Raw genomic sequence first — 121,896 nt, 5'->3', positions numbered from 1 at the left:
TGCCATTGGCCTGTAGGAATCTTAGTTCCCAGACCAGGGATCCAACCCGCGCCGCTGGCAGTGGAGGCGCGGAGTCTTAACCGCTGGACTTCAGAGAAGACCCTCACACTTTTCTTAACTTATCTTTTTGTTTGTTTTTCATCCAACCCTCTATCCTAGGATATCAGCTCTATTTACACCAGGAATGTAATAGAGTGTGTGTACCAGTAGGTGCTTGGTAAATATTTGCTGGAAGACCGACCGAACGGAGGAATGAATGACTTGCCCAAGGTCACAGGACGAGGGCGGTGGAGACCCGGCGCCTGCAGAGCTGGGCTTTGGGCGCTTCGGCCCCGCTGTCACAACCGCAGACGCTACAACCGCGGGGCGCCCCCGGGGAAACAAAGGCAGGGGAGGCGCAGGCAGGCGGCCGGGGCAGGAGCCTTCCGGGCCCTCGTCGCCCCCTCGCCCCGCCCCGCCGAGGCGCCGCCCCGGGGTGCCACACCCCAGCCGCCCGCAGCCCCGACTCCTGCCGCGAGCGGGCCGCGGGGCGACCGTCGGGGCGCATGGACGGGGCGGCGGCGAGCGCGGCGCGGGGCCGGGGAGCGGGGCCCGGGGCTCGGCGATGAGGAAGCAGAGCGCGCGCAGCGCCGCGCTCGTCCTGTGCATCCTCTCCTACCTCCTGGTGGGCGCCGCGGTCTTCGACGCGCTCGAGTCCGAGGCGGAGAGCGGCCGCAAGCGGCTGCTGGCCCAGAAGCGGAGCGAGCTGCGGAGGAAGTATGGCTTCTCGGCCGAGGACTACCGCGAGCTGGAGCGCCTGGCGCTGCAAGCCGAGCCGCACCGCGCCGGCCGCCAGTGGAAGTTCGCCGGCTCCTTCTACTTCGCCCTCACCGTCATCACCACCATCGGTGAGCTTCCCCCGGCGCCTCCCCTCGGCGCTCGCTCCGTCCCCAGGCGCGCGGCCCGCGGTTTCTGTCCCACCTCTGCCTCTGCCAGGCGGGGTGACTTTGGAGCAGTCATTTCAGCTCGCCGAGCCTCACTTGCGTCCCTCTGTCGGATGGGCTCTGTGGTTTCCACGCAGGCCCGGCTGGGAGGAGCCAGTAGGTCCCCTTTGCCAAGTGGCAGTGGCAGGGGCTGGGAGACTGATAAAGTGCAGTCAGAAGCCCAAGTGGCTGGAGTTGCTTCCTTGGCTTGGGGGGTGGCCATCACGTTAGCTGTGTGACCTCAGACCAGTTGCTTAACCTCTCTGAGCCTCAGGTTTTCTCCTCTATAAAAGAAGGGTGCTAATAGGCCCTATCTCAAGGCTGTAGTGAGACAGTTTTCATTAAGGAGATAATATACGTAGAAAGTTTTAGCACAGGGCCTGACAAGTAGAAACACTAAAAAAAAAAAAAAAAAAAAGGCCGGGGTATGGGGGGATTGATTTTTGTCTTATAATAAAAAAGAGAACGGGCGCCTAATCTGTCTTAGTCCCTGCAATATGGCCAGTGCCTAGCCTTAGTAGACACTCAATAAATGTTTGTTAAAGGAATGACTGATTAGCACCAGCTTTGGACCTCACCCTCGGGGATTCAGAGCACTTTCTCTGCAGCATCTGGACCGCCAACCGTTGCCATGGCTACCGACTGGTTGGTACCTGCGGAGCCCCAGCGTGGGGAAGCAGAAAAGGAGAGGAGCAGACTCTCGGGGCTCCAGCCACTCCCCCAGGCTGGCTGTGGAAGTCCCAGTGTCTCTCTGGGCCTGGACCACCACCCTGGAAACCAGTGCTGAGGAGAAAGTTCCTCCATAGTGCTCTCACAAGTCAGTGTGAGTTTTTGGGTTTAGCGGTGGAGTTGAAAGCCTGCATTCCAAAATTACATAGGCCAGAGTTCTGGTTTTCATCTCTGTTGCCTCCTGCCTTCTCTGGCAATTGATTGTACCTCTCTGAGCCCTGGTTTCCTCAACTACAAAGTGCAAATGTTGCTATCTTACTGAATGATTGCCAGGTTTAAGTGAGGTCAAGCGGGTAAAATGCATAGCACAAGTCCTGAGGCTAAGTAGGGACTGTTAATTAGCAATAATGACAATTCATTATTTGCCAACTGTGGGCCCAGCTCCTATTCAGCCCTTTTGACCCCTCCTATCAGCCTGGGCACCCCTGCTTCTCTATCTTGGCTCAGCCTAAGATCCTCCCTGTCACTGCACCTAGTGGTGTGGGATCCTGTCCACCTCCTCTGCCTTCCCGCACATGTTGGAGGCCTCCCAGCTGGATGTGGCCTCCACTTCTGACTGCTCACTTCTGACCTGCACCTGGGATGGGGAGGGAGTAGGGACCAGGGTGTGGAAAGCGACTGAGGAAATAGAGGTTTTACAGCTTTTGGCCACCTGGAGGCGCCAGTATGGTCATGAGGTCCAGGCTGCAGAAGCTAACCTTGCAGAGCCAGGTGACAGAACCCAGGGGTTGAGCTCTGCAGGAACAGAAAAGAGCCCCTGAGAAGCTATGGAGGATAGTGGTTAATAGCTCAACCCTGTGACCTTTGGGCAGCTTTCTCCCTCTGAGCCTAGTTTCCTTATCTGTAAGATGGGGATAATAATCTCACACAGTCATTGAGACGATTAAATAAAATAATTCATGTAGAGTACCTAGCATGCTTAGTTATTATAATTATTCATTTTCCTCTCTGTCAAAACCAGACAAATGGCTGGAAACAGCACTGCCTGGCCTTTTATTCCTAAAGATGCTCCTCCGTCTCACACTCTACCTCCTTCAATCTGGTTTGAGTATTATTATTATTGATTATTAAACTTTCACTGAGCTCTTAGTCTGTGCAGGGCACTGGTGATCAGGGACATGAGAAATGACTAGATTGGTCTCTGGCCTCAAGGACCTCACAGTCTAATGGCAGCAGGGTCCCTGCTCCTCAAACAGATAGAGGCAGACTAATAGGGCCATGATGTAGAAACATGAACGTGGAGTCATAGATCTGTAAATAAATATATATGTATATAGTGTTGATATTTCAAATGTTATACATGGACACACTTCACACAGTACAAAAGGCATAGGATGAAAAGGAAGCCTCCCTTTCTCTGCATCTGTCAACCTATAAATTCCTTTCTCCGGATCAAATGCAGTTATCTGTCTTTTGAGTATGCTTCCAAGTATCTTCTCTGCCTATATATTCCTTTACAACACACACAGGTAGCTCAGTTGGTAAAGAATCCATCTGTGATGCAGGAGACCCCAGTTCGATTCCTGGGTCAGGAAGAGCCGCTGGAGAAGGGATAGGCTGCCCAGTTCAGTATTCTTGGTCTTCCCTGGTGGTTCAGCTGGTAAAGAATCTGCCTGCAATGCGGGAGACCTGGGTTTGATCGCTGAGCTGGGAAGATCCCCTGGAGAAGGGAAAGGCTACCCACTCCAGTATTCTGGCCTTGGGAATTCCATGGACTGTATAGAGTCCATGGGGTTGCAAAGAGTTGGACACGACTGAGCTACTTTCACTTTAATGTGTGATAGAGACATTATGTTATACATGCCTTTTTGTCTCTTGCTTTTTTCACTTTGTATATTTTGGTAATTTCTTTACATCAGTCCCTGAAGAACTGTGTCCTCTTTTTCATGGCTGATTAGCAGGGCTCCTCCACCCTGGCACTGTTGACATTTTGGACTGGCTATTCTGGTAGGCTTCCTTGGTCACTCAGTGGTAAAGAATTCACCTGCCAATGCAGGAGTCACAGGTGTGATCCCTGGATCAGGAAGATCCCCTGGAGAAGGAAGTGGCAACCCACTCCAGTATTCTTGCCTGAAGAATTCCATGGACAGAGAAGCCTGGTGGGCTACAGTCAATGGACCCCAACAGCTGGACACGATTGACTAAACAACAACAAATTCTGGTTGTGGAACTGTCCTATGCATCAAAGAATGTTAAACAGGACCCTGGCCTGTACCCACCAGATGCCATCAGCACACACCCACCACCTCCCAGGTGTGACAGCCGAACCAGCCTCTAGACATTGCCAGTTGTCCCCTCAGGTGCTAAACTGCCCTCTGTTGGAACCACAACCATCGTTGGATGGCACCATGGCTGGTTTCACCAGGCTCTTTTTGATGGACATTTAAGCTGTTTCTTATTTTTGCTCTAACCAACACTGTGGCAACAACAGCTCACGTGCACGCATCACTTTGCATGTGTGTGTATTTCAGAGGACTACTTGCCCCACTGTGGAACAGCACAGGCCAAAGGTGGATTTATCGTTTGGCTGTTGCTGCTGCTGCTGCTAAGTCACTTCAGTCATGTTCGACTCTGTGTGACCCCATAGACGGAAGCCCACCAGGCTCCCCCATCCCTGGGATTCTCCAGGCAAGAACACTGGAGTGGGTTGCCATTTCCTTCTCCAGTATGTGAAAGTGAAAAGTGAAAGTGAAGTCTCTCAGTTGTTTCCTACCCTTAGCGACCCCACGGACTGCAGCCTGCCAGGCTCCTCCATCCATGGGATTTTCTAGGCAAGAGTACTGGAGTGGCTTGCCATTGCCTTCTCCGTTATCATTTGGCAGATGGGGCCAATTTGCTAGAAGAGGCATATTCTACTGGGGAAGGGCCACCTGACTTTTCCGGGGTTATGGGGCCCTTTGAGAATACCATGAAAGCTTTCACTCCTTGGGTCCTGGAAGAGATACACATCCACTGATCCCACAATGATTGTTCTGTGTGCCGAGACTCAAGGAAGCCCACTCATGTTTGCATTCCCTGCACGGTTCAGGGGACTCAGTGAGGGACTCCACCAGACTGAATAGGTGTTTCATGAGAGCTGGTTTGGCACAGGAACTGGGAAAGGCGACGTGGATGCGGGCAGGGGGAAAAGACCATTGAGGGGATGAGAACCATGAGAGAAGGACAGGGTGGTGGGGAACCAACATGGCGTGAGGCTGGAGGGGGGAGGGATTCAGATCATGACGTTTCTGAGAACAAGGACTTTACCCTGTGGATACTGGGGCGCCACAACAGATTTTTTTTTTTTTTCTATTAAGGGCACAATTTACAGACATTCAAATTCATTCTTTTTCAGTGTACACTTGTGCGGGTTTTGCCAAATGAAAACCTGTAGTGTAACTGCAGCCATGATTTGAAGGCAGAACATTTCTACCACGCCCCAAAATTCTATCGTGCCTGTTTGTAGTTCGTTAACTCGCTTCTCCCAGCTCCAAGGACTGGCAACCACAGGTCTGTTCTCTGATCCTACAGTTTTGCCACAGAAGTTTTGCCAGAATATCATTTAAATGGAACTCAGCAATATGTAGCTTTTTGAGCTTGGCTCCTTTCCCTCAGCATAAAACATTTGAGATCCATCCTCTGTTGCTGAGGAAATAGCAGGTCCTTCCTTCCTGTGGCTGAAAAGAATTATTCCGTTGTATGGATGCACCACCGGAGAAGGCAATGGCAAGCCACTCCAGTACTCCTACCTAGAGAATCCCATGGACGGAGGAGCCTGGTGGGCTGCAGTCCACGGGATCACTAAGAGTCAGGCACGACTGAGCGACTTCACTTTCACTTTTCACTTCACGCATTGGAGAAGGAAATGGCAACCCACTCCAGTGTTCTTGCCTGGAGAATCCCAGGGATGGGGGAGCCTGGTGGGCTGCCATCTATGGGGTCGCACAGAGTCGGACACGACTGAAGCGACTTGGCAGCAGCAGCATGGATGTACCACAGGTTGTTTATCCATTCCCCAGGTGAGGGACGTTTTAGGTTGTTTACCACTTGGGCCGACTATGGGTAGCCACCCAAGGTTTTAGAGCCGGGGGAATGACCTAGCTCGAACCAGCATTTCAACGCGCTCTGCGGGCTCTGGAGGATGGGGAGAGAGACCTGGCGGGAAGAAGGCCTGTGTGTGAGTGCGTGAGAGGGAGACGGACACTCGTCACTTCCCCTTCCTTCCTCCTCCAGGGTACGGCCACGCCGCGCCGGGCACGGACTCGGGCAAGGTCTTCTGCATGTTCTACGCGCTCCTGGGCATCCCCCTGACCCTGGTCACCTTCCAGAGCCTCGGCGAGCGGCTGAACGCGCTGGTGCGGCGCCTCCTGCTGGCGGCCAAGCGCTGCCTGGGCCTGCGGCGGCCGCGCGTGTCCCCCGAGAACATGGTGGTGGCCGGGCTGCTGGCGTGCGCCGCCACCCTGGCCCTCGGGGCCGCCGCCTTCGCGCACTTCGAGGGCTGGACCTTCTTCCACGCCTACTACTACTGCTTCATCACCCTCACCACCATCGGCTTCGGCGACTTTGTGGCGCTGCAGAGCGGCGAGGCGCTGCAGAGGAAGCCGCCCTACGTGGCCTTCAGCTTCCTGTACATCCTCCTGGGGCTCACGGTCATCGGCGCCTTCCTCAACCTCGTGGTCCTGCGCTTCCTGGCGGCCGGCGCGGACGCGCCTGAGCGCGCTGCCCGCCCGCCCCGCCGGGGGGCGCCCGCGAGCCGAGGCCCCGCGCACCGCGCCGGCCGCGCCTCCCTCTCCTGCCGCCTCCACCCGCTGGAGCTGCGCGCCCGCGACAACCCCGGCTTCTCGCCCCCCACCAGCCCCGGGGCTGGGAGCGGCGGCAGAGCCAGCAGGCCCCCGGCCCGGCGGAGGTCCATCTGATAGCCCTTCCCTCCTGTGCATCTCTGGAAGTGGTCCTGGGATGGGCCCCAGAAATCCCACAGGACTCATCCGGGGGGTCGATCCTAGAACCTGAGTCTGGGTTCCACTGTCCGCGCACCCTCCCCAGAGCTTGGAGAAGGGCTGAGGGGCCGTGGCCTCAATGCCGTCCTCTGCCGAGAGCAGTTTCTCACTCCCTTCTGTGGCGCGAGCCCCGCCCTCCTCTCCAAAAATACATTAAAAGTCGCATCATAAGCAAAAGCACGACTCTTAAGTTGCCCCGTAGGTGCAAGTCTCCTGTGGTCCAAATTGTTCTAGGAAGGCGTGGCCACACGCATTCTCCACAGGCCCGTTTTTCTGGTGTGTGACGTGGGTTTTCCACGTTGTGGGGGAAATGCACGACTCCTCATACTGGAATCCTAACCAGTGAGGTCAACAGCTCCCACTATGAGAAGCACGGGGATCAGATGGACCGAAAAGAAACATTTACCATCCAGCGTGGACCACTGGGCAAATTGTGCACCATTTAAAGACTACTCATTCTCTTAACTCGGAGTGTAGAGTGGAACTTGCCCCAGCCCCGAATCCCATGTTCTTTGTCCCTGGCCAGCCCCAGGCTCAGATTGGGGAGGGGGTCTTGCTGACACCAACAGTGATGCTGGGACTACCTGGACCAGTCTCCCCCTCCCCGACCCCCAACCTGGCTGCTCTGCACAGTATGTGGGATCTTAGTTCCCTAGCTGGGGATCGAATCTTTACTCTGTAAGTGTGGCGTCAACCCCTGGACTGCCAGGGCAGTCCCTGGGCCACAGTCTCTTCTGGGAACTGTGAGGTCTGGTTATTGCCAATCACCCACAATGGGGCTTCAGGGAATTCTCATCCCGGGCCTTAGTTTCCACATCTGTAAAATGGGTTCACCCAATACCCTGTTCCCTCCTGTGCATCTCTGGAAGTGGTCCTGGGATGGGCCCCAGACCCATAAATGGACACTAACAAAGCTGACATCTCACAACACTCAGGTCATTAAAACTAATGGCCCTCAGCAACCCATAGAGAACTGCGCCAACACAAAACAGAGCAGCTGGGTTAGAAAAGCCAAAAACTTTAATTTTCAACATGAGCTACACGGTCATGAACAAATGCAACGCGACCTGCTCCAACCCAGGGGACCCCAGAAACCCTCCCTCCCCCAAAGCCTGAGGGGCTCCTGCTCCTGGAGAGGGAAGAGGGGGAAAGGTGAGTGGAGAGTGGGCCTGAGGACCAGGGGTCTGCCTTCCTGCCACCCCTTCAGGAGGCAGTGGTGCGGTGAAAGGGCTCAGAGATGTCTGAGGCCCCGGGTTCAAGTCTCCACTTTGCCCTCACAGAAGCTGTGAGTCAAACGGGCATGGTCAGCGCCTCCCGTGGGCAGGGTTTGTGAGTCAGATGAGCTCACGGACATGAAAGTTTTCCGTCCACTCGGAGGTGCTGCTATACAGACATGGGGCCTCCTAGAGCCCAAACGAGTCATTACAGGACAGCGGTCGATGGAGTCAGGGCACCCCGTCCCCTGGGTCTGGCACAGGGCTGCTGCTCAATAAATAAATACAGGTGGCCTTGCCTAACGCAACAGCTGTGCTCCAAGGGCAGGGGGGCTCAGCGGTGCCTCTCAACGCTGAGATGTGCCCACGAGCTCCAGATGTAAGGAGCTGGACAGTGGATCAGCTTGTCAAGTGCATGACCCCAACTCTGCTTTGCCCCGCGTTGAAGAAAAGAGCTCTGAACCACTGGAGAACTGAGTTCTCCCCTGGGCTCAGCCACCAACTCCCAGTGGGACCTTAGCGAGCACCTTCCCCTCCCAGGCCCTCAGCTTCTTCTGTAAAATGGGGCTGATAACTCACCCAGGCACCCGCTGACTGCCCGGGAGCTCTTGTGAGGGTACAGGAGAGATAAAAGCACTTTGAAAACAAAAAGGTCTGAAAAGCACTCCGAGAAGTTCCGATGTTATTCCATTTGAAGGTTTGGGGGGCAATACCTTAAGGTGAGGTGTACCACTGCCCCCCTCACTCCCACACAGCCCCAGGAAGTGGTGTCTGGCCTCCCTCAGGGTGGTCCCAGAGGGGCTGTGGTCCCTTGGGGGAGTTCCCACTTAACATCAAGACCAAGACCACGGCCTGCACAGCCTCACGTCAGTCAGGGCAGACCCCCTACCCCCCACCCAGGAGAGCAAGGTCTCTAAGGCAACCCTTCTCCCCAAACCCAAGGCTCGGAAAAGTTACTGACCCATCAAGATGCAAGCAAGCAGGGTGGGGTGGTCCAGGGCCTAAAGGTCACAGATCCTTATTATGGCAGATGTGCCCTGAAGCAATGGTCTGCTGTGACAGAGCTGCTTCTGTTCTGGCCTCATTGCTGAGGGATCTTGTTTTGGGCAAGCCACTTACTGATTCTGAGCTCGGTTTCCTGCCCTCTCAGATGGGACTATAATCGGCACTGCCCATCTTTTTCAAGGCCCCTGGGAGAAGGCCACAGAGAGAAGGGCAGAGGAAATATTGCGCGGGGGGAGATGGTGGCCCCACTTGGTCCTGCCCTGGCTCCAGTTCAGCCTCCGGGGGTTGAGGAGGCCCAGATTGCCAGTGTCATGAACTCACAGGTGACCCCAGGGGCCTGTGATCTCTTTGTTAAGATGGAAATCATTTCACCGATGGTCCCAAAGCTCCTTTCCCTTTAGTGTGACAGGCAGATTCTGGAGAAGGAAAGTGGAGATGACTCCCTCCCACCGTACCCCAGCATGTGACCATTGGCCCAGAGACTGAAAAAAGAATCGTCCCCTAGAGACCCCCAGGCTCCTCACAACCCTAATTCCCCCAGTGCCACCCTCTCAGCTCCTCTCCAAATGGGGGAGTTTGAGCTGGCAAAGGATCAGACAGGAGCGGGCTGGAAGGTTCCTCAAAGCTAATGATGAAAACAGCCACTCCTCCCCAAGCCCCCATCTCTGGGTGAGGACAGATGCGGGGTCCCATGGCCAATGGTCGGAGCCCCTTGGAAGGCGGCCATGTGCTCACAACGATGATACAAAGAAAGAGGGCTCCAGCCCCCATGCCACCCCACCCCCCCCGGGAGGTGAGCTGAGAAACCACAGAACAAACAGAAAGTCATTGAGGGGGCCCCTCGGTGACCACCCTCAGGATGTTATTGCTTTGGAGCGCCTTCTCTCTTTATAAAGGCTGTGCAGACCCACCCCCCTCCAGGGCGGGCTCAGGTTGGGGAGCAAGGCTGTGCCCCCCTGTCCTCAGGCTGGGCAGCCAGGCCCCACCCCGGCTTTGAAATGCTACCTCTGAACTACCAAAGCAGTGACAGCTGGAGAGAGAAGGCGCTCTCCTGGCTCAAAATATTCCAAATGGTGAGTAATAAACAAACAGCAGAGAAATCACACTGGTTTAAAAAAAAAAAAAAAGCACTGGGGAGGGGCCAATTCTGGGCTGCCTCCGCCCCAGCCTTGGGATTCCAGCCGCAGTGATTCCAGGAAGGTCAGAAGGCTTCCGGACCAAGGAGGGGGTGCCTCCATCTCCCCATCCCCATGCAGGGGGGCGCTATAACTCAACCAGAACTTCAAAGGATGCCCAGGGCTGGGCACAGGCCAGGGGAGGGGGAGTTCCAGGTGGAAGGACTCACCTGGTCCACAGCCTAAGGGGGGCGAGGGGGGGAGTGGGGATAAGGTGGGACAGAACACAGCTGGGCAATCCTCAGTGGAAAACCACCTCCTCTGATGGAGCCCCAGCCCCTCCAAGGCCCACATCCTCAGGAGCACTTCCTAAATAAAGTCAGTCCCAAGGGTAATAAATCAGAACATCTGAGTGTCACGGGCGGCTCTGGCTACAACCCTACATGAGGAGTGGGAGGAAAGGGAGGAGGAGGAGAAGGAGGAGGGGCCAGCCTCCCCTGAACCAGGTCCAGGCTTGGACCCAGGCCAGGCCAGCAGGGAGAAGGCTGCCTCCTGGAATTTTCTCCATCCCCTCTGTAAGGACTCTATGTGAAGCTAAGACCAGGCCCAGGGCCAGGCACTCTAAGCCTACCTGGCTAATCAAGACTACGTCCTACACAGCAGGACTGGGTAATGATGGGGGGTGGGAGGGGGGTGGGTAGTGGGTGACTGGGTGCCTCCCAGGGGAGGTGGCAGAAATGTGCTTCTACAGAAAGGGGCCAGCCTGCGTCCTCCCCGCATGCAAAAGGGCTTCCCAAGGCTCCGGGGAGGACTGGGCCGGGCGGGGCCGGAAAGGCAGCCCCTGGGCCTGCTCAAGAAGGAATCTCCCCCTTCCCCTGCTCCTGTCTCGCCTCACTCTCTTTCTCTCCTTGAGCCAAGGTCACTGAGGCCGGAGCAGTGGGTTCTGCCCTTAGTACAGGATGGTTTATTTAAAAAGACTAAAACTGGGGAGCTTGGATGCCTCCCCAGGCCCTTAGCCCGGAGGCAGAGGGCCAGACAAGATGACCTTTGACCTCATCTGACAAGGAGGGATTCTCCTACCTGGGAACCCCTCACCTTGGCACCAGGAGTCCCAATCCCAGCTTTCTTCACACTCCCTCTCCAAACCGGCATCCCCCAAATTCAGAGACTGGTGAGCTCTCTGGGGCTGGGGATCTTGAAAATTAGGGTCCCGCAGCTTCTTAGAGGAAACACAGCCAACAGAGTTCTTTCCAGTCCGCCCACAGTATGCAAACTAACTTCTTACAACCCCACAGAGCCAGGTGCCCTGGGGGTCCTTGCCAGGACTCGGGCACCCCTTTCTTTTCCCCTGGTCCCTGCTGGACCCCATGTTCTAGAGCCGCCAAAAGAGGAACAGGCAGGGGACGGACAGATGGACTCGAACAGGCAGCGGCAGAGCTCCTTCCATGGGAAGGCGGAGGGAGGCCTGAGCTCCTCTTCAAGTCGGGGGCTCGGGGTCCCCGGAGCTGGCGCCGGATCCTTGCAAAGCTGCCCCATAGGCTCGGGGGGCAGGAGTAGCTGCCTGAACCCGGTGCCGCAGGAAAGACACTTGCTGGTAATTGGCACCATGGAGATGGCCGCTGGGTTCTGGACGTGACTCGGGCAGCGAGCTTCCAAGGAGGCAAAAAGGGGTGCGGTCGGATAGAGTCAGGGGCAGGAGGATGGTGTGCTCTGCCGCCTCGATCTTTCCTTTCTCCGGACTGCAGACACATCCACCAGGTCAAGAACCGGCCAAGTCAAAAGTGCAGCCAATCCCATCGGGAGAGGGAAGGTCTCGGGGAATAGGAGGCAAAAAAGGGGTGAGGAGGGGCCCTGGGGGGTCAAGTCTCCCCATTCCGCTTCCCCACTGGGTTGGGGAGAACCCCGGCCTCCTCTGTTCAATATGCCCCGGGGCCTGGGGTCCCAGGTCGGGTCTTGGGACCATCTCGGGGAGCCCCTCCCCCTCCCCGGCACTAAGATCGCTCGCCGCAGGGCCCCACGGTGCTCTCGAGGGACAGCTGGGACGCCTGCCGGAGCAGGGGGCCCGTGGCTGGGTCCACCATGGAGGAGGTGGGGAAGAGCTTGTACCAGCCCACGGCCAGGGTGGTCAAGTCCAGCTCCTCCAGCAGCACGCGGGCCACGCCCATGAACTGCTTCCGCTCCATCCGCCCGTAGTTTCCCCACACGATCACCTGCGGGGCAAAAGACACAGTGGTTCAGATCCTGCCAACGCCACTCACAGGCCCAGAAACAGAACCTGGGGTCACCGCGTGCCTCATTCATCTCCGGATCCTGGAAGTCCACCTCCTTAAAATGGCTCAAATCCCACCAGATGCTCTTGGATGATGGGCTTCTTGCCTCCAATCTTGCTCTTTCTTTCCACCTGCCCCATCTTTGAGCCCCAGCCTTGAGGGCTGACCCTACATTGTGAGTGTCCCACCTACCCCCTCATCCACCTGCCCTCTGCTTCCAGATCCTCAGAAATAAAGGTTTTAAAAGGGGTTAGTAGCTGGGACTTCCCTAGTGGTCCAGTGGCTAAGACTCCGCTCTCCTAATGCAGGGGGCCCGAGTTGGATCCCTGGTTGGAGAACTGGATCCCACATGCCCCAACCAAGACCTGGCACAAACAAATAAAAATAATAAATACATTTTTTAAAAACTTTAAATAAATTAAAAAAATAAAAGTGGTTAGAAGAGCCACATGTAAATCAATGCAATCTCTCACAGCATATACAGAAGTAAACTCAAAATGGTTTAAACACCTAAAACATGACATCATCAAACTCCCAGAAAAGAACTTAGGCGAAACATTCTGACATAAACAGTAGCAATATTTTCATAGATCACTTGCCCAAGGCAAAAGAAATAAAAGCAAAAATAAACAAAAGGGACCTAATCAAATGTACAAAAGTCTTTTGCACAGTAAAGGAAACCATCAAAAAACAAAAAGACAAGTGACAGAAATGGGAGAAAATAAGACTGACAAAGGATTAATATCCAAAATGGATAAACAACTCATACAACTCAATATTGGGGGGAAAAAAAATCAAAAAATGGGCAGATGACCTAAACAGATTTTTTTCCAAAAGAAGACAAACAGATGGCCAATGGGTACATGAAGAGATGCTCATCTTCACTGTTAGAAAAATGCAAATCAAAAACCACAATGAGGTATCACCTCACACCAGACAATATGGCCATCATCACAACGTCTACACACAATAAATGCTGGAGAGGACAGGGGGAAAAGGGAAACCTCCTACCCTGTTCATGAGAACGTAAACTGGTACAGCCCACTATGGAGGGTCCTTAAAAAATTTAAAATAGAGCTACCACATGACCCAGCAATCCCACTTCTGGGCATATATCTGGAAAATGACAAAAATTCTAATCTTAAAAAGATACATGCACCCCAATGTTCATAGCAGCACTGTTTACAATAGTCAAGACACGGAAACCATCCAAGTGCCCATCAACAGACAACTGGCTTAGGAAGATATGGTATGTACACACACACACACACACACACACACACACACACACACAATGGAATATGACTCAACTTTAGAAACAATCATATACTGCCACTTGCAGCAAGGTGAATAGACCTAGAATATATTATACTTGGTGAAGAAGTCAGAGAAAGACAAACACTATATGATATCACTTAAATGTGGAATCTAGAAAAATAATACAAATGAATGCATACACAAAACTGAAGTAGACTCACAGACACAGAAAACAAAGTTATGGTTACAAAAGGGGAAGGGAAGGGAAGATGCGAGGGACAAATTAGGAGTATGGGATTAACAAAGTACTATATAGAAAATAGAAAAGCAAGAAGGATTTACTGAATAGCATAGGGGACTATGGGCTTCCTTGGTGGTTCAGATGGTAAAGAACCCGCCTGCAGTGAAGGAGACCTGGGTTCGATCTCTGGTTTGGGAAGAACTCACTCCAGTACTCTTGCCTGGAGAATTCACATGGACAGAGGAGCCTGGCGGGCTACAGTCTATGGGTGTCGCAAAGAGCTGGACACAACTGAGCAACTAAGCACAAACACACACACATATGGGGGACTATGCTCAGTATCTTGTAATAACCAATGGTAGAATAAAATCTGAAAAAACTAACTGAATCACTTTGGTGCACATTTGAAATTAACACGATACTGTAAATCACTTCAATTTTTGAAAAGTGGCTGCCACACGGAGGACACACATACTTGCCTCCTCCCTTTTTTCCAACAGACTCTTCGGTGCAGCACCTTCCCCATTTCTCGGTCAACCTCTCTTTCTCAGAAAGGCCAGACCGTTGGTCTCTGTGGCTGCAGGACCCTCGTTTGCTCTCCTCAGGTTGTAAGTCTGTCCCTCTCTAAATGTGGGCTGGCTTATTGCTCATGAGACCCACTGTCCTGATGCACATACTCTGGGGTCAGACGTGTTTGGGGTCGAGTTCCAGTCCTATCTAGGTCGTTTCGGGCAGAGTCACTTAGCCTCGCCGAGACTCAGGGTTCTTGTTTGTAAATGCAATCATCCACACTCAGCTTACCTGGCAGGCGAGGATCACAGGAGGTAATAAATGTGGAAGCTCATTGTAAGCTGTAAGCCGTTCCTCAAGCATGCAGAGAGATATACAAACATCACGGGCCACGGCTATTGGTTACTGCATGTCAGGAACTGTCTAAGGCCAAATCAGCCCTAGATTCAATCTTCCCAATAACGCTATAAAAAAGGATTCCGATTTCACAGCTGTTTAAACTGGGGCTCAGGGAGGTTAAATCATTTGCCTGAGGTCACTCAACTAATAAATCATCAATGCCCCCTAGGTAACTGATCAGATACCATGGGTAAAACAGAGGGCTAGTGAGAACCTGCTGTGTAGCACAGAGAGCCCAGCTTGGTGCTCGGTGGTCACCTAGAGGGGTGGGTGCGGAAGGGAGGTTCAAGAGGGAGGGGTTATATGTATACATATGGCTGATTCGCTTCCTTGTACAGCAGAAACTAACACAACATTGTATGGCAACTATATCCTCAATTGAAAAAAAAAAGAAGAAGGAGCCTATGTCTCTCTGTGTGAATGGATTTGTTATCAGGGCATTATGGGCTTAACTGCGTGCCCCTCAATTTCATATTGAAGCCCTAAGCCCAGAACGTGACTGTATTTGGAGACTGGTCCTTTAAGGTGATTACATTAAAATGGGCCATTAGTGTGGGCTGCGATTTTAACTGGCGTTGTCATAAGAGCAGAAGATTAGCACACACAGTCAGACACCAGGAATGCCTGCGTGTAGAGAAAGAACCGTATGAATCCACAGCAAGAAGGTGGCCGTCTGCAAGCCAAGGAGAGAGGCCTCAGAAGAAACATAACTTGTGAAACTTTGATCTTGGACTTCTACCCTCCAGAAATGCAAGAAATAAATTTCTGTTGTCTAAACCCCAGGTCTATGATATTTTATTATGGCAGCTTTAGCAGACGAACACAGCTGGCATCGCTCAATCATGGTGGGTCTGTCTTGCCCTGACATTAGTCAGAAGGCTCAGCAGCAAGGACCCCCATGCCAGATTTCTATTTCTTTATCTCTCTGCATGCCAGACAGGGATGTGCTCTGGAGCGTCTTCAAAGATGCTCAGGCCAGAAAACACAGACCTTAGTCCAGTGGGCCAGGCGTGGCCCCCATATGGCCTTCTGGTTGTTTTAAATTGTCTTTGAATACCTCTAGACCAGAAAGATTTTTCCTGACTTTATGCTGACTGATATATACAGCAAGACAGACATTTAAATCACCCAGTGAACAAGTGAGATTCACAACTGAAGCAAGTGGCTCCACCAAATAAGACTTCCCTTACTAAGAATGATAAATATTTTCTTTCCTAGTCCTATTTCCATTTCTTTCCTATTTCCTATTCCATTCCATTAAAAAAAAAACAAAAACACTAAACTGAGTTCATAAATTGCTGACAGGTCACAACCTACAAATTGAAAGACTGTGCCCTAGGCAGGACCCTGGCTTTCCAGTTCAGCAAAAGCCTGCTGTCTTGGAGACCTGTAACACCTTGGGTCTACCCTTGTATGCTTTGTCTGTTCAGGTTAGGAGCAAGAAACTGAGGTATAAACTAGAGATGCCCAAGTAGCAGCTCTGAGGGACCTCCGTGGTGGTCAAGTGGCTAAGACTCCATGCTCTCAACACAGGGCGTCCGAGCGTGATTCCTGGTAAACTAGGGAACTAGATCCCACAGGCTGCAACTATGAGTCCACGTGCTGCACTGGGACCTGAAGTGGCCAAAAAAATAAGTATTTTTAAAAACAAAGGCAAAGAAACAAAAACAAATGGCAGCTCAAAGGGAGTAGGCATGTGGCTCCCAAGGCATCCAGCCTGGGCCCTGCTGACCCCATGACGGGCAGCTAACTCTAGTTTCAGCAAACATCTTTTGCTGTTGTTTGTTTAGTTGCTAAGCCGTTTCTGACCCCATGGACTGTAACCTGTCAAGTTCCTCTGTCCATGAGATTTCCCAGGCAAGAGTACTGGAGTGTATTGCCATCTCCTTCTTCAAACCCATGTCTCCTGCACTGGCAGGTGGATTCATTTTCTGCTGAACTACCAAGGAAGCCCAAGGTGACCACTAGGATCTTCCTAAAAGTCAGGGGGCCAAAGACCTCTGGATCCTCAAAAGGCTTTCGGTCTATTAGCACTGCACTCCATGCCAAGCCCCTGGTCTCCAGAGGTTGGTGATGATGGTAATCATGATAATAACAATGGTGGCCACTTGTAGAGCAGGCCGAACTTGCAAATACCTTTCTTACACAAAGCACACATTCCACTGTCACAGTAACTCTATCAGTGGCTACTATTAATATCCCCATTTTACAGATAAAGAAGTTGAGGCTCAGAAAGGAACTTGTTCCAAGTTGCACCACAAATGATGGGGCTCAGATCTACCAGTGTTCTGCTTTCTCCAGGTGAGGCCCTGCAGAGGGTCCCCCACACCTGGCCCCCTGGCCCCTCACCTGCAGGACTTTGCCCTGGGGACTCTCAGGAAACAGCAGCACCTGGTTATACAGCGGGTCCAGCGACTTGCGAGCGACTTTGGTCTTCTTCTTGGCAATGCAGATGCCGTTCTCCAGCAGGTAGGCCTTGATGTAGGCCGCTGAGGACAGAGGTCAGCAGGGTGAGCTGTAGCCTGGGCCCCCAACGGTGGGCAGAGGGACCCGCTGCTGGGGACTGGGGTGCCCCCAGGGAGTCCAGGGATGAGGCAACAGTGGTGGGGTGCTGTCAGGGTTGGCTGGGGTCTCCTCTACCCTCTCGAGTGGTCCTGCCTGCCTGCCCTTTGGCTCTCCCTTTCCCTCTCTCAGTCCCTGGCCTGCCCACCCTTCCTGGGCTTACACTCGTGGCTGACCCACTCACTCCGATGTTTGCTGAACACTCAAGGCACTCCATGCACCCTACCAGGTGCTAGGGTAGAATCACAAATGGTAGAACCACAAAAAAAAAAAAAACCAAAGATGGTCTCTGAACCCCCAAGATCTCAATGCAGTCAAGGAGGTGGACAAGGTCAATGGACAATTTCAACTGGGTCTCCAGAATAAATTCTAAACCGCCAGTGACACAGGAGTCACTAGCTTTGGGGGGAGGGAGACCCCCAGTTGGACACCATCGTCTCTCCTCTAGGCCCAGCTACCCCTCAGGACATCCTCCCAGACCGCCACCCCCACCTTGCAGACAGGAGGGCAGCCCCCACACCTGGCAGTGTCTTGGAGCCTGGCTTGGCCGTCAGACCCCGAGCCTGGATGATGTCCACTTCCAGTTGACCGTTCCGCTCCTGCAAGCCGATCTCCACGTCCCCTGCAATAGGCCCCGAGAACTGAGACCAGGAAGCGGCTTGGAAGCTCCATCAAGAACTTGGCTACCCCGCTCTGTTGAGGATGCAATTCCCTTCCCCTGCTCCCAGCCACAAACAAACCAGAACCAACCCCCATGCCAACTGTCCCGGCTCTGCAGAGTGCCTGGCAGGTGTGACCTGGGCTCCAGGCTGAGTGCTCAGTGGATGTAACCCAGGCAGAGAAGAGACACTGGGCTTCTGGTGGGGAACCCCACCCGCTTTGGAACAGGTCTTGGGACACTCACCCATTGGCGTGGTGGCCAGGGTCTGGCGGCCCACAAACTGTGCTGGCCCCATGCTGCCCAGGAAGTCACTGAACTGGGCATCCGATGCCAGGCAAACTCCCCCGTAGTTAAGGCTGCAAGAAAGAATGAGACAAAAACAGATGTTCCTGGGGCCAAGTGAGGACTCGGATGACTCAGGCAGTCAGCTCTAGAACCTCCCTAATCCCACGGCGATTCTGTCCACATCCATCTCCCAGGCTCAGGCAGGCCGGTGTCCTCTCTCTGCTTCTTTCTACTTTAATGGCCCTAAAATCTCTGCTCTGACTCCAAAATTCTAGGGCTTAGTTTCTGTGTCCTGTCTGACTTCTCCTTGCCAAGTCTCAGGTTCTTCTTCCATGAAATGGGTATGATGTCACTTGCCTCTCCGGGTAGGACTCTCAGGAGGTAATGCTTGTCCATGCCTGGCTCTATGGGTTAGGGTTGCGACCCTCAGAGTGTGGTCCAGGGACCAGCAGCACTGCCCGGGAGCTAATTAGAAAGGAAATGGTGGTCCACTCCACTCCCTAACTGGTGAATCAGAAACTGCCTTTTAACATGCGTCCCAGAGGACTTGTTTGCACTAGACAGTTAGAAACATACAGAGCCAGTTGCTCAGCCTCGGAGGTCCGCACTTGTCCTTGCCGTGGGGCTGCCAAATATCCACTCCCCTTCCTTTGGGAACAAGATTTTAAATCTCCTTTGGGGAGCCCCCTCCTCAAGACATTGATTCCCGTGGAGCAGAGCAGACCCAGCTTCAGAAGCTCATGTGGGCTCAGCCTGGCCAATCAGGCCATTCCTTCCGTGGCCAGTGACTGGTTGAGAGTTGGGCATCTTGCCCAAGCCCACAAGAATCTGCCCAGGAAGCTTTCTTTGAACTGTAGGAAGTGAGAGACTCTTTTCTCACGAGATCTGCACCTGAGAGAGAAGCCTGGAGCCTCTGGCCGCTCTCCTGCTGCCATCGGCAGCCCATGAAGGAGGCCATCACACAGGCAGCATCTACCTGAAGCAAGAGATACTTCTTTTTCTTTCTGGTTATGTAAGTCAATAACAACTATTATTATATTATTTTGCTAAAGCAAATTTTAGTTTTTTCTCTTCCGTCTCTGAAATAGGAACAATAACACTCCCGTCTCCTAGGTCTGCTAAGTACTTAATGAGTTACTGCTGTCATTCAGTCACTCAGTCACAGCCAACTCTGCGACCCCACGGACTGCAGCACGCCAGGCCTCCCTGTCCTTCACTAACTCCCGGAGCTTGCTCAAACTCATGTCCATTGAGTCAGTAATGCCATCCACCCATCTCATCCTCTGTCGTCCCCCTCTCCTCTTGCCTTCAATCTTTCCCAGTATCAGGGTCTTTTCCAATGAGTCAGCTCTTGCATCAGGTGCACCAAGTACTGGAGCTTCAGCATCAGTCGTTCTAGTGAATATTCAGGGGTGATTTCCTTTAGGACTGACTGGTTTGATCTCCCTGCTGTCGAAGGGACTCTCAAGAGTCTTCTCCAACACCACAGCTCAAAAGCATCAATTCTTCAGCACTTAGCCTTCTTTATGGTCCAACTCTCACATCCATACATGACCACTGGAAAAACTTAATGAGATCAGGCACTAAACACCAAGCTTAACGTACCTATTATCTTTAGAGGTAAAGCACTTGTAACCCATTTTCTCTTAGGATCCTTGCCACAGCCAAAGGAGGATGAGGTTTTTTTCATTTTTCTTTTTTTTTTTTTAACCTTTATCAGCATTATTCACGTGAAGAGGCAGATTCGGCCCAATCTGAAGCCAGAATTCACAGGGCAAAGTCAGCCACATGGATACAACACCTTTAAGGCCAACCCCAGGTGACCTTTCACTTGGGTATGTTCCAAGAACAACAGTTAACTTTGAACAAGCACGTACTGTGCCAGGTTTCACAGCAGCCAGCCAAAGGGTCTTTTGGCAGGAAGGGGCGACTACCTCGGGACTTGACTGAGGGCACTGCACGCTTTGTTTCCTGCCCTAAGAGCAGCCCACTACCCTGTCTCCAGCTTCCTTCCAAGGGAACCTTTTGGGCTGTCAGCCTTGAAGGAGCCAGAGAAGAACCCAAGGGGTATCTCGTTCCACCTCAAGGATGTTCCCTCTGCTTCTGAACCGCTCTGCTTTGTTTTGCTCCAGTTCTTCAGATACAACGACTCACTTACGGTCTTCTCTGGCTGTATGCAGCTCTTCACACCCTAGACATACTCCCTGATGTCTGAACCACAGCTGTCTGCCTTTACACCTCATTGCTCATTCACAAATCCTCACAGTTGGCAAAGGATTCACTCTCCAACTCTGCAAATAGTTGCAGGAAAGTGTCCTCTGACACAGCAGCCTCCCTATTTCACAGATTGGAAGACTGAGGCCCAGAGTGAGAAAGACAGCTGCCTGAGGTCTAGAAAACTGGAAGTGCCCACTGCTATACCAGGCCACGGCCCAAGAATATCTGCACCTTCATGTATAAAATTCCAAGCAAGCTGCAGGAACAAACAAGAGAAGACCCCATGCACAAAGAACTTACCATTCTGCTGGGCAAACAAACGTGTTGCCCCCAAAGAAAAAACTAAAGAGGACAACTGTCTTCTTACGAGACACAACCAGCCCCCTACTTGCCCACCCTGGGTTGTGAGAGCTCAGAAACCATCGGAAGAGAGGAATCACTGCAGAGTGCAGTGGCCCAGGATGGACCAGGAGAGAAGAATTTGACCTGGGGGAACGAAGGATACACAGGGCCCAGGAACAAGGCGAGAGGAAAGGAGGTCACCTCCCACATACTATCTTCTCTCTACACTGAGCAGAGTCATCAGCAGGGAGTCCTGAGGTCCTCAGGATGGTGACACCACATGAGTGAAGGAGCCCAGTAAGGAGCAGGAGAGAGTACTTCTCTCCCAAGAGGGTGATGGAGACAAGGCAGGGGCAAGAGAGTCTTCTTCACGACCTTGGAGAAGGTCAATGTTGCAGGTTCATGAAATATCACAGAACCCCAGAAAGGACAGAGACTCAGGAACAAAAGAGGGAAACCAATTTTGTAGGCCTTTGGATGTTGAGGAGAAAAGGATTGTATTTAGCCATGGATGATTTATAATAGTGAAAATGGAAACTCTCTAAATATCTGAAAGCAGAGGAATCATAAACATGTACTGGATTATTTTAAAAAAGAACAAAGGAGCTTGGCTAGATGCAAACACCTGTGCTGAAGTTTACATGAGAAAAAAATACCTGTGCATATTAAGTCATTGTCATTGACTGAAGAAACTGGTTTGACTTAAACTAAGGCAGTACCTTGTCCCCTGATCACAGCTGACGGATCCAGGGTCAGACAGCTGATCCAAACCCAGTGAAACAAAGACTCTCTCTGGGAAACTAAAAGAGCGAATCCTGAAGACCGACAGTCATAGGAACTGGGCCCTGTGAATGGCCTGCCCTCTCAAAGAGCCCCAAGACTCTCACAGCGGGTGACCTGGCCTTTCTGCCACATGTGTTTCTTTTCCAGCTCAGCCTCCTGAAGGTCTAGAATCCATTCTGTTAGGAGGGTCTGGGCTCCTGAAGCCCAAGAAACGGCGGTGCCTCGTGGGTTCTAAGGCACTGAAGGGGCCCAGCCTCCCAGGCAGAGCAAGGCCTTCTATAGCCTGAAATTGAAAGCTTCCTCCAACATCGTCACTGTCTGCTCCTCAGTGTCTGGTGGGACTGTGAGCAGACAATAGGGAACTGGCAGGCCTGGTAATTAGCGGTAATTGTTTCTAATATCTGGGCGGCTGCCTGATTTCCCATCCCAGGGTGCCTCACTGGCTGCCAAGGAACCAGGCTGACGCCCCAGAAACCCTGAACGGGTTATCCCATCCTCCACAGGGCTGGAGGGAGGAAGAATCAAGTGGTGGCAGGTCCCTGCTGGCCAGAGGACAAGCTGCATCAGAGACCCTGCTCCAACTCGGGGTCTTCCCAGGAGAAGGACAGAAGGCAGAAGATACATAGTCAGGGCTACTCTAACTCCTCGCTGGTCAAGTGCTTGCTGTGGGACCTCTGGCCAGCTGTGGTGTCACTGCCCTTGAAGCTTCTTATCTGCAAATGTGCCCACACTGACCATGGAGACTGTGTACAGCCCTTCCTTCCTTTGCTGGCTGCCTGCACTATACCAGTTTTAAATGATTTGAAAATCTCTGCTCAGAGGCTCCTTTCCCAACGGGAAAGAGCATGCTGAATTAAGGGCCACATACTTACTACTACTGAGACCAGGCTTTCCACAGTAGGAACTCAATACATGTTTTCTTATCATTTTTTAAATTTTTGGCTCTTATGGGTCTTTGTTGCTGTGCACGGGCTTTTACTGCCAAACCCTTGTGTGTGCTAAGTCACTTCAGTCATGTCTGACTCTTTGTGACCCCATGGACTACAGCCCATCAGGCTCCTCTGTCTGTGGGTTTCCCCAAGCAGGAATACTGGAGTGAGTTGCCATGCCCTGCTCCAGGGGATCTTCCTGACCCAGGGATTGAAACCACATCTCCTGGCCGGAACCGGGAAAGCCTACTGGTTGAGACTGAGCTTTGGTATCATATAGACCTTGGATTCTAATGCTGTGCAACCTGGGGTAAGTTTGGTAACCTCTCTGAGCTGCATGTATAAATCCACCCAGCTAAGTTGTTGGAGAGAGTCAACAGGATACTGCAGGCGAGGTGCTTAACAAATGTACCCAGCACTGGCTGGATGAATAAAGGACTGGGGCGCTGTGGCCAGCGGGTCTCTGCTGCCTGGCCTGGGAGAGGCTCTTCTGTCTGTCTGTGGCATTTTCACGGTACTTCTGATTTGAAACCTAGTAGGAAGGGCAGTAACTTGGTGCCTGAGAGGAAGTCCAGGTCATCGGAGGGGGGGGGGCGGCTACAGCAGCTGACTCTTCCAAGGGACGTGTGCCATGCGGGCAGAGGCAGAGATGGGATTAAAACTCACGTTCTGCTGGCCTTTTATTTTGTGTTAATGGTAAAATGGGATTTCCTGCCTCTCAAATCCTGTTAGTTTGGTTTGTGGGGCTGAAACCCATTTGTCTTTTATTATTAACCTTTGAGCTTGGTTTGGCCCCTGGATTTTCTGTTTGCCACAGTTAAAGAAATAATTGGGTTATTTGGGGCTTTGACGTCCACTCTGTTTTCCAGATGGATTGCCTGTCTCAACTCATCGGAAATTAAAAGGTGGCCCAGGCCTCATGGTGAACTCGGGTTATGCGGTCCTGACAGGTTCACAGGCTCTGTTCATCCACTCACTGCCGACCCCGACCTGTCCATCGTCCATCCGTCCCCGCCTCCCATGCCTCGCAGAGAATGCAGTACAGCCAGTTCTGCTGCAACTCGAAATATACATTCCTAAGGAGATCCAACCAGTCCATCCTAAAGGAGGTGCTGGAGTCCTGGGTGTTCATTGGAAGGACTGACGCTGAGGCTGAAACTCCAATGCTCTGGCCACCTGATGCAAAAAGTTCACTCACTAGAAAAGACCCTGATGCTGGGAGGGATTGGGGGCAGGAGGAGAAGGGGACGACAGAGGATGAGATGGCTGGATGGCATCACCGACTCGATGCACATGAGTTTGGGTGAACTCCGGGAGTTGGTGATGGACAGGGAGGCCTGACGTGCTGTGATTCATGGGGTCGCAAAGAGTCAGACACGACTGAGCGAGTGAACTGAATTGACACACTACAGTGCGGGGCAAAGTCCTGAAGTCAAAAACTGAGAGAGTATGGGGAAAATACGGTTAGGGGCACAACACCCCAAAAGTTTATCAACAATAAAAGACATAATAAAAATGGCAGCACAGTCTTACCCCTGTAGAATGGTTAAGAAATGCATAGATTGGGGGACAAGGGATACACGTGTATATTTATGGCTAAGTCCCTTTGCTGAAACTATCACAACATTGTTAATTGGCTATGCTGTTGTTCAGTCACTAAGTCATGTCTGACTCTTTCCAATCCCATGGACTACAGCACACCAGGCTCCTCTGTCCTCCACTCTCTCCCAGAATTTACTCAAATTCATGTCCATTCAGTCAGTGATGCTATCTAACCACCCAATATAAAAAAAGAAGTCTTTTTAAAAAATGAAATAGATGCCCAGATACTACAATAAATATGGTGCTCTACCTTGAAGACAGTCTGACATTTGCTTGTGGAAATGAGCGCCAGCAGATCTGCAGTGTGAGTTGCTGCAAAGTGGCGACGGAGTGCTCTCCAAATGGACGGTGGGGGGGGTGGGGAACGGACCGTGTAACCCCAGACGCCAGGGGTGTGTTTCCTGCAGCCCTCTGCGGGCTTAGTTTCCTGAGTCCCCCTTGTGTTCCTCGTGGATGAAATCACACCTGCGCAAAGGCGAGGTTTATATTGCGCTCCAATTATTCCAGAATACTTGAATCGTGCTGGAACAGATTTGCGTTTTCAAAACAAGCATTGTAGCAGAACTGATTGTGTGCCAGGATATACAGCATCAGCCAACCCTGACTCCAGCTTCTCAAGCTTTCAGGACATTCCCGAACCTGCCTCCCCCTCCCACCTGCCCTGGGCCACGAGAGTATAGATCCTGGGCATGAAGCCAAGGATTTATTTTTTATTGATCAAAAGCTTGCCATGAGCCAAGTGTTGATAGTACTAGGTCATCAATATTAACTCATTTAACCCTCATTTAACAACTCTGTGCAAGCTAGGTACCTACTCTATGAATACCCACGTTCCAGAAGGGGAAACCAAGGCACAGAAATGTGAAGTAACCCGACGAAGATCACAAGGCTGGTAAGTAGCTGATCTGGGATCTGAACCCTGGAGTCTGCTTCCAGGGTTCATCTCAACCTGCTACACTGTCTCCATGTCCCAGGGGAACCTCGGGCTTCCCCGGGGCAGAGCACGGGAATCTGCAGTCCACGCCCTGGTGTCGGGCAGGCCAGGATATGAACCCTGACTCCCCCCACTCACTGGTCGTACAGACACAGCCGCGGCTGCTCAGACCCTGCGTTTGCTTTTCCGTGAAGCAGGAGTGAACAGTGGTAGCACAGCCTCGGTGCGACTGTAAGGACCAAATGAGATAAACGCCTTAGAACCGATTCCGGTGTAGTCAAGTACTCAACCAACAACGGTGCTTATAAAACAGAAGCAACAAATCCCCATCCCCTAACCGCTGGCCACATCCCGGGCCAGTTTGACCTCCAGGCACGACGTCTGCGGAACAGAAGGGGCGAAAGGGAAGGAGGTTCTGACCACCCACCAACTCCCGGGCCTTCGGTGAGGAGGCAAACAGCCTTGACGAAAAGCCTCCCTGAGGCCGGCTGCAGCGGCCCTGCCATCGGCTCACTCTCTGCTCTCCAGAGTTGTGGGCACCGTGACCCGGTCACCCAGGGAGCTGTGTGCCGATGACCCAGATGCCACAGGACCACGAGGGGCAGAGGGAAGGAGGAGGAGGGGCTCCGGCAGCCAGCGTGGCGAGCCGCGGGTTTACAGGGCGGATGTGTGAGGCAGGAGGCTGCGGAGGGGCAAAAAGGAGAGGCGTGCGCGTGCGCGCGTGTCTGCGCTTCTGTACACAGTCCCAACCCATCACTCACCCAGATTTGCGGCGCGCCCCCTGCGGACTGAACAGGCCCCGCACTGAACAGGCACCAGACTCAAGTGAGTAGCAGGACAGACAGACACGTGTAACAAGTACGACAGAACTGCTGGGCGCTGTGGTGGGGGGAAACCCGGCTGTGGAAGCTGCAGATGGAGGCAGAGAATTTGGGGTTTCCCCTGCCCACTCCCGGGGCGAACACTGCCAATCAACCCCAACACTCCTGCCAAGCCTGGACTGGACTTCAGAATCCTTCTCAACACAGCACTCCAGGGAGCCATGATCAATTAACTGGAGTTGGCACACGAGATAAAGCTCACATTCTTAGCTGAGATCTGGAGAAGGAATGAGTCAGGGGATGAAGAGGCAGGAGGGGTAGGAAAGAGAGTGTCAGGGGCAGGGAGCAATGTATGCTAAGACCGGGAGGTGGGACGGAGGGCAGGGCAAGAGGTTCCGTGATGGAGCTGGGGCACACAGCTTGGCGGGCAAAGGGGGGAAGCTGGCAGAATCCAGAGAAAATAAGTGCTGAGTGACAGACCACGCAGTTCAGACCACAAAGGAGATTTGCAGGTATCCAGCCAAGAGTGATGAGTGGCCTCATGGCGTCAAAGACAATTAGAAGTGAAATGGCAGAGCCCAGTCAAGGGTCGGATACGGAGTGAGAGAGAGAGCAAGAGGCATCTGGGAGAGCCTGCTGGTTTGGGCAGCTGGGAGACAGTGGCGCTGTGCCTTCAGAGAAGGTACTAGATTCTGCTGCCACTCCCCACATCCTATGCCCCCACCATGTCAGTGTTCACAGACTTCTAACTGTTGGCACCTGCATCCCTCTAGCTATGTTTCTCTGGCCCACAAGGAATTTCTCTGGTCTGTGGAGCCCTCGTTTCCAGAGGAAGGGCAGGAGACTTAACCATGAGCAGCCATCAACCAGTAACCAGTAAGAGTGGGAGTATAAATACCCCAGCTCCCTGGCTTCCCAGGGAGTGACTCTCAGGCACCTGTGTCAGGCTGGTTCTGAGACCCCATCAGGGTTAAGCTCTGGATACACACAGTGGCAGCTGGCTTCTCAACACACATGTTACTGGAAGTCTCCCCTTGCCCTGTCTCTCTTATGGGTTCCTCCACCATGTTTTCCAGAATCACCTTCCAAGTGAAATGCTTGCACTCAAATCCATGTCTTATGCCTGGTTCTGGGAAATCCAAACTGAAGCAGATGGTCACCAGAGAGTATTTCAGGATGGATGAGGGTTCTGGAGAGGTACTGTTCTCCTGGCCCTTTCTCAGGAGTATTGAATCCTTGCCCTTTATCTGGGGAGAAGCTCAGAGAGGTGAGGAGTGGGAGCTTGGCTGGTTGCCCAACTCATAGCTGTTCCCTTCCATCCTTAACATGCAGAACCAACTTTTTTATCAGGCAGAAAGGGGCACTGGGAAGGAAAACCGTTCCCCAGTCCCCAAGGATAAACCAGGATTGGCCCACCATGCTGAAGTCTGCAGAGGGGAAAAGATGGAGAGACCACTGAGCCACCAAACCATGCTGGAAGCATCCACCTCTGGAAATCTTGATAGACACAGCCATGAAATGAGGGAGGGAGTCGAGTAGAATGGTTAAGGGCAGACTCCAAATGCTATATTTGAATCCCTGAAATCGATGTCACTCACTGGCTGTATGAAACTGTTAGTTGCTCAGTCATGACTGAGTCTTTGCAAACCCATAGACTGTAGCCCACCAGGCTCCTCCATCCATGGAATTCTCCAGGCAAGAATACTGGAGTGGGTTGCCATGCCTGCCTCCAGAGGATCTTTCTAACCCTGGGATCGAACCTGGGTCTCCTGCATTGCAGGCAGATTCTTTCCCGTCTGAGCCACCAGGGAAGCCACTCTGGCTACGTGACCTTGGGCAATTTGATTAACCTCTCTGGGCTTTCATTTCCTCATCTGTAACATGAGGATACTAACAGTTCCAGGGTTATCAGGTTACTGGGAGAATTAAATGAGTCAATAAATGTAAAAACAGTCAGCACAGTGTCTGCCCATAGCAAGTTCACTCTAGAATAATGTTCTTATTACCCTTAAGCCAGAACTTCTCCACCTTAACCCATGAAATACATGGGGATCTTGTTAGAAGCCTGAGATGATGCATTTCTTCTCCTTTCTTCTTCTTTTTTTTTTTTTTGGATGTGCCACGCAGTAAGCGGGATCTTAGGATCTTAGTTCCTGCACCAGGAATGGAACCCTTCCCCTCTGCAGTGGAACTGTGAAGTCTTAAGCACTGGACCGCCAGGGAAGTACCAAGAGATGCTATACTTCTAACAAGGTCCCAGGGGATGGTGCTGCTGCTGGGCTGAGAATCACACTTTGAGCAGCAAGGGCTCAACCCACTGTAACTGGTACTGTGTAACTTGGAGCCCAAGGGTCATCACTGGCAGAATGGCCCAGCCCAGTGTGCACCCCCCTCCCCAGCCCTGAGTCCTAGTGAGGACACAGCATTTCCAAAGTTCTCTGTGCCTGTCCTCTGCAGCTCTCACTACACTACTAGTTGAGTGGTCAGTGGAAGGCAGGGTCTCCAAGGTGCTCGGTCCGACTGTCCGGCATACTGTAGGTGCTGAATGAAAACCCACATGGTAGCATCCCTGGGCCCACTTGCAGGAATACACACGCCTGGCAGCGCCAGGGGCTGCAGGCTGGTGGGGGCTGCACAAAGGCACTGGCTCTCTGTAAGTCTCAGCTGGGCTGGCAGGAGCCCAGGGGGAGGATGGTCACACCCCCTCCTGTTTCACAGCCTGGCATCTGGGTCCTGCTAGTGCCCAAAATACTCCAAAACAAAGAGGAGGCCGACTACAGCTCAGTGTCCCCACCTGTCCCCCCGTCCCTTCGACCTCCCTTCCTCAGCCAGGTGGGTGGGCAGCAGCACCTGGCTGGGCTACACCAAGACCAAGTCCGTCTCAGGAGGACAAAACTCTCGCCTCTGCCGGACAGAGGACCCTCAAACCCACCTGGTCCTTCCTCAACTGTCTCAAAGGCACCCACCACGAACCTTTTAACAATCATAAGCATCATCGCAGGAGACTCCCCTGGCGGTCCAGTGGCTGAGACTCTGTGCTCCCAATGCGGGGGGCCCAGGTTCCATCCCTGGTCAGGGAACTGAAACCCACACGCCACAACTAAAGACCTGGCACAGCCAAACAAACACTTTTTTAAAAATCGTGATCATCACCGCCAACATTTACTCCACGCTTACCTTGTGCTAAGCACGTCCTAGACACAGTTATAACAAGGAGCAAAAGGCCCAAATAACAGTGGCTGAATCGACAAACAACGGTAACAGCCATAACAATAAAAATGCTTACAACGTGCCAGCCACTGTTCTAAGTGTTTTGACATATGTTAGTTCATTGTCTCCCCACAACAACTCTATTAATGGTCTGTACTACTCTGGACCTCTTTCTATAGATGAAGAAATTGGGCTCAGAGAGGTAAAGTAACTTCCCCCAAAGTCTGAAGAAGCAGAAATGAGGCCCGATCAGTACTGTCTGACTCCAGAGTCCTGACTGTGGACATGTTTGCAACATAATCTGACTTTCTGGTCCCTTAAAGCACTTGACAGCAAATGACAACACGAGCCACGTCCCAAGCACCTGTCATGTGCAGGCATCATCTTTCTTCCTCACGATGCCCTCCTATGTTGCTCCCCGTGGACAAGTCCTGTGGCCTCTCGGAGCCTTCAGCTCCTCTTCTGGAAAATGGGAGTGTAGGTTTGACCCCTGCTGCTGCTCACAGCACCAAAATACCACCCCCTTGACTTGGTCCTTTGACCTGCCCATGAGGCCAACAGACGAGATGTGTATCAGCCTCCCTAAAGCTTAAAGAGGACAAGGAACAGGCCCAAGGCCACTCGGGGCCAGTGGCCAGGCCGGGACCAGGACCTGAATCTCCCGATCCCCTGAAACTCAGCAGGGACCTGCTGCTACCCTGCCACCTAGACTCTCTCCCTCCAAGCTTTGCCGACTTGCCGAGTTTCTCAGGTTAAAGCAAACACTTGCTCCCTTCGTCCTCCTCTTCCCCGTCTCCCTCCTGCGTGTCCTCCTCCTCTTCTCGCCCTCCGGAAAGTCTCCCTAGGAGGTGGGCGGACCAGCAGCATCTGCCAAGGCAAGGCCATTCAGAGACCGGAGATGCCCAGTTTAGGAGGGGCTGGGGGCGGGAAGGCTTTCAGGCGGCAGAGCCCCCAGCTGCGAGGCAGGGCTAGAAACTGGAGGGTGTCTGTCCTTGGATGAGCCACTCAGCCAGGACCATCCAGTGGAACTTTTTGCGCCGATGGAAACATCTGATGCTTGCACAGTCCGATACGGTGGGCGCTGAGCACAGGCTGCCACTGAGCACTTGAAATACGGCGAGAGCGACAGAGGAACAGAATATTTCATCTTCATTCACTTACATTTAAATAGCCACATGCGCCTGGGGTCTACCATACTGGACAGCAGGGAGCTTAACTTTTCCAAGCCCCAGTCTTCTCGTGTGCTTGACAAGGGTCATGATACCCCGTCCTCCCTGGCAGAGGACGGCTGAGATAATGAAGCAATGGGGTGCCATGATACAAGCCCTGATAAGAGTCTGGATGCCTGGGTTCCAGACCTATGAATGTGCTGTGTGATCCAGGCCAAGCCCCTCAACCTCTCTGAGTGCCCTGGTCATCTGTACAATGAATAAATCACTGTGGATCACAGTGTTTTTGCCAGGGGGGTTTAGGGGAATCTGGGAGCCCCCTAGTTACATGAAATGTGTCTGTGTGACCACGTGTGTGAGAATGAGTATGTGTGGTGTGAGTGTGTTCGGGTGCACATCTGCGTATTTATCAGGGGAAAGCAGGCTCCAAGCTTTCCCAAAATTCTCAAAGTGAAAGTGCAGTGTCAGTTGCTTCAGTCGTCTCTGATTCTTTGCAACCCTATGGACTGTAGCCACCAGGCACTCTGTCCATGGAATTTTCCAGGCAACAATACTAGAGTGGGTAGCCACTGCCTTCTCCAGGGGATCTTCCCCACCCAGGGATTCAACCTGGGTCTCCCGCATTGCAGGCAGATTCTTTACGGCCTGAGCCACCAGGGAAGCCCAACCATGAGAGCCCCAGTCTAGATCGATCTTGTCCCAGGGAGTCTTTTAAAAATGGAACTTCCAGGCTCCACCCTCATGGATTCCGATTCACCAGCTTGGATTCAGGGTCCCAAGATCAGTATTTGTAACAAGTTCCCAGCAATGCTGATGTACAGCCGGGGGAGAGAAACACCGGCAAGGAGCCAGCTGGACCTAATGTGCTATGACTTGATGTGTGTGAAACTCCTTATCAGGCTGCTGCTGCTGCTGCTAAGTCGCTTCAGTCATGTCCGACTCTGTGCGACCCCATAGATGGCAGCCCACTAGGCTCACCCATCCCTGGGATTCTCCAGGCAAGAACACTGGAGTGGGTTGCCATTTCCTTCTCCAATACGTGAAAGTGAAAAGTGAAAGTGAAGTCACTCAGTCGTGCCTGACTCTTAGTGACCCCATGGACTGCAGCCTACCAGGCTCCTCTGTCCATGGGATTTTCTAGGCAAGAGTACTGGAGTGGCTTGCCATTGCCTTCTCCGCCTTATCAGGCAGTAGTACATATTTTTAAAAACCAACTGGGATTTAAGGAAACTAAGAGAGTTAATACTTTGGCCACCTCATGCGATGAGTTGACTCACTGGAAAAGGGTCTGATGCTGGGAGGGATTGGGGGCGGGAGGAGACGGGGATGACAGAGAATGAGATGGCTGGATGGCATCACCGACTCGATGGACATGAGTTTGAGTGAACTCCGGGAGTTGGTGATGGACAGGAAGGCCTGGCGTGCTGTGATTCATGGGGTCTCAAAGAGTCGGACACGACTGAGCGACTGAACTGAACCGAACTTAAGAGAGTTAAAGAGGAAATAACCACCATCCCAACAAAACCCCTCTCGATCCCCTTTCTTTGTTAACCTCTGCTGTGGCAGCCACTGTGCCAGGTGTCTTATAAACATTAACCCATCTAATCCTCCTACCGCCCCCTATGAGGCTGGTTCTACTGCCTCCATGTTATAGACGAGGAAACTGAGGCACAGAGGGGACTTGCCCAGGATCACACCGTCAGTGAGCAGCAGAGCTGGGATTGAGACCCAGACAGCTCAGGACCAGACCCATGCCTCACTCACACCTCCTCGGAGAATCCTTGGCTTTCATCACCTCCCTTCTGAGGCCGAGGATGACCCAGGAACCCAGAGTGAGCACCCCTTGCGGCCTGAGGATGACCCCGGGCTCCTAGAGGGCACTGCTCTGTCCCTCCCGCCCACCCCATACCCGAGATGACCGCAGGCCCCACACTCACTTGCCCTCGGAGCCGTAGCTGTTCATGCTGTCCTCGATGGACTCGTGGCTGGCCTGGCGCAGGGTCCGGCTGGGCATCTCCACTGCCAGGCCGGTCTCCGTGCTCCTCTGGATGGCCCCCTTCAACCTCCGGCTGTCCCCTTCCAGGCAGAGTGGTCGAGAGAGATGGGGAGAGAGACACGGGATGGGAGGGAACAGAGAGACCAGTCCTCTGGTTAATCTTTCAGAGGCTGGTGGCTGCCTAGCACCGGTTTCCACGCCCCGCCTGGTTCATCAACCTCCTCCAACCACCAGCCTCACCTGCACGCACACTCCCAGGGGCAGCCTGCCCTTTATACTCACCCATCAAACAGCATCACGTGTGTTCTCCTAACTCACAGATTCATTTACATGTACTTTTTAAAAAAAATTGATTTACAACACTGTGTTAGTTTCAGGTGTACAGCAACATGATTCAGTTTTTATTTTTTTTCAAATTAAATTCCATTATAGGTTATTACAAGATATTGAATATAATTCCCTGTGAAGAAGTGAAGTGAAGTGAAAGTCGCTCAGTCATGTCTGACTCTGCGACCCCATGAACTTCATCCTGCCAGGCTCCTCTGTCCATAGAATTCTCCAGACAATTCTACTGGAGTGGGTAGCTGTTCCCTTCTCCAGGGGATCTTCCCAACCCAGGGAGCAAACCCAGATCTTCTGCATTGCAGGCAGATTCTTTACTGTCTGAGCCACCAGGGAAGCCCAAGAATACAGGAGTGGGTAGCCTATCCCTTCTCCAGGGGATCTTCCTGATCCAGGAACTGAACCCAGATCTCCTGCATTGTAGACAGATTCTTTACCAGCTGAACTACCAGGGAAGCCCTATAATTAATTCCCAGTGTTATACAGTAAATCTTTGCTGCTTATCTATTTTATGTACAGTAGCTTGAATCTGTTAATCCCATACTCCCAATCTCTCCCTCTCTTCCCTTTAGTAACTACAAATTTCTGTTCTGTTTATGAATGTTTCTGCTTTGTATATAGATTCATTTGTATTATTTCTAGATTCCACATATAGGGGTTATCATATAGTATTTGTCTTTCTCTGTCTGACTTCACTAAGTATAATATTCTCTAGGTTCAACCAACATGTACCGTTTCTTGAATTCATTTCTGCCCTGCAATCTTCTCCAAACCATTTCCCTCCTCCTCTTCAGCTACTACTTATTGAGCACCTACAATGTATCATATTCTCTGTCAAGTGCTTTTCGTGGATTTAAGCCAGAATTTCTCTGCCTCAGCAAAACTGGCACGGGGACGTGTTACTGCTCGGTCGTCAGGCGCTGTCGTGTGCGCTGCGGGAGGTCTACCCAGTCTCCCTGGCCCTGCCCACTAGATGCCAGCCCTCCTTCCAGCAGTCGTGGCAGTCAAAGATGTCTCCAGACGCTGCCAAACATCCCCTTGAGTGGGGACAAAGACCACCCTTGATCGAGGATCAGCCATCTAGACCACTGGCTCTGAAACCACGCTGCCCCAGGTGTAAGTCCTGGATCTCCTTCTCACAGACTGTGAGACGTTGGGCAAATTACTAACCTCCCTGGGCCTCCATTTCTTCAGTTGTAAAATGGGAGAATAACATGGTCCTCTGCCCTTCTTTGCAATTTTTTGGCTGCACCACATGGCATGTAGGATCCTAGTTCCCTGACCAGGGATTGAACCCATGCTCCTCAGGGGAAATATGACCACTGGCCAGCCAGGGAAATCTGATCCCCTTCCCTTCTATTCCCTGCCTCTAACCATCCTCGCCCCGATCCGGCAGCTCACACCTTCACTTCCACTGCGATCAAACATCATCCGATCCAAGCTCTCCTTGATCCTCTCCCGGCCCGGCCTCTCTCTGCCCAATGCTCTGCCGTGGTTTCCTTCCTGACACTCACTACCCGTGATGTGTTCTACACTGTCGGTTTACTGACTGGCTTCCTCCACACAGAAGGTAAGCCCCGTGAGGACAGTGAATTTCATTGTGTCGAATGTAGAAGCCCCAGGGCCAAGAGCAGAGTCTAGCCATTGGAAAGTGAAAGTCGCTCAGTCGTATCCTACTCTTTGTGACTCCATGGACTATACAGTCCACAGAATTCTCCAGGCCAGAATACTGGAGCAGGTAGACTTTCCCTTCTCCAGGGGAATCTTCCGAACCCAGGGGCGAACCCAGGTCTCCTGCACTGTGCACTGCAGACAGATTGTTTACCACCTGAGCCACCAGGTAAGCACAAGAAAACTGGAATGGGTAGCCTATTCCTTCTCCAGTGGAGCTTCCCAACCCAGGAATCAAACCAGGGTCTCCAACATTGCAGGTGGATTCTTTACCAACTGAGCTATCAGGGAAGCCCCTAGCCTTTGAAAGTGCTCAAGTAATAACTGCTGGATGAACGGGTATCCGCACTGAGACTGGAGTTCATCCTCAGCCACCCAGGAAGCAGTTGCTCCTGCTTGCTCCACTTTTAGCACCGAGGACATGGGGTTAAAGGGCTGGTCCATGCCCTAGGGTCAGAAGGTGGAAGTGGAGGCATGGGGGTGAGGATTTGACCCCAAAAGGGTTCTCTTTTCTCCATGCTCCACAGCCTGGTGATCAAGGCAAGCTTTACATCCCCCACCACCCTGGAAGGGTGTGGGTTCTAGAAGTGGAGGAGGATCTTTAGTGGGACCTTCCCTGCCTCCCCAGAATCTGGGATGAGCTGATAGACCCCAGGGCCTTCAGCAGTGCTCACAAATGGACCCACCCAAACCCCATCATCCTGCTGAGTAAAAGGATGGGGAGCTGGGTCTGTGTGTGGGCAAAGAGGGCGAGGCCGGGGCACCTCCTGCTGGACTTCTCCCCGTCTTCCTTCTCCCAGCTCAACGATGGTGCCCTCTTCCTCCCTGACCTGCAGGCAGACAGGCACGTGCGTGCACACACAGAGATACAGATGCTCTGTGTGTGCTTCTCAGAGGGTGTACCCACATGTTTCTCTCCACACATCTGCGTAATTCAGGCACACAGATGCCCACGTACTCAGAAAATCAAACACACATACACACAGAGGAATATACCTGCAAAGATGCAGTCTGCTAGCCTATGTTGAAGTGTCCATATTTGTGTGTTACCATGGGTCTCTGCCCTGGAGGAGGCCATGGCAGTCCACCCCAGCTTTCTCGCCTGGAGAACCCCATGCACCGAGGAGCCTGGGTGACTACGATCTATAGGGTCGCGAAGAGTCGGACACAACTGAAGCGACTTAGCATGCACGCACCCCTGGGTCTCTGCACACCTGCCATTCTACTTCTGAGGCTAAATGGGCAGGTGTCTGGGCGTGTGCCAGTCACACACAGACGCATCACCATAAGAAGTGTATACCAACCCACTCAAGAAAGCACACAGAGAAACTGGCACAGCGTGCATGTACGTGTGTCTGTGTGTGTGTGTGTGTGTCACCCTGGTGTTTCTTGACTGTGTGGGGGAAGGTGTGTCTGTTTCCTGTCATCCCACCCCTTGTTCTTTCCCTCATTTGTATCTGAAGCTCCTCTCCCAGTAGTTCTCTGTTTGTCTGTGTACAGCAGGGTGAGGGGCACAGAAAGATTCAGAAACACACATGTGTTCACACAGACTCACAGGCACAGAGAAACATCCCCCCACTCACACACACACGTGCACGCACACACACACACACGAGCACAGTCATGGCCAAGCACAACACCATCCCTACATGGGGATACACCTACACACAAATTTCATCTCAGGATCCTTTTGGGGAATCTTGACCTAAGACACCTGGCTAAGCTTTATCCTAAGGAAGTTAAGGTTCAAACATCGCTGCACAGTTGGGTTCCAGCATCACAATGGAAACACCATTCCCTCCAAGAAAACTGGTGATAAAAAGAGCGGCTGCACAAAGATGAAGGCATGGAAGTTCGGAGGGGATGGTTAACGGGGTCAAATGAGAGGTTCTGTTGTCTATGGTTATCATAAGGCTCCACTGGAGAGACCCAGAGTTTGAGCCCTCTACACTTCGGGTTTCAACTGTGAGGCTGGCCACTGTGATGTACAAGCAAATGGAGTGTGGATGACCTATTTTTGGCGACCCACTCCCACCTGCTGTACCCTGTGGGTTTTAAGTCCCTCCTCTCCCAACTTGTGCAGAGCGTATGTGTGTGTGTTTGTGTATGTGTGGCTGGGGGTGGGGGAAGGCAGCAGGGAGAGGGTGTGTGTGGTCAGCCAGAGTCCCACCAAACCACAGCAGCAACTTCAGGCATCAACACTGCTACGTGCTAAACACACACCTGATGAGGACGGAAGAGGGAGCAAGAATGAAGGGGGTGCTGCCTCCCTGGAAGTCACAGGTCAGAGGTGGAGGTGGACATTAAACACAGGATCACACTGATTAATCACTAGAATGTAAAGGGTTTTGAGGAGCAGAAAAAGATGTAATGATAGCACTCACCAGAGGAAGGTAATAAGAAGGGAGACTAATGCAGGCGAGTGATTACTTCATCGTTTGAATGACAGTCACTTCAGATCCGCCCCTTGGCCTCCGTGATGGTGGATTCTAGTAGATGCCCCCTCTGCCTGAGCATTGCCAGCACCCTATACATGAGACCCTGGCTACCCAGTTCCTTAGGTTTTCTTTCTCTCTAGAGCCTTTCCCTTGCTGATTTTATTCCCCACCCCCATGAGGACCACCCTAAGCAAAGGAATCCTACGCCTCAATCTGGTGCCCTTAACTCTGTCAAGAGCAATACTTTAGGGCTTCTGTGGTGGCTCAGTGGTAAAGAATCTGACTGCCAATGCAGGAGATCTGGGTTCGATGACTGGTCTGGAAAGACCCCACATGCAACCACGACTCCTGAGCCTGTGCTCTAGAGCTCAGGAGCTATAACTACTGAAACCCACATGCCCCAGAGCCCATGCTCTGCAACAAGAGAAGCCACCGTGGGACTTCTCTGGCGGTCCAGTGATTAAGACTCCTGGCTTCCAATGCAGGGGAGCACAGGTTCGATCCCTGGTGCAGAACTAAGATCCCACAAACCATGCCACATGTCCCCCCAGAAAAGAGAATGAGAAGCTCAGACACCACAACTAGAGAAGAGCCCCTGTTTACTGAAACTAGAGAAAAGCCCTTGTAGCAACAAAGACCCCATACAGCCATAAATAAATAAATACAATTATACATCAAAAGAGAGCAATCCTTCCAACTGCATTTTGGACATCACTACCTGGATGATGATCTGGCTCCCTGAATGCAACCTGACCCACCCCACTTCCCCCAAACTATTCCTTTTGACTTCTGTTCCCAATTTTCCCAGCCACGCAGACTCAGAACCCCCAAAGACATCTCTGACCTTTCCCCCTTTTTCATCAGATACCAGGTTGTATCAAATCTTTGTCCTTAATATCTCTCAGCTCTCTCCTTTTCTGTCCACTTCCACTGCCAACCACCCTAATTATCCCAAGTCTAAATTATTTTAACAACCTCCTAACTAGTCTCCCTGCTTCCAACCCACCCACTCAGCAAGTCATTAACAGATTAACAATCTTAAAATACCACTTCAGACCAAGAAAGTCCCTTCCGAGTAATTCATAAATTCACAAACAGACAAGTACACCAAGCTATGCAAGAAGAGACTTCCCCACAGTATCATTTACACCAATGAAATGCTAGAATTAAAGGTCTGTCAGTGGGGATGGCTTTACTAAATGACACATCCCCACAATAAAACACTGCAAATGTTAGAAAGAATCATCCAGACCTACATCTACAGCAACGTAGAAAGACTGCCTCAGCATACTGTGGAGTTAAAAAAGCATGCTGCAGGACGGTATGTAAAACAGAAGGCCATTTTTGTAAAGCTATAGATAGTGTAGCTTTATCTTTCTCTTTATGCACAGACACAGAAAAACCCGGGAGGACATGACCCAAACTGTTAATGGGGAATAACGATAGGAAGAAAGATCGCTAGAGGGTGTGTGAGAAGATTGTTTTTCTGGTAACTTTTTAAAAATTAATTAATCTTTGGCTGCACTGGGTCTTTATTGCTGCATTTGCTCTAATCTCCAAGAGCTATGGCTACTCTCTGGTGGCAGAGCATGGGTTTCTCATTGCGGAAGCTTCTCTTGTTATAGAATACGGGCTCTAGGGCACTTGGGCTTTAGTAGGCTTGGCTGTTCCGTGGCACGTGGAATCTCCCTAGACCGGGAATCGAACCATGTCCCCTGCATTGGCAGGCAGATTTTTAACCACTGAACCACCAGGGAAGTCCTTTTGTAACTTTTTCATCTAAGTATATGATACAGACAGAAATGTGAACAAACCTTTAGTGTACAACTTGATGGGTTTTCACAAAATAAACACCCGTGTACCCAGCAGCCAGATGAAGAAACAGCATTGCCAGGATCCCTGAGGTCCACAGTGCCCAGTCTTCCAGACTATACTGCTCCAAGAAGGCAGGCACTATCTTGATCTCAAACGTCATACATTAGTTTTGCCTGTTGTTGAACTTCATACACAGAGCATGGTCTTTGGGGGTGGGTGGGGTTGGCTTCTGCTCAACGCTATGCTGACTATATGAGATGCACCCACATTGCTGTTCGTATCTGGAGACTGTTTATCATCACTATTATACAGTCTTTCACCAAATGAATATTCGGAGCACAGCCTACTTATCCATTGTACTGTTGATGGGCATTTCATCTTTCTTCCCCCAGGCTGGGGCTATTAGAAAGAATCCTCTGTGATTACTTTAGCACATGGCCCTTGCTGAATATTTGTACCTGTGTATCTCGAAATATACCTAAGGGTGGAACTGCTGGGTCACAGGGCAAGCATCTCCTCAGCTTTAGCAGATGCTGCCAAATGATTTTCCAAAGGAGCTGCACCAATTTACACTCCAATCAGCCAAGTGGGGGTATTTTATTTCTCTTTTGTAGGCTGTGGTATCTTTTCGAGGTTTTATAGTTAAATGTATGAGTTCTAGAATGGAAGTGAAGGTAAAATATAAATTTATAAATAAACCATAACCTCATGCCATGATCCTATTTAAAACTTTAGAATGGCTCCCCACTGCCCCTCAAATGAGGTGCCGCCTTCACACCCAGGTATTCACGACTCACCATTACCTGGTCCCCTCCCCATCTGCTCCTGGTTTCCTCCCCATCTCTGCACTCCAGCCCAGCTGAGCACCTCTTGGCTCCAGGTACATCCTGAATAGCTTCCTCATCCCCATTCTCTCTCCTTTAACTTTCCTGCCGTCCTCACCTTCCCTATCAAAATTCTAACCATACTCCAGAGTTAAGCTTTAAATAACAGTTTATCAGGAACTCACCAAACTCTTAGGGCTGTTACGAGGATTAAGTATAACAAGGTCATGTAGAATCCTCCGGACATCCTAGGTGGGCTGGGGCACACAGTAAGCACTCAACAAGATGACTACTATTAACATTCAGTCACTTTCAGTTCAGTCGCTCAGTCGTGTCAGACTCTCCGCGACCCCATGAACCACAGCACGCCAGGCCTCCCTGTCCATCACCAATTCCAGAGTGCACTCAAACTCATGTCCATCGAGTCGGTGATGCCATCCAGCCATCTCATTCTCTGTCGTCCCCGTCTCCTCCCACCCCCAATCGCTCCCAGCATCAGAGTCTTTTCCAGTGAGTCAACTTGTCGCATGAGGTGGACAAAGTATTGCAGTTTCAGCTTTAGCATAAGTCCTTCCAATGAACACCCAGGATTGATCTCCTCTAGAATGGACTGGTTGGATCTCCTTGCAGTCCAAGGGACTCTCAAGAGTCTTCTCCAGCACCACAGTTCAAAAGCATCAATTCTTCAGTGATCAGCTTTCTTCACAGTCCAACTCTCACATCCATACATGACCACGGGAAAAACCATAGCCTTGACTAGACAGACCCTGGTTGGCAAAGTAATGTCTCTGCTTTTTAATATGCTATCTAGGTTGGTCATAACTTTCCTTCCAAGGAGTAAGCGTCTTTTAATTTCATGGCTGCAATCAGCATCAGCAGTGATTTTGGAGCCCAAAAAAATAAAGTCTGCCACTGTTTCCACTGTTTCCCCATCTATTTCCCAAGAAGTGATGGGACCAGATGCCATGATCTTCGTTTTCTGAATGTTAAGCTTCAAGCCAACCTTTTCATTCTCCTCTTTCACTTTCTCAATAGGCCTTTGAGTTCCTCTTCACTTTCTGCCATAAGGGTGGTGTCATCTGCATATCTGAGGTTATTGATATTTCTCCCAGTAATCTTGATTCCAGCTTGTGCTTCTTCCAGCCCAGCGTTTCTCATGACGTACCCTGCATATAAGTTAAATAAGCAGAGTGACAATATACAACCTTGACGTACTCCTTTTCCTATTTGGAACCAGTCTGTTGTTCCATGTCCAGTTCTAACTGTTGCTTCCTGACCTGCATACAGGTTTCTCAAGAGGCAGGTCAGGTGGTCTGGGATTCCCATCTCTTTCAGAATTTTCCACAGTTTATTGTGATCCACACAGTCAAAGGCCTTGGCATAGTCAATGAAGCAGGAATAGATGTTTTTCTGGAACTCTCTTGCTTTCTCCATAATCCAGCGGATGTTGGCAATTTGATCTCTGGTGCCTCTGCCTTTTCTAAAACCTGCTTGAACATCTGGAAGTTCACGATTCACATACTGCTGAAGCCTAGCTTGGAGAATTTTGAGCATGACCTTACTAGCATGTGAGATGAGTGCAACTGTGCAGTAGTTTGAGCATTCTTTGGCATTGCCTTTCTTTGGGATTGGAATGAAGACTGATCTTTTCCAGTCCTGTGGCCATTGCTGAGTTTTCCAAATTTGCTGGCATATTGAGTGCAGCACTTTCACAGCATCATCTTTTAGAATTTGAAATAGCTCAACTGGAATTCCATCACCTCCACTAGCTTTGTTTGTAGTGATGCTCTCTAAGGCCCACTTGACTTCACATTCCAAGATGTCTGGTTCCAGGTGAGTGATCACGCCATCGTGATTATCTTCGTCATGAAGATCTTTTTTGTACAGTTCTTCTGTGTATTCTTGCCACCTCTTCTTAATATCTTCTGCTTCTGTTAGATAAGGGTCTAGATCTGATAGATAGAGTGCCTGATGAACTCTGGACGGAGGTTCGTGACATTGTACAGGAGACAGGGACCAAGACCATCCCCATGGAAAAGAAATGCAAAAAAGCAAAATGGCTGTCTGAGGAGGCCTTACAAATAGCTGTGAAAAGAAGAGAAGCGAAAAGTAAAGGAGGAAAGGAAAGATATAAGCATCTGAATGCAGAGTTCCAAAGAATAGCAAGGAGAGATAAGAAAGCCTTCCTCAGCGATCAATGCAAAGAAATAGAGGAAAACAACAGAATAGGAAAAACAAGAGATCTTTTCAAGAAAATTAGAGATATCAAGGGAACATTTCATGCAAAGATGGGCTCGATAAAGGACAGAAATGGTATTATTAACATTAGCATCACCAAAAAATGATTCGTATCGCCACTGTGCCAGATTCTATGCCTAGTGTTTTACATAGGCATCTTCACATTTTAATTCTCACAGTAAGTTGTGAGATAAATACTATCCCATTTTACAGGGTAAGAAAATAAGGATAAATAAGGTTAAGTAACCATCCCAAGGACATACGCAGCTAACCAAGGGGAGAACTTTTCAAGCCATGTCTTTCTGACTCATGTTTTTAATGAACCACTAAACTCACTATGCTCTATCACAGAATTCAAATGCCATCTCTTCCACAAACCCTTCTCTGATCAAACTCTCTGAGTCTCAGGGGGCACTTTGTCTTCACTTTTACTGGGTATCTATTCCACTGCACCTTGAAATACAGTCCTTGGTCAACCTACTTGATATCGTGTCTACTGTGAAAACTCATTCTGCCTTCATTTCCATTCAGAACCATGGACAGCACCCAGCATTGCCCATCCCACTAACAGTGTGTTTAATTGAATTGCTTTTATTTTTAGAACATCCTCAAGAAAAGTGTAAATCCTCCAGTAAAGAAAACAAGTGAGTCTCATTCAGTTGTTCATACTGAGTATGAATGTGTTACTGTACCTCCTCTCAAAAGCAAGTGTCCGTGAAGAAATAGGATAAATGATAATAAATTACTAGTTGACATTGTTTTTTAGCACTTACTCTTTCAGTTCAGTTCAGTTCAGTCGCTCAGTCGTGTCCGACTCTTTGTGATCCCATGGATCACAGCACGCCAGGCCTCCCTGTCCATCACCAATTCCCGGAGTTCACTCAAACCCATGTCCATCGAGTTGGTGATGCCATCCAGCCATCCCATTCTCTGTTGTCCCCTTCTCCTCCCGCCCCCAATCCCTCCCAGCATCAGAGTCTTTTCTAGTGAGTCAACTCATCGCATGAGGTGGCCAAAGTATTGGAGTTTCAGCTTTAGCATCAGTCCTTCCAATGAACACCCAGGATTGATCTCCTCTAGAATGGACTGGTTGGATCTCCTTGCAGTCCAAGGGACTCTCAAGAGTCTTCTCCAGCACCACAGTTCAAAAGCATCAATTCTTCGGCGATCAGCTTTCTTCACAGTCCAGCTCTCACATCCATACATGACCATGGGAAAAATCATAGCCTTGACTAAACGGACCTTGGTTGGCAAAGTAATGTCTCTGCTTTTTAATATGCTATCTAGGTTGGTCATAACTTTCCTTCCAAGGAGTAGGCATCTTTTAATTTCATGGCTGCAATCAGCATCAGTGATTTTGGAGCCCAAAAATATAAAGTCTGACACTGCTTCCACTGTTTCCCCATCTATTTCCCATGAAGTGATGGAACCAAATGCCATGATCTTTGTTTTCTGAATGTTGAGCTTCAAGCCAACTTTTTCACTCTCCTCTTTCACTTTCATCAAGAGGCTTTTTACCAGATACTATTTTATAGATAGATAGATAGATATACATATATGCATGGTATTTACATATATTGTGATATTCACTCAGTGGTGTCCAACTCTTTGCGACCCCATGGACTGGAGCCTGCTAGGCTCCTCTGTCTTTGGGGATTCTCCAGGCAAGAATACTGGAATGGGTTGCCATGCCCTCCTCCAGGGGATCTTCCCAACCCAGGGATGGAACCCAGGTCTCCCGCATTGCAGGCAGATTCTTTACCGACAGAACCACCAGGGAAGCCCTTATATGTTATATTAATACAAATTATAGTGAAGTCGCTCAGTCGTATCTGACTCTTTACAATCCCATGGTCTGTAGCCTACCAAGCTCCTCCATCCATGGGATTTCCCAGGCAAGAATACTGGAGTGGGTTTCCATTTCCTTCTCCAGGGGATCTTCCCAACCCAGGGATTGAACCCGGGTCTCCCGCGTTGGAGGCAGATGCTTTAACTTCTGAGCCACCAGGGAGGCCCTTTAATTATAATTATATAAATTATAATATACAAATTGTGTGCATGTGTGTGTATGCCAAGTCGCTTCATTCATGCCTGACTCTTTGTGACCCCATGGACCGTAGACTGCCAGACTCCTCTGTTCATGGGAGTCTCCAGGCAAGAACACTGGAGTAAGTTGCCATTTCCTTCTCCAGGGGATCTCCCTGGCCCAGAGATCGAACCTCTATCTCTTATGTCTCCTACATTGGCAGGCAGGATCTTTACCACTAGCACCACCTGGAAAGCCCAATAAAAAAATTATAAATTTATAAATATATATTTGTTTATATACTTATGTATGTTCTTATATGTGTGTATACATGTAAAATTTAGCCATAACTCTGAGAGTCAAGTATCATTACCTTGATTTTATAAAAAGGAGCCAAGTTCAAAGCAGTTCAGCAACTGGCCCAAGGTTACAGCAGACAAGACAGAGCTAGGTTTTAAATCCAGGTTATCTGGAAGAGCATATATTCTTAAGAACTTAAGACTGCAGTGATGTGGAAATGGGCGGGAGAGGAGGGAACGAACACAACCATTCGCCATTTTGACATTTTATCCAAGATGGATCTTTGCAGCTTTGTTTTCGAGATGAGAAGCCCAAAGCTGAGAAAGGTTATATGACTTGCTGCAGGTCCCCAGGCTCTAAAATCCCCAACCATGGCACTGTCCACAGTATAATCCCATGTCTGTGAGTGGTCCTCCCTCAGTCCATATGACAGCCTGTGAAGTCCTCCATACACAGAGCTCTGGGTCAGAAGGTTACTTCAAACTAGGATAATCCCCTGGGGCTCACTGCTCTCCCTTCCCATAGCTCCTGCCTTTCCTGTCCCTTTGAGATAAATATCCTAGAGGTTCCATGGTCAGCCTTTTCCTGGCCTCAGTTCAGTTCAGTCGCTCAGTCATGTCCGACTCTTTGCGACCCCATGAATCACAGCATGCCAGGCCTCCCTGTCCATCACCAACTCCCGGAGTTCACTCAAACTCATGTCCATCGAGTCGGTGATGCCATCCAGCCATCTCATTCTCTGTCGTCCCCTTCTCCTCCCACCCACAAGCCTTCCCAGCATCAGAGTCTTTTCCAATGAGTCAACTCTTCTCATGAGGTGGCCAAAGTATTGGAGTTTCAGCTTTAGCATCAGTCCTTCCAATGAACACCAAGGACTGATCTCCTTCAGAATGGACTGGTTGGATCTCCTTGCAGTCCAAGGGACTCTCAAGAGTCTTCTCCAGCACCACAGTTCAAAAGCATCAATTCTTTGGTGATCAGCTTTCTTCACAGTCCAACTCTCACATCCATACATGACCACGGGAAAAACCATAGCCTTGACTAGACGGACCTTGGTTGGCAAAGTAATGTCTCTGCTTTTTAATATACTATCTAGGTTGGTCATAACTTTCCTTCCAAGGAGTAAGCGTCTTTTAATTTCATGGCTGCAATCAGCATCCGCAGTGATTTTGGAGCCCAAAAAAATAAAGTCTGACACTGTTCCTGGCCTAGCCATTCCCAATTACTTCAAGTTTCATGTCTCCCCCTCTGCCCAGGTCCTAAAACTCATCTGAAAACCAAGGACTGAGCTGACAGGCAGGAACTCAGGCCTCCACAGCCCTGATGCTGCTTCTGGCTGTGTCTCCAAGGACAGGTCAAGGAAGCACAAACCCTCAGTAAGAACCCTTTCCCTTCCCCCTCTTCTCTCCAGAACTGGCAACATCTGTCTTCCCTTACAATCACAGAAAATTTCTTTTGGGTGGAACTGAGTGGTCATCCACAGTAATGCCTTCCTTGTGCAGAAGGGCTACTGAAGACCAGGAGGGACATGGGGCAATAGCCATGTTGGCACTAGGATTCAGGTCTCAGGTGACACTAGTTGTAAGAGACATGAGTTCGATCCTTGGGTGGGGAAGATCCCCTGGAGGAGGGCATGGCAACCCACTCCAGTTATTCTTGCCTACAGAATCCCATGGACAAAGGAACCTGGTGGGCTATGGTCCATACGGTCACAAAGAGTCGGACATGACTGAAGTGACTTAGCATGCACGGACTCCTAATTACCAGCCTCTCAGCTCCTTATCACAGTAAACAGCCATTCACGATTATTTCTGAAGCATTTTCAAGGGGCAGCAAAGCATAGTGGTTAAAAGCATGGACAATGGATGGAACTTCCCGGTGGTCCAGTGGTTAAGACCGCGCTTTCACTGCTGTGGGCCCAAGTTCAATCTCTGGTTGGGAACTGAGATCCTACATGTCACGTGGTACAGCCAAAAAAAAAAAGCATAGACAATGGAGCCTGATGGCTTGGGTTGTACAGCTGGCCTCAGTCACATTATTAGTAGTGCAATCTTGGGCAAATTATTTAACCTGTATCTCAGTCTTCTCGTCTTAAAAAACGAAGAATATAATAGTACATGCCTCGTAGGATGTCTATGAGGATTAAATTAGTATTGTTTCTCTTAAGTACTTAGAATAAGGCCTGGCACATAGTAAGCATGATTTAGTATATGACACACAAATATGTTATCAATTAATTAAGTAAACTGTCTAGAAAAAGCAAGAGAGTTCCAGAAAAACATCTACTTCTGTTATTATTGACTACGCCAAAGGCTTTGACTATGTGAATCACAACATACTGTGGAAAATTCTGAAAGAGATGGGAATACCAGACCACCTGACCTGCCTCCTGAGAAATCTGTATGCAGGTCAGGAAGCAACTGTTAAAACTGGACAAGAAACAATGGACTGGTTCCAAAATGGAAAAGGAGTACATCAAGGCTGCATCATATTGTCACCCTGCTTATTTAACTTATATGCAGAGTACATCATGAAGAATGCTGGGCTGGAAGAAGCACAAGCTGGAATCAAGATTGCTGGGAGAAATATCAACAACCTCAGATATGCAGATGACACGACCCTTATGGCAGAAAACGAAGAGGAACTCAAAAGCGTCTTGATGAAAGTGAAAGAGGAGAGTGAAAAAGTTGGCTTAAAACTCAACATTCAAAAAATGAAGATCATGGCATCCGGTCCCATCACTTCATGGAAAACAGATGGGGAAACAATGGAAACAATGAAACTTTATTTTCTTGGCTCCAAAATCACTGCGGATGGTGACTGCAGCCATGAAATTAAAAGACTTAGAAGAAAAGCTATGACCAACCTAGACAGCATATTAAAAAGCAGAGACATTACTTTGCCAACAAAGGTACGTCTAGTCAAAGCTATGGTTTTTCCAGTAGTCATGTATGGATGTGAGAGTTGGACTATGAAGAAAGCTGAGCGCCAAAGAATTGATACTTTTGAACTGTGGTGTTGGAGAAGACTGTTGAGAGTCCTGTGGACAGTAAGGAGATAAAACCAGTCCATCCTAAAGGAGATCAGTCCTGAATATTCATTGGAAGGACTGATGCTGAAGCTGAAGCTCCAGGACTCTGGCCACCTGATGCAAAGAACTGACTCCTTAGAAAAGACCCTGATGCTGGGAAAGATTGAGGGCAGGAGGAGAAAGGGAAGACAGAGGATGAGATGGTTGAATGGCATCACCAACTCGATGGACATGGGTTTGAGTAATTCCGGGTGTTAATGATGAACAGGGAAGCCTGGCATGCTGCAGTCACAAAGAGTCAGACACGACTGAATGACTGAACTAAAACTGTCTCCGTGCCTCCTTCTTGGGGATACAAATTTGAGTGTGCTCTGTATCACCAAGGTCACAGCTCATATCCCCACTTACTCTGGCCTGGATGACTGCCAGAGTCAATTAACTTAGAGGCTCCCAAGCACCTGCTTAGAGGCCAGTGTGAATATGTTGGGAACTTAGTTAAAGTGGATTCCCTGGTCTTCCCTCCTGGAGATGCCGGTTCAGCAGGCCTAGGGCGGGAGCCACGACTCTGCGGTTTTGGGCACCTCTGGGTAACTCAAATGCCTGGTCCAGAGATCACCGTCCTCTAACTGGCGGCGCCAGCTGAGGAGTGTCCCCTTCCGTCCGTTCTGCACTCTGTGGCCCACGTGAACTTTCTAAAACTCAACCCAGAACATGTCACCTCTTCCATTTAAAATCTCCAGTGGTACTCCACTGCTTGCAGAATAAATCCCAATAGCATTAACACACACTGACTTTTGGACCTGGTCCCAAAGTACATTTCCGGTCTTTTTCCCTCCCTTTTCCCAGTGGGCTCTGCATTCCATTCACACTGAATAATTCAGGTAACCCCAAATAGTCCACATGACCAACTACCCCCAAATACCTTACCTGTCATCTCACATAGGAACTCAGCATTTTCCTCTCTGGAGAAAGATGCTTTTAAAAACAACTGCTTGTGGATGTAAAATATACAGAAGTGTACAATTACACAGTGCACAACTCTAAGCATGCAGCGTGATGAACACTACAAAGAGCACTCATTTACAGAACCAGCACTGAGACCAAGAAACAGGATTGTTGATGTTCCAGAAATGCCTCACGAGTAGCAGTTACACCCCCTCCAAGAGTAGCATTTTCCTGGCTTCTAACAGCCCAAAATGGTCTCACCTGTTTTGTACTTCCAACTACACAGAATCACCTAGTATATACTCCTCAGGGTCCGATTTCTTCCACTCAACATTACGTTTGTGAGAATCATCCACGCTGAGTGCTTCACTGTGGTTCATTTATTCTCATGGCTTCATTGTCTAACATTGTATGAATATATCCAAATTATTTTTATTCTTTCTACTGTTGATGAGCATTTGGGTAGCTTCCAGTTTGGAGATATTACAAATAGCTCTGCCAGATACAATCTTGAGCATGTCTTTTGGTGACCATCTGTGTACACTTCTTCTGGCACATACCTAGGAATGAAATTACTGGGTCACAGGGTATGCATCTGACATGCTCTTTAAATGGGTTAAGCAAGATGTGGACTGGAAAGCTTAACATGTTAGATTATCCTTCGACAAGAAGCAATACTCTGAAGAAATGAGGTTCAGGGCTAGAATATTTGGGGAGCAATACTGAGAAAACTGTTGACTGTCTATCTGACTTACACACATATTCCTCAAATGCAGTATTTGTTAAGTGAATGTACAGAGGACAGAGAGCAGCAGGACAAGAGAAGGAGAAGTGGAAAAGGCCTCAGACACAGTAGGCTTTCAGAAAGTGCTGGGGATTATAATTAGCCTCTTCAACGATCAGGAGTCAATGGCCCACTGATAGTATGCACGCATGCTCAGTTGTGTCCCACTCTTTTGTGACCCAATGGACTATAGCCCGCCAGGCTCCTCTGTCCATGGGATTTTTCAGGCTAGAATACTGGAGTGCATTGCCATGCCCTTCTCCAGGGGATCTTCCCGACCCAGAGGTTGGACCTGAGTCTCCTGAATCAGCAGGCAGATTCTTTACCACTGAGCCACCTGGGAAGCCCACTGATAGCACCTCTCACAAAGTTGTCATTATTTCATTGATTCTAAGACACATTTTCCAACATCTATGAAATTAAGATGTGAATGACAACTGAGCATGTCAGAGTTAAATTCTGACATGCTTTTTTTATCTCTTTGGGTGGTACAAAAAATAAAAGTTGTGATGTACTTAGCCTGACAGCCAAATGCAGAAGGAACTGTCCGTGGTGCTGACTGGGGCAGGGGTTCTGGGCTTGCCTGAGGCAGAGGTAACTAGCTGCTCACAGGGAGGGGAGACCTTAGAACCAAGTAACCCTATCCCCTGTTTGTTTCAGAACCACAGTCCCTTCCCACAGGCTTGGTGATGTCTCCGATTCCACCTTTCCATGTAAAGACAGAAACTCCTATTTACTCGGCTCAACCAGAGCCTATGATAGGTGCTCAGTATCCATTACTTCATCCAAGCCACACAACCACTATTGTCCCCATTTTCAGAAGAGAAAACTGACTCAGGGAGGTTAGTGAATCTGCCCCAAATGGCAAAGCTGTTACATGGAAGCATGATCCTGGTTCAGGGCAGACCAGAGTATAATTCTTGCCCTTTAGACCACTCTTCACTGGGCAAGAAGGGGCAGAGTCCCACAGACTTTTTTCCAAGAGGATTTGAAGGGGAAAGAGGGAGAAATCATGAAGATGCACAGAGGAAACAGGTAGGAGCAAGGGAGGCAAAGAGCACATGATAAGGATTTGAGAACACTAGAGAGGCAGAATTTGAAGATTTCGAGAGGATCAACTGGATAATGAGCTCTGTGACTCTAAAGGATTCTGTTCCCAGAAAGAAATGTCATTCTCACTTATCCATGAAGTATATATTTATTGAGCTCATTTTCTATACCAAGCTTTTCTTGGTCTTGCAGATTCTTCTTTTAATATTTATTTGCCTGTGCCAGGTCTTAGCTGCAGCATAAGAATTCTTAGTTGTGGCACGTGGGATCTAGGTCCCTGACCAGGAATCAAACCTGGGCCCCCTGCATTGGGAGTGTGGCATCCAAGCCACTGACCATCAGAGAAGGCCCTGGTCTTGCAGATTCTAAGGCACAGTCCTTGCCCTTAAGGGACTTATAATTAACAGACAGGGAGGGGAGATGAAACAGAAATATTGATCATTTATTCAAAAAACTCTTACTAAATGCCCTTTCCATGCCAGAGCCTATGCTGAAGACTTCTAACACAAGTGAACTAAACCAAAACCTGCCCAAAACTCCAGATCTACTAGAAGTCAGCCAAGTAAAGGGGCAATTTTTAACACAAGGCATTATAATTACAACACAGTGTAGTTCAAGGGCAGAGATACACACCATATTACAAGAATTAAGGAAAAAGAGTAATTAATACGGCACTGGAAATAGAGGCAGGGTCTGGGTTGTAAGGAGAATTACTTAGCTGCTGAGTTATACTTGACTGCAAATAAAATCGTAAGATTTTATTGCTGACAGAAGTGCCACCTTTTGGGAGACTACAATCAAAGGCTATACTGACAAATGGAAAACACGTAGAGGGAAGGCAAAAATGTGAAATCAAAATATAAACTGAGGTCAAAGAGTTCTGAAAGCAGAGGAAATGCATTTGGGGACAGGGAAGGTCATATAACTTAGCTGGGATGGCCAGGGAAAAGCCATTCACTCTCCTCAAGCTTCCAGTCTATCATGAGCGTGGGAAGACTCCAGGGTGGGAAGATTTCCTGGAGACGGGGCATCTCAGCATTACTGGAAGGAAGATCATTTACAATTCCCACAAGTTTCCCCAGGAAGCCATTCCCACCAGCTCTTGGGACAAGCTGAGCAAGCTTTGGGAGAGTTGGGTTGTGAGCAAAAGGAAAGTCTATGGTTCCATCTGGCACTAGGAAGCTTCACAATCCACACAGCTTTCAAGGCTTCCAGGATCTGCCCCAAACCTATACTACAGGTCTGACGTCACACACATGCCAGGTGCTCCACACCGATTACTCATCACTCGCCAAACAGCCCACATACTTCCGTCTGAAGAGCACAGGCTCTGGAGCCTGAGCAACCGGTCGTGGGACTTGAAGCAGCCCTCTGCTACTATCTGAGCAAACTAAAGGAAGTTACTGAACCCCTCTGAGCCTCAGTTCCCTCAAAAAACAGAAATAGTCATAGAACCCAGTTTACATTGCTGTAAGGATGTATCAGTCAGCTCTCACTAGGGTGTGCTGCAGTAACAAGTGCGCCCCTAAGCCTCAGTGGCTTATAGAACCATGGTTTAGTTCTTCCTCACATTAAATGTCCTCTGTGAGTTAGGTATGGCCCTACTCCATGAATTCTTCTGGGATGCAGGATGAAGAAGGAAGAGCACGTCCTACCTAGGACATGTTCTTCTCATGGCAGAGAGAAAACAGAAATGACAGTACCATGAGAGAGCTCTTCTAGTTACTGCATTTTTCTCTATTGTTGCTGTTTAGTCGCTAAATCCTATCCGATTCTTTGTGACCCCATGGACTGCAGTGTGTCAGGCTTCCCTGTCCTTTACTATCTCCCAGAGTTTGCTCAAACTCATGTCCATTGAGCCAGTGATGCCATCCAATCATCTCATCCTCTGTCACTCCCTTCTCTATGTATACTTCTCTAGGCTTATTTTTTAATATATAAAAATAAAGATAAAAACACGCCTCCCAACAATGTGAAAAGGCCAAAAGTACAGGGGAGGTAAGGAAGTTCTCTCCTAGGCACAAACACTGGAAGGATATCTCATCAAGCTACCAAATGATTTCCTATAATGAGGCAGCCTGTTTAGCCCATTATAGCACTTTCACACATTGGAGAAGGAAATGGCAACCCACTCCAGTGTTCTTGCCTGGAGAATCCCAAGGACGGGGGAGCCTGGTGGGCTTCCGTCTATGGGGTCACACAGAGTCGGACATGACTGAAGTGACTTAGCAGCAGCAGCAGCAGCAGCACAAGTCCACATTAATTGTGAAATAAATCTTCTCATGCTCCTTGTGGGGCTGAACTCTAGAATACAGCATATGTAGAGTGACTGTCATGATAAGATGAAGGCACTCAGGGGAATTCCCTAGCAATCTAATGGTTAGGACTCAGCGCTCTCACTGCCAGGGACCCAGGTTCGATCCCTCAGGGAACTATGATCCCCAAGCTGCACAATGTGACCAAACAAACAAAAAGATAAAGGCACTCAGTAAATAATAGCCACTGTTACCAATAATGGCTTCCCTGATAGCTCAGTTGGTAAAGAATCCACCTGCAATGGAGGAGACCCCGGTTCGATTCCTGGGTCAGGAAGATCTGCTGGAGAAGGGATAGTCTACCCACTCCAGTATTCTTGGTTTTCCCTTGTGGCTCAGCTGGTAAAGAATCTGCCTGCAATGCAGGAGACCTGGGTTTGATCCCTGGGTTAGGAAGATCCCCTGAAGAAGGGAAAGGCTACCCACTACAATATAATACTCTGAGATAGACAGCAGCATCCCCAGTTCCCAGAAATTCTCAGAAAACTGAGCCTCTGAGAACTGAAGCAGTTTGCCCAAAGTCCCACAGCAGGTGAGTGATGGAGGGACAGTACAAAACAAACCCATCCTATCCACACCTACAGCCAAACACAAATGTTAACAGCAGCATTATTCACAATAGTCAAAAACTGAAACAGCCCAAATGTCCATCGACGGATGACTACGTAAGCCAAATATATATTCAGCTATTGGAATATTATTCAGCCATAAAAAGGAATGAATTTCTGATTAATGCTACAAAAGATGAACCTTGAAAATATGCAAAATGGAAAAAGCAAGCCACAAAACACATATTCCATTGATGTGACTATATTTAGTGTCCAAGAGGAGGCAAATCCATAGAGATAGAAAACACAAACTAGTCGTTGCTAGGGGCTGGGTTGAGGGGGGACTAGAGTGTGACAACTAATGGGTACACATTTCTTTTGGGGATGACAAAAATGCTCTACAACTGACTGTGGTGATGATTGCATACCTCTGCAAATGTAGCAAAACCCACCAAATTGTATACTTTAAATAGGTGAATTGTATGGTATGTGAATGATCTCAGTAAAGCTCTGTGTGTGTCTGTGTGCATGTGTGTGTGTGGTTTCCCAGGCCCTGCTGTTAACCCCCAGTCTATACTGACCCCAGAGAATCAGGCACCCGGTAGTGTCAGGGTGAGCAGGCTTTTCAGGTCACCATTGGCCTCTGCCAGGGGCAAGAGAGGACTCCAGCTAAGCAAGAGGCCAGAACACAAAGCCTGTCACAAAGGCCAGATGAATCCTGGGCTGTGCGGTTTAGACCTCAAAGCACACACATGTACTCTGATCTCCACTGTGGCACATGGAAGAAGCATGCGGCGATCACGTGGAGAACAGGCGCTGAATGCCTTAATGACAGCCCCACGGCAAACCGTCTTCTGCGCCCCACTCCCAATACCACCTTTCTCGGTCTACGCAGGGTCAGCTTCCTTCAGAGCCCATCAGACCCAGAAAAACTAGCCAGGATCACCGAGACCCACTGGTACCAGCTGGAACCACCTGGCATGAGTACTCATCAGCGCAAAGCCACCTTAGATGAGTGGCTCTTGGCACCAGAGGCTGCTGGAGAAGCTGGCCTCAAGCATCGCAGCCTCTCTCAGTTCAGTTCAGTTGCTCAGTCGTATCCAACTCTTTGCGACCCCATGGACTGCAGCACGCCAGGCTTCCCTGTCCATCACCAACTCCCAGAGCATGCTCAGACTCATAACCATTGAGTCGGTGATGCCATCCAACCATCTCATCCTCTGTCATCCCCTTCTCCTTCTGCCTTCAATCTTTCCCAGCATCAGGGTCTTTTCAAATAAGTCAGTTCTTCGCATCAGGTGGCCAAAGTGTTGGAGCTTCAGTTTCAGCATCAGTCTTTCCAATGAATATTCAGGACTGATTTCCTTTAAGATGGACTGGTTTGAACTCCCTGCAGTCCAAGGGACTCTAAAGACTCTTCTCTAACACCACAGTTCAAAAGCATCAATTCTTCAGCTCTGCTCCCACCCAACTCAACCAAATCCCGTGAGTGCTTAAAAACCAGTCCCTCCAGTGACAGACTTTATCTTCTTGGGCTTCAAAATCACTGCAGATGGTGACTGCAGCCATGAAATTAAAAGATGCTTGCTACTTGGAAGAAAAGTTATGACCAACCTAGACAGTGTATTAAAAGCAGAGACATCACTTTGCCGACAAAGGTCCAAATAGTCAAAGCTATGGTTTTTCCAGTAGTAATGTATGGATGTGAGAGTTGGACTATAAAGAAAACTGAGTGCTGAAGAACTGACGCTTTCAAATGGTGGTGTTGGAGAAGACTCTTGAGAGTCCCTGGACTGTAAGGGGATCAAACCAGTCAATCCTAAAGGAAATCAACCCTGAATATTCATTGGAAGGACTGATCCTGAAGCTGCAATACTCTGGTCACCTGTTGCCAAGACCCAACTCACTGGAAAAGACCATGATGCTGGGGAAGATTGAAGGCAGGAGGAGAAGCGGAAGACAGAGGATAAGATGGTTGGATGGCATTACCAACTCAATGAGTTTGAGCAAACTTCTGGAGATAGTGAAGGACAGGGAAGCATCGTGTACTACAGTCCATGGGGTTGCAAAGAGCCGGACACAACTTAGCAACTGAACAACAAACCAGGTACCACCACACAGGAGGGTAGCTAACCCAGAACCTTCCTAAGGCTTTCCAGGTAAGAACCTCCTATGCACTCACTCGGTGCATGCTGGGGTCTACTATTCACTGGATGGAAGTTCTATCCTTTACCTTTCAACAAGTCTCTCCTTTGATCTGGCCTGTTTAAACAAATCTCTCCTTTTAAGCAAATCCCTCCTTTGATCTGGCCTAACAGTCGCAGAATAGCTGGGACCCATCTTGGAGAGGGAGCCTAGGTTTCTTCCCACTCCCTCAAATGACAGCAAGGCTCATGGCCCTCTTGTAGATCGGCAAGGGTGTCTAGACCTCAGAAAGTACTCCATACACCTTCAAGAAACCAAAGGCGACACTTCCAGTTCCAGACCTATGCTTCTCAAACTTTAAAGTGCAACTGAACCAACTGGAGATCTGGTTAAAATGCAGATTCTGATTTGGTACGGGTGGGGCCTGAGAATCTCCATTTCTATCAACTCCTAGGTGAGGCGGATGCTGCTGATCTGTGGCCCACGCTTTGAGTAGCAAGACATTAATCCATTCTGCTCTCTCTCTTTTCTGACTGCTTTGCCTTTCTTAGGTTGTACAAAGCTCCTCTCGAGAAGCTGATGGAAGCTATTCTCCTTTTCCTTAGAAAAGCACCTGTCAGCACATACACACAGAACACTGCATAACATTTTGAGGCTTGCACTCCATGGGTTAAAAAAACCCTTCTTTTGGACAAACCTTAGTTCTCATGGAAAAGAGGATATGTTAGAGGACAGACAGGAAAAAGTCCCAGCAGAGTTAGGACTCCTGGGTCTGGTCCCAGCTCCACTATGGACTCCTGTGTAAAATCCGCTAAGTTTCTGTCCCCCTCTGAGCTTCAGTTTCCCCATCACGAGGGAACTGGACTAGACTATGATGATAAATAGGTTTTTTCTTTTTTTGCCAACTCTGATAGCTGTTACCTAAAATATTCATTGTTAAGAATTCTTAGAATGTGTCTAGATTTGGCAGAAAGGGTGCTGTGATTGATTGGTGATGCCTGCCATGGTCCCAGGAAAGGTGGGGGGGTGCTTACTTGATTGGTAATGTCTGCCAAGCTCCCAGGCCTGGAGGGCTATGGGCTTCCTGCCAGGTAACTAGCCTACACTGGATAGCCCTTCCAGTTGCAACAATCCATAACTCATTTAGAGTCACCCCAGACTGGGGAAAGTGAGGTCTATGCTGGTCCTCAAGGGGGCAGGAAGGGATAATTCTTTAAGCTGCTGGCTTCTCAAACCTGCTCCTCTGCAGCCCCCTTTGAGAGGAGGTATCAGAATCCTGGCTCCATGGCAGAGAAGGACAGTGTGTCCTTGCGCTCCCATCTTTGGTTATTTTTAACTCCAAGGACAGAGACGCAAGCAGGAACTGAAATACAGAAGGGCTGCAGTGGGCCACCCACCCTCCCATCATCACCAAGTTGCTCTATCACTGGCCAAGTGAGAGTCAGGGCAAGCCGCCAAGGGACAGGGGAGGGTTCCTCGCTTCCCGTGTGAACTCTTCCACGGCTCCGCAGACCATGGACCCTCAGCCAGTTCCTACCCCACCACCAATGTGTCCACCATCCAGTGCTGGCCTTGTCCCAGTGCTGAGGACACAGTGTCAAGCCAGAAAGATGGGGATCTTGTCCACTGTGCCCTTCCAGTCTAGGGTGGAAGACAGACCAGGATGGCAGGACAATTCGGTGGTTACAACTGCAGTAAGTGCTTGGAAGAGAGCATGGCTGTGGCTACCCTACCCCCACCACCAGGCCTATGAGCTCTTCAAGAGCTGAGATGTGCTTCATCTTCCTATGCCTAGAACCTGAGACTTAACCTGGCACAGAGGAGAGATTTATTGATTGCACATATTACATAGATTTGTGATTCATCCAGCCCGGCATTTCACATGATGTTCTCTGCATGTGTTAAATAAGCAGGGTGCCATGAATTTCAGTAAACTCCCGGAGAGAGTGGAGGACAGGGAAGCCTGGTGTGCTGCAGTCCATGTGGTCACAAAAGAATCAGACACAACTTAGCGACCGAACGACGTTACATCGGTGACACTGCCTGGAGTTTGAGGATCCTACGGGGGCCTGTCTCAGACTAAATGAGATCCATTGGCTCATTCACTCTCTCACCGAGCATTTCTCTGAGCACCTTCTATATGTCAAGTACTGTTCTAGGCACTGGAGCTAAAGCACGGAATAAAAATAAGGGAAACCATCTGTCCTCCTGAAGCTCTGATCCAGGAGAGGCAAGCAAACACCAAAGCCCACAAATACATGAAGATGGAGAGGGTGTCAGAAGGTGATAAGTGCAGGGGTGAGTGTTTCAGCTTTAGACAGAGGTCAGGGGGTGGGGCTCACCATGATACATGAAGCGGGTAAAGAAATGAGCCATGTGACTATCTCAGGAGAAAGTGCTCCCAACACAGAGGACACAAACATACAGACCCCAGGGTGGATTTACATTCGGCGTGTCCAACAAACAAGGAGGCCAAAGTGGCCAGAGCAGAATGAGCGAGGGGAGAGGTCTGAGATGATGCAGGACAGACTTGGGGAAACAGACATACTCTGCATCAAGCGTGGCATACAGCGCATGGCAACAATGGTGATGATGAAGACCACCACGATGACGATGGTGGTGACACACGCAGCTGGCGTCCGCTGGGCACGTGCTGGGTGCTACACTACCCAATTAACGGGCTCGTTTATTGAATTCTATAACTGAAACTGATCCTCTGTTAACCCATTTTACAGATGGAGAAGCTGAAGTTCAACAAGCTTTATGCAGCTGAGAGGTGGCCGGCTAGTACTGGAATGCTGGCCATCTGGGGCCAGAGTCTGCTCTCTTCTGATCACAGGCCCTGTGAGTAACACTTTCCTTCCCTCCCTGAGTTCTTAAACCTTTTGGACTCCTTTAAAAATCTTTTGAAAGCTGTATATCTCCATTGAAAAAAAAAAAATTCTGGTTTTCTACAAGAAAAAAAAAATACAGACACACAACAACACAACTTGTACATGATTTCAAAAAGTCAAGGTGATGACTTCTGGCCCCCAAAGGAAACCCTTTACAAATATTTGTAGCAAAAGCAAGAATTGTCAGAGCTTTCCAAAGTGGCAGGAGGGGAACCTGGGTTCCTACAAGGCTAGTTAAAAATACTACAATTTGTCAAGAGTGTACCAGGAGTAAGGCACTCAGAGAGTCGCTGTAGTTCATTTAACCCTGTGAGGTGATGGTTAGTCAGCCCACTTTACAAATGGGGACACTGAAACACAGAGGTTAAATGACTTGACCAAGATCACACAGCTGGAATTGGGCAAAACTGGAATCTACTCCAGATGTAGCTGACCTCAGATCTCAGTCTCTGTTCCAGACAGCCTCTTTCTGGGTTCCTGGACTGCACCCCTCATCTTCCCAGAGAGGGCAAGAAATGTGCTTCAGGTCTCAGAGTTCAACATATTCAGAGCTGGGTCTAGATCTGTATTGCCCAACACAGCAGCCATAGCCACATGTGACTACATAAATTAATTACAATTTTAAAAAATTCAGAATTTGATCCCACAGTTGCACTAACCACAGTTACAGTGTGGAACGGCCACATCTGGCCAGGGCCGTTTTGGACAATGCAGAAACAGAACCTTCCACAGCAGAAATCTCTTATCGGACAGCACCGATCTAGAACTTGGTCTCTTGACCCTTGGCCCAGTGTTTCCCCACTGTCAGAGGCTATTAGAAATCAGATTTGCCTGATCACTGAAACATACAGACGGAGAGACAGGAACAGGGTCCTGAAGCTGTGCAAAGGAGAGAGCAAGCTCAGAAAGGCTTGAACGAGGGAAGCGTAAGTCGACATCTTATACAGAATAAAAAACACAGGAACCATGGGCTGGGGACCCACCCTGCCAACAAGGAATCCGCCTATATGTCTAATTATAGGGACCTTCTGCTAGCCATGGGCTTCCCCGGTGGCTTAGACAGTAAAGAACCTTCCTGCAATGCAAGAGACCCAGGTTCAATCCCTGAGTCAGGAAGATCCCCTGGAGAAGGAAATGGCAACCCACTTCAATATTCTTGCCTGGAGAATTCCATAGACAGAGGTCCCTGGTGGGCTACAGTCCACAGGGGTCACAAAGAGTCGGACATGACTGAGCGATTTAATACTTTCAGTTTTCTGCTGGCCACACGTTTCTCCTTGCCTTGTTGAAGTCCGCAGTTTCTTGAATGGAGACGGGGTTCTCCATCCAGTGCAGAGAGATCCAACCGAAAGGCCAGTTCCCCAGGAGAGAGAACTCAGTGGCTGAAGCTCCTGCCCACTTTCCTGGGACAGGAAGGAGGACGGGACAAGCCTCAGACCCAGCAAGTCTGGTAGGGCCTGGACTTGGGGATGCCAGGCTGTCAGCACTGGCAGTGACTCGGGGTGTGGGGGGGCGTAGAACTGCAAACAGTGGACAAGGTGACACCGCGGCTGCCAGAGTAGACCAGAAGACCCAGACAGCACTCAGGCTGCAAAGCCAGCAGGGGGAGATGGCTGAGCTGACAGGTCACACAGAGCCCCCTGAGGACCCATTTATGCCTCAAAGGCAACAAAACTGGATTTCCCTGGTGGAGTGCTGTGGAGGGAGAGAAGAGAAAGGACTCACGGTTGGCCCTAAACTGTCTGGCATGGGGGAGAAGGCTGGAGAAGCCCCTTAACCTGCACACAATGGTCTTACTCTCCCTCCCCTCCTCCCTCCCTCCTTCCCTTCCTTCTTGTAGGAATTGACTGTTCCAAAAAGCCTCTTGAAGCTGGGGGAAAAGAAGAGGATTAGATCGAAGACATGGATTAAATTCTCATCCCACCTCTCAGCAGCTGAGTGGGCTTTAGAAACACCTGACGCGAAGTCACTTCAGCCGTTGTCTGACTTCTGCTGCCCCTATGGACTACAGTCCGCCAGGCTCCTCTGTCCACGGGATTTTCCAAGCAAGAATACTGGAGTGGGTTGCCATTGCCTTCTCCAGGGGATGAATCTTCCCGACCCAGACATCAATCTCGCATCTCTCACGTCTCCTCCATTGCACTAGCACTAGTTCTTTTTACCACTCACGCCACCCCTCTGAGCATCATCTTCCTATCAGTAAAAGGTGGGTGACTTTACCACCTTCTCCAGCAACTCTGTAAGGCTCAAATCACCCTGTGTGTCTGTTAGTCGCTTGGTCGTGTCCAACTCTTTGTGACCCCATGGACTGTAGCCAGCCAGGCTCCTATGTCCATGGAATTCTCCAGGCAAAAATACTGGAGTGGGTTGCCATGCCCTTCTTCAGGGGATCTTCCATTTGCAGAGATCAAACCCAAGTCTCTCACATTGCAAGCAGATTGTTTACCGTCTGAGCCACCAGCGAAGCCCCCAAATCACCCTAATGATATTCATAATGACAACTGTCAATTAGCGAGAAATTTCTAACAATGTAGCTCATCACCCACTGCTGCTCTTGCTGCTGCTAAGTCACTTCAGTCGTGTCCGACTCTGTGCGACCCCATAGACGGCAGCCCACCAGGCTCCCCCATCCCTGGGATTCTCCAGGCAAGAACACTGGAGGGGGTTGCCATTTACTTCTCCAATGCAAGTGAAAAGTGAAAGTGAAGTCACTCAGTCATGTCTGACTCTTTGCGACCCCATGGAATGCAATCTACCAGGCTCCTCCATCCATGGGATTTTCCAGACAAGAGTATTGGAGTGGGGTACCATTTCCTTCTCCATCATCACCCACAGTAGGGCCCATATTCAGCACTCAATGAAAACCTCGTGGATACTGAATTTACCACGTAAATATTTTACGATTCATGGGGTTGCAAAGAGTCGGACACGACTGAGCAACTGAACTGAACTGAATAGCAGTAATAACCATCATAATAAATTATTGTAGAGTGAGTGCCTTACTACTGTCTTGAGCCTGTAGAATGCATGTTAGTCAATCCTCCCACTGACGTGAGGGGTAAGCATCATTATTATCTCTAAGTGATAAGAAGAACACTGGAGTCTTAAGACTTCCCTCACGGTCCGGTGGTTAAGACTTTGCTTTCCAGTGCAAGGGGTGCAGGTTCGATCCCTGGTCAGGAAGCCAAGATCCCACGTGCTTCACGGCAGAAAAACCAAAACATAAAACAGAAGCAACACTATAACAAATTCAAAGAAGACATTAAAAATGGTCCACATCAACAACAACAAAAAACCTTTAAAAAAAAAGGTAAGGACACTGAGACATGGAGAGGTTAAGTCATTCATTTAAGGACACAGCCAACAGAGCAGAACAAAAGAGAGGCCTAGGGTTTAAACGCAGGTCTGTCTGAATTTAAAATCTATCGCATCTCAAAGTCAATAAGCGTTTTGCAGACAACAAAGGACTGTACAAATTTGATTTTCAGTGTCATCACCGTGTTAGGATTAATGGTGACGGTGACTCAGGGCACAAGTGGAGAGGACCTTCCTGTAGTCAGGCTATCTGTCAACGCAAGGAACTGCCCTGAGCGGGTGTGAACTCCCTTCACCATCATATGAGGGAGACTAGACCAGGGGGTCTGAGGCTTTGGTCCCCAGATGGGAGCCTGGGTCAGCACCACGAATCTTAAACATGGTCAAACATCAGAATCACCTGGGGAGCTCATGAAGCAGTAGATTTCCAGGTTCTGTTGAGGTTTTTAATTAAGTGGCTCAGGATCTTAGCTCCAGATGGAAGCGCGTGGGCAAAGCAGGTGAGGAATCACTGGGCCAGTGAAACGCTGAGCAGCCTCTTTACCCAGAAGGATCCTAGAAGCCATAGGAGCCACCAAAGAAACCCATCATATGCCCTCCAGAGGCATGCGATCACTTATGACAAAACCTTGCTCTATGCCAAGCATCACAGCCACAGGCCCACAGACTCCTTCTCCCGGGCGCCCGTCTCCTCTTTCCCTTTTCCAGTTTCAGCATCCCCTCCTCCAGGAAGCCTCCCCTGATTCCCAGAACTAGGGACCCACACCCCCCACCTCACTTTGGGCTTCCCCAATGACCAGATTTTAATTTGCAGACATGTGTGTTCACATCCACCCCCACCACCCCAGGCTGTGATGGGGCTGGTGGTGGCTCGCTCAAGTCCGTGTGCCCAGGATCTAGGCCCAGTGTAGATGCTCACCAGGCATCTGCAGAGAGGGACCTGCTCTGTTCCACAAATGATGGGGCAGAGGAGGCAGTGAGGAAAGTAACCGCTGCAGGAAGGAAGTAATCCAGGTCACCAGGTTCGGAGGGAACAGGACCTGCAAATTCTCCCTGCCACTGTTCAGAAGCAGTTCGGTCTATTTATAGCTCGCAAGCCTTCTGCTTCTCGCATTTAAATGCCGGGCCAGGCATGGAATAAAATCCTGGGTAGGTCTGTCAGTTTTTAAATTTATTTTAACAAGAACAGGAGCGGAAAGCAGGGACAAAAATGAACCAGGGCTATTAGGGTGAGCTGCCTGCTGCTGTCTCGGGTCCTGCCTTGGCAAGCCTGATGCAGTTTTAGACCTGATCCTAGAAATCAGTGCCCCTATAGAGACCAGCCTGTGAAGGTCCTTTTAAGGTGATTGTTAAATAGTGGCTTTGGTTTACAAAACAGTATCACAAGCATGACCCTGCCTTGGTTTAAACACACATTTCTGCACACACTCATTGTATGCACACTCACACATACACACACACACAAACTGGAGAGAAACAACCCTAAAGGTTAAACATTCTGCTCTTGGATTATAGAACTGGAGTCATTTTAATTTTCTTTCTGTATGATTTCTCTGCATTTTCCCAAAGTTTGGATACACAGAGCACAGACTGAGGAGGTTGGGCTCAAGGAAACTGGTTCTGCCATTTGCTAGCTGGGTGACCCTAGGAGAGGTCCTTCATTTCATCATCTGTAAAATGGGAATAACAACAGGACCCCCCCTGCAAAGGTTCACTCTGAGCACTGTCCAAGATAACATGCATGAAGTCTTAGCACAGCACCGGGAACATGGCGTGTGCTCAGAAAACGCAAGCTAGAATAACTCTACAAGCAGCATTTGTAACTTGTGAAAGCACAAGATGGTTTTAAGAAACCAAATGATAGGGAGTGACTCTTGCAGCTCGTGAAGGGACTAGACTACAGCTGGGGGAGGGGATACCCAGAGGCCTGGGTCCCAAACCCAACTGGCAGGAAATGCAGAAAAGGACCCTTCCCTCCCCCTTTCAATCTCGCTTTTTTGACTTCGAAAAGGATGGTGCTGGTAGGTGGATGGTTAAGTACCACCCCTCTGGGCAGGGGCCCAAGAGGATGATGACACAGCTCTGGTCTCAAGAAGGGCCGGGTCCTGGACACGCCTCCAGAGCCTTTCCCAACCTGCCCACCCCTCTTTCCTGGACCCACCTCTTCCCCACAATTATCTGTTTTTCTAAATTTTTATTGGAGTAGAGCTGATTTACAAGGTTGTGTTAGTTTCAGGTGTGTCAGTTTGCTAACTGTGTCAGCAAAGTGAGTCAGTTACACATATCCATATAACCACTCTTTTTTAGATTCTTTTCCCATATAGGTCATCACAGAGTACTGAGCAGAGTTCCCTATGCTTTACAGTGCTGTGTGCTTAGTCACTCAGTCGTGTCCAACTCTTTGCAACCCCACGGACTGTAGCCCGCCAGGCTCCTCTGTCCATGGGGATTCTCCAAACAAGAATACTGGAGTGGGTTGCCAGGCCCTCCTCCAGGGGAGAAGCCCATGTTATCCAGTGGGTCCTTATTTACTTCATGTATAAAATGGTGTGTATATGTCAATCCCAATCTTCCAATTTATCCCTCTCCCCCGACCTCCTAGTAACCATGTTTTCTACAGCTTTGATTCTTTTTCTATTTTTTTTAATAATTTATTGATTTTATTTATTTTTGGCTGCAGTGGGTCTTTGTTGCTGCACGAGCTTTTCTCTAGTTGTGGCAAGTGGAGATACCCTCTGGTTGCCACCAGGACCCCCAGTGGCCTACAGCACCTCCCTCCCCTGCCATTCCAGCCTGGTAAACAGTTTCTCACCCTTCTAGGCTCTACCGAGCAACCCCTGCTCAATGGGGCCACCCAGTTTCTAGTTATCTACTCTGTCTGTCTCTCCTCTTTGGCTGAGGCCCCCGTCTTACTGGGCATCTACCTTCACACCCACCACATCGGAGCAAGGGGTCAGTAAATATGCTGAGTGCATACATGACGCTTTTTAAAACAAGATAGGGCAGGGCAGAGCAGTGATTTAGGCCTAAGATTCACAGGTCAGGCAGACCTGCATTTCACCTTGCTGTTGAATGACCCTGGGTTAAAGATAAGCCGCTCTTCTCAGAGCCTCAGTTTCCTCATCTGTACAATGGGCGTGACAACTGTACCCAGCCGCTTCATATCCTGAAGGGGGTTTCAATAGGATAATCCAGGTAAAGAGCTTAGAGTACCTGGCAGGTAAGAAATACAAATTAAACACTTGCTATCATGGTGAGGATGATTACTGAAAATGTAAAATGACTTAATGACTATCTTGGGGCCTTGAAGTGTCAGCACTTTCCCCTCTGGTCTTGCTCAGGGCCCCTCTCTGGTTCAGGTCCAGGGAGCACTATGGACTATTGAACAAGTTGCCACTGCACTAGTGCTGCTAAGTCACGTCAGTTGTGTCCGACTCTGCGACCCCATAGACGGCAGCGCACCAGGCTCCCCCGTCCCTGGGATTCTCCAGGCAAGAACACTGGAGTGGGTTGCCGTTTCCTTCTCCAATGCAGGAAAGTGAAAAGTGAAAGTGAAGTCGCTCAAGGTGCCCAATTGAGGAGGGGAGAAATATAGCCTGTTTTCAGTGGCCAGGCAGCACACCCCACAGGCGCTGGGGGAGGGGAAGCCTTCTTGTAATTCATCCACCTACAGCAGCAGTCCAGCTTTTTTGGTACCAGGAACTGGTTTCACGGATTACAATTTTTCCACAGACCGGGGTAGACGGGGTGGTTTCAGGATGATTCAAGTGCATATTACATTTATTATGCACTTTATTTCTATTATTACATCAGCTCCACCTCAGATTATCAGGCCTTAGATCCCAAAGGTTGGGGAGCCCATCCTACAGGAGGTACTATTTCTTTTTTTATTTTGGAGGCTCCATGTCTTAGTTGAGGCACTTGGGATCATCAATCTTCGCTGTGGCATGTGGGATCTAGTTCCCTGACCAGGTATCAAACCCAGGACCCCAGCATTGGGAGTCTTAGCCACTGGACCACCAGGGTAGTCACAGGAGGTAGTACTATTTTAAATTCAGTCACCTGGAGTGGGGGGTGAGTGGTGTACAAACACGCTGTACAAACCATGCGTGTGTACCAGGGCCCACACGTAGTACCAGGAGGGGAAGGGCCACCCTGGGCAGCTCTCAGTCTCAGTTCAAAGGATGCTGCAAACCACCCACCCAACAGTGGGCGAAAGGACCGTAAGTCACATTTATTCTAAATATCTAGAAGTTATAAATCAAGCTCTTAAATAAAACATGTTCTATCCTTCCACTCTGACAAGAATGCCTTCATAATGACCTTGAAGGCCAGGCCAGGTTCAGATTTAGATTCCTAGTTCCAAGGCTGAATATGGAGAGAGGGGTGGAATATGAAGGGCCCTTCGCTGCCGCCCCTCCCTTCCCATCATCCCCGCCCCCGAGTACCCGGAGGCCCACTCTGTGTCCCTGCACTCTGTTCTCACCTCCACAAACAGCTACTTCAGGGCCACGTTATCAGGACACCAGTGACGGAGGATGGGCCTAGGGAGGGGTCTGGACAGGCACCCCAGATACTGACTCAGGGCCATCTGCATGGGGAACTCCAGGGTCCCACATACCTGGAATATGGCCTAGAAAGAGGGGTCCAGGTGGGTATGAACCCATTGCCCCAGAGGTTCCTCACCCAGTGAGGAGGGCTAGCGATCAACTCAGTAGTGCTGGGACCCCAGAACAGAGCCCTTCTTACCAAGATCAAAGGCAGGAACAACAGAGCTCATGGTTCAACCAGCAGTCAGGTCGACCACCCACCAAACCAGTCATGAAAAAACACATCGAAGCCTGACACAGGGCAATTCTCCTGAAGAGTAGGGTCCCACGTTTAACCAAACCCTTTCACAAACCCACAGGTTTGGGGGTGAGCTGGGCACGCGGCTTCTCCCACTTTTCTTTCCCTAGCAAGGCCCAGATTTGGGGGTTTAAATATCCTGGGAATCTCAGGGCATCTGTAGGCCTCGTCCTACTCCGAGCCTTCTCTGGGGCTAGAAACATACACACCCCACTCTTAACTCTTGCCAGGGCTGGGGTTGCAGACAACCCTTAAAACCCAACCTTTAACTAAAGAGTGGTTTTCCTTTACTATTTTTTTTAATTTTTTTAAGGATGTAGACATTCACCTCTGGAGAGAAATTATGGGTTTCAAGAGTCCCTGACAAAGGGCTTCATTCCAGAAATGTAAAGCCGGCATTTTAAATTTGGTTCTTATTCACTGCTGGGAAGTATTAGAATGAAGATTACAAATTTAATAATGCAACACGACAGGAACTGGCCCGGCCTCATCTCCAGGAGAGTAATTTGTTCCTGCCTTCAAACTGGCACTTCCCAGCCCCCCGAGTCACCAGACCAGCTTGGTGGCACGCCCCTGACTTCCTGACTTGTGCTCTGACCCACATGCCTGGCCTGGTCAGCCGAACATCACCACAGCCAGGGTCTGAGGAGTCCATGCAGGAATGGTCCGACCCACTTGAGGAGAGTCATTATTGCTAAAGGGAGCCTCCCTGGGCCTCTTGGCTCCATTCTTCCAATCTGCAGCCACCGAGGTCTTTTTCAACCCCAGATCTGAGTCTGTCACCTCTCTGCTACAAAAACCCGACAGGTGTTCAATTGTCCTGTAAGTTCAAGTCCAAGATTCTTGACTTTAAAGACCTAGCATGACCCAGTGCTGGTACTTCACCAAGCACATGTGCCAATGAAACCATACGCCCCTCCTACCCCAGGGCCTTTGCACAGCTGCTAATGATAATAATGCACTAATATCTACAGCGCATTGACTGTGTGCCAAGCACTGTGCTAAGGGCTTGAGGTGTCCTCGCACGGATTCTCATCCCTACCCCGTGAGGCAGGTGGGAGAGTCACGCGGGTAAGCTCAGACTCTGGGGTCAGACACCTGGCTTTCAATGCCGCTTCTGACTCTTCCGAGCAGTGTCATCTTAAGCAACATGCTTCGCCTCTCCGTGACTATTTCCTCATCCATAAAACAGGGACGGTGACAGTACCTGCTTCACAGAGTAGCTGAGGCTCTAACGAGTTAAGGGAGGTGAAGCGTCAGGATGTGATGTGATGGGCACCGTGTGTTAATCATCACTGTCTTCATCTTATAGAGCAAGAGACAGAAGCAGGAGTGATTAGACAGCGTGGTCAAGGTCACACAACTACCAGTGGGAGTGTGGTCTCTGGACGCTGAAGACTTCATTTATTGCCATGACACATCCATTGTGGAAAATACCAAGAAAGTGCAAACTATAAAACAAAAACTGTCCATAATTCTGCAATTACAGTTAATATTTCCACCCCTACGCAGGGATGTATATATGCATGTTAGAGAGAAAGAGGAGGGAGAGAGACAGATTAGGGGGTGCAGGAGACAGCCACACAGACACAGAATCCAGGATTCGATCCCCCAACTCCCATAACTGACTCCCAAGTCCGTGCTCTCCGCGCCATGGCATTCTGTCTCATTTCCCTTCCCTCCCCCGCCTTCATCTGGCCAACTCCACTCATCCCTTAAGTCTCAGCGTAGCTGCCTCCTTCCCTCCCATCCCCCGGGTCATTTCTTCCAGCTCCACAATCCCCCCGCACCCTGCACTTGACGTATGGCACTTAGCACAGTAATGATCAAATTATTCATCGTTCCTTTGGGTTTCTGGAATGTCTAACCCCACCCCTACCTTCACCAGACTGTAAACTCCGTGAAGGCAAAGACTGGGCTTGTCTTGACTCATCAGCACCTAGGACAGGGCCTGGCCATCAGCAACTACTGGAGAACAGGGAGACACGGGAGGAGAGAGGCTGGAGGGCGGGCGGAAGGGAGGCTGGGGAAGGTCTGGGGTTCATCTCCACCCTTCCCAAATCAGTGCCCCCCAGGGGAGTGCAGCTGAGAATCACACAGTCCCTCATCTGGAAGGGCTCTGAGTGTGGCAGTGAAAACTGGTATCAGCCAGACTTTGCAACTGCTGGAGAGAGAGAAAACACGCTCAGAGTGCCAGGTGAACACCCAGGAGGAACAATCAACTCCACCTGAGACAAGAGAGGTGTGCTTTCTGGAGGAGGTGGCATCAGACCCTGAAAGGGAGGGGGAGGGCATCGGAAAGATGAAATTGCCAATTTGCCAATTGCAGAGGCACGGGAATTAGAAAATGCAAACAGGGCTGCCAAGAATGGAGGAGCGATTTCTGCCTGGAAGTAACAACTGGCTAAAAAGGCTAGAAAAGAAAGTTAAATCATCTGGTGCTACCCAAAATTCATTTTCCTGTTCATCTTGCCACTTTCTCTCTGATACACTCTCCAAACACAGTCAGGCCTCACAGCTGGCAAGAGCCATTGATCCCTACCCCATCCACCTTTCCCACTTCAGTGACCACTGGCCTGACCTCCTGGAGCCAGCCCCTGTTCTTCTTGGCTGAGGGTTTCAGACAAGCCCTGGTGCCCAACCGATCCCCACCCCTCAACCAGTGCCCGATGGGGGTTGTATAAACACCCCAGTTCCCTCATTCCTGGGGTGGGGTAACAGAGGTACATGTTATACTCCAGGGGTCTGCATACTAGGGCCCATGGGCTAATCCAGCTCTCTGCCCCTTTTTGTAAATAAAGTTTTATTAGAACACAGCCCCACGCATCCATTTATATACTGTCTTTGGCTGTATTCCAACCGTGTAATTGAGCAGCTGAGACAGTGAACTTATGACTCGAAAAGTCTAAAACATCCAGGGTCTGGTCTTTTACAGAAGTTTGCTGAGCCGTGTTCTATGGCCTCCCAGAGCTCCTGGTATGACCTGACTCAGTTGCCCTTGGTCGGGGTAACGTGGCTGATAATACTGACTGCTTTTCTCACCCAACTCCTGGAGTTTCATCCATCACTGTCATGAACCATGAGAACCACAAACAACTGGTATTTGGCTGTTTCGACTCCCATAAATGGCAGTTTCCTACGGTTCAACCTAATACTTTAAAAAATATTTATCTATTTGGTTGCACCGGGTCTCAGCTGTGGCACACAGGATCTTTTAGTTACAGCATGTGGAATCTAGTTTCCTAACCACGGATCGAACCCGGGGCCCCTGCATTGGGAGCATGGAGACTTAGCCACTGGATGACCAGGGAAGTCCCCAACCTAATACTTGTACTCAAATGCTTGTTTCATGAGAAACACAAGCTAGGACAGCAAGACAAGCGTCACTGCGCCCATTTCACAGACGGGCCCTGATCCGACTCTGTTTCTGCACACACAGCAGAGGTCAGCTCCGGGTTCTGGACTCCTTATCCCCACCCCCAATCAAAACCTTGCCAGGTAATTACTACATGCACTGTCCTTAGAGCACCTGCCAGGCTACCCAAGGCTTACAGTCATGGACTTGTTTCACCTAAAGAGGAAAGCAGTGCTCAAAGAGACCTACCCAGGTTCACTCGGCTGGCAAATGGGGAAAATGAGGTTTCAAATCTAGGTTTTCTTATGACAAATTCCTGGCTCATTCCATGACAAATCAGCTACCCCTCAGTGTCTTTCACCTCAAGCAGCCTGTCAGGGCCCCTGCCCACCTCTCTGGAAACCAAGCCGATTTTCCATGAGGCTCAGCTGAGATCAAACAGGCAAACATGTTCTGTCAGGCCCAAAAGGTCTTTGTGTTCGCAAGGTGCAAAATAGAAAACCAAGACAGACACCTTTCAAAGAGGTACCTGGAAAGAAACCCACTGGGAAGCACAAAATATACATCTGTAGTCATGAACAGAATCAACTGCAGCACAGACTGTTTTTATTTTCTTAGTTTTCTGGCTGTCCCACGCAGCACATGGGATTTTAGCTCCCCAACCTGGGATTGAACTGACGTTCTCTACAATGGAAGGCAGATTCTCAACCACTGGACCATAAGGGAGGTCTAACAGAGTGTTGTAAAGTTCAGAAGTGTTGGAGGCAGGTGTGATACAGTGGTAAAGAATCCGCCTGCCAACACAGGGGATGCCAGAGACTGGGGTTCGATCCCTGGGTCGGGAAGATCCCCTGGGTAGGAAATGGCAACCCGCTCCTGGGGGTTTTTGCCTGGGGAATCCCATGGACAGAGGAGCCTAGCAGGTTACAGTCCGTGGGGCTGCAAAGAATTGGACCCAACTGAGTGCACACACTCATACACACCGGGATTGAAACCCTGTCCTACCCTTCACTAGCTTGACCGTGGCCAAGCCAGGAATCCATCCAGACACTCGACTCTTCCAGCCCCACCTAACCCTATGGCCATGCACACCTTGTGGGGCTGTAGAGAGGGTGACCTGTAACAGGGGTGGACGCTGCCCAGCATAGAGCTGGCCACACCTGTTCTCCCCACTCTGTCGACAGAAGTTCCCAGAGAGTGGATGGGTGGACCCACCCAGCCAGAGTCCCTCCACCAAGGACACCTATCCCACAGCTGCTGTGAATTTCTGCCATTCTGGCTCCCAGCTGCCCCTTCCTTGGAGAACTTCTCTGAGCAGATCTGAGTTGCTTTGCCCCAAAAGTCATGTCCCCACCCTTCACGTGTGGGGCTGACACAGGAGGACAGAAGGCTGATCAACCTTCTGATGCCATCTGCCCTCCAGAGCTTTCCCTGGGTCAGGCTGAGGCTGGCCTGGGGCAGAGTGACCATTATTAGCTGCTTTTTTTTTTTTTTTTTCAGATTTCTTTTTTGATGTGCACCATTTTAAAAGTCTTTACTAAATTTGTTACTATATTGTTTCTGTTTTATGTTTTGATTTTTTTGGCCACAAGTCATGTGGGATCTTAGCACCTCGACCAGGGATTGAACCGTACCCCCTGTATCGGAAGGTGAAGTCTTAACCACTGAACCACTAGGGATGTCCCCAGTTGGTTTTTTTCCTGCTCATCTATCCTGGTCTCACCTGAGATCACTGCATGTCACCTGCACAGGAAGCTACATCTCAGCCCAAGACAGTGGGAGCAGGAGGGTATTCTATGATCTTCTATAATCTTTTCAATTTGAAGATCACCAAGAGAAGTCTAAGAACACCATACGTGTTCATTTCTCCCTTCCTTGCAGCACCCACCTGATTCCCATCAGGGCCAGGCTCCCCAGCCTGGGGGTCCCTCTCCCCAGATTCAGCACAACCAACAGAAGCTAAGCAGAAGTGGCTGCAGCTTCCAGGGGCCAGATGGCTGCAGGGTGGGTTGGTCTGGGTCTGGGTGGGCCCCCAAGGCCCCTGGTCCAGTCTTGGTGTTGGGCCCAGGCAGACAAGAGATGTTTCTTGGGACATTTGCTGAGGAACTAATGAATTTCCATCCCAGGCCCCAGTTAGGGACGCATCTCCCCACCTGCTCCCAAGGCGACTACCAAGCGGCATTTCTCAGGGACCCTGAGGGCTGGAAATGCAGGCAACGGACTGGAAACCTCGGGTGCCGATAGGGTCCAGGGTGGCCACTTGGACCACCTGGGAGAGAAAGAGGCCCTGGCTATGCATCCAGAAACATCTGTTCTGCCCCTGGTTTTGCCAGAGACCTGCTGCAAGGCTTTGGGCAACCCATGCAATCCCCATCTGGGCCTCGGCGAGAGGACTTCAAGAGACTTCCGGCTTAAAGGTTCTGAGACAGTAACAGCTAATACTCTTAACACACCCTTACTGCGTGTGGGCTGTCCACAAAGCATGTCACAAATATGTACTCATTCAATCCTCCTGACATCTTCAAGGCAGGAAGGAGAGATTACTAGCCCTTTTTGCAGCTGAGGAAACTGAGGCTCAATGAAGTAACTTGCTCGAGATCACACAGCCAGTAAGTGGTAAAGCCAGGCTTCAAACCCAGGACACCCAGTTATGGAGTGTGTACCACAACCGCCGCTATGCTCTACTTCCTGGGTATCATCTGACAGCTCTTGAACCCTCACAGGACTGGGTACCCTCATAGTTTCCTATCTCTCAGTCGTGTCTGACTCTTTGCAACCCCATGGACTGAAGCCTGCTAGGCTCTTCTGTCCATGGAATTCTCCAGGCAAGAATCCCGGAGTGGGTAGCCATTCCCTTCTTCAGGGGACCCTCGCAACCCAAGGATCGAACCTGGCACCACCATAAGAGCTTAATAAGAATTTGCTAACTGGAAAAGAAAGAAAAAACTGGTAACCTAAAAGACCGAGATGGTGGTTTATGGGAGTGGGACGAGGTAGCTGAGGTGTGAAGGAGACTGATGGCGCCCTGGGTGTCCTTCGGTGCTGTTTGGCTTTTCACCACGTAAGTTACAGTCAGTAATGGCAGCATAAAGGGTTGTGAGAGCTGGAAACAGTGTTTGTCCGGAGGAAGGGACAGGAGACCCAGAAGACAGAGATGCCTGGGGCCCTTTTAGCTGGGTAATTTTGTGCTTCTAAAATGTAATACCTGCATATATTACTTAATCCAAATAATACTCATTCTTTTAAAAAGTGTTCAGGGACTTCCCTGGGGTCCAGTGGCTAAGAACCTGCCTGCCAGCGCAGGGGACATGGGTTTGATCCCTGCTCCAGCAAGATCCCACATGCCACGGGGCAATGAGCTCGTGTGCCACAACTCCTGAGCCCACGTGCCTGAAGCCCGTGCTTCGCAAAAAGAGACGCCACCACTCCGCAACTATAGAGGAGTCCCTGCTCACCGCAACCAGAGAAAGCCTGCCCACGGCAATGAAGACCTGGCACAGCCAAAAAAAAAAAAGTTTTGAATTTTAAATAGGAGTAGTGCTAGTCGCTCAGTCGTGCCCAACTCTGTGAGCCCATGGATGGTGGCCGGCCAGGCTCCTCTGACCAGGGGCTTCTCCAGGCAAGAATACTGGAGTGGGTTGCCATTTCCTTCTCCAGGGGATCTTCCCGACCCAGAGAGCAAACCCAGGTCTCCTGCATTGCAGGCAGATTCTGTACAGTCTGAGCTATAGGGAAGACTCATTTAAAAATAATGGTATTCAATGACCCACCAGCCAAGAGTCAACTAGAGAGAAACTCTGGCAGAAGCGGGGATGCTCAAGGGATGAAAATGACCCTAGAGGCACAGGTGGGGAAGGAACTCCAAGGAGGGGATGCGGGGCTGGGAGACTCCGGTTGTATCTAAACCAAGCCCACTGGACACCTCACTCTGAAAACGGGAATTCAGAGGCCCAAAAGACAATGGGAAGAGGCTTTAGGAGATGCTGCGATCCAGTGGCTGAATGGAGACCTCTTCTCGTGACTCCTAATGCAGCTTCTCAGGCTCCACCCGGCACACAGTAAACACCGTTTGTGTTTGGGACAGGAGCCAGGAGTCCCAACCGCGGGGAATGCATGCCCACCATCCTGCCCTTCCTGCACCCAGGATGCCTACTACAGCAGGAAAGGCAGCGCTGCAGCAGCCCAGATGCCTTCTGTGCCCCACGCTGGCATTTTCCCTCATTTTCACAAGGTAGAGTTACTCACTCCAGTTGACAAAGGATGAGGCGGAGATCCAGAACAGTGACACGCCGAGAGACACAGCTAGGACGTGGCAGGGACTCAAACCTGGGTTTGGGGGCCTCCCAAGTCCATGCTCTTCCACAATCCTGAGCCACCCCTCTTGGAAGAGTACTTCCCATCAGTTGAGGACAAATCCCAACTGGAATGTACTGGTGAATGCGCTTGTCTTTAGACTCTGAATTTTATGGGACTGAATAAGATTCTTATCACATCATAAAGTTTGTCCCCGCCACGCCTTGAATCTGAGATAAACCTCAACCTTCCCTAAGAAATTACCAGCGACCCTTTTCTTAGAAACATCTAAATAAACTGACTCAGTAAAGTCCCTCAGTAGAATTTCCCTACTTTTTACCCTTTTACATTGATGGCTCCTTTAATTTACTTCTTCCCAGCGGAGACCTGTCCTCAAATGAACCTCCTGGTTTTAACACATAGTTCTGCCTTTCCTCAATGCAAGAAAGGGGTGGCATCCTATTCCCTTTGGTAAAAGGTGCTAGGCCTGAGCCCCTCAATCTCCAGAGCTGTCTGAGGCCAATATGTCACAAAAAGATATTATGGGTTGATGTGCTATTCATGTCAACTCATTTATCATTTATACAGATGGCTTCCAAAAGGATTGATGGGGTCCTTCACATTAAACCCGTGCAAAGCAGGGCAGCAGCTGAAACGCATCTGATCTGAGACCTTGTGATGGAAATAAATGTGCCTGAAGACTACACCTGGGTACCGAATCTGGTACCCAACGTCCCAAGCATCTAAGACATTTAAGGAGACACCCCAAGTTCAGAAGAACCCTTCATTTCTCTCAAGTTTCTTTCTCTAACCCAGTGATTCTCCAAGTAGGGTCTGGACCAGTGTCAGCATCACCTGGGAACTTGTTAGCAATGAGATTTTTCAGGAACTTCCTTGGCAGTCCCGCGGTTAAGACTCTGAGCTTCCACCACAAGGGGAGTGGGTTCGACCCCTAGTTGGGGAACTAAATCCCACATGCTGTGTGGTGTGGCCAAAAGATATTTTTAAATAAATGAGATTTTTAGGTCCCAACTCAGATTAAAGGAGAAACTTGGAGAGAGGCCCAGCAATCTATGTTTCAACAAGTCAACTTGATGATTCTGACCCGACAGTAACAACCACAACGACAGCGGTGACTTCTAACTGAGCATCTACTATGTGCACAGGATTCAACCCACAATCTCACTGGTCCTTATCACTGAGGACCACGTGCCCAGCTCTCAGGTAGGTGTGTTTTGTGCATTATGTCAATGTACTCCCTACAATAACCTTTTGAAGAACTCACTTTTTTTTTTTGGCCGCATCACACAGCATGTGGGATCGTAGCTCCTCAACCAGGGAGCAAACCCATGCCCCCTGCAGTGGAAGCACAGAAACTTAATCAGTAATGGGACAGCCAGGGAAGTCCAAGAACTTACCATTATTATGCCCCCATTTTACAGATGAAGAAACTGAGTCCCAGAGAGCTGAAGCCACTGGCCCAAGGTCGCACAATTTAGAAATGGCAGAGGTGAGATAAAAATTCAGGTGTGTTGGATTCCAAAGCCACGTTCTTTCTGTCCCACCCCGGAAGCTCCCCAGAGTTTCCCAGCTATATCACCCCGAGAAGCAATGCAGCTGGGTCAGATGAGAGCCGAGGAGGAGAGAGCGGGCAGGCAGGGAGAGCCTCCCTGGGCAGAAGCAGCCCAGCCTCCACACTACCTTCCAGCCACAGTGGGAAAGGAAGCCATGTGACGCATTGAAAGTCACCTGTGTCTAAGGAACTCAAAAGACTGCGATTCAGGAGGCGGTAGTTCTTGGCTTCTCTCTGACTTTACCCAGCTGAGGGTCTTTCTCCTTCCCACTCTGAACCTCAGTTACCCACACTCATATTCTTTATCAGGGTCTCCAAGGCTCACTTGTGCCCCCAGCTTACTTCTCTGACCTCGCCTCCCCTCAAGCAGCTTAATCATGCTGGTCTGCTTTCTATTCCCTAAACACCCAAGTTCATGCTGACCTCAGGGTCTTTGCACCACCTGTTCCATACGCCTAAATCCCTCTCGCCCTTCATACTCCCATGGCTGGCTCTTTGTCATTGAGGCCTCAACTCACCTGTCACCTCCTCAGTGAGCCTTTCCTGACTACCTTACTTCATGTCCTACCCCATCAACCTGTCTTTTCATTTCACTTAACACAGACTGAAATTATTTATTGCTTAATTGCTTCCCTGTTTATTATCTGTCTCCTCCACTCCAGAACATAGCCCCATGACAGCAGAAACTGTCTGACTTGTTCCCCAGATATAGACCCAGCACCTAAAGAGATGTTTGGCACTGAGCAGCTAATTAAATATGAGTTGAAGAAATAATAACACCAAAGAAGAAAACCTAGACTCAAAGGCCAGAGGCCTGGATCCTTAACATGTGACCTTGGCAAGGTGCTCTGCCTGACTGAGCCTCAGTTTCCCTCCTTGCCTAAAGAAGAGCGTGGACTTGATGCTCTCCAAGGGGCCTTCCAAGATCGCTAGTCTAGGAAAGCCAGGCCTGGAAGCCACCCAGCTGGTCCATCCAGAAGAGGCACCTGGCCAGGGTCCCTGCAGCAGCTGCCCCCCCACCCCCACCCGCATCGCTGCCCAGCCACGCAGTCATCTCACTCCCCCGTCGCAGAAACTGTTAATGAAGTGCGCACTGCTAAATGCAGTTACAATTACGGGGGCTAAGAATAAGGCGCTGACATCAGCCTTGTCAGTTTCCGAGTGAATCAGAAGGGGAGGGGGGAGGAAGGAGAAAGGGGAGGGGGGACGACGCTCCAGAGCTGTCAAGTGGAAATAGCACAGCGTTAAATATAATCCAGCATTGGCCTACATCGGTCTGGAGAGGCAGGTGATAGATCGGCCCCCAGGGCTGGGGCAGACAACTGGATTCTTCAAGGAGGCCAGGCAGCCCCGTGACGGGGATCATCCAGGATCCAATGGGCAGGAAGGCACTCCAGCGAGCTGGGGAGGAATGGAGTGGGATGGCAGATCCCAGAGGGGCGCATCTGAAGCAGAACAGGCCCTCACACCCTCGCCTTTCTCAGTGGCTATTTCGCCAGCCCAAGCACAGCCGCCAGGCCTGACACTGCCCTTTTCCACCTGGAATCTCATTTCAGGCCAGGAGGCAGAGGGTGGTCTCTGGAGTCAAACACGCCTGGGTTTCAATCACTACTGTGTAACCCAAGAAAGCCACAAAACTATACCAAGCTGCCTGGTTTTTCCTCATCTGCAAAATGGGTACATTGACAACAGCAGCTATCCCTTCTGACTGCTGTAAGATTCAGGGAGACTATGGAAGGCACTGAGCATAGGAGAACAAGCCCTTCAATCACTTTTATTTTTACAATGCTGACATGCTCAGACAAGGATAATTAACCCCTTTTTCAAGAGAGGGAAACAGGCCCAGGACTCGCCTGAGGCCCTAACACCTAAGTAGCGTCAAATCCAAGCCCCATCGAGTAAACGGGGAGGGTTGGGAGGGAATTCTAGTCGGTCATTCCAGGGGACTGGGGGTGAGGGTGGGAACTGGAGCTTCGACAGGAAGACAGTGGGCTCGACTGCCAAGGTGGGGTACACAGATGACGGTGTGGGGGGGGTGCGCATCTACACCCTTCTGAGCACAGTCTCCAAAACTGGTGTCTTTCCAACAATTCTTAAAAGAAATGCTGAAGCGATGGCTGTTTAGGCCACCGTGAAGAGATGTTAGGGGAGGCAGAGGAGGAGAAAGGCCCTGAGATGAGAGAGAGCGGGTCAGCTGGCTTGCGTCTGCTCTCCACCTCTCCGCCCTGCCCTCTCTCAGCCTTCAGTCAGAACAGGCTCACCTCTGGATGGAGGTGGGTAAGGAGGAAGGCAGCACAGAGTTCTCAAAAGGAGACGAGGCAATAGGTCCCTCCTTTTCCCTTCCCACCAAACACAGGCAGGGGGGCCTCTCTGACAGCTGCAAACGCCAAGGAAGCTGCAGCCAGGAGACTGGCAGCTTGGGGACAAGGAACAGGGGACACCAGAGTGGGGAGAGAATTTTTGGAAAGAGCTCTAACAGCATCAGAACAGATCCGGAGGCCAGCGAGCTGTGTACGGGGGAAAGGATGACTCCCGTGCATGCTATTTTTCTGAGATGCATCTTTCAGGGTCATTCAAGATAGCAGAGTTTGGGGTCCACACTCTCACCCCACCCACAGCTTGAACTAGGAGAAGAGCTGGTTCCATTCTTTACTGTGCCTCAGTTATCCAAATCCAGAAGAGTTCTGCCCAATTCCCAGCCCATAAAGATTACAGCACTTGGTGGTAACTTAGGGAAAGCGGCAGAGTGGGTACAGGAAGTGGAGTGCCCCAGGGATGAAGGTGGGAACGGAGGCTTCCGAACCTCCACCTCGCGCCCTCCAGCGGCCCTGATCCTGAAGGATATTTTCAGGCTCCTCCCTTCACCATTCCCCCTCATCCACCCAGTCTTCTGCTCCCACCACCACAGGGTGGAAGGGGTGGTTCAGCAGGACATTTTGTTTCCCAGAAAAAGCTCAGGTCAAATTTCAAGGACAAAAGTTAGCACTGGGGCTGGGAAAGAAAACTGCCAAGAGGAGTAAACTGGGGAAGGGAGCGGGAGTCCAGGGCGGGTCACTCAAGTGCCTGGGGTTGGGGCGGGATTTGGAGGTCTCATTTCTCCTGCTGAGATCTATCTGGCAAGACATCAGTATCTCCTCCCCCCCAGGAAGGAGAGGTAACGCAGGCAGCCCCCTTCATTTTCCCTCCGTCCAAAAATAAGGGGAGTGGGTTTCGGCACTAGTTGGTAGGTCCCAGCCACCAGGCTACTCCACCCCCCAGGTTTGGCCTGATCGGAAGAAGGCGGTACCACGAAGGGCTTTCCAGCTCAGAGATGTGGCCCGAACTGCTAGGAGAGGGACCGGTAGCCGGCCGGTGTTGCCATGGCAACTTCCTCCCTGCACTGGATCGAAGCATCCTATGGGCAAATCGGAGCTGGCTGCTCCAGCTTCTCCGCCCCTCTCCTGAGCGGGTGGGGGAGAACTGGACGCCAAAACCACTTGGTCAGGCTCAGGGACACCATCCTCAATTTCAGACCCTGATGGAGCAACCCCCTTTGGCATTTGCTGGAAACTGGAGACATTCTCCAGACAAGCTCCCCAGCCATGCCCCAAGGCAGACTGGCAGGTCTAGGATTGTAGATGTAATAAAAATGAACTGCTAAAGAGAGCGGGGACATGGGGCGCTGGGTGCTCCCCACCCTCTTGTTCCACATACAGCTCCCCCAAATCCCCATCTTTAAACTCCTCCCAAGAAGGAGGGCCCAATTCTGCCTTAATAGCTGTAACAATGCAATAAATTAGCTTATAAGCTAACCTTTTGAGAACCAGGCTTCCCCCCTGCCTCAAACCCACAGATTCCTTTTTACAGTCTTCCTCAGAAACAAGCCTTACTTCTTGGTAAGAAGAAAAGATTAATAGCTAACGGCTACTGAGAGCATATCTGGTGTCAGGCGCTGTACTCTGCCCTTTCTGTGGCACACACAGCATGACAATCAGCAGCATAGATGCTCGAGGCAGACTGCTCAAGTTCAGATCCTACCTCCCTCATTTCCTGGTTCAGCGACCTTGAGTGAATACTCTCTCTGTGTCTCAGTTTTCTCCTCTGAAAATGGGGGCATTAACATGAATTGTGTCTCAGTTTTCCCATTTGAAAATGGGGACTGTCAAATGTTAATTTTATAGACTTGCTGTGAGGCAAGAAAACGATATTGAAAGTGCCTAGGAGAATACTTAGCAAAAGGAATCGTTTTAAAAATGTTTACCCTCTGTGGTCCATGCTCTTGTTTTCTTCCTGATATAGATAAGAAAGCAGAGGTCACATGTCTGCCCAACCCCTCCTCAATTACAAAGCCAGAAGGAGCCAGGTTGGGCCATGAAGACACAAACATGAAAAACGCCTCCCAAAAGCACGCCTCTCTAAAGCCCCAGTATCTTTATGAAAAGGGGCAAAGCAGTGTAAGAAATGGGTTCAGAGTGCACAAGGGAAGAGGCTTCTCGGGAAGAATTCTAGGAATCCAGCGCGGCTAGAAAGGCGAGGAAGGGGCAGCTTCCTCTGCTGGCAAAATGTCCAAGGCTCCCAAACTCAAGGCAGGAAAGTGCTCTGCCCCAGTTAAGGCTAATGAAAGTCTCCTCCTCACAGTTTCTCAGGAAACCAGCTGAAGGGTAGCATATAAGCTCTGAAGATGGCTCTGAGTTAATCGAGTTGATGAAAAAGATGCAGTGGACAGGAGGTGGAAGCAGCAACAAAGGGAGGACCCTAGATAAGCCAGAGGACCATCAGGGGCACTTCTGGGCCACCGGGAACAGAGAAGGGCATGAAACGGGTCAGGTGAGGGAGCAGAAAAGAGAAAGGTAAAGCCAAGTCAGTTCTGACAGCCCTCCAACTGGAGCAGTCTCTGTCCACTATCTAAGACATATTCAAACTGCTTTTCAAAATTAGTTCAGTGCAGTGCTGCTCTAAAAGAATAAACCTAAAAGGCTTTTTTTAAAAAAAAGGGGAAAATTAATGACTTTGAGAAGAATAAGTAAAACTAAGAACCAAGACAACGTTCCCTACTTCCGATTCTCACCAGACACTAATTAGCCATCCGGAAATGAAACTTCACCTTCTTCCTCCCCCTCCCAAATTCGAAGCACCCCTTAAGAGGAGCAGTAGAGCACAAGATGCCCAAACTAAACTCTTGGCTGTCGGCCGCTCCCTGGGGCCTCTTCACCTGGGAACCATTTTCTACACAGCGAGATCTGACTTAAAAAAAAAAAAAAATCATCTTTCAGAGACAGGACTAGTGCTTTACTGGAAAGAGAACCGGAAACCTGATTTTAGTCTCGGCTCTGTGCCCGCCTCACTGGATGACCTTGGGTTATACATACATACATAGGAACTTCAATCTCACACACATTCACACACACAAACACACACACACACATCCATTTGGGGGCAAAGACGTTGGACATGACGATTTCTAGGTCCCCCGAGTGAAAAAAAAGTTAAGAATTTGAAGAAATCTGCTAGGGGAAAAAAAATCAGCTGGACCTTTAAAAATCTCTAATATTGCATGAAGTTACCTATTGTAACTTAAGTGAAGCCAGAGCAAGTCGCCTGCAACCAACGATAATAATCAAAGCATCTGAATCACGACAAGGAGCATGACTCTGGAGAAAAACCTAACTGTCCCTACCACAGGGACAGTTGGCTCTTGAGACCCAAGTGGCCTGTTGAACTTCAGGAGTGTCCTTGAACATCAAGGGAGGGATGGGAGAGCCCACCCACCGAGGCAGGTGGGGCTCCCTCCCCAAGCCCCGAGTTGAGCCAGATTTCCACTCTCTGATTCTGCTCCAGGGGAGGCCACTGGGTTAGGAGAGTCCCTCCACCTCTCCTCACCTTGCCTTGTCCATAATAATAATAATACACCATACACCCTCCCTCAGCTGCATCAAGGGGGAAGCGAAGCCTCAGCTATTCTTTCTGTAAAATGGTGATTCTGTAAATTGGCTCTGCAGTAACCATCTTCACTCCACCCCCTCTTCAGGTCAACAGCAAGATGGCTGTGTCAGGGGTCAGCCTCACACGCCCCTATTCACCCACTTAGCCAATACATTCTGCTGCAGAATTTTCTCCCCACTTGCCTCCTGCTCCAACAGGAAGAGGTGAGCACCCATCACCCACCGCTCCACCCAAGGCTTATCAGATAACTGGCTGACCAGATAAGCGCCCTTGCAGGCAGACAGTCTTAGGCAGGGCCCCATGAACTCCCTAAAACTATGGACAAAAATGTTTGGATGGTGTGTGTATGTATTTGGGGGAGAACTCATCCCTATTGTCATCAAGTTCCCCAAAACGCCTAGGAAACCATTTTGCTCCTCCAAACCACACACTCCCCTCCACTTTCACCCCCTCACTGAACTAAAATACTCTCAGATCAGCGTACAAAACACTTTTAACTTAACCCTTGTGTCTGAGGTACCATCACCCCATTTTACAGACCAGTATATGGAGGCTTGGGGCGGCACGACTCGCCCAAGGTCACGGCTAGTAAGGAGATAAGCAAGCCCAAGACCGGAACCTGATTCCGACTCCTTCTCTGGCACTCTTTGGGGAACTCTCACCCAAAGCCCTCTAGCTACCCCACCTGTTGGCGGATTCGCTTCCTCACCGCAAAACCGTATCCGAAGCCCTTCTGTTTCCTCTGTCTGGTCCCAGGGCGGCCAGGAGCCGGTTTCTCCACGTTTCCCCGCCCCTTGGGCTCTGGCTGAGGTTGCGCGCAGGCCTGGGAGCCTGAGGTTCGGGCCGAAGAATGGTGGCCCGGTCCAGCCCACCCAGAAAGGCCACTCCAGGCCCAAGTGCACCCGGGATCAGAGGCACACTCCGAAGGGCGCGCAGGTGTAGAGTCGGCGCCGCCCTACTCCTCCCTCCGGGACCAGCCGGGAGGAACCGAGAGGAAAGGCCGTCCCCCGGCTGGTCCCCTCAAGGTCCACCCCAGTCCTGGAGCCCGAAGCCCCCGCCCCTGGGGGAAGACGAGGAGAGACAAACGGGGGGCGCTCAAGGCCCTGGGCGCAGGGCAGGGGTCTGGCACTGGGAGTCTCAGGATGCAGCCAAGACAAAGATGGAGCAGGAAGGTCGCGCGCCACCTCCAATGGCGGGGGGCGCGTCGGAGCCCCGCGGGTGAGGCGGCCAGAGCCCCGGTGTCTGAGTAGGGGGCACTTACAGGAGGCTCGGGGAGGGCGGCAGGTCGGATCCAGGGACAAGAATGGGAGCATTCAGTAGGCGCAGGTGAGTAGGGAGAGCTAAGTCCAGGAGACCCAAAGGGCCCACCTGCGGAAAAGGGGTGAATGCAGAGGATCTAGGTCCCTGGGGGCGGCGGGAGGCGAGAAGACCCCACACCCTAGAGACTCTGAGGTCCCGTGGGTGGGAAATTAGACCCTGGGGGCGCATCCCCGAGTGTGGCTGGGGTTGGGGGTGGGGAGGAAAGAGTGGCCACCTCTGAGGGCGCACCGGGTCGGGGACGGGGCCTCGGGATGCGGCTCCCTGGACGCCCCCCGGGGGGCGGGGGCGGGCCGCGCGCTTACCCGCGTCCTCGTCGTCGAAGGAGTTCATGCACGGGAAGTAGATGGCGAGCGCCTCGAAGGAGGCGGACAGGCTGAGGCGGCTCTGCGAGCGCTCCATGCCCGCGCCGGCGCCGGGCGCCTCGGCCGCGGCGGCGGCGGCGGCGGCCGGCTTGGGCAGCTTGGCCGCCCCATTCTTGACGCGGAGTACGGCGCGCGGCGTGGTGGCGGCGGCCCGGGGCCGGGCCGGGGCTCCGCGGCGGGGCTGGCGGGCGCGGCGGGGCCGGCGGGCGGGCGGGCCGGGAGCTGGCGGCGCGCGGAGCCCGAGGCGCGCGGTGCTCCCGGCGGCGGCAGCGGCGGCGGCGGCGGCGCAGCTCGCTCTGGCCCGCGGCGCCCCCAGCCGGCCGCGCGGGGCGGGCTCCAGCCGCCGTCGCAGCCAATCGGCGGCGCCCGGGGGAGGGGGCGCCGCGCGCGGGGCGTGGGAGCCGGAGGGCGCGGGCGGAGCCCTCCTCGCCCGCCGGGCCCGCAGGTTGTGCGCGCCCCGGGCGACCAACGCGCCCGGCTGCGGCGCCCCCAGCCCCGGGGTGCGGCCCCGCGCTGTCCCCACCCCCACACTGAGCCCCCCAGACGCCCCGAATTCCAGGCGTCCGGTCCCCACCTGAGACTGGCCAACCCCAGGGGCAGAAACGCAGTCGAAAGGGACACAGTCACGGTGACCGGCACTGGAGACCCTCAGGCTCACACGTGAACCCGCAGAGCAGCTCAAACAGGCACCCCCACGACTGCATCCACTTGTGCAAAATACACCACGGAGACCCTCAGACTTAACACACCCAGAGAGATTCACCCAGACTCACTCATAGCGACACTTGGAGAACCAAGCGACAGAATCCCTTAGACTCCAGACACCCCTAAGACCCCCACAGGTAGGTACATCCACGGACACACACGGAGTCACACCCAGAGACCTGCAGACACACTCTGAGCAACAAATAGGCACACCCTTGACCACACAGGAGACCATCGAACCCACAGGAACTGAGAAGTTCAGGTGGACACACACACCATCATGAACCCACAGTATCCACAGAATCCACACTCACCTGACACCTCCGACACTGATCTCTTTCACAGGGATTCAGACACAACCAGAAATACCCTGACAAATACCATTGGACTAACACAGTCACCCTCAGACTCAGATACACCTCAGTGGGCACACACAGGTTCACACCCAGACACAGTTGCACAGACTTAGTCACTCCTGGGGATGGATACATTCTGATGCATAGACACCCGCAGACTCATACAGGGGCACTGAGAAACACTCCACCAGACTCACATGTTCACCCAGACACTCCCACGTATAAACCCCCAGGGACTCACACACACACACACAGATAATGCAGAGCCCCCTAGATGAACACAATCATAACTGGAAACCTGCACACCATTCCCTGGCCTTGACCCAAGACCTAGGTCCCCACATAGTTGGGCCCAGATGTCTAACTTTTCCCAGCTGTTGCTACATCTGCTTCAGGAAGCAGCCTGCTGAGATGGCAAGAGCACAGTTTCCATCTAGACTGTGATGCTATCCTTCACCTGCCTGTTTTTCCATCTGTACAGGAGGGATGCAACCCCCGCCCCACATTTGGATGGTGGTAAGGATTAAGTAAGATAACGTGTATTAGTTTTCGGTTGTGGTATAACAAAGAGACTTAAAAAAACAACAACACCCATTTATTAGTTTACCATTCTCTAGTCAGAGGTCTGAGCAGGCTTGACTGGGTTCTTTGCTTAGGACTTCACAAGGTTTTGGCCAGACTGGGTTCTTATCTGGAGGCTTTTGAAAAGAATTGGCTTCCAAACTCATTCAGGTTGTTGGCAGTATTTGGTTCCTCAGACCTGTAGAACTGAGGGTCCCATTTCCTTTCTGGCTATCAGCCAGAAGTCCCTTGCCATTCCTGGAAGCAGGTCTGTGGTCCTTGCACATGGCCTCTTCATCTTCAAGATCTCCTCCTTAACATCTCTCTCACATCCCTTCTACTTCCTGGACTGAGCAAGCTCTGCTATTGAAGTGCTTGTGTGATTAGATTAAGTGTATATATATATATATATATATATATATATACGAGTATGTATATATATTAATAGAGAGACAGGCTTCCCTGGTCGCTCAGCAGCAAAGAGTCTGCCTGCAATGCAGGAAACGCAGGTTCCATCCCTGGGTAGGGAAAATCCTATGGAGAAGGAAATGGCAACCCACTCCAGTATTCTTGGAAATCCCATGGACAGAGGAGCCTGGCAGGCTTCAGTCCATGGAGTCACAAAAGAGTTGGACTTGACTTAGCAGCTAAACGACAACAATAATATAGATAGACACACGCACATATATATGACATATCAGGTGTATATCATATATCACTTGTAAGATATATATGTATGTATGTACTTTATAGTGCATGTGTGTTCATGTATGTGCACCTGCATGTGTGTGTGTGAGGGTATCTCACCCAACCCGAGGGATCTAAGAAGGCTTCTTTGGAGAGGTGACATTTAAGCTGAAAATGCTATGTGCCTGGCACTGTTCTTGGCCCTGGGGATATAAATACCAGCAAATGAAATAAAGTCACTGCCCTCACATTTGCATTTAAAAATCATCTCTGGGACTGCTCTGGGAGGAATGGATTGGAGTGAATTTAGAGGGTTGCTTCCCCCTCTTCTCTTCAGATAAATCCTGATTTGAACCCAAAAGCCACTGATTGTTTTTAAAATGCAAATGGAAGGGGAGGCTGAGAAAGAATGTCCCGTGGGAAGGTGAAGTGGAGGAGGTAGGGGGACTGTGGGTCCCGAGGCCAGATGGGAGGCTATGGGCCCGGGGTGGGAGGCAGCAAGGGCCAAGGCTGGGGAGAGGGCAGGAAGGGCTGAGCCTGAGAAAGTTGCTGAGACAACCTTGGGCAGGATTAAGAGGCAGGCTGGATGGGTGAGGATCGGGAGGGGAAGGGGGGAGCGAGGCACTGCCAAGCTTTGCAGCATCAAGAGAAAACGGCACAGATGGATGAAACTCCTCCTCTTCAGCATCCGTCCTCTAAAATGAAGCGCGAAGCGAAGTGGCCCTGAAATGTTCCGTGTGTAGCAAGACTCAGGTGAGCGCCTTTCTAGAGGAAGGGAGAGGCGGCTGGAAGGTAGCTGAACCCAAGAGAGTCCTGGTTGCTGCTGATAAGAAAAAGACTGATCCTGTCTGTGTTCTGCCTGCTGGGGTAGGGGTGTGTGGATATGTGTGTGTGTGCGCGTGAACTGAATAGATGGGCACTTCTGCTTATCTGTGTCCTTGGCTGTGAATGACCTTGTTTCTAAATATGTCCTTGGCAGATGCATGTCTTTGTGTTAAGTGAATCCAGTCTGGCTTTGAGTGCAACATACATCCTAGTCTTTGTGTGCACTGGTGTGTGTGTGTGTGCACGTGTGTGTGTGCATGTGTGTGTGTGTGTGACAGAGACACAAGAGAGCATTTGTCCATTCTCTGTGTGTGTGGCCCACACCGCGTGTCCCGATCTGTGTGGGTCTGTATCTGCTTGAGTGGGCTGGTGTCTCCTACTGATAGTGCGTGCTTCTCAGTATCTGTTCTACCTCTTAGTGTACCAGGATCCGTGTGTGTGTGTTTGTAACTAGGCTGTGTTGGTTTTATTTGGGTATCAATGTCAGATGTCTGTTCTTGTCCACGTGTGTATGTATCTGTCCCCTTAAATCCTGGTGGTGAGAATTTATCCTTGACTCTGTGTGAAGGCTGCTGTCTGTGAACTTGTCCATGTAGGCTGGTAGCTTGAGAGGGGACTCATCTTCTTGGATTAATTTTTGCATTTAATTGGCTAACACAAGACTGAGCTGATCGGGACAGAGATATTCAGATCTCTTATTAATTCCAAGTCCCTCAGACAACTGTCTTAACCATTCATTTGTGCTTTCAACCATCCGTTCAGTCATCCACCCAGCTATCCACCCTCCCACCCTTTCGTCTCAATTGCACTGACACTTACTAGCTACCTAGTGGTCTCTCTTAGACAAATGACTTTATCTCTCTATGTCTCTGTTTTCTCATCCATGAAATGGGAATAATACCCGACAAACCTGGAAGTAGGGGTGTAGGAGTTAAGTGAGCTATTGCACATAAAACACTAACCACATGGCATAGTGCATAGTAAGGCTTTCTACATTAACTATTATCACCATCATTGTGGCAGCCAGTATATTTCAGCAAATTCTCATCAGCACCTTACTACGGGCCAGCCCTGAGCTAGAAGCTGGTGGGGCCCTACTATGGCAGAGGCCAATAAGTGCCTCTGCCAGCACCTTCTGGTGTGATCTTGGATAAAGCCTGTGCCCCCTCTGGACCATACAATAGAGCACACTTACCTTACTTCCATTATGGAAATTCTTAGTGCACCTGACCTTCAAAAACTGCAAAGGGCTGTGCACAGTTATGGAGCAGGCTGGGGACCCCTCCCCTGCCAAGCCTAAGAATGGCAGGGGCCCGTCCTGGGTCATCTGGAGAGTCAGGCAGAGCTGGAACAAAGCCAGGACCCATTTTCACTGTGGGGCTCAGGCCGCCGCTTCCTCCCAACCCCTGCTGGCGTCTGTTTTCCCTCTGGGGAAGCATTTGATATTCTCTCCTGGCAGGAGATGAGCGTGGGGGAGCAGAGAGTGAAGAGGGGCAGGAACACACATTCTGGTCCAGGAGGAGCATCTTCACTTACTATTTGGTGAGGGGCCCTATGGCTAAAAAAAGAAAGAAAAATAATAAAGGAATTGGGTAGGGGGTGTGATTTCTGACCCCCAAAACCACTCTTTAGGACAAGAGAGAGAGAAAGAAACAAAGGGTAAAGAGAGACAAGAGACTAGACAAGAGACAGGGGCACAGTGATAGACGCGGGCGAGACGGAGAGAGTTAGAGGTGGGAAGACAGAAGGAATGAGGTCAGGCTTTGCTGCACACCTGGTTTGAGCGTCTCCAAAGCAAGACTTACTGCAGTAGCCCTTGCATCAGGCGCTGCTGCACTTCTTGGGTCATCCTCAACTGACACATACACACACACTCACACACACACACATGCACACACACACTCACAGAGCAGCAGGTGGAAGAAGAGGCAGGGTCTTGAGGTAGGGGCAGCTCCTGGCCATGAGAAACCTCCCGTGTGACCTTAGGCAGTGCTAAGCCACTGTGTTCTCATTTGGAAAATAAACTTCAAACCTCATTCAGTGACTTCAGGGCTAAATGGGATGATGCAGTAAAAGAGTTTTAGAAGTAATGGAGAAAAAATTGGAAAAGAACCTTTAGAACTAGACAAGCTGATTTGACAGTTCATAAGAAAAATAAACATGTAAAAATTGTCAGGAAAACAAGTTGGGAAGAGTAGGGAAGAGTAAAAGATAATGAGCCCTATCAGATGGCAAAACATTATAAAACTATAGTAAGGATTTTTTATATAATTTTATTTATTTATGTTTGGCTTGCTGGGTCTCTTGCTGTGTGGGCTTTTCTCTAGTTGTGGAGAGCGGACTTCTCATTGAAGTGGCTTCTCTTGTTACAGAGCACAGGCTTTAGGGTGCATGGGGCTCCAGTAGTTGCAGGAGGTGAGCTCAGCAGTTGCACCACCAGGGCCCTAGAGCACAGGCTCAATAGCTGGGGCACACAGGCTTAGCTGCTCCACGGCACACGGGATCTTCCTGGATCAGTGATCAAACCCGTGTCTCCTGCATTGACAGGTGGATTCTTAGTAAGTTTTTCAAAGGACAAAAAAAGAGTTTCCTTAATGTATATAATATATAAAGAATTTTTACAAAACAATATAGAAAGGCCATTGCTCCAATAGGAAATGGAGAAAGGTCGTGAACAGACAGTTATCAGACATGTAAGTTATAAATGGCGTGGTTTCCCAGGTGGCATAGTGATAAAGAATTCACCTGCCAATACAGGAGATGCAAGAGACTCGGGTTCGATCCTGGGTCAGGAAGATTCATCTATGATATGTGATTCTCAGCACATAACATAGATAAATGTCATGTAAACAGCAAAATATAATTCAGTGTCTCTCACAATTTAAGGGAATGCTAATTAAAACAAAAGTGAGTCACCTTTTTTGACCTACCAGTCTAATAAAGAAGAAATTGCTTGACAATAAATTGTAGGGAGAGGGAGCGGAGAAATAGACAAAGATACACAGTGTTGGGAGTATATATTGATGGAAACTCTTCAAAGATTATGGGCTTCCCAGGTTGCTCAGTGGTAAAGAATCTGCCTGTCAGTGCAGGAGACACCAGAGACACAGGTTTGATCCCTGAGTCAAGATCTTCTGGAGTAGGAAATGGCAACCCACTTCAGTATTCTTGGCTGGAAAATCCCATGGACAGAGGAACCTGTCAGGCTACAGTCCATGGAGTCACAAAGAGTTGGACACAATTTAGTGAGTAAGCACTCACTCTTTGGAGATTAATTTGTTGGTACCTATTAAATTTTCAATTCTACAAGTCATTTCATTTAGAAGTTTGCCATTTAACTCAGCAATTCCACTTCTGTGCATTTATTCTATAGGCGTAGCTGCACATACACACATATATAAAGTAAAAATGTTGTAGCATTGTTATAATAGCAAGAGACTGAAAACAAGCTGCATGCCCATTAAACAAACTATGGTACATCCATACAAGGAATTCTACAGTCATTTTAAAGAACAATGTAGGTCTCCATATGCACTGATATCCTAGATACACAAATAAAAAAGCAAAATCTAAATAGTATATATAGTGGGATCCCATCTGTGTGTTTATATACATATGTGCATATATACCTATATACATATAAATATATATTCATACTTAAATATATGTCGTTGAATAGACATGCAAATTTCACAAGCGATTTACAGGAAGGAAGCTATTAACTGTGGTTTCCTTTGGGAAGCAAGACAGAAAACTTTCAGGTGGGACTCAGTATCTTTTGCTTTATACCCTCTTTTATTGTGCAGTCGTTCAGTCATGTCCGACTCTCTCTGACCCCACGGACTGCAGCACGCCAGGCTTCCCTGTCCTTTACCATCTCTCAGAGTTTGCTCAAACTCATGTCCACTGAGTCAGTGATGCCATCCAACCATCTCATCCTCTATTGTCCCCTTCTCCTCCTGCCTTCAGTCTTTCCCAGCATCAGGGTCTTTTCTAATGAGTCAGCTCTTCATATCAGGTGGCCAAAATATTGGAGCTGGAACTTCAGGTTTTTTTACAATGAATATATATTTTTCCAAATTAAAAAATTTAAGTACAGGGACTTCTCTCGTGGTCCAATGGTTAAGACTTCATGCTTCATCTGCAGGGAGCATGGGTCAATCCTTGGTTGGGGTACTTAAGATCCCATATGCTGTGTGGTGCAGCAAAAAAAAAAAAAGTACATTTTTCACCTAATAATGGGTAATTAGTAACTATTTGTAAATAATTGAAGTGTCAGTGTGTTACTTGGGCCAAGGCTGCACACTAACTCTCTAACTCTCTGCTAACTCTGTCACTAGCAACATGGATCAAGTGGGAGCATGCTTCCATGACCAGCTCCTGGGAATGGGGAAGTAAGCTTAGCTGCCCAAAATAAACCACCTGTCATTTCCCAAGCCATCACCTGCTCTCCCAAGCAAAGGGAGGCCCTGTATGGGTGTGAACGGTGGATTCCTCTCTTCAGGACCTAGAACCTTTTCCTTCGGTACCCCTGCTCCCAACAGGCAACCTCAGCATCTCAAGCACTCCTTTGATGGCATCCAGATCAAAAGAAGGAGCCGGCTGGGGTCTAGAAACCTAGAGGAAGATGAAGATTTGCTCTATCACAAGTGGATGGTGTGACCTTGGGGAAGACCTTCCCTCTCTCTGGGGCTCACCTGTCCAAAGGGAAGTGGCACAGCATGACCACTGAAAGTTCTCCCAGCTCTGATATCTTGTTGAGTCTAATTTGGTTTGGATGTTCCTTCCACTTCTGTTGAATTACTCCCTCAGGTTGGATAGTCTTGAGTTCAAAACTGAGTAACTGGGACTTCCCTGGTGATCCAGGGGTTAGTTCATTTCAGTTCAGTCAGTCAGTCGTGTCCGACTCTTTGCGACCCCATGAATCACAGCACGCCAGGCCTCCCTGTCCATCACCAACTCCTGGAGTTCACTCAAACCCACCTCCATCGAGTCGGTGATGCCATCCAGCCATCTCATTCTCTGTCATCCCCTTCTCCTCCTGCCCCCAATCCCTCCCAGCATCAGAGTCTTTTCCAGTGAGTCAACTCTTCGCATGAGGTGGCCAAAGTATTGGAGCTTCAGCTTTAGCATCAGTCCTTCCAATGAACACCCAGGACTGATCTCCTTTAGAATGGACTGGTTGGATCTCCTTGCAGTCCAAGGGACTCTCAAGAGTCTTCTCCAACACCACAGTTCAAAAGCATCAATTCTTCAGCAATCAGCTTTCTTCACAGTCCAAGACCCCTGCCAATGCAGGGGTCACGGGTTCAATCCCTAGTCCAGGAAGATCCCACAAAATGTAAAGCAACTAAGCCCGTGTGCTACAACCACTGAGCCTGTGCTCTAGAGCCCATAAGTCACAACTACTGAGCCTCCAAGCTCCAACTACTGAAGCCCGCAAACCTACAGCCCGTGCTCTGCAACAAGAGAAGTCACTGCAATGAGAAGCCCAAGCACCGTAATGAAGAATAGCCCTTGTTCACTGAAACTGGAGAAGGCCCATACACAGCAACAAAGACCCAGCACAGCCAAAAATAAATAAATGATTTTTTTTTAATGAGTCACTGAAAGTAACTGGCTTCTGAGAGTCACTAGCTGTGTAATATTGGGTAAGTGGCTTTCCTCTCTGAACTTTAGTTTCAGTTCAGTTCAGTCGCTCAGTTGTGTCTGACTCTATGTGACCCCATGGACTGCAGCACACCAGGCTTCCTTGTCCATCACCAACTCTTGGAGCTTGCTCAAACTCATATCCATCGAGTTGGTGATACAATCCAACCATCTCATCCTCTGTTTTCCCCTTCTCCTCCTGCTGTCTATCTTTCCCAGCATCAGGGTCTTTTCAAATGAGTCAGTTCTTCACATCAGGTGGCCAAAGTATTGGAGTTTCAGCTTCAGCATCAGTCCTTCCAATGAATGTTCAGGACTGATTTCCTTTAGGATTGACTGGTTTGATCTCCTTACAGTCCAAGGGACGCTCAAGAGTCTTCTCCAACACCACAGTTCAAAAGCATCAATTCTTCAGTGCTCAGCTTTTTTATAGTACAACTCTCACATCCATACATGACTACTGGAAAAACCATAGCTTTGACTGGATGGACCTTTGTTGGCAAAGTAATGTCTCTGCTTTTAATATGTTGTCTAGGTTGGTCATAGGTCTTTTTCCAAGGAGCAAGAGTCTTTTAATTTCATGGGTGTGGTCACCATCTGCAGTAATTTTGGAGCCCCCCCAAAATAAAGTCTGTCACTGTTTCCATTGTTTCCCCATCTATTTGCCATGAAGTGATGGGACTGGATGCCATGATCTTAGCTTTCTGAATGTTGAGTTTTAAGCCAACTTTTTCACTCTCCTCTTTCACTTTCATCAGAGAAAATAATATACCTCATAGGATAGTTGGGAGATATAGTAGCTCAATATATACTAAACATCATCTAAAGAAGGTGTGGTACATGTATACAATGGAATATTACTCAGCCATAAAAAAAATGAAATAATGCCATTTGCAGCAACATGGGTGGAACTAGAGATTACCATACTAAGTGAAATGAAGTTCAGAGAAAGATACCATATGCTATCACTTATACGTGGAAGCTGAAATATGACACAAATGAATTTACCTACAAAACAAAAGCAAACTCACAGACATAGAGAAAATACTTGTGGTTGCCAAGGGGGAGGAGAGATGTGGGGGGATGGACTGGGAATTGGGTTAGCAGAGGCAAACTAGTTAGTAAACATGGAATGAATAAACAATAAAATCCTACTGCAGTGTTAGTCAATTAGCGGTATCCAACTCTTTGCAACCCCAGGAACTGTGGCCCCCAGGCTTCTCTGTCCATGGGATTTCCTAGGCAAGAACACTGAAGTGAGTTGCTGTTGCCTCCTCCAGGGGATCTTCCCGACCTAGGGAACAAGTCCATGTCTGTTCTGTCTCCTGCTTTAACAGACAGGTTCTTTAACACTAGTGCCACCTGGGAAGCCCCTCTATATAGCACAGGGAGCTAGATGGTCTGAAGTCACTGAGATTTTAGACTTCCTTGTTGCAGCCATTAGTCTAGCCTGCCTAATATATTTACTAGTGGGTTTTGTACTTCAATTGGGATGCAAAATTAAGTTGGAGCCAAAGGAGCCTTGTCCCGGCCCATGGGCCACGGCGGGCAAGGAAAGCCACACTTCCTAGAGCAGCAGGAGACTGAAAAAGAACTCTAGAAGAAATGAAAAGAAAATCAAGCTATGGAAATAGGGAGGGGGCAACCTTGGTGCCCGGGTTTTGTTTTTTTTTTTTTTTGCAGTCTTCAATTTCATTTCTTTGTGAGACTGTCTGAAACACACATATTGGGTTGCCTGCCCAAATCCATCTTCCTATATCTTTCTCTGCTTTTATATGGATAATTCACCCTCCACTATACAGTTATTCCTCCTAACAGTCTTTGGTTTATGCATATGATGCAATTCTGACCAATGTGATGTGAGTGAAATTTTAAGGACAAGCAGCTCCTTGGAAAGCTTCTCTCACTCGCTTTTTAAAAAATATATGTTTAGGTATTTGACAGCGCCAGGTCTTGGTTGTAGTACATGGGATCTTCGCTTCCGGCGTGTGAACTCTTAGCTGCAGCATGTGGGCTCTAGTCCCCTGACCAGGGATCAAACCTGAGCCCCCTGCATTCGGAGTGTGGAGTCTTAGCCACTGGGCCTCCAGGGAAGCCTCTTCCCTCACTCTTCAAAAATAAACACCTTAGAAAGAAACTGCCTTTTCCATTGCTGGACATATATTCATTGAAACCAGGAAGGAAGCTAAATTAGGACAAACCTGAAAAACTGGGTGGCAGAGCAGGTAAAAGAAAGAACCCAGATCCTTAATGATGTCATTGAGCCACTGAATTAACCAACCTTGGAGCTGCCCTACTTAGTGGCTTAGTGTAATTGTTAGCATGTACATTTCATTACTGCTTAATACATATGGCTTGGGGCCTTCTGATTTTGTTTTCAGTCACCAAAAGCATCCCAGCGGATACGCTTACCTGCCTGTATTTTCTGCCAGTGAATCTTTGACATTGCCCTGTACCCTGGAACTAAAACCCTCTCTGTGTCTTGTTTCTTGAAACCAAGTAAACGCAGACTCAGCCAGAGCTTCTCTAAGACACTTCTAAATGTGGATTTTAATGCAGGTGTCTTTGTTTCTGATCCAGGCAAGAAAGGGGCAGGAAGGAGGGAGGAAAGTTGGGTGCAAGTCTCTTCTGGACCATGGGAGAAACACATGGGAGAGGAGGAAGGTAATGGTAGCCATTTCCCCAGTCTTGTACCTCCAAACCAGGCTGACTCACTTACACACCAGCGAGCCCTTGGATAGTGAGTATTTACTGTGCACTTCCTTTGAGCCAGGCACTGTTCTAGGTCCTAGGAAGTGCAGAAAACAAGGCCCAAACCGACAATAAATTTGTGTCCTCATGAGGTGATATTCTGTGGGGAAAAACAGAAGATGAAGAAGAGATATAAGTTAAAAAAACAACAACAACCGTGTATAGTGTTTAGGGGCTTCCCCGGCAGCTCAGTGGTAAAGAATTCACCTGCAATGAAGTAGCCACAGGAGACATGGGTTTGATCCCTGAGTGGAGAAGATCCCTTGGAGCAGGGCATGGCAACCCACTCCAGTATTCTTGCCTAGAGAAGCCCATGGACAGAGGAGCCTGGTGGGCTATAGTCCGTGGGGTCACAGAGAGTTGGACACGACTAAAGTGACTTAGCACACACATATAGTGTTTAGATGGTAGGAAATGAAGTTGAAAAAAAAGTATATAAAGTAGAGAAGGTGGATTGGGAGTGTCTGGAGACAGATTTATAATGTTATGCAGGATGGCCAAAGAAGCATCATGAAAAGGTGACATTTGAGCAAGACCTGAAGACGTAACTCAAGCAGATAACCAGAGAAAGAGTGTTACAGGCAGAGGCAATAGCAAGTGCAAAGGCCCTGAGGTGGGAGAGTGCCTGGTGTGTTAGAGAAAAGGAAAAGAGGCCAGCGTGGATAGATGAAAGGGTAGGTGGTACAACATGTGGTCAGAGAGGCAATGACAGAGAGGCGTGGGCAGATGGTCCAGGCCTCCTTGGTTTGTGCAATAGTTGTAAACCACAAATATTACTATTTTATTCCTTAAATTGACTTACTTTTTGTTCAGGTACATTTATTTGAGATGAAAATTTTATACTACTGCTATAGAATAAGAACCAGTATCACTTGCCATAAATAGAAGGTGACCGAATAAATAAATAGGACAAAACTGAAACAGTATTAAATTATAGGCAGATACTATGGCCTGCAAGGAGATCCAACCAGTCAATCCTAAAAATAATCAACCCTGAATATTCATTGGAAGGACTGATGCTGAAGCTCCAATACTTTGGCCACCTGATGCAAAGAGCTGGCTCACTGGAAAAGATCCTGATGCTGGGAAAGACTGGGGGTGGGGGCAGGGCAACAGAGGATGAAATGGTTGGATGGTATCACCCACTCAATGGACATGAGTTTGAGTAAGCTCCAGGAGATAGTGAAGGACAGGTAAGACCGGCATGCTGCAGTCCATGGGGTCACAGAGAGTCGGACACAACTTGGCAACTGAACAACAACTGTGGCTTGCAGAAGGCTTGAGTCTGAAGTCAGCAATCTCTTTGATAAAAGGCTGATTGACAACCTAGAGAAGTGAAGAGACACAATAGCACAGAAAGAAGACTTTCTCAGTAAAATGAAGGCCACCTAAAATCATTTTGTGTTCTACCAGATAGGGTGACCAACAGTTCTGGCTTCCCTAGGACTGAGGTTTCCCAGGATGTACTTTCATAATTAAGGGCTTCCTCTGTGGCTCACTGGTAAAGAACCCGCCTGCCAGTGCAGGAGATGCAAGAGACACGGGTTGGATCCCTGAGTGGGGACGATCCCCTGGAGAAGGAAATGGCAACCCACTCCAGTATTCTTGCCTGAGAATCCCTGGACAGAGGAGCCTAGCAGGCTACAGTCCATGGGGTCACAAAGAGTCAAACATGACTAAGCGACTAATGCACACACACACATACACACATATATATGTATTTTCATAATTGGGACAGTTCTAAACAAACAGGATGATTGATCACCCTACCACCAGGGATCCCCATCGCATGCTTTAGTCTCAGACTGTCTTGCTTTGACTTGTCTTCTCTAAGTTACCCTTTATGATGGGCTAACTCTAAGGTGATATTGCCTCCTGGATTCATCAGTTCAGTTCAGTTCAGTTCAGTTCAGTCGCTCAGTCGTGACCGACTCTTTGCGACCCCATGAATCACAGCACGCCAGGCCTCCCTGTCCATCACCAACTCCCAGAGTTCACTCAAACCCATGTCCATCGAATCGGTGATGCCATCCAGCCATCTCATTCTCTGTCATCCCCTTCTCCTCCCGCCCCCAATCCTTCCCAGCATCAGACTCTTTTCCAGTGAGTCAACTCATCGCATGAGGTGGCCAAAGTATTGGAGTTTCAGCTTTAGCATCAGTCCTTCCAATACCCAGGTACAAAAAATCCGCAAACACCCTTGCCCATGATAGGAAATTTAGGGGAAAAGTAAGCACGAAGGAAACATGAAAAAACATACTACCCAGAGACAGCTATTTTTAAATCTGTTTTCTTTTTTTTTTCCCCCGTCTAAGTGCTCTCATACCCTAAGTAGTTTCATGGCCTGTGTTTTTTTTCCCCACTTAACTTTCTGTTGTAAACATTTTCCCACAGCAATAAATATACCTCAGACTTCCCTGGTGATCCAGTGGTTAAGACTCTGTGCTTCCAGTGTGGGGCAGGGGTGAGGATTTGATCCATGGTTGGGGAAAAAAAATCCCACAAGCTGCTTGGGGTGGCAAAGAAAGAACGACTCTCCCAGTTGGTGACACATCCATAGTGGGTTCACTTGAAGTGGAACCTCTGGGTCAAAAGGATGCATGTTTTCAAAGTTTTTAATAAACATTGACAAATCTGCCCTAACAATATTGGGACATTCTTTACTGTCACCAGGAACACGCACACTGTTCCTCATTCTCTCAAATCAGTTCTTCTTTGTGGTTTTGCTGTCGCTGTTGTTTGCCATCACAATGCCATGATTTCACAGCTCCCACCATCACCAGACACCCACCCACTCTGATGTGTCACAGGTATAAACTTAAACAATCCACCCTCAAAACCTTTCTTTACATGTATGTGTATCCACAAATAATATACAGTATTGCTTTGGGAGGGCATTTTTTAAACCTCATGTAAATTCTATTGTGTCATATATTTTACTCTATTGTCCCTTTTTGTTCAATCAATACGGTATTTCAGATTTGTTAACTCTAATTTATGGAACTACTGTTTAATGTTTGTCTTCATTTTTTTTTATAAATTCATTTTCAGACTGATGTGTTTGCCATCACTTTACTGTTATAAGCAATGCTGTGATGGATATATTTATATTGAGTTGGCCAAAAAGTTCATTCAGGATTTTCCATCAAAGCTTATGGAAAAACCCAAATGAACTTTTTGGCCAACCCAATACCTATCTTTTTGTCTTTGCTAGAGTGTCTAACGGAGAAGGCAATGGCAAGCCACTCCAGTACTCTTGCCTAGAAAATCCCATAGTTGGAGGAGCCTGGTAGGCTGCAGTCCGTGGGGTCTCTAAGGGTCGGACACAACTGAGTGACTTCACTTTCACTTTTCACTTTCACACATTGGAGAAGGAAATGGCAACCCACTCCAGTGTTCTTGCCTGGAGAATCCCAGGGACAGGGGAGCCTGGTAGGCTTCCGTCTATAGGGTCACACAGAGTCGGACACGACTGAAGTGACTTAGCAGCAGCAGCAGCAGAGTGTCTAAGCAGAGGAGGTATTCCTGGATGGTAGGGTTGAAGAGTCTTTCATACTTACTTGACTGTGACTCACAATGAGAAATACATTTTATATCATAATCTGGTAAGGCCGCCTACACACACACACACACACACAAGTAAAACAAAAATTTCGTAAAATAATACCTATCTTTATCATGAGAAAAGCATTCTGATGTGTTTTATTCTAGTTAAGTCTATTTTATTCTATTTTGATCACAACCTACTAAACAGATTATTTAGCATATTAATGGGCCATGACTCACAATTTGAAAAATAATAGATTAAAATGTCTTTGGTCTCACTACATGCTTTGAAATTACTCTTCAGAATAGCTATGCTAATTTACAAGGCATTAGATTTTTTTCTCTGCATCCTACTCAGCACTTGAAATTATCTCTTTCTTTTTTTTTTTTGTGCCAGTCTGATGAATGTAAAGCAGTATATCATTGTTGTTTTAATTTTTCTTTCTCTAGTTACTAAGTTGAGTTTCTTGTCATCTGTTTATTCACTACTTGATTTCCTCAGAAAGTGCATTTGCCTATTTTTCTGTTGGGTTGCTAGATTTTTTTCTTGCTGACTTACTACTGAGTTACTTGTGCAGCTTAGATTTTCATTCTTTAATGATTGTTGTTGCAAATAGGCTGCAGATACCTTTTCCCAATCTGTTACTCATTTGTTAACTTTGTGATGTCATTTATTGAACAGAATCAATCATTTTCTTTGTGTGTTTTATTTAAGAAACACTTTCTTCACTCCATATCATAATGATTTGCCTTGAATTTTTTATAGCTGCTTAAACCATCTGAGGTTTGTCCCTATGTGGTATGAGACAGGATATAATTTTGTTTACTCCATACAGTGGATCCAGTTTCCCCAATACCATGAAAATAATGTAACCTTTCCCCTGCTGACTTCTGTTGCCACCTCTGTTGCATACCAAATATCCATATACTTGAGTCTGCTTCTGGGATCTTCCATCCCACTGGGCTAGCGTTAATAGCACATTTTGAAAATTAGAATTCATGCTTTAATCTCTGGTAGGGGAAGTTTCCCACCTTTGAGTTGATTTTTTTAATTTTTAATTTTATATTGGAGTATAGCTGATTAACAGTGTTGTGATAGTTTCGGGTTCATAGCAGAGACTTAGCCATTCTCCCCCAAACCCCCCTCCCACCCAGGCTGCCACAGAACATTGAGCAGAGTTCCCTGTGCTTTTATTTTTGAGATGACTTGTCTTAGCTATTTGTGAAAATTTATTCTTCCATGCACATTTTCGAATTGGCTTATCCAGTTCTTCTCCCTCAAATATTAGTGAGAATTCCATGAATTGATACCATTACAATGCTATGCCTTTCTTTCCATACACAGTATATTTCTCCGTTGATCCAGGAAATAAAAATCTCCTTTTGTAGATTTTACCTGGCATGCTTGACTAAATTAAATTCTAGATAATTAATTTTCTCTTTTTCTAAAATAATACTCTGCAATCTAATAAATGGGAATGGTATCTTCTTTCAGGGGAGCCAAGTTTTTCTGTACACTTCCCTTTATAACCTTGTATCCTGGATCACCTCATTGGCAAGGAACAACCTCAAGCATCTTGGAAATCCAGGGCCCTATAGGGACTAAGCAAAACCAGTAATGCACTAGTTAAATGGGAAATTGCCAAGAGTATCAATCTATAGAAGGTGAAAAGCATCCCTGGGGTGCTAAAAAAACACCTCTAGGTATGAAATGAGGTTTACAGTATTACATTGACCTGAATTCCTCTTAGGTGTGTCACTATACCTATTGGAAAGTGATACTTTCAAAAACTTACTTGGGGTGTTGGGGGAAAGAGATGCTTTGAACCATTAAACTGCCTTCTAAGGAAGATGTGGATGTGTGTGCTTAACTGCAGGGTGCTAGTTTCATTAAGAGATATGCAAATTTGGGGCCAGAACTGAATTGCTTGTCACCACAAGGAGTCTTTCATTTCAGCTCTTCCTTCATGTAAACCTTGAACAAGCACATATTTAAAGAAAAAACAGACACTAATGATTGGTGGGTGCCTCTGGGCGCCTACACATTGCAGGCTGCCAAGGGGTGGGAAAGAGGGATCACCAGATATCTGGGGGTCCTAGCAGGCATGAAGCAGAAGCTTATACACAGAAGAACCAAGAAATCAGATAGATCACCCAGATGGAAACTTGGGAACAGGGACCGAGGCCAAAGTCCTCTTATAGGGATTGCAGCTCATTAGGATGGAATAAGACTTCTTGAATGGAAACACCAGCATGTTCCCCAGCAGGAAAAAAAAAAAGGGCAAAAGACCTGACCAAGTAAATTTCCAAATGAAGAAAAACAAATGGCTAATACAAAAAGATTCTTTTCAACTTCACTAGAAAGCAAAACAAAAATAAAGGATTTCTTCCCCCCCTATCTGATTGGCAAGGTTTCCTTCTTCTTTTTCCTTCCTCTTTCTTCTTGTTTGTTCTTACTTTCTTTTTTAATGATGATGCTCATCGTTGAGAGACCAGGGAAAGGGCACTCTCACACACAGCTGGTAGTTCTGTGAATTGGCACAGCTTATCTGGAGGGCAATCTGGCAGACTGTACTCAAAACCCTACAGACAAGCATGTTTTTGGATCCAGCACTTCTAGGAATTTTTCCTACGGAAATAATTAGAAATGAACACAGGATGAATAATAGCAGTTTAGCATTTACTTGGTGTTCGCTCTGTGCCAGACAATATGCTAAGAACTTGACACTTTACTCACTTAGCCTTTACAGAAACATACAATGAGTATTATTGTGTCTATTTTTCAGGTGGGAAAACTGAGGCTCAAAGAGGTGTAGTAAGTTGCTCAAGTTCAAGTGACTGGTCAATGATAGATTGGGGGATGGACCTTGATCTCTGACTCCAAAAACCATTCTCTGAACCACCTTGCTATACACCCTCTGAAAAACTGCGTAGAAAAGTGATGTTCTGCCTGGTACTCTTTTAAAATAGCAAAAATTCAGAAATCATTTTATTGTGTAGGAATTGGGGGATACTTACATAAATCATGTAGAATCATATGATAAAATACTTAGCCATTAAAAATAAGTTGTGAGAAAATGAGGACATGGGGAAATAGAAATGGCATATACTAAGAGAAAAAAAAGAGGTAAAGCAGTTATGTCCCATTTTCATTTTCAAGATCCATTTCATTTTTATGAAGTTCAAAAATAGGAAAGACTAGTCTATGGTGATCAGATTTGAGGGGGATTATCAGTTGGGAAGCATGCTGAGAGCACTGGGAATGTTCTAGAATTTGAACTGCATTGTGGTCAACTTGGTGTATTTATACAGAAAAATTCAGTGTATAGTTAAAACGTGTGCTTTATGAAAGTTTATACATTCTATCTCACTAAAAAGAAAAAAGAATGCATAAATGCGTAGAAAAAATCCTGGAGGGAAAGAACAGAAAAATGTTAGTAGTGATTGTTGCTTATTTTCCTTTTATTCTCTTTCTTAAATTTTCTTTGGCCTTGCCACACAAACAACTTGTGGGGTCTTAGTCCCTGACTAGGGTTTGAACCTGCTCCCTTAGCAGTGAAAGCACAAAGTCCTAACCACTAGTCCGCCAGGGAATTCCCTCATTTTATTCTTTATACTATTCTTTTTTTTCCTTTATTTTTTAAAAAAATAATAAACCTGTATTACATTTATAACCAGAAAAAAAATAATAGCCAGTTTATTCTTGGAGAGGAGTAGGGGAAAAGGACATGCATATGAAAACCATTTGAGGTTCAGACCTGGGATTCTTGGCGTGGACAGAACTCTTCAAGGGTTTCCAGTCCTGGGCACCCTCCTGAGTCTGGTCTTGCAGGCAGGATGTCCAGCTTCCAAAGACAGAACAGAGAGAAGCCCAGCGCCCAGCCTGGCTTGATGGATAAAGCTGAAGGACAAGCCCTGAAGAGCCAGGGATGGATGAGAAAAAAATACCCTTAAGACAAATCCCATCAGCTTTAAAATCAGATGAGATCGGGTGCATTCAGGGTGGTATAGACCCCCCCAGCTTTAAAATCTTGCTGGATAGGTATTGCACTCTTGCTCGCATACCAGTCACAGCAACAGCTCATCATTGCGCTGCCAGTTAGATGCCTTGTTGTTCACTGGCAATGACATCAGGCCTCCAGGGAGCCCACTGGTTGTCAGTCAAAAGTCTTTCTGGCAGCAGTAAGTTGTCACTCTGTTTCAAAGGGATAGCTTCTGCCTAGATAAGGGGGCCAGGTATGGACCACTGTGACTCTCTTTCCGTTTAGAGTTTTGATTCCAGACCAGTAAAGAAATTAGAGTACTGCAAAGCAGGTTTCTGTGGGGACTTCATGAGATCACCTGTGGCAATGAAATCCAGCCAAGCAAGCGATGAATCAAAATAAAGAATTTGGATATAAAGAAGCTTTGGCATATAAAATCATAATTATTTAATATTGTAAATAATATGTTTAAATATAAAACAAGAAAAAATAATTGAGAATTAGCATCTCTTCCTTTCTTCCTTACTAAGAAATACTAATTTTATTGGGGCCATCACATATTCCTAGTAAATAAAACTCAATATTTCCTAGCCTTTGTAAGACAGTGATAGCTGATGAGGTATAGAGTAGGAAATTGTAGAAAGTTTTCCTTTCTTAAAGGAGTCTTTTCTCCCTCCTTAGTGGAAGAAAATTTTGATGGCTGGAGCTACAACAGCTGCTTTGCAATCATGAGGAAAATCCCAGAAGAACTGCAGAGAACTCATCCTGACATCCTTGAGGCACTGAACCAGTAACAGCAACTGCCTGACTCTTCATTGTTTGTTTATTTAAGCTGCTGTCTGCTCAGATTTCATTACTAAAGGCAATCTTTAACTGATTTGCCCAACAATATAAAAATAATAACTAATACAAAATAGGATATTTGAGGAAAAGTGTAACAGTGCCAATGTTTCACTGCAGGTAGTCACCATCTAAAGTTGAAATATATGACTGAAAATGATGATGGTTGCGATGTCTTGATGTTTTCCAGAAGGTTCTTTGGGGAACTAATATCTCTTCTGATATAGAAAAATAGCTATCTAAAGCTCAGAAATTATTTCATCTTTACTGTTAAATCCAAGTAAAATAAGACATCTTTCAAAATTTAAGAAGAGTATTATGTGAAACAATTTTTATACAATTATTTCTGATGATCTATCTCCATACATGCATTGAACAATATTTGACGTGATGTTCATCTCATTTGAATTATGCAAATTTCAGACTTTTTTAACCTTTAATTTGGAAATGATTGTAGATTTAGGGCAGAGTTACAGAGTACAGAAAGTATTTTTCCATTTGTTCTTCACCCAACTTCCTTTAATGTTCACATCTTACATAAGCACGGAACATTTATCAAAATTAAGACATTAACTTGGGGGACTTCCCTAGTGGTCCAGCAGTTGAGAATCACCTTGCAACACAGGGGATGTGGGTTTGATCCCTGGTTCAGGAACTGGTATCCCATGTTCTGAGGAGCAACTAGGCCCTCACACCACAGCTCCTGAGCCTGAAGGGCACAAGTGGAGAGCCCATCAGTCACAGCAAAGATCCCTCATGCCACAACTAAAGACCTGGTGCAGCTAAATAAATAAATATTTTTTAAAAAAGAAATTAATTTGGTAATTGGTATGATACTATTGTTGTTGTTTAATAGCTAAGTTGTGTCCGACTGTTTTGTCACCCCATGGACTGTAGCCTGCCAGGCACCTCTATCCATGAGATTTCCCAGGCAAGAATACTGGAATGGGTTGCCATTTCCTTTTCCAGGGGATCTTCTCAGCCCAGGGCTCAAACTGGCCTCTCCTGCATTGGCAGGCAGATTCTTTACCACTGAGTTACCAGGGAAGCCCTATGATACTATTAGCTACACTAAAGACTTTATTCAGATTTCTCCACTGATGTCTTTTTTTGGTCCCAGTTTCCAAACCCTGTTGCATTTAGATGCCATGTCTCCTTTATCTCCAGTGGCCTGTGACAGTTTCTCGGTCTTTCCTTGTCTTTCACAGCTTTGACCCTTTCTAAGCATTTTGTTGTTGTCATTTAGTTGCTAAGTTGTGTTCAATTCTTTGCAACCCCATGAACTGCAGCATACCAGGCTCCTCTGTCCTCCACCATCTCCCAGAATTTGCTCAAATTCATGTCTATTGAGTTGGTGATGCTATCTAACCATCTTATCCTCTGCTGCCCCCTTCTCCTTTTGCCTTCGATCTTTCCCAACATCAGGGTCTTTTCCAATGAGTTGGCTCTTTGCATCAGGTGGCCAAAGTATTGGAGCTTCAGCATCAGCATCACTTCTTCTAATGAATATTCAAGGTTGATTCCCTTTAGGATTGACTAGCAGTCCAAGGGACTCTAGAGTCTTCTCCAGTACCACAATTCAAAAGCATCAATTCTTTGGCACTCAGCCTTCTTTATGGTCCAATTCTCACATTCTATGTACATGAGTACTGGGAAAAACCATCGCTTTGACTTTGTGGACCTTTGTCAGCAAAGTGATGTCTCTGTTTTTTAATACGCTGTCTGGCTTTGTCAGAGCTTTCCTGTCAAGGAGCAAGCATCTTTTAATTTCATGACTGCAGTCACTGTCTGCAGTGATTTAGGAGTCCAAGAAAATAAAATCTGTCACTGCTTTCACTTTTCCCTTTTCTATTTGCCATTAAGTGATGGGACTGAATGCCATGATCTTTGTTTTCTGAATGCTGAGTTTCAAGCCAGCTTTTTCACTCTCCTCTTTCACCCTCATCAAGAGGTTCTTTAGTTCCTCTTCACTTTCTGCCATTAGGATGGTCAGACATTTGGTAGAACATTCCTCAATTTTGGCTTATCTGATGTTTTCTCTTGATTAGACTGGGGTTGTAGGTTTGAGGGAAGAAGATCCAGAAGTTGTGTTTTTCTCATGACATCCTATCAGCAATACATGATCACAATATGACACACCACTGGTGATGTTGACCTTGATCACTTGACTTCTTTCAACTTTCTTCCTTGTACTTTTTCATATTAATTTAATTCCTATAATAAGTATATGAGAACCGTGAATCTGAAAGTGCTTCATAAACCAAAGATGTCCACAAATGTGAGGGTTAAATTTTTCATTTGATGAGGAGAATTGATGTCTTAGGCTGGAAGAGGGAAGAGGAGATAAGTATAGCTACAACATCAATGTTTAATTGCTCTGGAGGCTAGCCAGGGCAGAGAAAGATGGAGATGACTTTAGAATTTATGTAACTGCTATCAAACAGTTAGGGTCCCATCTAGATAGTTTTAATATATCTCCCTTTACCCTGCAGCCCTGGGTAAGGACAGAGGCCACCCCCCTAGCCCAGCTGGCAGTGGCAGAACAGAAGAGAGCTGACTCCACTGGAAAAGCAAGTGAGGATGGAAATGAGCATGGACTAAGCCCCATCTGTGTTCCTGGCGCTTCACCTCATCCATTGAATCTTCACAAGTCTTCTAGCTGCGTACAGTGGTCACCTCCATTCTATAGATGGGGAGACAGACTCAGAGCAGAGAAGCAACTTACCCAAAGTCAGTTAACCATCACATATCACTCAGCTAGTGCTCTGGGTGTGCGTGGGAATGCCACTCTGAACCTAGGACTCTGTGACATCAGACCTCACAGCACGTGCTGCCCAGGAAGAACTGTGGATGAAAATTCCAATTGTGGGGAAATACGATGAACTTTGGCAACTGTCCCCTATCTGTAAGATTGCTCATAGTCTTAATGAGCTGTGTCCTTATTGATCAGAGAATCACTTGGGCATGTATCCCCCTGGTTCCAGATCCTGTGACCTTCTAGATGTCTTGAACAACTACCATCTGCAATCAGATGGGGCTGGGGACCCGGAATGGCCGGAACAGTGTTCGCTTAGCCCCTCCTTGCAGGATGCTAGCATGCAGAAAGAAACAAAGAAAGATATGGGGAAAAGGGGAGAGGGAGAGAGCGAGAAATTGCTTCATTCTGGGTTCCGGACTCTTCTTTGAGTCAGCCTTAAGGGCCCCAGTAGCACTCATCTTAGGGATGGATTTGAACCAGTGAAGAACTCTTTCATTGAATTTAGTTCAAGATTGGTTTCTAGAACTTGAAAACAAAGCATCCTGATGAATCCATTCTACTTATTCTAGTTTTTACTCCCTCGTAACATCACCATGTCTGTTGTTTTGCCTATCTAAGCCCCCAGCACTGATTCATAGGTGATTATGAATGCAGATTCTGGAGGCAGAAAGACATGGATTGAACTGAATCTTACTTCCTCCACCAAGCTGTGTGGTCTTGGGCAAGGACTTCACTTCCTTGAACTTGCTCCACCTGATGAAAGGGGATGATCGTATCCTGCAATGGATGTTATGAGAATTACACAAGATAATGCATGCAAAGTGCTCAGTGCACCACAACTTTTGCTTAGCCTGCAAGTAGCTATGATGATTATTTTTATTCAACTCTACTTGCCAATTGACCGTAATTTATTGATTTCCCAGTTCCACAAGACATCTGCTGGCCTAAGCCATTTTTTCTCCCCAGGCCACATAATTCATATGTCACTGGTAGCTTATGAATAAGTCTCTCCAGGGTCAGGAGTCTCTCTCAGCTCCTTAAGTTACAACTTAGGATTTTCAACTTGATGGTGGTGCAAAAGTGATATTCATTCAATAGAAACTGTACTTTGAATTTTTATCTTTTTCCAACCAAAGTTTGGAATTGTATGGGCAATCTATGCTGGGTGGTATGCTGGTAAATATTTAACAACCAGCATTCCAAAGCACACAAAGGAAAACAAGAAAATGTTTCTGCCAGTTTCCACAGTGCAAGTTCTCCCACCATGGCAGATTTCAAGATGTCCATGAAATCTGAACACAGGGTTGGGAAGAATGTGTGTGACTGACCTTCATGAGCTCAAGCTGGCCAGCTCCAGCGCAGCCCTCTCTGTGCAGGCAGAATTCCCTCTAAGAGGGGTGTGGACAGGGAAAGCAGTCCAAAATGTGTCCATTAGGACAGTCATGAAAGTGGTAATAGTGTGTCTTACATTGGGTTTCTCAAAGTCAAGTCTGAAATGGCATTCTCTTTTTTGTAATTAGTTAATTTTATTTTTGGCTGTGCTGGGTCTTTGTGGCAGTGTGCACACTTTCTCTAGCTGTGGTAGGCAGGGGCCTCTCTTGTTGCAGAGCGTGGGCTCCAGAGGGCTCAGCAGTTATGGCGTGTGGGCTCAGTCACCCTACGGCATGTGGGATCTTTAGTTCCCTGACCAGGGCTTGAACCTGTGTCCTCTGCATTGGAAGGTGAACTTTTAACTACTGGACCACCAGGGAAGTCTCTGGGATTCTTGTACAAGTAATTGATCGAGGGACTTAGGTGAACTCTACCAGGAGATGAAGGAAGCAGATGGGAAGATGGAGAAAGCTAGGCTAAAAATGTGGGCTCATCTGAAGTCTAACCTCTCTAGGATGATCCCATAGAGAGCTAAGGGGGCATGTATACAGTCAGCTGTGACTTACGATGGTAGGACTTAGAATGTTTCAACTTGACGGTGGTGCAAAAGTGATATTCATTCAGTAGAAACGGTACTTTGAATTTTGAATTTTTATCTTTTCCCAGGCTAGCGATACGTGGTACAAGACACTTGTGATACTGGGCAGTGGTGGCAAACTGCAGCTTCCAGTCAGCCATGTGATCACAAGGGTAAAAAATCAGTACATGTACGACCACTCTGTACTCAGACAACCATTCTGTGCTCTTTCAGTACAGTGTTCCACAAAGACATTCAGCACTTTACTATAAAGTAGTGTTCATGTTAGATTATTTTACCCAACTGTAGGTTAATATAAGTGTTCTGAGCACACTTAAGGTGGGTTAGACTAAGCTAGGATGTCCAGCAGTTTAGGTGTACTAAATGCATTTTCAGCTTACAATGTTTTCAGCTTATGATGAGTTTCTTGGGCCATATCCCCACCACAAGTTGAGGAAGCTCTGCACCACCACAGAGTTGTCCCAGCTTGAGGCAAGGGGGCGGGGCACTTGCACATGCCAGTCAGTCATTGGGTGCACACTGCCTTCAGGGGTGTAACTTTCTGGGCATTTCCTGGCACAGAAGTTTCATTGGCTGAGGGGAATTCTCAGGAGAAGGGAGTAGCTGTCACCTGTGAGCAAGCAACTCTCCTAGCAGGTGAGGGATGAGTGTACCAGCCTGGTAAAGAACGCCCGGGTGGGACCCCAGTGTCACGTATTATGTAGTGATAACAATGCTGGTGACAATTTTTATAGTGAAGATGATGGAGACAGAGATGCTGGAAATGGAGAATATGGTTGTGCTGAGCTCTGGGCTTGCTTGGGTTGGTGGTGGAGGTATTGATGGTAGTTGTGGCACGGTGGTGATGGTGATAATATTGGTGCAGTAACAGTCGTGGAAAATGATGGTGGTAGTGGTCATCAGGGGCATGGTGACGGTGATGCTTCTGAGGGTAGTGGGGAACATCACAAAAGTCCTGGTTATTGGAGAGACTAAAGATACCAAAAGGCTTCCCTGGTGGCCCAGCAGTAAAGAATCCCCCTTCATTGCAGGAACCACAGGAGACAAGGGCTTGATCCCTGGGTTTGGAAGATCCCATGGAGGAAGGCATGGCAACCCTCCAGTATTCTTGCCTGGAGAATCCCATGGACAGAGGAACCTGGCAGGATACGGTCCAGAGGATCACAAAGAGTCAGACATGACTGAAGTGACTTAGCATGCACGCACACAAAGATACCAAAATCCAAGTTTCTTCCAGGTTTGCCTCTTTTTTTATGCTTTGTATTTCTGCCATGCTCCTGGGGTAGGAACCAGCTTAGTAGCTCGTCAAGCTTTGGATCAAAACAGGACTGAGAGAGTGGACGTCAGTTCACCAGGAAAGTCCCACCACGTGTGCTCTTTAAAACAAGGCACATGTTCTGCAGGGCTGTAATTTATTTGCCACTGTATGCCACGGTTCACTGTGAAGTATGGGGCCGTGGCGACTTCAGACGTCTTAACCTGTCAGACCTGGAAGCCAAGTAGTACATGCCAACATTATACTGGAGCCCTGGAGATCACTGGACCAGATCCATCCTGCCCTCAACGTGCCTTGTTGTTTTCAGCAGAAGAGCCTTGCTTGTGTGTTTGAGGGCTGGAGATTGTGGTGGGAGGACGTAGGTCAGCATGCTGGTGGGGAGCTACAGAGTGGGCATCTTTGTATCCGTCTCAGTGTCTGCCTGTATCTCCTCTTTCTCTCTCCCTAGAGTGAAGTGATGAGGCAGGAGGGGCTGCTCATTTCCACTCCAAGTACCTCTATCACATTATTTTCAATAAAATAGCTCACTATCTAACAAGTATGTTGGGACAAGTGTAAAGTTCATTCACTCATTCAATAAATATGCATTGAGCATCAACTACAAACCATGCACCAGGGAATTTCCTGGGGGTCTAGTGGTTAGGACTCCGAGGTTCCACTGCAAGGAGAACAGGTTCAATTCCTGATCTGTGAACTAGATCCCGCATGACTTGGGGTCTCCCCCAAAAAACCCATGCACTAGTCTGGATGACTGGGGATATAACTGGGGATATAACAGTAGGGGCAAAACAAAAATCTCTGCCGTCAAGAGTTTACATCCTGCTGGGTTCAAACATGTCTTACTTCCCATCACGCACAGATTAGAAAACTGATGCTTAAAGAGGTTAATTGACTTAACCAAAGATAGATAGTAAAGGGCAAAGCTAAGATTTTAACTTAGGTCAGCCAGCTTCCCAAACCCTTGATCTTGACTGATCCTATACTATCTGCAGGGGACAAGTTTTTACCACCCAACTTCCTCTTGCCAATCTTCTGGTACTTGAACCCTCAGGATGCTTCAGGAAAATCATTCTTCCCTACATATATACAATGGAGCCATGAAAAAGAATGAAATCATACCATTTGCAGTGCCATGGATGAACACAGAGATTATCATACTAAATAAAGTCAGAAACAGAAAGACAAGTACCATTTGCTATCAGTTTTATGTGGGATCTAAAATATGACACAAATGAACTCATCTGTGAAACAGAAACAGACTCACATACATGGACAAAAAACTTGTGGTTGCCAAGGGGGAGGAAGATGGGAGAGGGATGGGACTATCAGATGCAAACTATTACATATAGAATGAATAAATAACAAGGTCCTACTGTATAGTACAGGGAACTATATCACTATATATTATCCTGTGATAAACCATAATGGAAAAGAACATGAAAAAGAATGTATTTATGTATATACAAACACACATAAACATATATATATAACTGTCTTTGCTGTACAGTAGAAATTAACACAGCATTGTAAATCAACTATACTTCAATAAAATAAATTTTTTAAAAAGACATTCTTCCCAATAAGCTTTAGAGAGTCTTGTCAGTCAAGGCGTCCAGCCCTCCTTTAACCATGGAATGAGCTCATGACCCAAGCTGTCACCCTAATGCTTGTTTCTGCCACCCAGACCCCTTGGAACTCTGTTTGCCTTTGTGCCCAAGTTGGATTTTCAGTCTCATGAGCAGTTTTGTGAGCCATCTTATATTCATCCCCCAAGTTATTTTTTTCCCAGTTATAGAGTCCAGTTAGTTTCATGCAGTCAGATAACATAACACATGGTCCCTCTACCCTCTGGACCTCAAGCTAGTTTCATCACCTGCTAACTAGGAGAAATAACACCCAACTTGCAGGAGGCAGAACAAATAGAGACCTTGTTTCCTTGAGCCAGGCTTTGCCAGCATCCCCTGGATTTAGCACCTTTGCAGACCTTAACCTCCCAGGAGAAGCTTCCCTGTTCTTCAGTGGGGCTGCCAGACATGAAGATGTTGCACACTCAGCAAAAGCAGTGGAGGAGCCTAAGCTATATTTGAGCTTCCCTGAGAACACACAGACGTCTCCTGTGCCCAGCTGGTCAGGAAGAATGTAATTAACAGCACTCTTCTTCAGAGCATGGATGGAACAGGTGATGACTCAGCAAGTTCAGAATCACATCCATGGCCAATCCCTCCTCCCCCTAGGTCTATTTTTGGGTCACTACAGATGCTTATTAAGGCCACATGTCAGGGCTATAGGGCAGAAGAGAGACTTTTCTTGGAAAACTTGTCAGAATCGCACGAAGTTGCATGCAACAGAAATCTGCCCAAATAACTTTCTTTTCCTCATGTAACAAAAAGGCTAGAGGCAGGCAGTCCAGGCTGGTACAAAGGCTCAAAGAAACCATTAAGGTCCAAAGCTCCTATCTTCCTGTTCTGTTACCCTTAACAGGTGGCTCTCACCCTAATAGTCACAAGATGGCTGCTTCACTTCCAAAAATCTCACCTATATTCCTGGCAGAAATGAAAGTAAAAGCAAGGAGGAAAAAATATGTGCCTGCTAAATTCCTCACCCTTTCTTATGAGGAAGAAATAGATTCCCAGGAAGTTCTATCCAAATTTCTACTCACATCTTGTCAGTCAGACCTGGGTGAGAAGATCACCCCTAGCTGCAAGGGCATATGGGGAGGTATTTTTCACTGGGCACATTTTATTCAAGCAAAGTTGGGGTTCTGTTATTAAGTAAAAAAGGAAGATTAGATATTGGTTAAGCAGTTAGTAGTGTCTGTCGAAGAAAATGAGATGGGGAACGGATCATTGTGAGAGAAGCCTCCGAGGGGTTGAGTCAGAGTTTCTGAGAAATGCAAGAGATAATCAGTTTCCAGAGCCCTGATGTGGAAAGTTGGAGAGCATGGAGAATGGCCTGAGGGCTGGTCACAACCCCTCCAATCATCCACATTATGACCGACAGAGAAAACTGAAAGCAGCATCAATACGTCTTTTAAAGAAAGTCTTGGGGGTCTTCCCTGGTGGGCCAGTGGTTAAAACTCCACACTGCCAATTCAGGGGGCATGGGTTTGATCCCTGGTCAGGAACTAAGGTCTCACATGTCACTTGGCATGGCCAAAATATAAAAGAAAAAAAATTAAAAATAAAAATAATAAAGATGGCCCTGAACTCTGAAATCTGCAAAAAATTTTAAAAATCTCAGCTCTGCCAGGTACCTACTCTGTGACTTCAGGCAAATCACTAAAACTCTCTGGGCCTCTCAATTTTCTCACCTATAGAAAATGGAAATGATATCTCGTACTCAAACAAGACTATATGTAGAAACTGTCCGTTGTAGATCTATCCAACAAAATGGCAGTTAGTTTTGGTTTAATTTTCTCATTTTCTAAACAGTGAATATGAAGCCCAGAGATAGGAAGCATAACCTAAGCCACGCAGACAGAAAGAGAGAGGGCTGGGCCCCAGCCTTTCTGACGTCCAACCTGGAGTGTATTCCATTTCACCACTACTTCTTCCTGTTAAACAATTATTAACTTTTCCCAAAGTGTGAAATTAGGCCTAAGTAGTGGAAGCTAGTTTGGAATTTTACTTCTGGGGACTTTCCTGGCAGTCCAGTGGTTAAGACTCTGCGGTTCCAATGCAGGGGGCACATTGATCACTGGTCTAGGAATTAAGATCCCACATCCTGTGCTGTGCAGCCAGAGACAACAACAAGCACAACACACAAAGTCCCCAAAATAAAACAAACAGAATTTTACTTCTTTTTAAACTGTAGACAGTGCTTTCAGATGCCTACTGCTGCTACTGCTACTGCTAAGTCACTTCAGTCGTGTCTGACTCTGTGCAACCCCATAGACGGAAGCCCACCAGGCTCCCCTGTCCCTGGGATTCTCCAGGCAAGAACACTGGAGTGGGTTGCCATTTCCTTCTCAAATGTGTGAAAGTGAAAAGTGGAAGTGAAGTCGCTCAGTCGTGTCCGACCCTTAGCGACCCCATGGACGCCTAGGACGCCAAGCGTTAGAAGTGGAAGAAACATCCCAGTGTGCCCCTTCCGCTGCATTCATCTGTGTTGTTGTTCTGTTTTGGCTGTGCTGAGTCTTCATTGCTGCACAGGCTTTTCTCCAGTTGTAGCAAGCAAGGGCTACCCTCTAGTTGTGGTGTGCAGGCTTCTCACTGAGTTGGCATCTCTTGTTGTGGAGATCCATGGCTTCTAGGGGGCGGGGGTTTCAGTAGCTTCTCCCAGTGCTAGAGCTCAGGCTCTAGAGCACAGGCTCGATAGTTGTGGCCCACGGGCTTAGTTGCATGTGGAATCCTCCTGGACCAGGGATCGAACCCGTGTCTGTTACACTGGCAGGTGGATTCTTCACCACTGAGCCACCAGAGAAGTCCCCAGTCTTTGTTATTATCATTGTAGTTGGGGTTTGTTGAGGACACTAACTACTCATCTTGATGGCCATACCTAATGACAAGAGCTAACATTTATTGAGAACTGTGTCAGTTTCCTATCATTGCTATAACAAATTAATACAAACTTAGCGCTTGAAACAACACAAATATATTCTCTACAGGCCTGGAGGGAAGAAGCCCTAAAAGAAAGAAGCTGGCTGATGAGAGGTCATGAGTATCATCCTTAAACCAAGATTTCAAAGATTTCTGTTCAACAGATAGCTCTTTCCCAGACGTTCTCCAGCACCAAACTCACTCCCTCATTTCTTCCAGGCGACTTCCCAAATGTCAGCTACTCAAGGACACTGTGGCCACTCTACCCGAAATAGCTGCTCTCACCCCCTCTATCCTCTTGTCTCACTTTCATTCTCTTATTGCTTGACACATGTATCATTTTTGTTGATTGATGGCTTCTGTGCTAGGATGAATGTTTGGTGACAGCAGGGGTCGGCTATTTTGTGCACTGCTGCCTTACTCGGCACACAGAGGGGCCCTCAATACGTTTAAAAACAAATTATTTACCTTTTTGGCTGCTCCTGGTCTTAGCTGTGGCATTCGAGATCTAGTTCCCCTACCAGGAATCGAACATTGGCCCCCTGCATTGGGAGCTCAGAGTCTTAGCAACTCGACCACCAAGGAAGTCCCCTCAATGCATTCATATAAATAAATACATGAGTAAATGAATGATGCCAATCTCATTGCCTCATCAAAGGACTTTAGAATAAACAAGTGTTGGGAGCTCCCTGGTGGTCCAGGGGTTAGGATTTGGCACTTTCTTTGCTATAGCCTGGGTTCAGTCCCTGATCAGAAAACAAATCTTTGCAGTGCAGCCAGAAAAAAAAGGAATAAACACATGTCATTAACTTACATTTTAGATATTGGGGCTTTTGATATTTCAGTTGAACACAAAACTTTCATAGAGATGAAGATTAGACAACATGGAATTTTCCATGGTTTCTACACATTAGCAGTAATCAGAATCGTAAGAAAAGTTTGTTCACAATGCCAGTCCTTGGTGCCTTCCCTCAGAGATTTTGGGGTGTGGGCTGGCTATCAATATTTTTAAAGCTCTTCAGGTGATGCTAATGTACCTCCGAGACTGAGATTCCCAACCCTGGACCTCCTAAAACAGAATCTCTGTGACAGTGGTTCTCAGTCTTAGCAGCTTTGGAAAGTACCCTGGAGTCCCATCCCCAGAGATCTGGATACAGTTAGACTGGGGTTCCCTGGTGATTCAGACGGTAAAGAATCGACCTGCAATGAGGGAGACCTGGGTTCGATCCCTGGGTTGGGACAATCAACCCACTCCAGTGTTCTTGACTGGTGAATCCCATGGACAGAAGAGCCTGGCAGGCTGCAGCCCATAGCTTCTCAAAGAGTCAGACACAACTGAGCACACACACAGACGAGGGTGAGATTCTTTATCTCTCTTATTATATTTTTTAGCTTTGAATTTCTATTTATTTTCTTTTAATCATATCTCTTTTGGTAGAATATTGATATTCATATTTTTTTTTTTTTTAGTTTTTTTAGGTTTTATTGTCCATGGTTTCCTTCAGTCCTCTGAGCATTTTTAAGACAGTTGGTTTAAAGTCTTTGACTGGGGACTTCCCTGGTGGTCCAGTGGTTAAGACTTCCCCTTCCAATGCAGAGGGTTCAGGTTTGATCCCAGGTCTGGCAGTTAAGGAGATTTCCCAGTGGCTCAGTGGCAAAGAATCTGCCTGCATTGCAGAAGACACAGGTTCGATCCCTAGGTGAGGAAGATACAATGGTGGAGGAAATGGCAACCCACCCCAGTATTCTTGCCTGGAGAATCCTATGTACAGAGGAGCTTGGTGGGCTCAGTCGCAAACAGTAGGACAGGACTGAAGGGAATGAGCACATACACTGCACTGGGAGCTAAGATCCCATGATCCCAAAACATGAAACAAACAAACAAAAAATAAAGACTTAGACTAATCAGTCCAAAGCCAGGGCTTCCTCAGAGACAATTTCTGTCAATTAATTTTGTTGCTTTGATTGGACCATACTTTCCTGTTTCTTTGTATGCTTTGTGAATTTTTTTTTTCAGAGATTGGACATCTGAATATCATAATGTGGTAACTGGAAATCAGATTCTCTCCCTTCTTCAGGAGTTGATGATTGTGACTGATGAAGACTGCCATCATTAACTTGCATGGTGATTGTCCCAAACTATTTTACAAAGGCTGTATTTCATGTCATATGTAGTCACTGAAGTCTGTTCTTCAGCTCATGTTCAACTAGTACCCTGACAGAGATCTCTTTGAACATCAGGAATTAAACATAAAACAAACACAACAAAACACACCTCTCAGTCTTTGCAGCTGGGCTCTGCACTGTGGCACCCCAACTCTCAGCCAGGGTGTCTACAACTCAGCCTTAGACCATACACCCATTTGCACTGAGCCATCTTTGAGTTGCCTTTTTTTTCTTGATTCAGCATTCACTTGGTTGCTGTAAGCCCTGATGGTTTTCCAGAATTCTCACAGAGTTGTTTCTGACAGTTTCTGCTTGTTTTTTCAATGTTTCTATGGAGGAGCTTGAAATGTATTGTCTTAGCAGCCGTTGGGCTGCTAATAACAGAAATATCAATACTATAAACTGGGTGGCTTATAGACAACAGAAATGTATTCCTCACAGTTCTGGAGGCTAGAAGTCCAAGATCAGGGTGCCAGCATAATCAGGTCCTGGTGAAAGTCCTCTTCCAGGTTGCAGACTAGTTATTACTTCCTGTTGTATCCTCTCATGGCAGAGAGCAGAAAAAGGAAGCAAGCTCTCTTGTGACTCCAAAAGGCACTAATCCCACTGATGAGGGCTCCACCCTCATGATCACATCTACTCCTAATTACCTTCCAATGGCCCCATCTCCTAAGACCATCACATACTGGGGGAGGGGAAGGTTTCAACATGGAAACTGGGAAAAGACACAAACGTTTAGTCCATAACACTTGCCGACATTTTGTTTCCTAAAGGCTTCCCTGTTGATTCTAATGTGTAGCTAAGTTTGAGATCCACTTATCTGGATGCAAAACCTTGGCATGACCGCTTTCAACAAGCTCCTCAGGTGATTTTGATGTAGCCATTCTAAGCTTTGGGATCCCTCAGATTAACCCTGGGACCAAGCTCAGGAAGTCTGCTTTCTCTCATCTTCCTCACGTTTTCACACTGGATGAACAGCTCAATCTTTGTGGGCGTGGCTCTCCATCCACGGACTACCGTTCGCGCTGCCACGGAGACACCTAGTGGTGAGTTACAGCACTGGACGGCGCGGGTAAGGAGACAAGTGACTTCCTCCCCTTTGCTTCACAGGAGACTCAGAACCGAAATAAAGAAAGGAGCCCAGGATGCGCCAGATTCCTGCCTGCACACTCTGACAGTAGAGTTGAAGTTTTTCAGCAATAGATCTCTGTTGGGATTCAGCATATGGGTCACCTGCATCTGAGCTAGCATCCTCGGAAGTTGCTAAGATTTCCAGTAGCATAAGTTACAAGTTTTCAGGTAAATGCAGCTGAGAGAATGAAGTTTTCTCAGTTTAGTTGAACTACAGGGTTTACTCCCTCACAGACATGAGGTTCTTGAAGAGTAGGTAGTTCCAGGAAGACCAAGAGATTTCTTCCTCTCTCATCAGGTGTGATCATGGACAAGGCTTTGATTCATCCGAGTCTCAGTTTCCTTAGCTGTATGGTGAACATAATTAACTTGCCTCAATTCTTATTATTGCTATGGAAGATAAACAGAATGTATTGTTCATTAAAATAATAAAAATAAAATAATAATAATAAATGTGTAGTTCAGTCCCATTTTTGTTTAAAACTATGTATATATCTTTATAAGACTTTCCAACTGGTGCAGTAGTAAGAATCTACCTGCCAAAGAAGGAGACACACGAAATAGGAATTTGACCCCAGGGTCAGGAAGACCCCATGGAATAAGAAATGGCAACCCACTCCAGTATTCTTGCCTGGGAAATCTCACGGACAGAGGAGCTTGGTGGGCTACAGTCCATGGGGTTGCAAAGAGTCAGATATGACTGATCATGGACACATGCACACATGTATCTTTATACCTGTATTTATCTTTATGTAAGTTTGTGTGGGTGTGTATGTGTATTTTTGTATATATGCACCTGGTGCTGTCTAGAACAATGTTCACCAAAAAGGGAGTGAGGTTGGAGGTGATTTTTGCTGTCTCCTTTTCACTTCTCTAATTTGCTTATGTTGTATGTGTACTATTTTTATAAAAGAAAACTAAATTTGGGTCTAGAGGGCTGATTAAGCACACCTATTCATCTTTTCTCCCTCCAAACATCTCATTGAAATGACAAAGTGAGCATTTCCAAGTACTACTACTAATAACACCTACTGTTAGAGTGATGAGGATTACAATCTGGAACATAGCACTTTATGGCTATTACCTCCATTCCCTGTCCACTTATAACTCTAAAGAGAACACAAACACAGGGATTCTTAACCCCTCTTGTGCCATAGATCCCTTTGAAGTCTGATGAAGCCCTGGACCTCTTCTCAGCACATTATTTTTTAAATTTTAGTATTTATTTATTTGGCTGCTCCAGGTCTTAGTTGTAGCATGTAGGATACAGTTCCCTGACCAGGGATCGAACCTAGACCCCCTTGCATTGGAAGCATAGTGTTAGCCACTGAACCACCAGGAAAGTTCCCTCGATATAATATTTTTAAATGAATAAACTTCCATACATAAGATTACAGAGGAAATATTTTATTTTGAAATACAGTTATCAAAATATTTTAAAAACAAATCTGTCATATAGTAACATATGTGCTTCTGTATTAGAAGATTTAGCCATGTGTCTAATAACTAAGATAATTTCAAAGTCGTGGTGAGCAAAAATAATATTTTGAGATACCTTCAGCAAGACCATTGTGATAGGAAAATATCTGCTTTCCACTGAGGATGAAGTCACAAGAACTGCTAATATTACTCTGGTTTGTTGCTTATGTTCGTAAATGAAGGAAATGCTGAGTTTCTATTGAACTTAGTGAAAATAAATATGATTTTTCTCACCCAACTTCATGGGCCTCCAACTTTCATAAATTATATTCTCCCACAGGTCTTTGCCAACATTCAGAAAACAAAGATCATGGCATCTGGTCCCATCACTTCATGAGAAATAGATGGAAAAACAGTGGAAACAGTGTCAGACTTCATTTTTGGGGGCTCCAAAATCACTGCAGATGCTGATTGCAGCCATGAAATTAAAAGACGCTTACTCCTTGGAAGGAAAGTTATGACCAACCTTGATAATATATTAAAAAGCAGAGATATTACTTTGCCAACAAAGGTCCGTCTAGTCAAGGCTATGGTTTTTCCCATGGTCATGTATGGATGTGAGAGTTGGACTGTGAAGAAAGCTGATTGCCGAAGAATCGATGCTTTTGAACTGTGGTGTTGGAGAAGACTCTTGAGAGTCCCTTGTACCGCAAGGAGATCCAACCAGTCCATTCTAAGGGAGATCGATCCTGGGTGTTCATTGGAAGGACTGATGCTGAAGCTGAAACTGCAATACTTTGGCCACCTCATGCGACGAGTTGACTCCCTGGAAAAGAGTCTGATGCTGGGAAAGGTTGGGGGCGGGAGGAGAAGGGGACGACCGAGAATGAGATGGCTGGATGGCTTCACCGACTCTGTGGACATGAGTTTGAGTGAGCTCCGGGAGTTGGTGATGGACAGGGAGGCCTGGTGTGCTGTGATTCATGGGGTCGCGGAGAGTCGGACACGACTGAGCAACTGAACTGAACTGAACTGAACAGGTCTTTGCTTAAGTCTGAATGTTGGATCTCTTTCACGTTTGCATCTCTCCTTAAATGTGTGATGAGCTTGGGCTGTCCACTCACATAAAAGGACAGGACCTTGGCTGTATTGATTGGACACTGGATGCACTTGAAGAGGTCTAATTAGTAACCATGAGCTTTGATGTGACTGTCCTTTAGGAGGGCTTCTTTGATAGCTCAGTTGGTAAAGAATCCGCCTGCAACACAGGAAACTCCAGTTCGAAGATCTACTGGAGAAGGGATAGGCTACCCACTCCAGTATTCTTGGGCTTCCCTTGTGGCTCAGCTGGTAAAGAATCTGCTGTAATGTGGGAGACCTGGGTTTAATCCCTGGGTTGGGAAGATCCCTTGGAGAAGGAAAGACTACCCATTCCTTAGGAAGCATCCATTGTCCCAGTATGTCTCTTTAGAGTTTTCCTCCTGATCTGATCAAATTCTCCAGAGAAGACTCTTACATCTTCTCTTTAGGAGAGTATTATCCTCCAAGTCCTTGGGTTTCCCTGGTGGCTCAGATGGTAAAGACACTGCCCGTAATGCGGGAGACCTGGATTTGATCCCTGGGTTGGGAAGATCCCTGGAGGAGGGCATGGCATCCCACTCCAGTATTCTTGTCTGGAGAATCCCCATGGACAGAGGACCCTGGTGAGCTACACAGTCCATGGGGTTGCAAAGAGTCGGACACAACTGAGCGACTAAGCACATATCCTCCATGTCAGTATTCTGGAATCTGCATTGGGAAAGAAGCTGGAGGGAAGGAGGTTAGGCAGAACATCTTAGTCTTCCACGTGGAAACTTTCACTTCATCCCTCTGCTTTCAGGATGCCACCCCATCAACCACTGCACTTGGTGTTTCCAGTTCAGATCCCCTTCTGCTACTCTCTATGGCTACACTACCCAACACAGAAGCCTCTGGTCTCCCACAACTATTTAAATTTGAATTGATGGGCTTTCCAGGTGGTGCTGGTGGTAAAGAACCTGCCTGCCAATGCAGGACATGTAAGAGACACAGGTTCCATCCCTGGGTCAGGAAGATCCCCTGGAGAAGGAAACAACAACCCACTCCAGTACTCTTGCCTGGAGAATCCCGTGGACAGAGGAGCCTGGTAGGCTATGCTCCATAGGATTGCAAAGAGTTGGACATGACTGAAGCGACTTGTACTAGCACAAAATAAAATGAACTTTCAATTCCTTAATCACACTACTCACATTTCAAACACTTAGTAGCCACATGGAGCTAGTGGTTAGTGACTGTATTAGACAGCACTTGACATTTCTCGTCACTGCAGAAAGTTCTATGGAATAGAGCTACTGTAGAGCAAGGGCTGGCAAATCTTTTCTGTAAAGGGCCAGATAGTAAGTATTTTTGGCTTTGCACACCACATGGTCTCTTTGCAAATACTCAACTATGTCAATGTAGCCCAAAAGCAGCCATTAACAATATGTGGGACATGCCTTGGAATACATGGCTAAGTTGCAACAAAACTTTATTTTGGAACACTAAAATCCAAATTTCCTAACATTTTCATGTGTCATAAAATATTAATCTGCTTTTGATTTTTTTCCCCCAACAATTTGAAACTATAAAACTAGTCTTCGATTATAAGCTGTACATAGACAGGGAGCAGGCTAGATTTGGTCTGTGACCATAGCTTGCTGCCCTCTCTCTTAGGACATTGTATTATTTTTAATTTTAATTAATTTTTATTGAAATATGGTTGATTTACAATGTTGTGTCATTTTCTGCTGTATAGAATAGTGAATCAGTTATACATATACATATATCTACTCTTTTTTAGTTTATTCCCATGTAGGTCATTACAGAGTACTGAGTAGGGTGCCCTGTGCTAGACAGCAAGTTCTTATCAGTTATCTGTTTTATATATAGCTGTGTGTATATGTCAATCCTAGTCTCCCAATTTATCCATCCTCCCTTCCCCGGGCATTGTAATTTTTTTTAATCCCTGTACTGCTCCTTTGGTAGTTTCAGAGAGGAAGCAGAGGCTAAGGTGTACAGTCTTCTTTTTAATCTAGAAGCTTCTCTCTTTGCTCTGGGCCTGCCTTCTCTGTGTAGCCTAGGAGCTGTGAACATAGAGTCCTATCTCTCTTGCTGCTGCTATCCGCCTTGGGTCCAGCACAATGCTTGACATGTAACAGGCTCTTAGTCAACAGAGCTGAGGGGCAGAATGCTCACCAAGCCATCTTTTTCCTTTATTTTAGATAATTTTGCTTTTCACTTAAATCTGTCTTCAAGAAAGACTGTGCTGGTCAGACTGATGAGAAGTTTGCAGTCTGTTTAACAATTCTATTTCTTGTTATCGGTGAATACGTTGACATTCCGATTTTCCACATCAGTCTCCTGAGCTTGGTAAATATAATTCCCCCTCTGAGAGAAGTCATCAGCTCCTAAGCCTGTGTAGAATCAAATGAATCTCGGTTACCATAGTGTAAGTCTCAATTGGATCTGATAAGAAGACTTGTAAAGAGAGGGGAAGTAATCTGGCGAACACAAGTACTTGGAGATTTTAAATGCTGGGCTGAAATTGCTTTCTTAGCAAGATAAGGGAGAGAGGGTTATAGAATGTTAACACTGCCATGACTGTCAGAAGACAATGAGCCAAGGGCATTGTTAGAAACCAGTTGGATGGGAGGCAAAAGCCACAGGTTGGATGAAAACCACACACTCACCAAACTTCTACAAGAGAACAGGAGAAAACCTTGAGTATGATAATAATTTTTTAGATATAACACCAAAGGCATGATCCTTAAAAAAAAAGTTTGATAAACCGGACTTCATTAAAATTAAATTCTTCTACCCTGCAAAAGACAATGTGAGGATAATGAGAAAGCTACAGACTGGGAGAAAATATTTGCAGATGACACATCTGATAAAGGACTTATCCGAAATATACGAAAACTCTTTTAAACCCCAACAATAAGAAAGCAAGCAACCTGATTAAAAATTCAGTCAAAGATCTAAACCGACACCTTACCAAAGAAGACAAATAGATGGCAAGCAAGCATAAGAAAATATGTTCCACATCACATGTCATCAGGGAAAAGCATATTAAAACTATACACCAACAAATTAAAAAGAAAGAAAGAAAGAAAACTATACACCCATTAGAATGGCCA

General features: G+C 48.1%; 2 protein-coding genes across 3 annotated transcripts; one reads left to right on the top strand and one right to left on the bottom strand.

The window, feature by feature from the left end:
- The first annotated feature begins 581 nt into the window (after positions 1-581).
- KCNK15 (potassium two pore domain channel subfamily K member 15) lies at positions 582-6,707 on the top strand. The gene is made up of 2 exons (XM_055425757.2): positions 582-887; positions 5,904-6,707. The coding sequence occupies exons 1-2, from the start codon at positions 605-607 to the stop codon at positions 6,584-6,586; spliced, it is 966 nt and encodes a 321-aa protein (XP_055281732.2). The 5' UTR covers positions 582-604; the 3' UTR covers positions 6,587-6,707.
- A 3,970-nt stretch (positions 6,708-10,677) lies between these two features.
- On the bottom strand, positions 10,678-82,580 carry RIMS4 (regulating synaptic membrane exocytosis 4). 2 transcript variants are annotated; one of them, XM_088844353.1, is made up of 7 exons: positions 82,484-82,580; positions 80,023-80,025; positions 32,131-32,269; positions 18,145-18,257; positions 17,761-17,862; positions 17,028-17,167; positions 10,678-12,211 (listed from the first exon to the last, which is right to left on the bottom strand). In XM_088844353.1, the coding sequence occupies exons 1-7, from the start codon at positions 82,578-82,580 to the stop codon at positions 11,993-11,995; spliced, it is 813 nt and encodes a 270-aa protein (XP_088700479.1). In that variant the 3' UTR covers positions 10,678-11,992. The 2 variants fall into 2 exon arrangements, with proteins under 2 accessions (XP_088700479.1, XP_055281746.1); XM_055425771.2 differs by lacking the exon at positions 80,023-80,025.
- Positions 82,581-121,896: the final 39,316 nt, after the last annotated feature.

This window comes from Moschus berezovskii, chromosome 15 (genome assembly GCF_049115385.1).
Source record: "Moschus berezovskii isolate FMDL1 chromosome 15, NW_MosBer_1.0, whole genome shotgun sequence".
Classification (NCBI taxonomy): domain Eukaryota; kingdom Metazoa; phylum Chordata; class Mammalia; order Artiodactyla; family Moschidae; genus Moschus; species Moschus berezovskii.
The sequence above is the reverse complement of the archived record's forward strand: the minus strand, read 5'-3'. Positions and strand labels throughout refer to the sequence as shown.

What these genes read in the sequence shown, in the direction of transcription:
- KCNK15 (XM_055425757.2), top strand. Translation starts at nt 605, where the DNA reads ATGAGGAAGCAGAGCGCGCGCAGCGCCGCGCTCGTCCTGTGCATCCTC. An exon ending in CACCGTCATCACCACCATCG is followed by an intron (nt 888 to 5,903) that starts GTGAGCTTCCCC and finishes TTCCTCCTCCAG; the next exon opens with GGTACGGCCACGCCGCGCCG.
- RIMS4 (XM_088844353.1), bottom strand. Translation starts at nt 82,580, where the DNA reads ATGGAGCGCTCGCAGAGCCGCCTCAGCCTGTCCGCCTCCTTCGAGGCG. An exon ending in AGGCTCCAAGACACTGCCAG is followed by an intron (nt 17,168 to 17,760) that starts GTGTGGGGGCTG and finishes CTCTGTCCTCAG; the next exon opens with CGGCCTACATCAAGGCCTAC. An exon ending in CCCAGGGCAAAGTCCTGCAG is followed by an intron (nt 12,212 to 17,027) that starts GTGAGGGGCCAG and finishes TTTGCCCCGCAG; the next exon opens with GTGATCGTGTGGGGAAACTA.